The sequence below is a fragment of the Dendrobates tinctorius genome, unplaced genomic scaffold, assembly GCF_039654945.1.
Source record: "Dendrobates tinctorius isolate UK_male_01 unplaced genomic scaffold, ASM3965494v1 ptg000189l, whole genome shotgun sequence".
Taxonomy (NCBI): Eukaryota; Metazoa; Chordata; class Amphibia; order Anura; family Dendrobatidae; genus Dendrobates; species Dendrobates tinctorius.
The window spans coordinates 6662141-6806319 of NW_027361856.1; the positions used below are offsets into that span (position 1 = coordinate 6662141).

Here is a 144179-nt window from a genome sequence, read left to right on the forward strand (position 1 = left end):
CACTACGCCACCATGGACTCAGATCCTGCAGTGCCAGATGTGTCCCACTGCTTAAGCCTGTACATGTCCGGGCCCGTCTGAAGTTTGCTAGAGAGCATTTGGATGATCCAGAGGAGTTTTGGGAGAATGTCCTATGGTCTGATGAAACCAAACTGGAACTGTTTGGTAGAAACACAACTTGTCGTGTTTGGAGGAAAAAGAATACTGAGTTGCATCCATCAAACACCATACCTACTGTAAAGCATGGTGGTGGAAACATCATGCTTTGGGGCTGTTTCTCTGCAAAGGGGCCAGGACGACTGATCCGGGTACATGAAAGAATGAATGGGGCCATGTATCGTGAGATTTTGAGTGCAAACCTCCTTCCATCAGCAAGGGCATTGAAGATGAAACGTGGCTGGGTCTTTCAACATGACAATGATCCAAAGCACACCACCAGGGCAACGAAGGAGTGGCTTCGTAAGAAGCATTTCAAGGTCCTGGAGTGGCCTAGCCAGTCTCCAGATCTCAACCCTATAGAAAACCTTTGGAGGGAGTTGAAAGTCTGTGTTGCCAAGCGAAAAGCCAAAAACATCACTGCTCTAGAGGAGATCTGCATGGAGGAATGGGCCAACATACCAACAACAGTGTGTGGCAACCTAGTGAAGACTTATAGAAAACGTTTGACCTCTGTCATTGCCAACAAAGGATATATCACAAAGTATTGAGATGAAATTTTGTTTCTGACCAAATACTTATTTTCCACCATAATATGCAAATAAAATGAAAAAAAAAAACAGACAATGTGATTTTCTGGATTTTTTTTTCTCAGTTTGTCTCCCATAGTTGAGGTCTACCTATGATGTAAATTACAGACGCCTCTCATCTTTTTAAGTGGTGGAACTTGCACTATTGCTGACTGACTAAATACTTTTTTGCCCCACTGTACCTGGGGTATACTGTGGCTTAGGCCACTTTAACCCTGGGCATAGTCAGGGACGGGGTATGTTCTGGCCTGTTGCATCAGTACAAGAAGTTATGGGTTTTATGTTGCTTTTGTGGATAAGGCCTTCACATGTTCGATGGTAGTTTGGGTTTCCCAACATCCACATCAGGGCTGAAGGCTACTGATCCCTTTCGTGATGCTGTGGTCTGTCGAGACATAGCAGGTGACTGTGGAGCAACTGTGCTACTGACTGAAGATCCAGACATGGGAAGAGACCCTGAAGGCACTGGCTGAGTACTAGAAGATGATGTAGGTGGTTTGGGCAGCAGTATAGATGGGGAGGATTTATTGCTCAAATCTCTGGGTGAGTCTGATGCACGTGGAGATGCAGCACTATCTGGCTGTTGGAATACCTTGTTTGGCAGTGAGGGCTGAGAAGCTGAGAGAAGACGGACATCCTTTGACAGTCTGCCAATAGGAAGTCCTTGTATGCTCTTGTGTTTGACCAGATGCTGGGGGGAACTGACTGCTTGCTGCATGAGTAAGGAAAGATGAGAACCAGTTGCTCTGGACAGACTGTAGTGTAGAGTCCTCCCAGAAAGTGGTCCTACGATTGCATGAGAGCTTGTGGGTCCTGTCGACTGCTGTAAAACAGAAGTAGAAGCAGACGTTCCACGCGATCTGGACAATTGCACTTGTGAGGCCATCAGTGGTTTTGCAAGGACAGGAGAATCCACTCTCTGAATTTGGCACATCCGAGGAGGAGGCACTGTCACACTTTGCTTTTGGACAGCACATGGAGAAGAAGGAGATTTACCAACTGGTGTCTGTAAGTGAGAATGTGCACCAGAAGGAGAACTTACAGAAGCGGTGCGGGAGCCCCAAATATTGGGCTGGGACCTTCTTGCCTGGCGGCTTGCATATGCAGTCTCGGGCAAAGAAAGTGGTGGGAGGAAGACATGAGTCTGAAGGTTCTGTTGATGTGTCAATGCAATGGCAACATTTGTGGTAGCTGCTGCAGTTTGAAGAGGTGCATGAACCAAAGGCTCCCAGATGAGAGTCTTATTAAGGGCTGAATCCCTCATAGTCCCCAGAGACTGCAGATCCTGGATGTTATGGGCCATGTCCTGATCGTGCTTCACAATCTGCTGAATTATCTCATTATTCACCGATCCCATGCTGTTCTCCGCACGTTTACGTAGTAAAATGGAGTTCTTCTTACCTGAGGGGGAGATGGACACAAGGAAAGGAATGTGATGCTGGGGTCAGCTAGGACTGACTAGGGGAAAAACGTACCACAGACAAGGTATGGGACAAAGCTCATCAAGGACTCAAGATGGAGGCAGCTGGGGACACAAGGAACCAACAAGCGGGTAGGGGTGCTGATGTATGAAGTGGTGAGAAGAGACCTAGGCAGCATGATTCAGATCTACAGGGCTGTGTGTAGAGACGGGATGATAAAAGATTCACATGTAGATTAATAGAAGTGGTGATGTGGACTGAAGAGGAGAAAGTAACCAGATTGTGAAGGGGAAATGATAAGGACATAGTAGTGACCAAACCCTGGTGGGGAGTCAGGACTGATGAGAAGCGATGAATGTCTACGAATGCAGTTGCATGAAAATGAATTATGATGAAGTACAAGGAGTAACCAAAAACTGATGAGGGGTGACCAAGTTCTGAAGAGGGAGGATTGATGAGAAACAATGGTGAAAGAGAAGGACTATTAAATAGTGCGGATTGATGTAGAATGACCAAGGACTGATGTGGGTAATTCGAAGGGAGGTTTAATGGTGGGAGGCTACTGATGATGAGTGATCAAAGACTTGCTAGGACTGGTGAGACATGACCAAGGACTGATGAGTATGGAGGACTGACTGAGTACTTTCAGACGAGAGGAAAGATAAATAGGGACTCATTAAAAGTAATAATGAGGTGTAAATATTTCTAGCTGTTCATTGCTGGAGTGCACAGATCTTCAGATGGTAGGACCTTTCCAAATACATTTAATTTATACATTTAATTTCTGTAGAGTTGTGTACCTTACAATACAATTCTCCTACCCCCACCATATAAATGCACACACTTACTATGTGCACTCATGTCTGAAAGAGGACCCATCACCTGTAAAAATTCATGAAGTGAAATGAGACAAAAATATAAAAACATTGCAAAATATACTAAATCTAATTACAAAAATTAAAAATTATCTGTCAAAATTAGTTATAAAAGCCTTTAAAAAAGTGAGACCAACGTCTGTGCACTGTCTGACTATTGTGACAACAGTGAGAGACTTCCTGCTCCTGAACTGGGAGATGCCGGTGGCTGGAGATATGGCGTGTGCAACACAGAAACATGGATGAACTGTGCCATTATCTTACTGCTGCAGCTAGCAATGCAAGGTGAAGTCCTGTGGTTTCAGGCGGAGAAGCAGCAACATAGGTAAAACCTGTCACGGATTTTCCTCTGTAAATGTGTGTGTATGTAGTGACTCAGGTTAACCCTTTACAAGGCAGAGAGAAAAGAATTCCAGGCAGCAGGTATGTGAGAGATAAAATCCATGATTTATTAGGTACTTTAAAACAGTGGCAGTTCCTCCAGTAGCATAACTTTGAAAGCCGAAACCGCTGTAGGTCATTATGCTACTGGAGGACCTGCTACTGTTTTAAAGTACCTAATAAATCATGGATTTTATCTCACATACCTGCTGCCTTGCTGGACTTCCTCTCTCTGCTTTGCTATTCAGCAGTCCCAGGGCTGCTCTGCTTGAATCTACCAGCTGGTCTTGCTGCCACTTTCTTGTTAAGCTGACTTTCCACCTCTCCCTCCTTAATGTGAATCCTTTACAAGCAGCTTTGTCCTCTTCTATCTGGGCTTCATCATATTCAGTCACTTCTTATTACATGGTTGATAAATAACAGTATTCTGGGTAAAGTTCCGGCTCCTGGCTGGAGGTGAGAGCCATGTTTGCCGAATTTTTCCTGGTTTGCACTTCACTGGTTCAATTTTGCTAATTCATTGCCCATTTCAATGCATTAGTGAATTCATTCAACATGTTTGTGATTCTTTCTCTGAGAATATATGAGTAAAATTGCCGATTCATTTCTACCATTATTCTCTGTGGACCAGTGAGTCGACAGAATGGTGAAACTGGACAAACTACCAAATTTGAGCACAAAGCTTCACTTCGCCTTCCAGGCTCTGTGTAGAATTGTCTCCCCCTCACAGCTGGCACCTCCCGGAGAAGAGAATCTTATAATTTTATCTAGTCACTTTTTAGGTTTCTCAAGCGATATGTCCTCTTTAACTTTACAACACACCTTCTGACACGCTGGGGGCTAGAGGACACCCAGTGTGCAGCAGAACATCCAGGAAGATGTACAAGGAAGACCCTGGCAACAGCGAGAGGGGTGACCTCCCAATTATAAACTTGAGTGTGATCCCTGCACTCACTATTATCCCTAGACTGTTCCTTTCCCATCGTGTGCGATCAAGTGCCTAGACCCTCGCTGGCCCTGAACTTATCCTGTCTATTGCTTAGGCCAGCAAGATACTAGTCCCACTACTACAAAAATACAACACGAGGAGGTACGACAATCAATGGGAAAAGACACAACAAATAGCACTCCTCTACTTCACGAACAGGAAACTTCACTGCTGCACCAGGAATAATCACAGAGCTGTAGGAGAGATCAGCGCAAAAATTGTGTCTTATACGAGAGATATGACAGGCGCGGTAAAATATTGCACTCACCTTCTAGACATTCAAAAAGCATGTCAAATGGAATTTCAGCTGCAGCAGATCCACGGGTCAGCAACTAACCGTAAGACATCAAAGGATGGAAGGTAAGGTTTGTGGATGGTTTCTGCGCTTTTCAAAAGTTAATGAGACGTATATCCCAGGATATAAGATGAAATGGTGGTTTATTCTATACGCGTTTCAAAGGTCAAATGACTTCTTCATCAGGAAAGACTACAAGTATACCTGAGGTATACTTGTGGTCTTTCTTGATGAAGAAGTCATTTGTACTTTGAAACGCGTATAGAATAAACCACCATTTCGTCTTGTATCTTGGGATATACAGCTCTGGCAAAAATTAAGAGACCACCACATCAAAAGCCTGTCATGAGCAGCCCAATCTCCAGACGTGAACTCCACTGAAAACCTTTGGAATGTAATCAAGAGGATGACGGATAGTCACAAGCCACCAAAGAAAAACTTTAATTTTTGCACCAGGAGTAGTGTGAAAGACTGGTGGAAATCATGCCAAGACGCATGAAAGTTGTGATTAAAAATCATGGTTATTCCACAAAATATTGATTTCTGAACTCTTCCTGAGTTAAAACATTAGTATTGTTGCTTCTAAATGATTTTGAACTTGGTTTTTTTTGCATTATTTGAGGTCTGAAAGCACTGGTTCTGTTATTTAATTTTGACCATTTCTTAAATTTTTAGAAAAAAAATACAAAATTCATTGCTTGGAAATTCGGAGACATGTTGTCAGAAGTTTGTAGAATAAAACTTACATTTTACTCAAAAATATACCTATAAAGAGAAAAATCAGACAAACTGAACATTTTGCAGTGGTCTCTTAATTTTTGCCAGAGCTGAACGTCACATTAACTGTCAGCAAGCGCAGAAACCATCCACAAACCTTTCATTCCGTTCTTTGCTGCACCAGGAACAAACTCCACAGCTTCTCCAGAGACAGGCTCCTCCAAAGAGGTCGGTACAGATGAACTATAACGTGAAGGAATGAAGCTGGCAGTGGATTTATATAGTGGAAGGGAGTATTCATAAGGTGCTGCAGCTGAGAGCTCAAGCTCCAAGTTCACAGCCAGAAGATAAAGGGTACTTCACCCTTTCACAACCAAACAAAAGTAAATCCACTACAATTCAAGATAAATGATAAACCGATACTAAAGAGGACCTGCGATCTATTAAACCTTGTGACCTTCTGATCCCAGATCCTCCAGGAGTCGCATCAGGACATGACACACCCATGACTTCTTCAAAGCCTGTTGACTATTACTCCCTAGCACTCCATAAATGTGTAGTATCTGGCCTAACATGCACGTTTCTGTTCCCCTTTAGACTTCTGTCTCCTCTCCAGACACCTCGATAGCTCCACATGACTTCAGACTCCATATGGCCGCCTTTTCAAGACTGCTCTGTCACCTCAAAACCTCTGTATCTCCAGACTCGCCTATCCTCCTCTAACTCTCCAGACTCATCCACCTCCCAATCGGTATCTCCAGACTCGTCCGCCTCCCCCTCGATATCTCCAGACTCGTCTGTCCCCCAAATGTATCTTCAGACTCATCTGTCCCCATTATCTCCAAACTTGCCTGCTTTCCCTTGATAGCTTTAGACTCATCTGCTTCCACTCAGTGTCTTCAGACTCCCTTGCAAGGTATTTAAGACTTGTCTGGCTCCCCCATGTATCTTCAGATTAGTCTATTAGTCTGCCCCCCTTCGGTATCTCTAGACTTGCCCGCCTTCCCCTCTGTCTCCAGGCTAGTCCCCCCCCCCCCAGTATCCTGGTATCTCCAGACTTGCCAGCCTCCACCTCGGTAGCTCCAGACTCATTCGCCTCAACCTCGGTATCTCCAGACTTTTCTGTCCCTTTCCCCCACAAATCTCCATATTTCTCTGCCCCCTCTGACAGTGGCTTATTTTTCATAAGTGCAAACGATCCTGAGAAATTGGTGGCATTTTTAGGCTAAGGTGTTTAACCATCTCTATTGAATTGACTGAAGAAAATGACTAGAAAAAAACATTGGCCGTTATATGCTGCTCGTCTTCTCTCTACCCACCTATCCTGTCCAGCCGATCCATGGCCACAGTCTCAAATGCTCGACGCATCATTGGATATTCCTCCAGGACTTCATTGAAGTTGTCCACAGATAGGGAGTAGAGGCGACAGTAAGTGTCAGCGCGTACACTGGCCGTCCGGCGTCCACGTGTCAGTAGGCAGATCTCTACAAGACAGCAGCCATGTATATAACATAGGGAGATGCGTACAAATCATGTACATGTTACCAGTGATGAAGACAAGGCTCTTGTCACATTTGTATTGTTAGGTATGAGGGTTTTGGACGTCTACGTGAAGACTAACCTCCAAAGTAAGAGCCATCGGAGAGCTTGGTCTCCTTGCTGCCTCGTGTCAGTATGCTGACCACTCCATGTTGGATGAAGTACATCTTCTTCCCTACTGTACCCTCTCGAATGATGTAATCGGCGGGCTGGAAAACCTCGAAGCGAAGCTTAGTTAGCATGGCGGTCACAAAGTTTGGGTCAGCATTGGCGAAGAGAGGCATATTGGCCACGAGGTTCCGACAATTAAAGTTTACGATCTCCTTAAGTAGTAAAAAGAAATATAAGATGGCTCAGAGGAGGTTGGGGTGGGAGTGCAGAGAATGGGGTAGTAATGACCAGACTTACTTCTCGGAGCGGCTCGCTGAGTTCTCCTAGAATGTTCTCCTCATCAAACATTTTGCCCTGGTAGCGATGCTCGTAATACTCGTGAATTCTCTGTCGTGTGTCGGGCGGTAGCTTGTGGAAGGACATGTACTGCTCCACCTGCTTATACTGTAGGAAACAGAGCACAGGTATGACGCATTGGCTGACATCATACCTTTCAAACCTGTGTCACAGGTTACTGAATGTTCTCACCTTCTCCTGGTACTGACGGCGAGACGAGTCTAAAGATTGGATGAGGGCTGTGGCGTGACCAATAAACATGGCATAACACGTGGCCCCCACAATCATACTGAGCATGGTCAGCCACACATCGGTCATTCCTTCGGGGGCCTGCTGCCCGTACCCAATGCATAGCATGTGGCTCATGGCCTTGAACAGCGCGTGGGAGTATTGCTTGCCCCAAGACTCATTCTGGTGAAGAAAAGACGTGATGTAAGAGAGAGGACCAGACAATGTCAGTACAGACAGACCCAAAATCTACACCCTCTCCAGATGCATTGTGGGAGTCAGGCATGTGACCATCATATATAGCTAGGCTTCACCATACTTGTGTTACATGCTAAAGACAGGTGTGAACATACAGGCAGTGACGTAATGTGGGCTGCCAGCAACCAGGGTAAAACAATTTTGTGCTTCCTAACTAGTGGACCACTAGTGCTCCCTGAGTCTTTCCATCAGTCTGGTACTAAACCCCTTATGACCCAATCACATTGACTGTATTTTATTTTCCAGCAATGTTCTGCTTTTTCTGAAATTCAGCATAAAATTTGTTCTACGTTGATAGAACTTTCTTATATTTTAAATGTACCGTTTTATTACTCTAAACCTGTCCCTAGCCTATATCTAGTCTGAACCCTAACCTATTCCTAAAACTATCCCTGTGGGTTACACAAAGTATGTAAAAGCTTAATTTATTACATTAGTGGGTAGTTTTGAGGCGTATTTTTACAATGGACACTTTAAATTTGAGACTGTTCCCCCAACACGTCTCTGTTTATTTTCTCACAAAATTATAAGTGAGTGGAGAGGCAGGGACCGATGGGAGAGCACATTGCTGCCTTTATAATCTCCATCACTGCCTATGCAGAGTGCTGCATGCCAAGTCAAAGTTAACTTGAGTGCTACACTCTTTTTTTTTTACTCATCAAAGTCGCTGGCCAAGCACTAACTGCAGCTCCGTGACGCTCCAAGAAGGAGAAGTGGGGAAGTGATGGTCAAAATGTAGCATCCTGTACAATTTGATGCGCAAGGCAGCTGCCTTTGTGCCCATCCTCTCCACGCTATGCCACTGCCTACATGCTAATGTACCAAAACTGTCATGCTAATACCAAGACCTCACCAGCCATCAGCGTGTCTCTTGCCATACTCTACTGCCAAATTAGGAAGCCAAGAGTAATCGATGAGTGATAGAAGGGATGAGTGACAGGATAAAGGAGCAGTGAGGGATAAATGATAGGATGGATAAGTGATGGTGTACAGGAGGAGGAATGACAGGGTAATGGCTGATGGGATAGGAGGAAGGGTGGTGGACAGTAGGAGGGAAGAGTAAGAGTTGGGGTAATGACTGAGACAGAGGAATGGGTGATAGGAGGAGTGATGAGTAAGGCAGCGTAATGACTGATGGGACAGGAGGGATGGTGAACAGGAGGAGAGATGAGTAAGAGACAAGGTGCTGACTGATGGGATAGGAGGAAGGGTGGTGGACAGGAGGAATGAGTATGAGGGAGGGTAATGGCTGATGGGATAGGAGGGATGAGTTATGGGATAGGAGGCATGATGGACAGGAGGAATGAGTACGAGGGAGGGTAATGGCTGATGGGATAGGAGGGATAAGTGATGGGAGGAAGGGTGGTGGACAGTAGGAGGGATGACTAAGTCGGGGTAATGACTGATTGAGATAGAGGGATGGGTGATAGGAGGAGTGATGAATAAGAGGCAGCGTAATGACTGATGGCATAGGAGGGAAGGTGGAAAGGAGGAGGGATGAGTAAGAGGCAAGGTACTGAAGGTACTGACGGGATAGGAGGAAGGGTGATGGACAGGAGGAATGAGTACGAGGGAGGGTAATGGCTGATGGGATAGGAGGGATGAGTGATGGGAGGAAGGGTGGTGGACAGGAGGAGGGTTGAGTAGGCAGTGTAATGACTGATCGGAGGAAGGGTGGTGGACAGGAGGAGGGATGATTAAGAGACAGTTTAATGACTGATGGGATAGGAGGGATGAGTAAGGCAGCTTAATGACAGGAGGAGGGATGGGTAAGAGGCAGGGTAATGGCTGATGGGATAGAAGGAATGGGTGAAAGAAAGGATGGTGGACAAGAAGAGTAAGAGGCAGGGTAATGACTGATGGAATAGGAGGGTAATAAGAGGAAGGATGATGGACAGGAGAAGAAATGAATTTTAAGAAGGGTGGTGGATAGGAGAGATGAGTAAGAGGCAAGGTAATGACTGATGGAATAGGAGGGATGGGTGATGAGAGAAAAACGTAGTCATATTTTCTCTGGTATTGCAGTGTGGATGTGTTGGACACCATTCCCCTCCTACCTTATGCACACAGGGCTTCACTCTTCAGGGCATGCTCCTCTGTTACATAGAGGTACTAGGCATGCACTGCTGTCTGATACATGAGTATCACATGCTGCGGTTATTTGCCTCTTGCACCCTCCATCCAATGCATGCAGCCATAGCATACTCCTGCACATGATACAGCAGCTGGCGATCTCCTGGGGCATGCAGTTGGCATGCTCAGGCAAACAATTCACTTGCAGTTAGAGAAGAGATCTCCATACGTACATGACATGTAATGGGCTAAACCTCTGGGAAGCTGCAAAACGCATCCATTAATGGTCTGCAGGTAAATGGTGTGTGCAATATATGATGTAGTCTGTGTCAGGGTATGCGCTGCCTCACCACTTACTTTTTGGCAGTGATAGGGACAGTCACTCTGCTAGTTGAGGCACTCGGCCATTGCGGGGACTTCTCTTTTTCATAATGGACAAATATATTCAAACCCCTTTATATCTATTTGTATAACTCTCCTGATGAATCCCTGCTATTGGGGAGGAAACGTGTAGGGAGCAAATACCCCTTCTGACGACTGGGGGTGACACTATAGGGTTCATTTGGGGCCTGTCCTTGTAAGGGCAGTAGTAATACCTGGGCACGACAGGGAGGATCGGGAAAACTGCACACCTGTAACCCTATTAACCTCCTTTTCCACATGCTGTCTTGTGCTGCTATATGGACCCGAATACCCGGCAGGGGACCTCTGAAAAATACGCCGGGGCGTCTCTGTCCATGATTAATGGGGAGACCGAACCATTTTTTAAATGAACACTGATACGCACGAGCACTATTATGTCTGTTTATGTATTGTTTATGTGATGTCTCAGGTTTTAATGAATTATTAAAGGTTATGTTTTACTTTGAATGGGAATCCTCCAAGCTACTGACATATGCGCTGCTTCACCTCTGTCCCTACACACCAAGGTGGAAACCAGCATGGAAGCTCGGATAGAGGTACCAGGCCAGGTAATACATGGGCGGGCATCAGAAATAGCAGAATGAACATCTTGGAGTAACAGAAGTAATATGAGGAAGGGATATATACAAATCAGATGTGAGTGTTCTGCAGGGTGACATGGAAGTCGAAAGCTCATAATGTGGGTGACACTGCGCAGTGTCAGGTGGACGTGCTACCTGCCTCGGCTCAAGATCTGCTCGTCACTACTGAGCCTCAGCTGTAATGTAATAATGAGGCCGATAATTTACTCTCTGGAGAGGACACTCAGTCACTGACAATGCGGAGATCACCTCATCTGTGTCAGAAATCCTAAAATATGTTTCGGAGATTCCCATGTCTCTGAATGTGTTCGGCCATCACAATAACCTGAACTACCAGCCCCAGCAAAAATAATGTCATGCTGGAAAAATAGTGATGGATTTTTAATGCCTATCCACAAAATCTATGGATGATTGTCAACCCTGGTAATCTTCAAGCCTGTTATGATGAGTCACCGAAGGAGGAAAAAACAAAATACCAGCTAAGTCCAGAAAAACCAGAGAGGTTGGCATCTATCGGATTGCAGACCCCTGAACCTATCCACAACAACGAGCAGTAGCCGTGGGGGGTTCCTACGGTGCCCTAGACCCCTCGATCACAGCCGGAGAGCTACATAGCCTAAAGACAGAAAGGGAAAAAAACTAAACTGCCCCAGAGCAGACCCCAAAGCAATAGGCAGCCCCCAACATATAATGACGGTGAAGCAAGATGAAAACACTAACACAGATAGAAAGATAGGTTGAGCAAATGATGGGGCCCAAGCTAACTACATAGGACAGGATAGGAAAGCTGCTGTCTGCCATCCGCAGAAACCCTATCAAAATGAGCCAACCGACTGATAGGAAAAACTGGCCCTGAAGTCACTAGGCTTCAAAAGACTATATCAGCACTCAGGTATATTCTGAAGACAGAGCAAAATATCAACAGATCAGAGACAAAAATGGAGTTCAGCTCACCCCCGGCCGGGGATGGCAGAACTCCCAAAAAACAAGGCAAAACAAAAACAAAACTGAAGAGTACAAAGCAGAGCAGAAAAAACTTAGCTTTGAGACGCAGGAATCAGACTGATCTCCAAGAATCCAGCAGGAAAATCACCAGCCAGGAAGAAGGGCGTCGGCAGCCTTATATCCAGTCCTCAATTCCAGCCACCCAGTTATCATCTAGCTGCCCAGGTGTTTGGTAATCAGTCTCACTACCTTCCTTCACCAGAGGAGGGAGTTCATCAGACCTCAATGATGAAGGGAAAAATGAACTCACAACAGCACCTCCCCCTTGAGGAGGGGTCACCGAACCCTCATCCATGCCACCAGGGCGATCCGGGTGAGCCCGATGAAAGGCACGCACCAATCTTTCGGCATGAATATCAGAAGCAGAGACCCAGGAATTATCCTCCTGACCATAACCCTTCCACTTACCAAATACTGGAGTCTCCGTCTAGCCAGACGGGAATCCAGTATCTTCTCTACCTCATATTCCATGTTACCTTCAACCAATATAGGGTCAGAAGGTGCCACCACAGGAACTACTGGTTCAACAAACCTCTTCAACAAGGACTTATGAAACACATTATGAATTTTAAATGTGACAGGAAGAGCCAACCAAAAGACTGGATTAATAATCTCCAAAATCTTGTAAGGTCCAATAAATCTAGGCTTAAACTTAGGAGAAGCCACCTTCATAGCAATATTTTTTGATGACAACCAAACCATATCACCCACCTTAAACTGGGGACCAACGGTCCTACGCCGGTTGGAAAACCGCTGGGCCTTTTCCTGGGAGAGAGACAACTTATCCACTACTTGGTCCCAGATCTGGTGCATTCTCTCCACCACAGTGTCAACACCTGGGCAGGCAGAAGGCTCCACCTGCCCTGAAGAAAATCGAGGGTGAAAACCAAAGTTACAAAAAAAAGGTGACATCAAAGTGGCAGAACTAGCTCTATTATTTAAAGCAAATTCGGCCAAGGGCAAAAATGAAACCCAATCATCCTGATCGGCAGAAATAAAACATCTCAAATACGACTCCAAAGTCTGGTTTGTTCTCTCCGTCTGCCCATTGGTCTGAGGGTGAAACGCAGAGGAGAAGGACAACTGAATTCCTAGCTTGGAACAGAAAGTCCTCCAAAATCTAGACACAAACTGAACTCCTCTGTCAGATACAATGTTCTCAGGGATCCCGTGCAAGCGAACCACCTGTTGCAAAAACAAGGGCACCAACTCAGAGGAAGATGGCAACTTAGGGAGTGGTACAAGATGGACCATCTTAGAGAATCTATCACAAATCACCCAAATAACAGTCATTCTCTGAGAGACAGGCATATCAGAGATAAAATCCATTGAAATATGGGTCCATGGCCTCCTGGGCACCGGCAAAGGCATCAACAACCCACTAGAGCGAGAACAAGGTTTAGACCGGGAGCAAGGCCCACAGGACTGCACAAAATTCCTGACATCACGAGACAAGGTGGGCCACCAAAAAGACCGACTCACCAGATCTCTAGTACCAAAAATACCTGGATGACCAGCCAATGCAGAGCAATGAACTTCAGACATCACTCTCTTCCTCCACTGGTCAGGAACATACAACTTTCCACTGGGACAACGCTCAGGTTTGTCCTCCTGAAACTCTTCCAGAGCACGTCTCAAATCGGGCGAGATGGCAGAAAGAACTACCCCCTCGCCTAAGATGGTAGCAGGCTTAGTCACAACAGGAGAATCAGCAAGGAAACTCCCAGAGAGGGCGTCTGCCTTGACATTCTTAGTGCCCGGAAGAAAAGAGACCACAAAATCAAAACATGTGAAAAACAAGGCCCACCTAGCCTGTCTAGGATTCAAGCGCTTGGCCAACTCCAGGTAAATCAAATTCTTGTGGTCAGTAAGGACCACGACTTGGTGTTTGGCTCCCTCCAACCAATGTCTCCACTCCTCAAATGCCCATTTCATGGCCAACAGTTCCCGATTCCCCACATCATAGTTACGTTCGGATGGGGAGAACTTTCGGGAAAAGAAAGCACAAGGATTCATTTTAGATGTCACAGGACCTTTTTGGGACAACACCGCTCCTGCACCAATCTCAGAAGCGTCCACCTCCACCTGAAACAGGAGTGAGACATCAGATTGCCGCAAAACCGGAGCAGAAGTGAATCTTCGCTTCAGCTCCTGAAAGGAAGAGACAGCCTCCGGAGACCAATTCAGCACATCAGCACCCTTCCTAGTCAAATCCGTCAATGGCTTGGCAATACCAGAAAAATTAGCTATAAATTTCCGATAAAAATTAGCAAAACCCAAAAACTTCTGGAGGGCCTTCAAAGAAGTGGGCTGAACCCAATCATAAATGGCCTGTACCTTGGCCGGGTCCATTTCAATAGTTGACGGAGACAAAATAAATCCCAAAAATGAAACCCTCTGTACCCCAAAAAGGCATTTCGATCCCTTGACATACAGGGAATTCTCCCTCAAAATCCGGAACACAGTCCGAACATGTTCCACATGAGAGTCCCAATTCTTGGAGAAGATCAAAATATCATCCAGATAGATAATCAAAAATTTATCCACAAAGTCTCGGAATATATCGTTCATGAAGCATTGGAAGACAGAAGGGGCATTAGTGAGCCCAAAAGGCATCACCAGGTACTCAAAATGTCCCTCCGGAGTATTAAACGCCGTCTTCCATTCATCCCCATGCTTAATGCGAATAAGATTATACGCCCCCCTGAGGTCAAGCTTGGTAAACCAGCAAGCACCTTTAACTCTGGAGAATAGATCAGAAATCAGGGGTAACGGATACTGATATTTAACAGTAATTTTGTTGAGGGCACTATAGTCAATACAAGGCCTTAATGAACCATCCTTTTTAGCCACGAAAAAAAAACCAGCACCTAAGGGTGAAGAGGATGGTCTAATATGACCCTTCTCCAATGCCTCCTTAATATAGGATCGCATAGCCTCATGCTCGGGTACAGATAAATTGAAAAGCCGACCCTTGGGGAATTTACACCCCGGGTTCAGCTCAATTGCACAGTCATAACTCCTATGAGGAGGCAAAGACGCAGACTCATTCTCACTAAATACATCATAAAAGTCAGCCATATAGTCAGGAACATCATGCGACTGGGGAGAGGTGGAGAAAACAGGAGCATCACTAAGGGCACACTGACAACCCCAACTCACCACAGACAATGATTTCAATCCAGAACTGGATTATGGATTTGCAACCAGGGAAACCCCAGAACAATGGTATCATGCAAATTATGCAACACCAAAAATCTGCAATTTTTTTGATGGTCTGGGGCGACCCGCATTACCACCTGGGTCCAAAACTGAGGTTTATTCTTCGCCAAAGGAGTAGCATCAATACCCCTCAAAGGGATAGGCGTCCGCAGAGGTGTCATAGGAAATCCACAACGTTTAGCAAAATCCAAGTCCATCAGGTTCAGAGCTGCTCCTGAATCCACAAAAGCCTTGGCGGAAAATGTGGACAGGGAGCAGATCAGAGTAATTGCCAGAAGAAACTTAGGTTGAACACTATCCACAGAAAACGTGTGTACACAACGTTTCTCTCGTTTAGGGCAGACAGAAATAATATGCGAGGCATCTCTACAAAAAAAAACACAGCTTATTACGCCTTCTGAACTCCTGGCGTTGCACCCTAGACAAAACTCTATCACATTGCATAGGTTCAGACATTTGGTCAACAGGTGGCAACATCTCTCGTGTAGTTTTACGTTCACGTAAACGCCGATCCACCTGAATGGCTAATGACATAGAATCGTCAAGACCAGAGGGAACAGGATATCCCACCATAGTATCTTTTACAGTTTCTGACAAACCCTTCCGAAAGAGGGCTGCCAAGGCACCATCATTCCAGGTAGTAAGGACCGCCCACTTTCGGAATTTTTGACAGTACAACTCTGCCGAATCCCGACCCTGGCTTAATGCCAACAGGGTATTTTCAGCCCGATCAATAGCATTAGGTTCATTATACAACAACCCCAAGGCTTGAAAAAATGCGTTCACATTATTCAGAATAGGATCATCAGGTTTCAAAGAAAACACCCAATCCTGGGGATCGCCGCGCAGCAAAGAGATGACAATTTTAACCTGCTGTGCGGAGTTCCCCGACGAGTTAGGCTTCAAGGCAAAAAATAATTTACAATTATTCTTGAAATTCAAGAATTTAGACCGATCTTAGGGATCTTTGGTTCAGCAGCATGTGAATGAGTAAGATAGGCGGAAATTCCCCGCACTTCATCAGCGAGCTGCTCCACATGATCAGACAATTGCTTCATCTCCATTGAGAGAAAAATTCCCCCTACGGCCTCAGAGATATAGAGGAAAAAATATGCACACAAAAAAAAAAAAAAATTCTGACACTTTCACCTTTTTTTTTTTTTTTTTTTTTTACAATTCTCTCCTGCTATTGAGTACCCTAGGATCTGCGGTGTGGCTGGTGATTCTGTTATGATGAGTCACCGAAGGAGGAAAAAACAAAATACCAGCTAAGTCCAGAAAAACCAGAGAGGTTGGCATCTATCGGATTGCAGACCCCTGAACCTATCCACAACAACTAGCAGTAGCCGTGGGGGGTTCCTACGGTGCCCTAGACCCCTCGATCATAGCCGGAGAGCTACATAGCCTAAAGACAGAAAGGGAAAAAACTAAACTGCCCCAGAGCAGACCCCAAAGCAATAGGCAGCCCCCAACATATAATGACGGTGAAGCAAGATGAAAACACTAACACAGATAGAAAGATAGGTTGAGCAAATGATGGGGCCCAAGCTAACTACATAGGACAGGATAGGAAAGCTGCTGTCTGCCATCCGCAAAAACCCTATCAAAATGAGCCAACCGACTGATAGGAAAAACTGGCCCTGAAGTCGCTAGGCTGCAAAAGACTATATCAGCACTCAGGTATATTCTGAAGACAGAGCAAAATATCAACAGATCAGAGACAAAAATGGAGTTCAGCTCACCCCCGGCTGGGGATGGCAGAACTCCCAAAAAACAAGGCAAAACAAAAACAAAACTGAAGAGTACAAAGCAGAGCAGAAAAACTTAGCTTTGAGACGCAGGAATCAGACTGGTCTCCAAGAATCCAGCAGGAAAATCACCAGCCAGGAAGAAGGGCGTCGGCAGCCTTATATCCAGTCCTCAATTCCAGCCACCCAGTTATCATCTAGCTGCCCAGGTGTTTGGTAATCAGTCTCACTACCTTCCTTCACCAGAGGAGGGAGTTCATCAGACCTCAATGATGAAGGGAAAAATGAACTCACAACACAAGCCTCTATGAAGAACGTTCATCCAGATTTATCCACCCCTTCCCTGAAGAGTATACTAAACTGGGATTGACAACAGGCAAAAATGTCCTGGACATATCTAGATAGAGCAGATGGTCTACAGAGGGGGAGAAGGATCAGACAGGGAACAGGAGGAGGATGTCCTCAGAATTATGTAGATAGAGAAGATCAGACGGAATGGGAAATTAAGAGACTGCCACATCAAAATCTTGTCATGGGCAGCCCATTCTCCAGAAACAGTGTGGCAAGCATGCCAAGACACATGAAAGCTGTTTTTAAAAATCATGGTTATTCCACAAAATATTGATTTCAGAACTCTTCCTGAGTTAAAACATTAGTATTGTTGTTTCTAAATGATTGTGAAGTTGTTTTCTTTGCATTATTTGAGGTCTGAAAGCACTGGGTTTTTTAAAAAGTTTTGACCATTTTTCTTTGTCAGCAAAAAAAAATAAAATGTATTCCTTGGAAATTTAGAGACATGTTGTCAGAAGTTTCTAGACTAAAATAACAATTTATATTTTACTAAAAAATACACCTATAAAGAGAAAAATCAGACAAACCGAACATTTGGAAGTGCTCTCTTAATTTTGCCAGAGCTATAAATAGAGAGGATGTCCTGGGTTATATCCAGATAGAAATCATCAGACAGAACGGGAGGAGGATGTCCCGGGTTATATGTAGATGGAGGAGTTAGCACATAGAATGGGAGGAGGATGTCCCAAGTTAAAGTGGGTATGGAAAGTATTCAAACCCATTTAAAATTTTCACTCTTTGTTTCATTGCAGCCATTTGGTAAGTTAAAAAAAATCATTTTTGTTCTCATTAATGTGCACTCTGCACCCCATCTTGACTGAAAAAAACCCCCCAGAAAAGTAGAATTTTTTGCAAATTTATTAAAAAAGAAAAACTGAAATATCGCATGGTCATAAGTATTCAGACCCTTTGCTCAGACACTCATATTGAAGTCACATGCTGTCCATTTTTTTGTGATCCTCCTTGAGATGGTTCTACTCCTTCATTGGAGTCCAGCTGTGTTTAAACTGATAGGACTTGATTTGTAAAGGCACTCACTTGTCTATATAAGACCTCACAGCTCACAGTGCATGTCAGACCAAATGAGAATCATGAGGTCAAAGGAACTGGCCAAGGAGCTCAGAGACAGAATTGTGGCAAGGCTCAGATCTGGCCAAGGTTACAAAAGAATTTCTGCAGTACTCAAGGTTCCTAAGAGCAGAGTGGCCTCCATAATCCTTAAATGGAAGAAGTTTGGGACCACCAGAATACTTATGACCATGTGATATTTCAGTTTTTCTTTTTTAATACATTTGCAAAAATTTCTACATTTCTGTTTTTTTTTAGTCAAGAGTGTACATTAATGAGAAAAAAATTAACTTTTTTGTATTTACCAATAAAACGAAGAGTGAAAAATGTAAAGGGGTCTGAATGCTTTCCCTACCCACTGTATAGCTAGATAGAGATGATCAGACAGGGAATGGGAAGAGGATGTGCCAGGTTATATCTAGATAGAGAGGATCAGACAGGAAATGGGGGAAGGTGGTCCCTGGTTATATGCAGATGGGGGAGTTAGTACATAGAATGGGAGGAGGATGTCCTGGGTTATATCTAGATGGGGGTAAGTATAGGGAATGGGAGGAGGATGCCCCGGGTTATATGTAAATGGGGTTAGTACAGGGAATGGGAGGAGGATGTCCCGGGTTATATCTAGATGGTGAGTTAGTACAGGGAATGGGAGAAGGATGTCCCGAGTTATATCTAGATGGTGAGTTAGTGCAGAGGATGTCCTGGGTTATACGTAGATGTGGAAGTTAGTACAGGGAATGAGAGGAGGATATCTCAGGTTATATCCAGATATAGAGGATCAGACAGGGAAGGGGAGGAGGATGTCCCAGGTTATATCTAAATAGAAGAGATCGTACAAGGAATGGATGGAGGATCTCCCAGGACACATCTTGATGGAGGGGATTGTACAGGGAATGGGTGGAATATGGCCGGAAACATATGTACGGAGAGGGAGTCGTGCAAGGAATGGAAGGAGGATGTCCTGGGACATATCTGGGTAGAGCGGATAATACAGGGAATGATGTTCTTTCCATTTTTTATTTGGGCTTCCTAGGTTTTCGCTGCCAGCTGGAGTTAGAGCAGAGACTGTTGAGAACATTGTGTGTAGAAACAGCTCGGCACATTTTGAGCCAGGAATGGCGAGAGGTGGGCAATCACCCAAAAAAATGCTTACTACCAGTGTTTAGAAGTGAATAGTGTGAGGAGAAGAATCCAAATTGTTGTATAACACTGACTTTCTTGAGTTCTCCGTTTCTTGAGGTACAATATTAACCATTAATATGACCATGTGTGATTGGTAATTAGGATGAACAGATGGATCACTCACCACCATCTTGTTGATGCTGACCCAGCAATCTTCAGGAAATTCCTGCAGCATCGGAACCAGGAACTGTAGGCAGCCGTCCCAGTGACATAGCAGCAGCATCATCCCAATGAGATTGAAGATCCGCACCACTGCACTGGCCAGGTCATAGGTCATGTGGAAAATCTAACCAAGAATGGAAAAAGATCCATTTCAGAAGACAATGAAGACAATTAGGAACCAATCAGGTCTCTACCATCAAACAAGAATAGCTCCATAACCTGATCATATGATGAGCACAGTCCTGTACTAGCACATACTATATGTACATTGGATAATTCCTCACCTCTTCCCATTGATGGATATAACGGATAAGTCTGGAAAGTCGTAGAAGTCGTAGAAGACTCAGAATTTTGGTAAATCTAACTATCCGTAGAGCTCGGGCCGTCTTGTAAACTTCAGTGTCTACGTTTGTCTCCAGGTCCACAATAAGAAAGATGTAGTCCACAGGGATAGAAGAAATGAAGTCCACCAGAAACCAGCTCTTTAAATACTTCATTTTAATAATGTGTGGGTCCAGAATAATCTCTGTGTTGTCCTCAACCACAATCCCTGTGCGGAAATTCAGGATCAAGTCTGCCAAGAACAACGTGTCGGAGAGTACATTGAACACAATCCACGGAGGGGTATTCTGATCTTTGAAAAATGTGATTCCCACTGGGAGAATTATCAAGTTTGCAACCATAAGGAGGAGCATGATTAGATCCCAGTAAAACCTGGATGAAGGGGAGAAGGTGAAGAAAAGTGGACAACAGCAGAGGAGTCGATATATGAATCAAGAGGTCACATAGAAGGTTGGATGAGGGGGAGCACAAGAGAAAATATAGAAATGAGCCCAGACGTCACAGATGTAAAGGTTGACACAACACAACCACAAACGAATGAGCCAGAGCCAGGAATAGAAAAGACATTGTTGTGATCAGTGCAGATTTATGGCACAAGCATTGAACAGATATTGAAGACAAGGAGACGATCAGGAGACAGAGAAAGTTACACAAGACATGGGAGAGAAGAATACAAGACATGTTAGTACATAAGTTCAAGAAGCACCTAAGGCCTCATACACATTAAAGTCCATCAAACCCATCGATTTCAGCAGGACTGTCCAACTATTCAATATGTGTCTTGGCCTCTCGACAGATGATGGTGGGGTAGATAAGTGTCGGACAGTTTTAATTCAGTCACTCAGTCCCTTCTTTCTTTGTGAGATAAAAAGCTGGCAGAGACATGTGGCAGTGGCTTTTTCTCTCTCCCACATGAAAATACATGAAAGCTCAGATGAATTAAGTGTTCATGTATATGGGGAAGTCTGGAGAGAGAACAGTCAGCTCAACACCTTCACCCACTACTATTACCCACGGAGGCAGCGACTCATTTTGCCGATGTTTCACCAATGGGCTCCTGTATTGGAGCTGTATTTCGCTTTGTCGGTAGTGAAGCATTGCTGTCTCTGTTGTATTACATGCAGTAAATATCGCTTCAAAATGTCACAAATAGCCATTAATTAACACTGATAAATACAATTTACATCATAAATTAAAGTTGTCTTCAAAAAATAAACTTTCCAATACTTACTAAAGGACAATGGCACTCATCTCCTATACTGAGATATATAACCTCGGAATATCTGCACTCACTGAAAAAGTCAGATTGCACAGGGTGGAGAGGGCTCACCCAGGACACTTGTCGAGACCCTGCAGATAAGCTACTAGCTCTCATGTTTGAGCAAATTATTAATTGCAGTATTGAGACTGGGATAACAAATGGAGGCCACCCAAGATAATTATAGTTCATTTTCTGATGTCAAGAACAGTCAGTGCAGTGCTTCTGAGCGTGCAAGAATATTATAACAGAAAGAGACGCTTGTTGCCCAGAGGTGGAAGTGAAGAATAGTGAGTGCAGTGCTCCTGATTGTGCAAAAACATTATAACAGAAAGACACACTTGCTGCCCAGAGGTGGACATTAAGAATGGTGAGTGTAGTGCTCCAGTGTGTGTGAGCACATCACATCAAAGAGATGCTTGTTGCCTCTTCAGGTGGAAGTGAAGAATGCTGAGTGCAGTGCTCCTAAGTGTGCGAAGACATACAGTGGGGAAAAAAAGTATTCAGTCAGCTTCCAATTGTGCAAGTTCTCCCACATAAAAAGATGAGAGAGGTCTGTAATTGACATCATAGGTAGACCTCAACTATGAGAGTCAAAAGGAGAAAACATATCCAGAAAATCACCTTGTCTGATTTGGCAAGATTTATTTTACAAATTGCGCTGTAAAATAAGTATTTGGTCACCTAAAAACATGCAAGATTTCTGGCTCACAGATTTGTAACTTCTTCTTTAAGAGGCTCCTCTGTCCTCCACTCATTACCTGTAGTAATGGCACCTGTTTGAACTTGTTATCAGTATAAAAGACACCTGTCCACAACCTCAAACAGTCACACTTCAAACTCCACTATGGTGAAGACCAAAGAGCTGTCGAAAGACACCAGAAACAAAATTGTAGCCCTGCCGCAGGCTGGGAAGACTGAATCTGCAATAGGCAAGCAGCTTGGTGTGATGAAATCACCGGTGGGAGCAGTAGTAAGAAAATGGAAGACATGCAAGACCACTGATAATCTCCCTCAATCTGGGGCTCCACGCAAGATCTCACCTCGTGTGGTCAAAATGATTACAAGAACGGTGAGAAAAAATCCCAGAACCACACGGGGGACCTAATGAATGACCTGCATAGAGCGGGGACCACCGTAACATAGGCTACCATCAGTAACTCACTACGCCACCGGGGCTCAGATCCTGCAGTGCCAGATGTGTCCCCCTGCTTATGCCAGTACATGTCTGGGCCGTTTGAAGTTTGCTAGAGAGGATTTGCACTATCAAGAAGAGTATTGGGAAAATGTCATATGGTCTGATGATACCAAAGTAGAACTGTTTGGTAGAAACAAAACTCATCATGCTTGGAGGAGACAAAATGTTGAGTTGCATCCAAACAACAGTATATCTACTGTGAAGCATGGGGGTGGCAACATCATGCTTTTGGGCTGTTTTTCTGCAAAGGGACCAGGACGACTGATCCGTGTACATGAAAGAATGAATGGGGCTATGTATCATGAGATTTTGAATGCAAATCTCCTTCCATCAGCAAAGGCATTGAAGATGAAACGTGGATGGATCTTTCAGCATGATAATGATCCCAAGTACACCAGGGCAACGAAGGAGTGGCTTCATAAGAAGCATATGAAGGTCCTTGAGTGGCCTAGCCAGTCTCTAGATCTCCACCCCATTGAAGATCTTTGGAGGGATTTGAAAGTCCATGCTGCCCAGCGACAGGCCCAAAACATCACTGCTCTAGAGGAGATCTGCATGGAGGAATGGGCGAACATACCACCAACAGTGTGTGCCAACCTACTGAAGACTTACAGAAAACGTTTGACCTTTTTCATTGCCAACAAAGGCTATATAACAAAATATTGAGATTAACTTTTGTTAAAGACCAAACACTTATTTACAACCATAATTTGCAAAATAAATGTTGCCAAATCAGACAAGGATTTGTTTTCTCATTTTGACTCTCATAGTTGTGGTCTACCTATGATGTCGATTACAGGCCTCTCTCATCTTTTTAAGTGGGAGCACTTGCACAATTGGTGGCTGACTAAATACTTTTTTTCCCCAATGTAATAACATCAAAAGATGCTTGTTGCCCAGAGGTGGACATGAAGAATGGTGAATGCAGTGTTTGTGTGTTCAAGAACATCATAACCGAAAGAGGCGCATGTTTCCCAGAGGTGGACATAAAGAATGGTGAGTGCAGTGCTCCTGAGTGTGCGAGAACATTACATAAAAAGACACCTGTTGCCCAGAGGTGGACATGAAGAATGGTGCGTGCAGTGCTCCTGAGTGTGCGAGAATATAACAGAAAGAGACACTTGCTGCCCAGAGGTGGACGTGAAGAACAGTGAGTGCAGTGCTACTAAGTGTGCGAGAACATAATAAAAGAAAAAGACGCTTGTTGCCCAGAGGTGGACATGAAGAATGGTGAATGCAGTGCTTCTGTGTGTTCAAGAACATCATATCCGAAAGAGGCGCATGTTTGCAAGAGGTGGGCATAAAGAATGATGAGTGCAGTGCTCCTGAGTGTGCGCGAACATTACATAAAAAGACGCCTGTTGCCCAGAGATGGACATGAAGAATGGTGAGTGCGGTGCTCCTGCGTGCGTAAGAACATAACAGAAAGAGACACTTGTTGCCCAGGGGTGTACGGGAAGAATGATGAGTGTAATCCTTCCGAGTGTGCAAGAACATCATAATGGAAAGAGATTGCACAGAGGTGGACGTGAAGAATGGTAAATGCAATACTACTGAGTGTGCAAGAACATCATAACAGAAAGAGACTCTTGTTGCCCAGAGGTTAACATGAAGAATGGTGAGGGCAGTGCTGAGTGTGTGAGAACATACACATGCTTCTCACAAAATTAGTATATCATCAAAAAGTTCATTTAAGTTCTTCAGTACAAAAAGTGAAACTTATATTTTATATAGAGTCATTATAGACAGAGTGATCTATTTCACGTGTTTATTTCTGTTAATGCTGATGATTATGGCTTACAGTCAATGAAAACCCAAAAGTCATTATCTCAGGAAATTAGAATAATTAACAAAAAAAAACCTGGAAAGGCTTCCTGAGCATTTAAAAAAGGTCCCTTAGTCGGTTTTAGTAGCTCAACAATCATGGAGAAGACTGCTGACTTGACAGATGTCCAGAAGGTAGTCATTGACACACTCCACAAGGAGGGTAAGCCACAGAAGGTCATTGCTAAAGAAGCCACCTGTTCGCAGAGTGCTGTATCCAAGTTTATTAATGGAAAGTTGAGTGGAAGGAAAAAGTGTGGTAGAGAAAAGTGCAAAAGCAACCAAAATAACTGCAGCTTTGAAAGGATTGTTAAGAAAAGTCCATTCAATAATTTGGGGGAGATTCACAAGGAGTGGACTGCTGCTGGAGTCATTGCTTCAAGATATACCACACACAGACGTATCCAGGACATGGGCTACAAGTGTCACATTCCTTGTATCAAGCCACTCATGACCAATAGACAATACCAGAAGCGTCTAACCTGGGCCAAAGAGAAAAAGAACAGGACTGTTGCTCAGTGATCAAGGTGTTGTTTTCATATTAAAGTAAATTTTGCATTTCATTTGTAAATCAAGGTCCCAGAGTCTGGAGGAAGAGTGGAGAGGCACACAATCCAAGGTGCTTGAGGTTTAGAGAGAAGTTTCCAAAATCAGTGATGGGTTGGGGAGCCATGTCATCTGCTGGTGTAGGTCCACTGTGTTTTATCAAGACCAAATTCAGCACAGCCATCTACCAGGAAATTTTAGAGCACTTCATGCTTCCTTCTGTCGACAAGCTTTTTGGAGATGGAAATTTAATTCTCCAGCAGGATTTGGCACCTGTCCACACTGCCCAAAGTACCAATACCTGGTTTAAAAACAACAGTATTACTGTGCTTGATTGGCCAGCAAACTCATCTGACCATAACCCCATAGAGAATCCAACAATGCAGACGAGCTGAAGGCTGCTATCAAAGCAACCTGGGCTTCCATAACACCTCAGCAGTGCCACAGGCTGATCACCTCCATGCCACGCCGCATTCAAGCAGTGATTGATGCAAAAGGAGCCCAGATCAAGTATTGAGTGCATTTACTGAATATACATTTCAGTAGGTCAACATTTCAGATTTTAAAATCATTTTTCAAGCTGCTGTTATAAAGTATTCCAAATTACTGAGATAACGACTTTGGGGTTTTCATTGGCTGTAAGCCATAATCATCTACTGGAGTCACCCCTCCTGCGTCAAACAGCGGCCTCCAAAGACCTTGAGTTCACTTCAGGTGGAATGTAGTAAAAATGGGTTCATGGGGCGGACTCAGCGGACGGTGGACTATGGGTCCCTGAGGTGGACTCAGCGGACGGTGGACTATGGGTCTCTGAGGTGGACTCAGCAGACGGTGGAATATGGGTCTCTGAGGTGAAGTCAGCTGACCGTGGAATATGGGTCTCTGAGGTGGACTCAGCGGATGGTGGAATATGGGTCTCTGAGGTGGAGTCAGCTGACGGTGGGATATGGGTCCCTGAAGTGGACTCGGCAGACGGTGGAATACGAGTCCCTTGGGAAGAGCTCAGAGGACAGGAAAATGAGATTATTAATGGGCTCGACATATTTCTATCCAACTTGTAGGAGTAAAAGCGACAGATGTGGGGTTACGACTGATGCTATCTGCGCAAGGATGACACGCAAATTCGTGAAGCATTCCATATCACAGAAGCAGCCCCCTTTTACATCTATGACCACTAAATACTCCACAGCTGCAGGTCAACACTGTGATCGTACGAAAACCCAGGGCCTGCTGGCTATTTAACGATGGAAACTGCCGTTTCCACATGTCATGCAGATATAGACACGGTGTGCGAGGGGGACACCCAGCAGCAAGGTGTACTCATCAGGCAAACAAAGCGCCGACAAGGCATAACCCCAGGGAGCGTAACAACTTTTCTGAAATCTTGCACCAAAAAATCGAAAATGAGGTTGAACGAGGTAGAATGGCAGGCCCCTTTCAATCGTTGCCTCTCCAAAATATCAGAATCACCGCCAATAGGGATTATTCCTAAAAACTAACCAGGAAAATATCGTCTAATCCATCATCTGTGACACTCAAAAAGTGTATCGGTTAACGGCGCTATCCCCCCAGAGGAAGCTTCCGTGACATACGTGTCTTTTGACAAGGCGATAGAATTAGTCCACACAGCTGGGCCCGGCGCCCTGCTAGCTAAATCAGAGAGTCGGCATTCCACCTATTAACCGTGCACCCTGACTGCTTCCACCTATTAGATTGCAAGGTGGACCAGCACTATTATTTTGATATGTGCTTGCCAATGGGATATCCCATTTCATGTCACTATTTCCAGCTATTCAGTTCTTTCCTGCACTGGGTAGTCAGTTATGAAGCAGGCAGCAATTCTCTGACTCACTACTTTGACGATTTTTTTTTGTTCGTCGGCCCCATAAATTCTAAACTCTGCTCCTTCCTTCTCGAAAAATTTAAATTTATATCACGGCATTTCAGCATAACGCTATCATCTGAAAAAATAGTTGAACCATGTAATGTATTGCCTTTCCTTGGCATCGAAATTTCCACAGGTTTCTGTGAAGTAAAAAAAAAAATCACCCGACAACAGATGCGTCCTTGCTAGCTTGCTAGGTCTGCTGACATTCTCCAGCTGCATAATGCAGGTCGGTAGAGCCTTCTCTTGCCGTTTATCGTTAGCAACAAATCTCATTAACTCAGAATGGGTAGTTGGAAATCCGCATGCTTCGCCAGATATATAAGACCTGATTTGCTGAAGTAATACGTTTTGTCTCTTACAGGCGTCTGTAAGCCACAGTTTGGGTAATAGGACATTCATATGTCTACTGGGCCGCAAAAAGGGCCGAGCTTCGGCCTGGAGGAAAAAATCTAGGCTTCCCGAGACTAAAGGTCAACTGGAGAGGTATCAGAGGGCTCCAATGGCAACAGGTGTTCCCGGAGATAGTCAACATCTCCAGGAGGGCCAAAGGGCCGGTAAGGCCTCTTTCACACATCAGGTTTTCGCCGTCAGGCGCGATCCGGCGCTTTTGACAGAAACCGGATCTGGCGAAATGCAATGCCGGATCCGGTTTCCCCCCCATTGACTTGCATTTGCGCCGGATCGCGCCGGATGGCCATGCGTTTCATCCGGTTTTCGCCGGATCCGGCAATGTGTCGCGATCCGGCGTCTGGAAAAACGTCTACTGTAACGTTTTTTGTCTCCGGCGAAAAAGCCGGACACGCCGGATCCGGCGCGTCCGGCTTTTTCACACAATGAAAGCCTATGAGCGCCGCAATGCGCCGGATCCGGTTTTTTGGTCTGAGCATGCTCAGTAGCTCTGCCCACAGGAGATATATAAAAGCAAGACAATGGGACCCTCAGCCACACCCAACATGCCACCCAAGCCAAGAACCAGGAGCAGGAGAAGGCAGCAGACATCTGCAGCAGCAGCACCATCAGCACCACCCCAAATGGAGCAGCAAATGGAACATGCTGAGGAGGGGAGTCCAGCAGCAGATGAGAGATGGTAATTATCAAATCCCCCATTCCTCCAAACTAGGGCCATGGAATATCAAGATATTCATTGGCCCTTTGTTTCTCTTTATTCAACAGCCGCCAAAGAGATGCAGCAGCAGCAGCAGCAGCAGAAATGGCATCACTGGCAGCAGCAACAGCAGCAGCAATACCCACAGCCATGGAGTCTGGCCATCAACAGGACAGCACATCTTCTTCTGGGAGCCCTCCCTCGCATCGTCAGCGTTTGACGGTAAGTTTTTATTTCCAAAATCCATCATCTCTGTAATATATGTCTATTCATTGACTTTTATTTCAAAACAGGAATCACAAGATGAAGAGGAGCTCCCAGAAGAAGAAGGAAGGGGTGGACAGACACCTGGAGTGGGCTCACAATTGGTAAGTTTTTTGCATCAAACGCAGAAACACAACATCACACTACACACAACACATAGAAAACAATGTTCTGCAGACCACACACAGCAAACAAATGCCTACATCCAAAGACATAACATTTTTTGTTTTCTTCTCTAGTCTTCCCAATCTGGTGCTCGGCCAAGAGGTCCTCGCAGTGCCTCCCAGGGTCGTCGGCGACAGCAACGCGGCGGTCACCAGCGTGTAAGTATAAATATTTTTGCTTTTTTTTTTGCACTTTTTATTTCATTTCTTTTGTGGAGGCTAATTATGTTATTTTTGTCTTTTTCTTTAACAGCCTTCACAGCGTGCTCCCGACTCTGACGGTGAGGATGGAGGGATTGATGTGGACCGCCTCATCGATCTCGTCAGAGAAAGGGAGCCGCTCTGGAATATGGCTGACCGCCGCCACGCTGACCTGATCGTTACCTGACGACTCTGGGAGGAAATCTGTTCTCTCCTTGTGGGCCGCTGGGAGGACCTCGAAGCTCGGGCCCAGATTAAAGAGCGTAAGTATATACAGTACCGGTTGCTTGATGTAAACCAGTGTTTCCCGAACTCCAGTCCTCGTGGTCCCCACGGATCATGTGTTCAGGATTTCTATTTACTATGGAAATCCTGAAAACATGACCCCTGGGGACCATGAGGACTGGAGTTTGTGAAACACTGATGTTGTATACTAACCACTCCTTTCTCGTTTCAGGGAACAGAATTGTGAATCGGTGGCGGTCTGTGAGGGATCGTTTCAAGAAGGAGTTCAATAAAGAGATGCGGGCCCCGAGTGGATCTGGAGGACGCAGGAGCAAGTACAAGTACGCACAAGCCCTGTCGTTCCTCCGGGAAACAATGCTCACCAGAAGGTAAATATTACACACCACATGTGAAAAAAAATGTTAGATGTAACTTTTTTTTTTCAGCCAGGGCCATACCATGTCAGTATTTTAATTGTTTTTTTTTCTCTTTATTCCACAGCACGGTGAGCAGCACTCGGGAGCCTGCACGATTGGACCCTTCTGAGGCGATCCCTGAGGAGACCGGCACCGAGGGACACTTCGACCTCCCCGGTACATCTGCACCTTCCCAGCCTTCCCACACATTCGACCCATCTGTCCCATCCACCAGCACAGGAGCATCGTGGCCGCCTACATTACATGAAGCTGCTGGTGAGGAGATCGCTTTCCCTTTACCCCACCCTTCTGCCCCTGCCACCTCTAGTACACCTGCGGGTACTGGGCGGCAGCGGCAGAGGGGTCAGGAAAAGAGTTATGCGCAAGAGTTCTTGCATCTGAATGCATCTTTCCAGAACTGTCTCAAAGTCTTGTCAGAGCAAATCTCCGCAGGCTTTCAGCAGATCAACTCCAGCATTCTGGAGGTGAAGACACTTCTGCAAACCATGCATTCAGAAGCAAGATCTTCGCCAAACCACACCTTTTTCAGGTCTGTTGTGGAGCGCATGGCAACACTATCTCCTACCCAGCAGATGCATGTAATGCATTCGTGCCACGGTGCTCTACAGCAGGTTACCTCCCAACCTCCTCCACCCACCACAGTAGTTCCTCCACCTGCACCCCCTCCAGCCACTTTCCATCCTCCCCCTCCTATTACATCTGCACCCCCTCCAGCCACTTTCCATCCTCCCCCTCCTATTACATCTGCACCCCCTCCAGCCACTTTCCATCCTCCCCCTCCTATTACATACCAGCAACCTCACCAGTACCAGCAACCTCCCCAGTACCAGACATCTCCCCACTTCCAGCAACCTGCCCCATACCAAACTCCTTCCCCGTACCAAACTCCTTCCCCGTACCAAACTCCTTCCCCATACAACTTTCCATCAACATCATCTGCTCCTACAGTCCCTGCCCAACCCTCCACTCCACCGCCCACCACCTCTTCTGCCTCCCACATGTCCACCCATTCTGTAGCTTTTTCCACACCTTCACCTCTAACTGTTCCTTCCCCACCACGATCCCAGTCCTCTCTCCACACACCCAGTGTCGAAGTGTCCCGCAGCCCCTCCAGCAGTATTTCCACCCCACAGTACACAGATTTGTAATGTGTGTTTTTTGTAATAAAAATGCCCATTGGGTTTAAAACCTTTATTAAAAAAGTTTTTTGCACTTTAAAAACATTTTACAAAAAAAAAAAAAAAAATTTAAATAAAAGTTAAATTATCGTTTCACAATGGTTGTCTGTCATTTCTTTCTGCGGCGAACTATGTTTTAAAAAAAGGTTAAATACAGGGTATTTCAAAGGTAAAAAGGTATTCAAAACCAGGTATATAACTGTGGGTAAATTTTAGCTTTTTGCCACAGTTGTGTTCCTGGTTGTGTTTGAAGCAAAGTATTTCACCTAAAAAGTTGTGTTTATTGTTGGTGATTTCCTACCAATGTACACAACTTTTGTTAAAAGGTGAAATACTTTGCATAAAACACAACCAGGTACACACCTGTGGCCTAAAGGTAAAAATAGTAAGACCATGACAAGATAGCCAACTTTGGTTGGCAAAGGTATATACTGTTGGTCCAGAAGGTACACAAGTTTAGGGCACAAATCTTTCACACTCTGTCATCCCAGTGTACTCTGCCTTGAGGTGACAAAGTATAGTGGAAAATTGTCCCTGAAACCGTCACAGAACTTCTAGTGGTAATATTTCTAATGACAACATCCATCTTCGCCAGTAACTTGCTCTTCTCTCCAACCTGCACTTTCTTCTCTACAACCTGTCAAAGAAGGGCTGTAGGAACATGCTATATCTAGTTTTCCAGTAGCCAATCCCATTCGGAAGGCCACAAGGGTCAATTTTAAAAACCGGATCCGGCGTAATCCGTCGAAAAACGGATAGAAAAACGGATGAACCAGATGAGACGGATCCGGTTTTGTCTGTCAAGAACAAGACGGATCCGGCAGAAAACCGGATCCGGCACTTCAGGTTTTACAAAACATTTGCCGGATCCGGCATTCCGGCACGACGCCGGATCGCGCCTGACGCCGAAAACCTGATGTGTGAAAGTAGCCTAAGGCTAGTGTTACGCGCCAGTGGCAATGATTTGGGCAAACGCAAAATTACCAAACTCTATATAGTGATGACAACAGACATTGAACGTTTTACCTGTTTTCTTCCCGGATATGATATTGGTGTGGTCAGAGATAGTACCACGAGCCGTCTGGTGTGACGCTAGGGATGCAAAAGCCATAGAGCATTCAAGGAGGGAGATCAATGCGCAAATGGCAAAATTCGTGAGGGGAAGATGTGGGACTGTGGTTGGTCACCACCATTTGAAAGGCAATAATCCGACACTATTAAGACAGGATGGAGTTCACTTTACAGACATTGGTCTTGACATATGTTTGTCCGGCTTGCAGGCCATATTGTTGATCGGTGGGGGTCAGAGTCCTGTATAGGTCATACACATGATTCTACGTGGCGGAAGAGGTAGAGAAGGGCAAATGTTCGTAACCAGTCATTGGCCCGCTCGTTTGTCTGTCGCAGACATGGCCATCGGCGATGAGCACGTTGTGAAATGTAAGTGCCTTTCTCTGCTTATGCAATCAATAAACTGTGACCGACCTGTTTCAACTCATCTAAGCCTGTCTGTGTTTTCATTACAGGAATGGCGGGAGGGGGAAGGCATTGTTGACACATGGGTCTCCACAGTCTGGTGAGTACAGTGCTCCTGAGTATGCAAGAACATCATAATAGAAAGATTGCACAGAGGTGGACATGAAGAATGGAGAGCGCACTGCTCCTGAGTGTGGGAGAACATAATAGAAAAAGACGCCGGTTTCCCAGAGGTGTACATGTACAATGGCGTGTGCAGTGCAGTGCTTCTAAGTATACACTTAGGTAGGAAGGAAGGATCATCCCCGCCCTGCCGCAAGAAAAATTCCAAAAATTGTAGAGATTTCAATGTGGTTGACAATATTTGTGGTATGTCCTGTTGTCCTGATGAAGGGGTCACCTGAACCCTGAAACACGTAGAATAAACCACGTTGAAGCCTCTACAATTTTTGGAATTCTTCTTGCGACAGCGAGGGGATGATCCTCCCTTCCTACCTAAGTGTATACTCAGAAGCACTGCACACGCCATTGTACATGTACACCTCTGGGAAACTGGCATCTTTTTCTATTATGTTCCCCCACACTCAGGAGCAGTGCACTCTCCATTCTTCATGTCCACCTCTGTGCAATCTCTTTCTAATATGATGTTCACGCACACTCAGGAGCACTGCACTGACCATTCTTCATGTCCACCTCTGAGTAACAAGTGTATTTTTCTGTTATGTTCTCTCACACTCTGGACCACTGCAATCAGTGTATGCTTCAACCAGGTACTGCACTGACCGGTGGATCTGCAGCAGCCGCCATTAATATATGTCTTTCCTTCACTTTCACCAGGTGAGTAGTTCTCTTGGTGGGCAACTCTGTGTAACGTTTGATAAGACCCTATTTGCGCTTTTGTGTCTCCCTCTTTTCTCAGTGCTTCTGAGTGTGAGAGAACATAACAGATAGAGATGCTTGTTGCCCAGAGGTGGATGTGAAGAATGGTGAATGCAGTGCTTATGTGTGTATAAAAACATCATATTAAAAAGAACCACTTGTTGCTCAGAAATGGACATAAAGAATGATGAGAGCAGTGCTCCTGAGTGTGCGAGAACATTATAACAGAAAAAGAAGCTTGTTGCCCAGAGACGGACATGAAGATGGACATGAAGAACGGTGAGTGCAGTGCTCCTGGGTGTGCGAGAACGTAAAAGAAAGATACACCTGTTGCCCAGAGGTTGATGGGGCTTTATAAAACCTTTCCCCTTTTGTAATCTAGTTTATGGGACTGAGTGAAGAATATTGGAGATATAATTTAATGTCAATCATTTGAATCCTATTTGGCAGGGGATTCAAAACACCCTCCACATGTGGAGTTGTAACAGGACACCTAGCATAGCAGAGGATCAAGTCTCAAAAGGCTGTGAGTGACAGATCTCACAACTTGAGCCAGCTAATCTTAGAACAAAACCCTTGCTTGCAAAATAGATGCCATGTGGTCTAACTGCTTTGTTGAGTCAGCTATAATTTCAATTGAAGAATATGGACGGTATCGTACATACTGGTCACAAATTGGTAACATTTCGAGGTCTCTGGACTGGACAGAACGCCTTCTAGGGTCTCAATCTGTTCTAGCCCCACAGAGTGGAGAGATACATAGAATGGCTACTAGGATCCTTGTAGCAAAGCTGTGTTTGGTCTGAATGCGTATCAGGGACCTGGCTGGATCCGATGGTGCTAAAAACGCTTTCCTAGGACCGTCCATTAAGGAGTTATGATCCATCTTTGATTTTGTAGTTTTTAGCTGCTAGAGGCAATGGGAGGGGATTTAGGTTCAGCCCAGAGGGCAGAAGGTGACTGATGTGGGCTGTCTGTTATGCTTGCGGTTCACTTTGAAGGTGGAGAGCATGTCGATTAATGTGCTGTGAAGGACCTAGGAACCAGCTGGCAGTCCATGCCCGCTGCAGCCCAGTATACACATGGTCGAACATCAGCTTGGTAATTGACGATCCACCTGCTTATATCTTTTGTCCTACCACTGTTGTGCATCTGACCATTGTATATGTATAACCATTGTGTATATAGAGTATTGTCTAGTGTGCCCTTAAGGCGATTAAATATGTTACCTTGGGCTGCTCTTTTATCTCAATCCACAAATTCACATGTCCATTGCTTTGCTTAACCTGGTTGGCCTGGTTTCTGGATCGATAAAATCCCATTAACTGACTGGGTTTATATCTAACGAGGAACTGATGGCGGTCCTACCACGCTGGCAGAGCTCTGTTTCACTGGTACTAGTAAAAGGGACCTCTCAGGGTTGTGAGCGAGTGTGGTGCCACGTCAGTGACTGCATGGGCCACATCCTCTCAGTCCCCGAGACTCCTTGGGCCCATGTAGACAGGGGATGTTTGTGTAAAACTGTACCAAGCTGACTTACAATTCCTCAGGGGGTGCGGATGTCATGTCAGTGGAAGTGGGGAAAGTGTACCACGTGATCCCTCAGACATCATAGTGGTGTCAGGCAGAGTGGCGAGGTGCGGGAATCACAGTAGTTTGGACAGATATGACAGCAGGTATGGCTGCAGCCCTGGGCATAGATTCATTACTGGAAGGAGAATTCCAATTCCAGTAGATGTCGTAGTGATGGCAGTTTCTGCATCCTTCTATCATACAACATCTAAGTGATGACTGCGCTGTCGTTCCTGACATGTTCTGTTCCTACCGTGTATCTGCCCGCGCCTCTGGGTCAGTCCAGACAGCGGGCAGGAATGGCACAAATCTGATTGTGTTAGTGAAATGCAGATTAAGGGACAGCGTTGTGCCGGGTGTCCCAACCACTCTCTGTAATCTGCGGAAACTCTCATTATACACGGCTCATGGGATGACATGGATCAGGACACGCCAAGAAGTGGGTTGCTGCTGGTTATGATTGGCTTAGTGCAGGTCATCAGCAGGGATCATTGTCTGAGCTTTCCCTGTAGCTGTCTCCTCAGGAGCTGAGCAGATGTTCTCAGATGTTCTGCAGCAGACGAACAAATCTTCATCTGCAGCTCAGAACATCTTGAAGGAGGCGAGGAAATGGGCGTTTGTCTGGAGATGACATCTTCATAAGAGCTGTGATGTCATTGTGATGTAAGAAGCTTACCGGGTCCAGACCCTAATGAGTCTTATCCCCCAGAAACATAGAGGGCAAATGTTCTCCTCTGGGGCAGAGGGGGCATAAATCGCAGAAAACAGAAGGCACAGGGGACAGATGTCAAGGGAAAGAAGTCACAGAGGGCAGAAGTCATAGGGGGCAAAAATCACAGGGGGGCAGAAGTCACAGAAGGCAGAAGTAACGGGGCAAAAATCACGGGGCAGAAGTCAGAGTGCAGAAGTCACAGGGGGCAGAAGTCACAGAGGTCACAGGGGGCAGAGGTAACGAGGAAGAAGTCACAGAGGACAGAAGTCACAGGGGGGAGAGATTACAGGGGGCAGAAGTAATGGGGAAGAAGTCACAGAGGGCAGAAATCACAGGGGGCAGATGTCACAGAGGATAGGGGTAACAGGGCAGAAGTCACAGGGGCAGAGGTAACGGGGCAAAAACCACAGGGGGCAGATGTCACAGAGGGCAGAAGTTACGGTGCAGAAGTCACAGGAAGCAAAAGTCACAGAGGACAGAAGTTACAGGGGCAAAGGCCACAAGGGGCAGAAGTCACAAAGGACAGAACTCACAAAGGGCAGAAATCACAATGGGCAGAGGTATTGGGGCAGAAGTCACATGGGCACTGGTCACAGGGGGCTGAAATCACAGTTCGCAGAAGTCACAGGAGCACAGGTCACAAGGGGCAGAAGTCTCAGGGGGCAGAAGTCACAGAGGGCAGAAATCTCAGAGGACAGGAATTCACAGAGGGCAGAAGTCACAATAGGCGGAGGTAACAGGGCAGAAGTCACAAAGGACAGAAGTTACAGGGGGCAGAAGTGACGGGACAAAAGTAACAGGAAGCAAAAGTCACAGAAGATAGAAGTCACATGGGGCAGAAGTTACAGAGGGCAGAGGTAATGGGGGAAGAAGTCACACGTGACAAAGGTCATAGGGGCAGAAGTCACAGAGAACAGAAGTCACAAAGGGAAGAAAGGGGATAGCGGTAACGGGGCAGAAGTAACAAAGGGCAGAAGTCACAGGAGGCAAAAGTCATATGATGCAGAAATCACAGAGGGCAGAAGTCACAGGGGGCAGAGGTAACGGAAGAAGTTACAGAGAGCATAAGTCACAGGAGGGAAGAAGTCACAGATGGCAGAAGTCACAGGGGGAAGAAGTCACAGAGGGCAGAGGTAATGGTAAGGAAGTCACAAAGAACAGTAGTCACAGGGGGAAGAAGTCACAGAGGACAGAAGTTACAGGTGGCAGAGGTAACAAGAGGAAGAAGTCACAGAGGATAGAAGTCACGGGGCAGAGGTCATAAGGGCAGAAGTCACAGGGAGCAGAGGTATTGGGGCAGAAGTAACAAAGGGCAGAAGTCATATGGCGCAGAAGTCACAGAGGGCAGAAGTCACAGGGGGCAGAAATAACAAAGGGCAGAAATCACAGGGGGCAGAGGTAATGGCAGAAGTCAAAGGGTGCAGAAGTCAGAGGGCAGAAATCACAGGGGACAGAAGTCACAGGAAGCAGAAGTCACAGGGGCACAGGTCACAGGGGGCAGAAGTCACAGAGGGCAGAAGTCACGGTGCAGAAGTCACAGGAAGCAAAAGTCACAGAGGACAGAAGTTATAAAGGCACAGGCCACAAGGGCAGAAGTCACAGGGGGCAGAAGTCACAAAGGACAGAACTCACAGCGGGCAGAACTCACAACGGGCAGAGGTAACGGGGCAGAAGTCACAGGGGCATGGGTCACAGGGGTCAAAAGTCACAAGGGGCAGAAGTCACAGTGGGCAGAAGTCACAGGGGGCTGAAGTCACAGAGGCACAGGTCAAGAGGGGAAGAAGTGTCAGGGGGCAGAAGTCACACAGGGCAGAAGTCACAGGGGGCTGAAGTCACAGGGGCACAGGTCAAAAGAGGCAGAAATCACAGGGGGCAGAAGTCAGAAGAAGCAGAAGTCACATCTGGCAGAGGTAAAAGGGGCAGAAGTCACAGGAAGCAGAAATCACAGAGAGTAGAGGTAACGGGCTGATGTCACAGGGGGCAGAGGTTACAGAAGGCAGAAGTCACAGAATCGTAGAATCGTAGAGTTGGAAGGGACCTCCTGGGCCATCTGGTCCAACCCCCTGCTCAAAGCAGGATTCGCTAAATCATCCCAGACAGATGTCTGTCCAGCCTCTGTTTGAAGACTTCCATTGAAGGAGAACTCACCACTTCTCGTGGCAGCCTGTTCCACTTATTGATCACTCTAACTGTCAAAAAGTTTTTTCTAATATCTAATCTGTGTCTCCTCCCATTCAGTTTCATCCCATTGCTTCTAGTCTTTCCTTGTGCAAATGAGAATAAAGATGATCCTTCTACAATGTGACAGCCCTTGTGATATAGACAGCTATTAAGTCTCCTCTCAGTCTTTTGCAAACTAAACATTCCCAAATCCTGCAACCTTTCCTCATAAGACAGGGTTTGCAGACCGGTCACCATTCTGGTCGCTCTTTTCTGAACTTGCTCCAGTTTGTTGATGTCTTTTTTAAAATGTGGCACCCAAAACTGGACACAGTATTCCAGATGAGGCCTGACCAAAGAGGAGTAGAGGGCAATAATGACTTCACGTGATCTAGACTGTATGCTTCTGTTAATACATCCTAGAATTGCATTTGCCTTTTTTGCTGCTGCATCACACTGTTGACTCATATTCAGTCTGTGATCTATTAGTATACTCAAGTCTTTTTCACATGTGCTGTTGCTTAGCCCTATTCCTCCCATTCTATATATGCTTTTTTCATTTTTATTGCCCAGATGTAGTACTTTGCACTTTTCCCTGTTAAAAACCATTCTGTTAGTTGCTGCCCACTGCTCCAGTTTATTTGTATCTTTTTGAATCCTCTCTCTCTCTTCTCTAGTATTAGCTATCCCTCCTAGCTTTGTGTCATCAGCAAATTTAATCAGTTTACCCTCAATTCCTTCATCTAAATCGTTGATAAAGATGATGAACAAAACAGGGCCCAGGACAGAGCCCTGTGGTACCCCACTTGAGACATTCTTCCAACTGGATGTGCAGCCATTTACGACCACTCTTTGGGTCCGATCACTAAGCCAGTTATGAATCCACCTAACAGTTGCCTTGTCCATTCCATACCTAGTCATTTTTTCAATAAGGATTGTGTGAGATACTTTATCAAATGCTTTGCTGAAGTCAAGATATAGTATATCTACAGCATTTCCCTGATCCTCCCAATCAGTGATTCCGTCATAGAAGGAAATTAAGTTAGACTGACATGACTTATTAGTTACAAACCCATGCTGACTCTGTTTAATCACTTCATTCTTATCCAGGTACTGACATACATGTTGTTTAATAATTTGTTCAAAGATCTTTCCTGGTATAGAAGTCAGACTCACTGGCCTATAGTTGCCTGGGTGCACCTTCTTCCCCTTTTTGAAGATAGGAACAACATTTACTCTTCTCCAGTCTTCTGGGACTTCTCCTGTTCTCCAAGAATTTTCAAAAATTATGGAGAGGGGTTCAGAAATTTCTTCTGCTATCTCCTTCAGTACTCTGGGGTGTAATTCATCTGGACCTGGAGACTTGAATTCATTTAGGTTAGCTAAGTGTTTCCTCACTATCTTTCTGTTTATAGATATCCTGGATTCTTCTATTCCCTTAATAGGACAGTGAAGAACAGTTGATGTTACATTTCCTTTCTGAGAGAAAACAGATGCAAAATAGGAATTTAAAAGTTCGGCCTTCTCAACATCCTGGCTTACCATTTCATCATTTTCATCCTGTAAAAATCCTATAGCATCTTTGACTTTTCTTTTACTTTTGACATATCCCCAAAATCCTTTATTATTGCTTTTGACGTCTCTTGCAAGCCTCAATTCATTGTCAGCTTTAGTAATCTGATTTGTGCCCTATAGGTTCTGCAGACAGCATTATATTCTTCTTTAGATATGCCTCCCTCTTTCCATTTTATAAACATTCCTTTCTTCCTTTTTAGCATGTGCTTAAGTTCTGTGTTCATCCATCCTGGTTTCCTTAAATGCTTCCTATTCTTCCCTCTTTTCGGAATTGTTAACAATTGTGCTTTCATTTTTCAAGATTTCCCATCCTTCCTGGACATTTTTGTCTTTAAGGATATCCTGCCATTGGATCCCTCCAATTCTCTTTCTGAATCCCTTAAATTAAAATCTGCCTTTCTGAAATATAACCTTGACGTCTGAGTCTTCACATGTCTTCCTCCTCTAGTTATCCAAAGCCACAGGGGGCAGAGGTAACAGGGGGCAGAGGTCACAAGGGGCAGAAGTCACTGAGGGCAGAATTCACAGAAAGCAAACGTCACAGGTGGCAGAGGTAACAGAGGGCAGAAATCTCAAGGGGCAGAGGTAATGGGGCAGAGGTCACAGGAGGAAGAAGTCACTGGGAACAGAAGTCACAGGGGGCAGAAGTCATAGGAGGAAAAAGTCACAGGGGGCAAACGTCACAGGTGGCAGAGGTAATAGGGGCAGAAGTCACAGAGGGTAGAGGTGACGGGGCAGAAGTCACAGAGGACAGAAGTCACAGGGGGCAGAGGTAACAGGGAACAGAGTCACAGGGGGCAGAAGTCACAGAGGGTAGAGTTAACAAGGAACAGAAGTCACAGAGGAGAGAAGTCACGGGGAGCAGAGGTTACAGGGGGCAGAAGTCACAGGGGAGACATCACAAATGGCAAAGGTAATGGGGCAGAATTAACGGGACAGAAGTCACAGGGGGAAGAAGTCACAGGTGGCAGAAGTCACAGGTGGCAGAAGTAACGGGGGGGGCAGAAGTCACAGTGGACAGAAGTAACAGAGGACAGAAGTCACAGGGGACAGAGGTCACAAAGGGAAGAAGTCACAGGGATCAAAAGTCACAGAGAGGTCACGCACCATCTACAATGCACAATGACATGATGAGTCTCCTTTATCACAAATACCATGCAGATGCTATGACCAGAATGCCTTGTATGGGGCAAGAAGAAAGAGACAGCCCAACAAGAGGAGTCAGAGACCGTTATAGTGAGAGGAGACAAAGAAGACAGTCCTAGTGAAAGGAGATAGAGCAGAGACTGTCCTAGTGAGGGGATAAACCAGGGACTGTCCTACTGAGAAGAGATAAAACAGAGACAATCCTACTGAGAACAGGTAAGGCAGAGACAGTCCCAGTGAGAAGCGGTAAGGTAGAGACAGTCCCAGTGAGAAGCGGTAAGACAGGGACAGTCCCAGTGAGAAGCGGTAGGCAGAGACAGTACCAGTGGGAAGAGGTAAAGCAGAGACTGTCCTAATGAGTATTGGTAAAGCAGATAGTCCTAGTGAGAAGAGGTAAAGTAGAGACTATCCTACTGAGAAGAGGTAAAGCAGAGACAGTCCTAGTGAGAAGAGGTAAAGCAGATACTGTCCTACTGAGAAGACGTAAAGCAGAGACTGTCCTAATCAGATGAGGTAAAGCAGAGACAGTCCTAGTGAGAAGAAGTAAAGCAGAGACTGTCTGTGAAGACACCAGAGTATATCTTAATTACCCAGACGACTATGTTTTTGCAAACCAAGAAGAATTGACTTTTTATCTGTATATTGGCTTGTGGATTTAAGAGTTTATCTCTGGTGGGTCAAGAAGACAGACTTGCATACCATTTAGCATACTGTATAAGTCTGTAATAGTGAATTGTACATAGTGTGTGTGTTTATCTTTGTTTATTGTCTGCTAATAAGCTAATTGTGTATTTGTAAGACAGCACTTACTGCATGTGTTGGGGGGCACTCGCTTAGCAACGGGATGAAGGCACACGGGCACATTTTCTCCACAAAACAGTCTATTTGGGTTTATTTTACTCATAAGCCACGGTAACATATAGTACATAATACGCGACTTCCTGCAATAGACAGACACTACACCCACCAGTCCTCCTCTGACTAGTTCCTGGGGGTGTCCGTGCACCGTATCAATGTCTTTACTCGCACAGCATACACAACATTAGTTCGCAGTCTCTAATCACGCTGGACCTCACATCGTCTAGTTACCGTGGGTGACCGCACAGTTCATAGAAATTCCTTTTATCTGGAGTTACCTTACTGGAACTCCTGCTCCACACACTGATCTCCTGTCAGTCCTGGTTCCCAGGGAAGCTGCTGAACTGGGATCAACGTCCCGTAAAATGCCTTGCTCACCAGGCCAACTGACAGTTCCAGACCCTTAGCCAGACGATAGCTCCCCAACGCAGTGCTGTCATCGACTCTGCCAGTCCATGGTCTCACCCCATGCTCTTGAGGAAGTCCATCCCCTCCTGGGACCTTCCAACACATAGACCTTTCAGGACCTTAGAACACAGACCATTCAGATCCATACACACCGACCATGTGACCCAAACTATAGTCACAGTATGTAGCTGTAGCCACCCCCACACATGGGCAGTTTATGTGTGGTTAGTCACTCCCGCCCAGCTCTCCAAATAACCATGTAAGCCCCCCTAGTAAACTACACAAAACACTTGTGGAACTACAAGTCCCAGAGTAACAACATTTCGGGCTTACAGCGCAGACTTCCTCTGCAACACAAATCAGCCATTTACAGCAATGCCGGTCATCGTCTCACTATCACCCTTACGCCTCCATGCGTATCCTGAGGAGCACATACAGTGACCCCTAGCTGTAACAGGGATCTCTGCCTCACAGTATTGTATTCTATAACCAATTTGTTGACTTCAAAGGTAGATAGGGAAAGGCTGTGAGGGTGGACTGAAGGACACTGGGTAAATCTAAAAATAGATCACATGCCTCGGGTATAAAAAGACTCAAGAGATAGAGAGAGCAGATCTCATCACCCAGAGCTACCAGTCGGACATTCTGCAAAACACTCACAGATGAGAGAACTGCAGCCAATTCATCATGGCACCATCATGAGGGACACGGATCTATGATTCTATAAGAATCAATCTAGGGCTTGTCTGCTCCGGTTGGAAGGACACAAATCTGATCTAGTGACTATCTCTTAACCAGTGATATGTTTGGAGAAAGCCAGGTTTTGGGACTCGCCGGTCCCTGGTTCCATGGAGATGGTCGGATAAGCCAGGTGGTGACTCGTGTCAACTGACTTTGGACTTTGCGCGGACTCTATGGACATCTCCCTACACTTGTCAATATCTCTTCTCTTTGTGTGTATCACAGGTGGGATAGCGAGACTGGGAGCTCGGATGTAACATCTACCATTATGCCGGTGAGTCATCGGAAGGGTGAGATCCTGTAATGTGAACCATCTTGGGCGTAATTGCTGGTATTGTTCTGCTTGCTATTGGGTGTTGTGGTTCAATAAAGTATTGCCACACTGTTTTACCGTAACCCTGTGTTTTCTGTGTAGTATACTGCTCACCAGGAGATAGAGAGGGTGTTTAGTGGTATGAGCCCTGGTCCATGCAGCCTTGCTAAAGGCAGCCGGGCCAGCGGACGAGAGCACCTACTGACCACGTTTCTCAACACTATCCTAGTGAGAAGAAGTAAAGCAGAGACAGCACTACTAAGAGGTAAATTGGAGACAGTCCCACTGAGAAGAGAGAAACAGTCCTAGTGAGAAGAGGTAAAACAGAGAGAAACAGTCCTAGTGAGAAGAGGTAAAGCAGCCACTGTCCTACTCAGAAGAGTTAAAGCAGAGACTGCCCTAGTAAGAAGTGGTAAAGCAGGGGCAGTTCTACTGAGAAGAGTTAGAGCAGAGACTGTCCTACTAAGAAGAGGTAAAGCAGAGACTGTCCTAGTATGAAGAGGTAAAGCAGAGACAGTCCTACTGAGAAGTGGTAAAGCAGAGACTGTCCTACTGAGAAGAGGTAAAACAGAGACTGTCCTACTGAGAAGAGGTAAAGCAGTGACAGCCTACTGAGTAGAGGTAAAGTAGAGACTGTCCTACTGAAAAGAGGTAAAGCAGAGACCGTCCTAGTCAGATGAGTTACAACAGAGACAGTCTTAGTGAGAAGAGGTAAAGCAGAGATAGTCTTAGTGAGAAGTTGTAAAGCAGAGACTGTCAGTGCAGAGATACACAAGGTGAAGTGCATTTTGAAGAGTCAGACATTGGGAATGTTTGTACGAATGCCCATTCACCATATTCGGCCCATGTAAAGAAGCCAATGTTCGTTTGTTGGCTGATCGAATCGTATATGGTGGCAAAACAATTCTATTCTCGGCAGCACATCACCGATGTAACCAGGGGATGTGCTGCCAATAGCATGATGCTGTACGGGGGGAATGGACCACTGTGCTAGTGAGTGTCCTGTTCCCATCAGTAATTCATTGGCCGTTGTAAACTGGCCACTTATATATATAGTTGTTGTGGTCTACCTATGATGTCAATTGAAAGCCTCTCTCATCTTTTTAAGTGGAAGAACTTGCACAATTGGTGGCTGACTAAATACTTTTTTTCCCCACCGTATAATTGACTGGCCCTAGTCATAGGAGAGAGCACAGAGCCCATAGTATATGAGTCAACAGACAGTGTGTAGCAGGGACCTATTGACGTCCTCCACCAGTAAATGTCTCATAATTCAGAGCTGCAGAGACAGTGTTCTAGTAGGACGGTGTGACGGTGTTGGCCGTCACTTCTCTCTGATCGCTTCCTGCTTTTCCAAGTAAGCAATAGAGAAACAGAATGAGACTCATTCCCTTATGAAAGCCAAGTGTGAAGGAGCAAGGTGGACGCTGAAGGCGATCACGCACATCGGTCTCAGGAGGATCACAACAGATCATTTGCTGACCGATGACATGCTGCTATCATCTGCAAAGAAGTCGGACGAGTTTTAAGTGTCTGGTTAATAGAGGCTGGACTGTGAGTGATTTTCCGCTGAAGATTCTCCAAATATTCCTGCCAAGATCATTCGTCCTTGGCCCGATAACATTGAACATCTGTGACCAATATTGACTGCAATGTGTAAAACTGCATCTGTGAAATAATCATTCTATCAGTGGTTGTTCTAAACAAAGAAAAACCCTTAGAGGCAGAGCTATGATAATCGGTGACTGTTTGACTACCAGTACGTATTCAATATCCTTCCCATTGACCGCTGCTTTGACTGTGGGGACCCGTGTGTCACAAACAGTGCCTTCCCCCCTCCCACCAGTCCAGTAATGAAAACACAGACAGGCCTAGTTCTGTTGAAACAGGTCTGTCAGTTTATTAATTACATAAGCAGAGAAAGGCACTTATATTTCGTAATGGGCTCATTGCCAAGGGCCCTGTCTGTGACAGACAGGCGAGCAGACCTATGAGCGGTTACGAACCCTTGCCCTTCTCTCCATCTTCCGCCACGGTAATACCTACACAAGACTCCGACCCCCACCCATCAGCATTAGGGCCTGTTTGACTCCGACTTACAAGCCAGACAAAAATATGTTGACACCAATGTCTGTAAGGTGAACTCCTTCCGACCTTAATAGTGGCGAGTTATCGCCTTTCATCTGGTTGTGACAAACCACAATACCACATGCACCCCTCACGAATTTCGCCATATGCACATTAGTCTTTCTCCTTGAGCGCTCTATGGCTTTTGCATCCCTTGTGCCGCGCCAGACGGCTCGTGGTATTATCTCTGACCACACCATTATCATATCCGGTAAAAGACAGTTAAAACGCTCCATGTCTGTTGTCATCACTGTGTAGAGTTCGGCGATTTTGCTTTTGCCTAAACCATTGCCACCAGCGTGTAACACCAATATCACTGGCCCTTTAGCCTTCCTGGAGATGTCAACTATCTCCGGGAACACCTGTTGCCATTAGAGCCCTCTGATACCTCTCGTTGACCTCTAGTCTCAGGAAGCCTAGATTTTTTCCTCCAGGCCAGAGCTTGGCCCTTTTTGCTGCCCAGTAGACATATGAATGTCCTATTACCCAAACTGCGGGTTTACAGACACCTGTAAAAGACAAAATTTGTTACTTCAGCAAATCAGGTCCTGTATATCTGGTGAAGCATGTGGCTTTCCAACGACCCATTGTAAGGACACTGCTTGAAAATTGCCTGAAATTGATGCTTGGTAAGAGGGGACCCGTCTGTATGTGAAAGAAAAATCTGCTTACGTCTCTTATTACTGTGTAGCGTTTGACTATTTTTAGTGGGCACACTGGGCCATCTGATGAGTACACCAGGACCCACGTACCCCTACCGCTGGGATCGCACTTGCATTTTCGCACACGAATGCGCAGAGCGTCGCTGCATATGACTAAGTCCTTGTTGATTAAACCGCCTTCTGTCGCTGTTTTTGACCGTGGCAACAATTCGCTAGTGCAAAAAGCGATATCGAAGGCTGCTAATATGAGGATCGCCTTGTATTGCGATTTGCATACTGATGGGGATACTGAAATAATGTCATGCAATAATCTCAACGAAATGGGGCAATGACATTCCTGACTCGGTTGAAGACGTTTCCAACCTTTAATGTCTTGTTTAATAAAAAGAACTTTGTTACATCCACATACCCCATTAGTAGAAAAAAAAATGCTATTCCCGATAATTGACATTGTGCCGATGTACCCGACACCCCTCTTTCTTTGAGCCTGTCATGAACTGAGGGTGTTTGGTTGCCCCCAGTTGTCAGGGATTTATTATATCCCACTTTCCAGCTCCGGTTAGGAACTTGCAGCTCTCTGGTGCCCCCTTTACCCTTAGGTCAGTCAGGGAACTACACCTAGGATAATTAGTCACCAGAAAGGCTGCCTTGCCGTGTACTGGCTATTGGGCACTCTGCAGTGAGGGCGGTATGTATGTTGCCAGTCTCAGGCGGGTAATACAAATATAAAACCTCCGTTCTGTCACTAGCAGAGTCTCCCACATAACCCAGAACACTTTGCTGCTGCCACCAGCTCCTCATTCTACATTAAAATCAATATCGTGTCAGGAGCCAACCCACACGGTAGAGTAAATTTAACACAGAGGTCGTGGCAATACGTTATAGAGCAAGGAAAATAAAACTAGTAAATTTTATAGATTTACACCAGAAAATATAGGCAGTGTTTGCAAAAATATAAAAGATGTTACACATGAGAGAAGATACAGGATATACTGACACTTACAAAATAAAATGGATTAAAATATGAAACTTACATATCTCAGTCAATGGCATGCCGTGTGGAGGAGGGGGGATGGGTGCCTTCCCCAAGCACAGATTCCTAACTGGCACCCTGGGCAAATGACCCCCATTTGTCTGGACCTCTGAGCTTTATACCTTTGCCCATAACTAAGGGTCTTCCCCCTGGATGACCTCAAAGGGTGACTGGTTACACCCCTTTAGAAAGTTATTGGTCATAACTCTGGGTGGAAACCTCCCAATGAGACGACAGGGTGATCATTTTTCTTATTGCGAATTTAACTTTCTATCGACACCAAATAAACTACCTGTGGGCTAGTGGATGGTGGGAACCCTTTTCTCTATTTCAGATGGGCGCCAAAGCTTCAAAACCCACCTGTGGATAGCTCTAACCCTGCAGTTTCCAGAAATATATGTTTCCTGCTTCTATGAAAATTCTATGTTATTATATTCGATCTGAGATAATCAAAGGAACCATGTGCTTTTACACAAAGACTGAGTTAGCTGATCACAAACCACATTCCCGAGGGAGGGGCAAGAGTGGGGTAGAATTACATGCATGCAGAGAGATTGCAGCAAAGTGCCATTCCAACAGGGAGAAAGAGGGAGGAGGGAAGGAGGGGGGCTGCAGCTTCGTGAGGGGAATGAGCCTGAGGAGTTCAGTGTTAACTGCACAACCTAACGGGGGATGGGGCAGCATGTTAAACCAAGCAGATGCAGCAGAAATTTCTGGAGGTGTAATTAGAACAATATGAAATACTTCATATTTCCTGACACCTCCCCCTTTTGTACTGCTCTACAGAGGCAGGATCTGTTGATACTCCTCCATGTGCACCTTTGCAGGCTCGCCCCACTGGGACAACACATCTGCATTGCCATGCTCACAGCCCTTTTTGTGTTTAATGGTAAAGTCGTACTGTTGGAGGGCAAGGCTTCAACATAGCAACACTCCGTTAGTACCAGACACGGTGTGCAGCCAGCTCAGGGGGTTGTGGTCAGTTGCCACAGTGAAGGTTCATCTGTTCAGGTAGGGCTGCAAATGGTGGAATAGGCCATTTCCCTCGGCAGAAGCTTCCAGCTCAGGCAAAACACGGGGTGTTCTTGATTCCCCGAGTCGACCTGGCTAAGCACAGAACCGAGGCCAAACTCGCTGGTGTCGGTCTGTACTAATAACGGCTGACTGCTGTCAGCTGCCATTAGAGAGCTGCTCAGGGCTGTTTTCAAAGCCCTGAAAGCCACCTCACAATCGTCTGTCCAGTCAACTGTATGGGGTAGTGTAGTGCTGACGAAAACTATGTCAGAGAGTGGACCCTCTGGATCGCGGATCCGGAGCCCCCGGGTCGAGCACGCCAGGTGAAGACCGACCCCTATACAGGGACCGTTTGGGGCAGGACCACAGAGGACGGAGGCGCGCCAGCCGGAACCAAGAGGGACGGCTCCACGAACAAAAGGCCTGGGGAAGCAGCGGACAGATATACTAGCAGGGACAGGTGGCTCAGGGAAGGACTCAATACGGAATGGCAAGAGGAGGAATCAAGGCGAACTGGAGACAGGGGACGGCACATGGAATGGAAGAAAAGGAGAGCCTGGACAGACTGGGGAGAGCGGGGAGGACGACACAGAGGAAGGCAGGAAGGATAGGCAGAGATAGGACTAACTACAGACGAACTGTAGGGGCCAGATTGCTACACAATCATCAGGCGTCCTCCTAAAAGCGAGGACGCCTGAAATATACCAGCCCCCGGAAGTGCGTGCGCCAGGCCAGCCCCTCAGCGCCGCCCACAGCTGGAGAGAGAGGACGGGAGGGGGCGAGCGCGTGACAGGGAGCGGAAGCCAGGAGCCGCCGTGAGGGAGCGTGGACGACGGGCGCGAGGCCGGACGGGAGCGCGCAGGTAGGGAAACGCTGCGGTGCGCGCTGCTCTAGAAGGGACATCGGCGGGCATAGCCGCCGATGTCACAGTACCCCTCTCCTTACGTCCCCCCTTACTGAGATTGGCAAAAAACTTTTTCAGAATCCGGGGAGCATTGACATTCTCCCGGGGTTCCCAGGACCGTTCCTCGGGACCAAAACCCACCCAATCGATAAGAAAAAGTGTCTTACCCCGGACTCTTTTCATAGCCAGGATGTCTTTGACCTCGAAGACGTTGTCCGAGATAACAGGTGAAGGAGGGACGATGGAAACTGGTTGGAACCGATTCAGGACTACGGGTTTCAAGAGCGAGACATGGAAAGCGTTGGGAACCCGGAGCGAAGCAGGCAACCTCAGTTTGTAAGCCACTTCATTAATGCGTCCAATTACTTCAAACGGCCCAATGTACCGAGGACTCAGCTTATAAGAGGGAACTCTCAGACGGATATGTCGAGTTGAAAGCCAGACTTTGTCACCTGGATGGTACGGAGGCACGTCCTTCCGTCTTTTGTCTGCATGCTTCTTGATTCGTTTGTTGGCACCCTTGAGCGCGTCCCTGGTCTCTCTCCAAATCTGCGAGAATTCTTTAGCAAGAGAATCGGCTGCGGGTACTCCTGTAGACGTGGAGAAAGGTAACGGAATACCTGGGTTTTGACCGGTTACCACAAAAAAAGGTGACTTGGTGGTAGATTCGCTGGGATGATTGTTGTGCGAGAATTCAGCCCAAGGTAAGAGCGCGACCCAATTGTCCTGATGGGCGTTGGCGAAATGACGTAGGTAGGTGGTTAACACCTGATTAATTCGCTCCACTTGCCCGTTGGTCTGGGGATGGTATGCGGAGGAGAAGTCGAGAGATGTACCCATAAGCCCCCAGAGAGCCCTCCAGAAACGGGAGGTGAACTGGACCCCCCGATCAGACAGAATCCGCTGAGGAAGACCATGCAGCCTGAAGACCTGGTGGATGAAGATCTCGGCCAACTTCGGAGCGGATGGTAGTCCCGGTAAGGGAATGAAGTGGGCCATTTTGGAAAAACGATCTGCTACGACTAAGATGGTGGTACATCCGGCTGAGCGGGGTAAATCAGTTACAAAATCCATGGCGATCTGCTGCCAGGGGACCTCAGGAACTGGCAATGGGTGAAGAAGACCGGCGGGCAAGGTCCTAGCCACCTTGTTCTGGGCACAGATTGTGCACGAGGCAACATAGTCCATCACATCCTGGCGAAGCGTGAGCCACCAGTAATACCGAGACAGCAGTAGGAGAGTCTTTTTAGTCCCAACGTGCCCTGCAATTTTGGAGGAATGCCCCCAGCCCAACACCTCCGTACGTCTGTTTTGAGGGACGAAAGTCTTACCGGGCGGAGGAATAGCAAAATTCACAGGGGCCACGGTGATCATTTTGGTAGGCTCGATAATATGGGATGGGACTTCATCCTTCTCCGATGACTGTAATGACCTGGAAAGGGCATCGGCCTTGATGTTCCTATTACCAGGACGAAAATGAAGTTGGAAGTCAAAGCGGGAGAAGTACAGGGCCCATCTGGCCTGCCGGGCATTGAGTCTTTGGGCAGACTGCAGGTAAGCCAGGTTCTTGTGGTCAGTGAGGATGGTAAAGGGATGTACAGCCCCCTCGAGTAAATACCGCCATTCAGCCAAGGCCATCTTAATGGCCAGTAATTCTCGGTCTCCAATGGAGTAGTTGCACTCCGCAGGTGAGAAGACTTTAGAAAAGAAGCCGCAAGGAACCAACCGTCCGGATGAAGCCTGCTGGGACAGGACTGCTCCAGCTCCAGTGGAGGAGGCATCCACTTCCAGGACGAAGGGCCTGCTGGTCACAGGCCGATGCAAAATGGGTGCTGACGCAAAGGAACGTTTCAGGGCTTGGAAAGCGTTTTCAGCTTCAGGGGACCAGCTGTTGGGCTTCATTCCCTTGCGGGTCAAGGCCGTGAGGGGTTTGGTAACCGTAGAAAAATGAGGCACAAACTGACGGTAATAATTTGCGAACCCGAGAAACCGCTGGATGGCCTTAATCCCCACTGGACGGGGCCACTTGAGTACCGCACTGAGTTTTTCGGGATCCATCTTTAGGCCGGAATCGGTGACGACATATCCCAAGAAGGGCAGTGACGACTGCTCAAAAAGGCATTTCTCAATCTTGGCGTAGAGTTGGTTCTCTCGAAGGCGGTGCAAGCCCAAGCGTACGCTTTTGCGATGGGAGTACAAGTCGGGCGAGAAAACGAGAATGTCGTCAAGATAGATGACCACACAGGAATAGAGTAATCCCGGAATACCTCGTTGATAAATTCTTGAAATACAGCGGGAGCGTTGCAGAGGCCGAAGGGCATAACCAGGTATTCATAATGCCCGTCACGGGTATTGAAGGCCGTTTTCCACTCATCCCCTGCACGGATCCGGACCAAATTGTAGGCTCCCCGCAGATCCAACTTCGTGAAGATCCGGGCTCCTCTCAGACGGTCAAAGAGCTCAGGAATCAACGGAAGGGGGTAACGATTTTTAACGGTGATATTGTTTAGACCCCGGTAATCAATGCAAGGCCGCAGTGATCCGTCTTTCTTCCGGACGAAGAAGAAACCTGCGCCCGCAGGAGAGGAGGATTTCCGGACAAACCCCTTGGACAGATTTTCTTGGATATATTCCGTCATGGCAGAGGTTTCGGCAGGAGAAAGAGGGTAAGTTCTACCTCTGGGAGGAACCGCTCCAGGAATCAGGTCGATGGGGCAGTCATAGGACCGGTGCGGAGGCAGGGAATCCGCCTCCTTTTTGCAGAAAACATCAGCGTAGGCGTGGTATGGAGCAGGAAGGCCGGGGAGGTCCGTTGGCCTAAGCTGAGGATGGGAACGAACCAGGGTACGTAAACAGCTAGCATGGCAGGGGTGCCCCCAGCGTAGGATCTCTCCGGAGCGTCAGTCGATGACTGGCTCATGCCGCCTAAGCCAAGGAAGTCCTAAGAGAATGGCATGGGATAATTGAGGCAGGACATAGAAGGCAATCTTCTCAGAATGAAGTGCGCCAATTTGTAGCTTTACTTCAATGGTAACCGTGGTGATGAGCCCAGGAAGAGGTTTGCCATCGACGGAGGTGATTGCTCGAGGGTTACTTAAGACGACCACGGGAATCTGGAGTTTGTCAACCTCCTCCTGGCGGATGAAGTTGCCTGCTGCGCCCGAGTCCACATACGCCTCCACAGAGCCACGCCCCCGACCTGTAATAAGCAGAGCTGAAAGAGTAAGTGGGAGAGAGGGGATCAGATCACCTAGGGGGCCCTCTCCTACCTGGCCTAGGCGGATGCGTTTCCCGGTCTCTCAGGACAAGTGCGTACGAAGTGATTGGCCCCTCCACAATATAGACAGAGTCCCTTAGTCATCCTCTCCTTACGCCGTTGTTCGGACAGCTTGATGCGATCCACCTGCATAGGCTCGGGGACAGTGTTACTAGGAAGGGCAACGGTGCGCGGAATGGGAGCTTGGTATAACCTAAAGGACCTCCTCTCCCTGGCTGACTCTCTAGCGCGTTCCTGAAAACGCAGGTCAATACGGGTAGCCAGGGAGATGAGATCCTCCAGGGTGGTAGGGAGGTCACGCCCGGCCAACTCGTCTTTGATTTTACAAGAAAGGCCTCTCCAAAAAGCACCAACCAGGGCTTCGTTATTCCACCCCAGCTCCGAGGACAAGGTCCGGAAACGGATGGCGTATTGCCCTACAGTAAGGGACCCCTGGCAGAGGTTAAAAAGGGCCTCTGTAGAGGAAGCAAGGCGTCCGGGTTCATCAAAAACCTTACGGAATGTTTCCAAAAAACTCTGGATGTTAGTCACCACCGGGTCATCCCTCTCCCACAACGGATTCACCCAAGCCAGCGCCTCCCCCTCTAGATGGGAGATTATAAAGGCCACCTTAGCACGGTCCGTGGGGTATTGTTGGGGTAGAAGATCAAAGTGCAATCTGCACTGATTTAAAAATCCCCTACACAATTTTGGGTCCCCACAGTACCTAGGCGGCTTACCAAGACGGGGAGGAGGGAAAGAGACAGCGTCCCGGGCTTGGTTAGAAGCGGCCGCAGAGGACTGCAAAGAAAGCAGCCGATCATCCACGGACGCCATATACCCCAAAATGTGAGATTGCGCATCGCGCTGCTGTGCGAGCTCCTGCTGGAGACTGACTAAGAGAGGTGCATGCGCTGGGTCAGCGGTTTGCAAGGCGGAGAGCCGGGTGTCCATGGACTTCATGAATGACATGATACGGGTCTGATTTTCCCTTAGGAAAAGCAGTTCCTTTTGAGTGGCCGCCGCGGCACCGGCGGGGTCCATGGCCTGATGATACTGTAGTGCTGACGAAAACTATGTCAGAGAGTGGACCCTCTGGATCGCGGATCCGGAGCCCCCGGGTCGAGCACGCCAGGTGAAGACCGACCCCTATACAGGGACCGATTGGGGCAGGACCACAGAGGACGGAGGCGCGACAGCCGGAACCAAGAGGGACGGCTCCACGAACAAAAGGCCTGGGGAAGCAGCGGACAGATATACTAGCAGGGACAGGTGGCTCAGGGAAGGACTCAATACGGAATGGCAAGAGGAGGAATCAAGGCGAACTGGAGACAGGGGACGGCACATGGAATGGAAGAAAAGGAGAGCCTGGACAGACTGGGGAGAGCGGGGAGGACGACACAGAGGAAGGCAGGAAGGATAGGCAGAGATAGGACTAACTACAGACGAACTTTCGGGGCCAGATTGCTACACAATCATCAGGCGTCCTCCTAAAAGCGAGGACGCCTGAAATATACCAGCCCCCGGAAGTGCGTGCGCCAGGCCAGCCCCTCAGCGCCGCCCACAGCTGGAGAGAGAGGACGGGAGGGGGCGAGCGCGTGACAGGGAGCGGAAGCCAGGAGCCGCCGTGAGGGAGCGTGGACGACGGGCGCGAGGCCGGACGGGAGCGCGCAGGTAGGGAAACGCTGCGGTGCGCGCTGCTCTAGAAGGGACATCGGCGGGCATAGCCGCCGATGTCACAGGTAGCTTCTTCCTGGTGAGGTCCGTCAAGGGCTTTGCAAGGCTGCTATAGTTTTGTACAAAGTGCCTATAGTACCCTACAGAACCCAGGAAAGACATCACTTGCTTCTTGATCCTGTGGGTGACCAGGACACGATAGCGTCCACTGTCCCAGGCTCTGGCCTCATAGAACCCCCGCCTACCTGGCACCCCAGGTAGTGGACCTCTCTCATGCTCATCTGGCACTTTCCCGGCTTGATTGTCAGGCCTGCTTGGTGGATGTGCCCGAGCACCTCCTGGAGATGCTGAAGGTGTTCCTCCCAGGTGGAACTGAAGACGGCCATGTCATCCAGGTACAATACCGCTCACCTCTCCAGTCCCTGAAGCAGGTGGTTGACCATCCACTGGAAAGTGGCAGGGACATTTTCCATGCCGAAGGTCATGACCATGGACTTATATAGTCCAAAGGGAGTGATAATGGCAGACTTCTCATGTGCCTCGGGGCTCAGGGGAATCTGCCAATATCTCCAACTCAGATACTTCATATTTCCTGACAGAGCGGAATCAAAAATTCCGTTGCCACATCGCCTCTTGCTCGGTTGAACTTTTCGATGGGTTTACCCTGAATTAGGGAGCACCACTCATTCCACGCCTTACCACAGACCTGCCAGGTAGCCGGTGTAACCGAGGCGCGTATTAATGGCATCAGTGATTGGCCACTGTGTCCCATAGGGATGGAGGACACTGGATACCCGATGGTTGCGCATTGTGGAGAAGGTCTTTGAAAGCCTTCCAATCGGAAGCTAAGAGTGAGTTAACAAGATTATCGTCTACATCTGCCACTAATGTGGCTCGGCAACAGATGTTGTGTTTCATGCATAGCAGTGCTAGCCGGCATAAGAGAGCGAGTAAGGGCAGGGATGCAGAAGACATATGGTTTAAACTCCTTGCGGTTCTCGGATTTTTTGTTTGAAATAGAATGTTTGCGATACTTAACTGAGTATCCCATAGCTCCACTGATGATGCTATTGCGAAAATTTCTAACAGGGCTGGATCGCGCCCCCAGCCAGACGTATTCCATAGCTCTGGCCAGCTGCCTTTGCACCCAAGTTTTTTGTAGATTGCTGCAAAACCCTCTTTCTAACGTCCTCCTACCGTGATCTCTAGGTCCTTGCTTGACATCTCTTTTGCCATGATACAGGTGTGGCCATTGTAGGATTGTAGGAAAGTCTTCGAGACTAGTAAATCTGCCTTCGATGAACGAGTGATACTAATTCTATGGCCAGGCTGGGAAATGCCCTTAGTTGCTAACAATAATCGGCGAGAGAAGGCTTTGTCGACTGGCATTACTCGGCTTGAGAATGTCAGCAAACCTAGGAAGGACTGCATCTGTTGGAGGGTGACCTTTTTTGCTTTGCAGAATCCTTAAAACATCTGCAGTGTTTTCTGTACTTATCAGCTGGTTAACGAAATACCATTGAATTGGTGTCTATTTCGATGCCAAGGAAAGGCAATACATTATATGGTCCATTTTTTCGGGTGATAGCGGTACGCCAAAATGTTGTGATATAAATTTAAATTTTTCGAGAAGGAAGGAGCAGAGTTTAGAATTTTTGGGTCCAACGAACAAAAATTCGTCAAGGTAGTGAATTAGAGAATTGCTGCCTGTTTCATAACAGACTACCCAGCCCAGGAATAGCTCGAAATAGTGAGGCGAAATGGAACATCCCATAGGCAGGCACATATCTTTTTCTGTTTTGTTTTTTTGATTGAAACAGGTCGGTCACAGTTTATTAATTACATAAGCAGAGAAAGGCACTTACATTTTGTAACGGGCTCATTGCCGCGGGCCCTATCTGCGACAGACAGGCGAGCAGGCCTATGAGGGGTTACAAACCCTTGCCCTTCTCCACATTTTCTGCTGTGATTTGGAATCATTAACAAGGTTTTTAGTTTTTTTTTAATGTATAAATAGTATAGCAATTTAAACACTGTTAAATATATAAGTGAGGGAGGTTAGGACAAAAGCTTCCAGTCCAGGAGTCAGGGGAAGAAAGAGGAAGTCACTGACCTTGGGCACCTGAATTTAATCCTGGTAGGAGTGGCTGTAGGACCCTTCCCCTTTAATCCCATTGGACAGTTGGGCATCCCACTTAGTGCATCACACAATACTTGTGCATCCTGGCATCATGTGTGATAAGTGTGTAGATCACACGTTACTTTTGTGCCATGGCATCATGTGTGATAAATGTGTAGATCACACGATACTTGTGTGTCATGGCATCATGTGTGATAAATGTGTAGATCACACGATACTTGTGTGTCATGGCATCATGTGTGATAAATGTGTAGATCACACGTTACCTGTGCGTTCTGGCATCATGTGTGATAAATATGTAGATCACACGTTACTTTTGTGTCATGGCATCATGTGTGACAAATGTGTAGATCACACATTACTTGTGTGTCCTGGCATCATGTGTAGATCACACGATACTTGTGCGTTCTGCCGTCATGTGTGATAAATGTGCTGCTCACACGTTACTTTTGTGTCATGGCATCATGTGTTACAAATGTGTAGCTCACTGTCATGAATGGGTCACCGAGGAGGATGGCAGGAACAGGCTAAGCCACCAGAAAACCAGAGAGGTTGGTAACTAAGCGGATTGCAGACCCCTGATCCTATCCACACAACTAGCAGTAGCCGTGGAGCGTACCTACGATGCCCTAGATGCCTCGGCACAGCCGGAGAGCTAACTAAGCCTAAAGCAAGAAAGGTGAAATCTAAACTGCCCCGGAGCAGACCCCAAAAGAAATAGATAGCCCCCAAATATATATTGTCGATGAGACAAGATGAAACACAAACGCAGGCAGAAAAATAGACTGAGCAAATGATGGGGCCCAAACTGACTAGATAGGAAAGGAAAGAAACTGTCTGCAATCACGCAAAAAAACCTGAAAAATCCAACACGTCTGATGTACAAAAAACACTGAAGTGACACTACTTCACCCCCACTATATCAGCACTCCGGTATGAACTGGGAGCAAAGCAAAAGAGACCAATATAACAGGGGACTGAAACAGGCTGTAACATATGGAGCGGTGGTCCAGCACAGCCCCCAGAGGAGCAAGCTGAACCCACACAAAAAGCAGAGAGACAAAACCAGATCAGATGCAAAGGATTAGCAAATAACCACTTAGCTGAACAATACAGGATCAAGGCAGGAGACATCAGACCTCAGAATGCACAGGAAAGCAATCACCAGCAGGGATTGCAGGAAGTCTGCAGACTTAAATACCCCAATCAGCAACCCCAGATCTCCAATCGTCATCATCATCATCAGGTGGCAGACTTCTGTCAATCTGGCCAGCTCCACTGCCTCCAGTAACCACCGGAGGGAGCAGGGGGAGCTTCTGCTCAGAAGTCTGAGCCAGGGAATTCACAATCGCTCACATCACATGTTACTTATCCATCCTGGCATCATGTGTGATATGTGTGTAGATCACACTTTACTTGTGTGTCCTAGTATCATGTGTGATAAATATGTAGATCACACCTTGCTTGTGCGTCCTGGCATCATGTGTGATATGTGTGTAGATCACACGTTACTTGTGCATCCTGGCATCATATGTGACATATGTGTAGATCACATGATATTTGTGCCTCCTGGCATCATGTGTGATAAATGTGTAGATCACACGTTACTTGTGTATCATGGCATCATGTGTGATAAATGTGTCGATAACACAATGCTTGTGCGTCCTGGAATTATGGTGACTAGCTGAAGAGCCCGGCGCTGCCCGGGCACAGTAACTAACTGCAGTTAGCTATAACAAATTATAATGATTATATCTATATATATATATATATATATATATATATATATAAATCAAGAAAAAAGGGCAGCACTACCAAAATAATATAGTAGGTGCAAAACCTATTGAGCAGTGTCCAAATAGCCAAATTAACAAAAGGAAAAAAATAGGCAGCACTCAAATTAAATGTGAAAACAGTAGATACTTTACTGATCCTCAGGTGGCCACCTGAGGATCAGTAAAGTATCCACTGTTTTCACATTTAATTTGAGTGCTGCCTATTTTTTTCCTTTTTATATATAGAGAGAGAGAGATATAGCTGCTGAGTGCATAGCCCCGCCCACTCCGCATAGCCACATTCACTATAATATCCTACATCGTCCCGTCAGCCAGAACCACCGGACTACTACCACTAATATCCCACATCATCCCGTCAGCCAGAGCCACCGGACTACTACCCCTAATATCCCACATCATCCCATCAGCCAGAGCTACTGGACTACTACCCCTAATATCCCACATCATCCCGTCACAGCCGCCGGACTACTACCACTAATATCTCACATCATCCCGTCAGCCAGAGCCACCGGACTACTACCCCTAATATCCCACATCATCCCGTCAGCCAGAGCTACCGGACAACTACCCCTAATATCCCACATCATCCCATCAGCCAGAACCACCGGACTACTACCACTAATATCCCACATCATCCCGTCAGCCAGAGCCACCGGACTACTACCCCTAATATCCCACATCATCCCGTCAGCCAGAGCTACCGGACTACTACCCCTAATATCCCACATCATCCCGTCAGCCAGAGCCACCGGACTACTACCCCTAATATCCCACATCATCCCGTCAGCCAGAGCCACCGGACTACTACCCCTAACATCCCACATCATCCCGTCAGCCAGAGCAACTGGACTACTACCCCTAATATCACACATCATCCCGTCACAGCCGCCGGACTACTACCCCTTATATCCCACATTATCCCGTCAGCCAGAGCCACTGGACTACTACCACTAATATCCCACATCATCCCGTCAGCCAGAGCCACCGGACTACTACCCCTAATATCCCACATCATCCCGTCAGCCAGAGCCACCGGACTACCCCTAATATCCCACATCATCCCGTCAGCCAGAGCTACCGGACAACTACCCCTAATATCCCACATCATCCCGTCAGCCAGAGCTACTGGACAACTACCCCTAATATCCCACATCATCCCATCAGCCAGAGCCACCGGACTACTACCCCTAGTATCCCACATCATCCCGTCAGCCAGAGCCACTGGACTACTACCACTAATATCCCACATCATCCCGTCAGCCAGAGCCACCGGACTACTACCCCTAGTATCCCACATCATCCCGTCAGCCAGAGCCACCGGACTACTACCCCTAATATCCCACATCATCCCGTCAGCCAGAGCCACCGGACTACTACCCCTAGTATCCCACATCATCCCGTCAGCCAGAGCCACCGGACTACTACCCCTAATATCCCACATCATCCCGTCAGCCAGAGCCACCGGACTACTACCCCTAATATCCCACATCATCCCGTCAGCCAGAGCCACCGGACTACTACCCCTAATATCACACATCATCCCGTCAGAGCCAGTAAAAGTAGAATAGTGAAATTGCACAGAAACATGGTTCACTATGATCCCAGGTTTTCTACTGATCAGGCTGATAATCTCACTTATCTGCCACCATAAATATCAGTGTCATGCTTTTCACCAATGGACAGGCACAGACCTTATACATTAGTACAGTAGAGAAACCTTCACACACATTTTCATGCACCGTCAACTTGTAATTTGTCCGGCTGAGTTGCTCATGGATGTACAGCATCTGTATGCAGTATAGTATCATATTTAATGGGTTGTTATGGGAATGGCAGGCACGGTACTGCTTAACCCCTTTCTGCCATTAGACGTACTATCCCGTCCATGTGCCCTGGGACTTAATTCTCAAGGACAGAATAGTATGTCTAATGCGATCAGCCGCTGATCGCGGCCGGGTGTCAGCTGATTATCACAGCTGACACCCCGGCACAAAGTGTCAGGGGCGGTCACGGACCGCCCCGACACGTTAACCCCTTGTACACCGCGATCAAACACGATCACGGTGTACCGGGGGTTAAAGGAAAGCATTGGCAGGGAGGGGGCTCCCTCCGTGCTTCCCTGAGCCCCCCAAGGCAGCGCAATGTGCAGCGCTGCTGCGGGGTACTCCTTCCCTACAGGCACCCGGATCCAAGATGGCGACGGGGGCCTTCGGGGGCCTGCAGGAAGCTGGCTTCCTCAGTGCCTGCAAAGCGCAGGCAAGAGGAAGTCTTCAATGCCTGTGACAGATTGCTGATCTGTCACAGTGATCTGTGATGTGACAGATCAGCGATCTGTCACAGGACAGTGATGTCCCACCTGGGACTATGTAATAAAGTAAAAAAAAAAAAAAGTGTAAAAATAACTTTAAAAAAAAAATCGCTAAATAAATTATTAAAAAAATAAAAAAAATATTCCCCAATAAATTCATTTTTTTAAAAAATAAATAAATAAATGTACACATATTTGGTATCGCCACGTCCGTAGCAACCCGCCCTATAAAACTGTCCCATTAGTTAACCCCTTTAGTGAACCCCTTAAAAAATAAAAATAAAAAACGAAGCAAAAAATAATGATTTATTATCATACCGCCAAACAAAAAGTGTAATAACGCGCGATCAAAAAGACGCATATAAATATCCATGGTACCGCTGAAAACGTCATCTTGTCCCACAAAAAACGAGCCGCCACACAGCATCATCAGCGAAAAACTAAAAAAGTTATAGCTCGCAGAATAAAGCAATGCAAAAATAATTATTTTTTATCTAAAATTGTTTTCATTGCAAAAAACCGACAAAACATAAAAAAACGACCTAAATGAGGTATCGCTGTAACCGTACAGACCCAAAGAATAAAACCGCTTTATCAATTTTACCGCACGCGGAACGGTGTAAATGCACCCCCCAAAAGAAATTCATGAAACGCTGGTTTTTGTTCATTCTGCGTCCCAAAAATCAGAATAAAAAGCGATCAAAAAATGTCACGTGCCCGAAAATGGTATCAATAAAAACGTCAACTCGTCCCGCAAAGAATAAGACCTCACATGACTTGGTGGGTCAAAATACGGAAAAATTATAGCTCTCAATATGTGGTGATGCAAAAACTATTTTTACAATTAAAAGCGTCTTTTAGCGTGCGACAGCTGCCAAATATAAAAACCTGCCATAAATAGTAAATCAAACCCCCCGTTATCAGCCCCTTAGTTAGGGAAAAATAATAAAATAAAAAAATGTATTTATTTCCATTTTCCCATTAGGGTTAGGGTTAGGGTTAGGGCTAGGGCTAGGGTTAGAGTTAGGGCTAGGGTTGTGTTGGAGTTATAATTGGAGGGTTTACACTGTTTGGGCACATCAGGTGCTCTCCAAAAAAACATGGCGTCTGATCTCAATTCCAGCCAATTCTGAATTTAAAAAGTCAAATAGTGCTCCTTCCCTTCCAAGCTCTGCCATGCGCCCAAACAGTATTTTACCCCCACATATAGGGTATGAGCATACTCAGGACAAATTGCAAAACAACTTTTGGGGTCCAATGTCTCCTGTTACCCTTAGGAAAATAAAAAATTTGGGGCAAAAATATCATTTTTGTGGAAAAAAATGATTTTTTTATTTTCACGCCCAGGCGTTATAGACTTCTGTGAATCACTTGGGGGTTCAAAGTGCTCACCACACATCTAGATAAGTTCCGTGGGGGGGGGGGTCTAGTTTCCAAAATGGGGTCACTTGTGGGGAGTTTCAATAGTTTAGGTACATCAGGGGCTCTCCAAACGCACATGACACCCGCAGACCATTCCATCAAAGTCTGCATTCCAAAACATCACTACTTCCCTTCCGAGCCCCGACGTGTGCCCATACAGTAGTTTTTTCCCACAGATGGGGTGTCAGCGTACTCAGGACAAATTGGACAACAACTTTTGGGGTCCAATTTCTCCTGTTACCCTTGGGAAAATAAAAAAAATGGGGACTAAAAGATGATGTTTGTTGAAAAAAATACAATATTTTTATTTTCACGCCCGGTCGTTATAAACTTCTGTGAAGCACTGGGGGGTTCAAAGTTCTCACCACACATCTAGATAAGTTCCTTGGGGGGTCTAGTTTCCAAAATGGTGTCATTTGTGGGAGGGTTTCCACTGTTTTGGTACATCAGGGGTTTTCCAATCGCGACATGGTGTCCGATCTCAATTCCAGCCAAAAACGTCAAATGGCGCTGCTTCCCTTCCGAGCTCTGCCATGCACCCAAATAGTCATTTACACCCACATATGGGGTATCAGCGTACTCAGGACAAATTGCACAATAACTTTTAGGGTCCTGTTACCCTTGGAAAAATAAAAATTGGGGGTGAAAAGATCATTTTTGTGGAAAAAATATGACTTTTTAATTGTACCGCTGTACGTTATAAACTTCTGTGAAGCCCTTGTGAGTTCAAAGTTCTCACCACATATCTAGATAAGTTCCTTGGGGGGTCTAGTTTCCAAAATGGGGTCACTTGGGGGGGTTTCCACTGTTTAGGTACATCAGGGGCTCGCCAAACGCGACATGGCATCCAATCTGAATTCCAGCCAATTTTGCATTGTAAAAGTCAAACGGCGCTCCTTCCCTTCTGAGCTCTGCCATGCACTGAAATAGTGGTTCCCCCCACATATCAGGTATCAGCGTACTCAGGACAAATTGCACAATAACTTTTGCAGTCCAATTTCTCCTGTTACCCCTGGTAAAATAAAAAAATTGAACCTGAAGTATTTTTTTAGTGAAAAAAAGTTAAAGGTTCATTTTTTTTTAAATATTCAAAAAATTCCTGTGACGCACCTAAAGGGTTAATAAACTTCTTGAATGTGGTTTTGAGCACCTTAAGGGGTGCAGTTTTTAGAATGGTGTCACTTTTGGGTATTTTCTATCATATAGACCCCTCAAAGTGGCTTCAAATGTGATGTGGTCCTAAAAATAAAATGGTGTTGTAAAAATGAGAAATCGCTGGTCAACTTTTAACCCTTATAACTTCCTAACAAAAAAAAATTTTGGTTCCAAAATTGTGCTGATGTAAAGTAAACATGTGGGAAATGTTACTTATCAAGTTTTTTGTGTGCCGAATCTCTGTGATTTAAGGGCATAAAAATTCAAAGTTGGAAAATTGCAAAATTTTCAAAATTTTCGCCAAATTTCTGTTTTTTTCACAAATAAACGCAAGTTATTTGAATGAAATTTTACCACTATCATGAAGTACAATATGTCACGAGAAAACAATGTCAGAATCACCGGGATCCATGGAAGCGTTTCAGAGTTATTACCTCATAAAGGGACAGTGGTCAGAATTGTAAAAATTGGCCCGGTCATGAACGTGCAAACCACCCTTGGGGCTTAAGGGGTTAAGGATCGTGCCTCTGACTGTAGAGCCCCCATGGATTTGATGATAAGCCAACTCCGTGCAGTGCATCCCCCTCCCACTACTCCCCCCAGGTGATGAAATAACTAGGATGCCCCACTGACCAACGGGAAGAGAGAGGAAGGGGCATCCGGTCACACCCTCAGGGGTTAAATTCAGGTGCTGGGGTGGGGTCTCTCTCTTTCCTCTCCGCCTGATACCTAGAAGCTTTTATCCCACCCTCCCTCCCTTATAGATTAGCAGGTGTGCAGCGCGACTGTTGGTTAAAATTTATATTTAAAAAAAAAAAAAAAAGGGAATATATATATTTGGTTTGTGCAAATGTATTATTCACGTTATCTTTTTATTCTGTCACAGCGGTAGTGTAGAGGAGGGCAAGGTCCGTAACCTCTCATCAGCCGACGTGCCCAGCGGTCGCAGGTTTACAGCTTTGAGTCCGTTGCGAATTGTACTTGCCTCTCTCTGCTTATTAATAAACTGTGACCGACCTGTTCAACCCATCCATGCTTGTCGGTGTTTTGTTATTACGGGATTGGTGGGAGGCGGGAAGGCACTGCTTACGACACACAAGTCTCTGCGGTCAAGCATTACGTGTTATATGGGTATATTCAGGTGAATTGTGGGGAAAGTAGCACTTTAAAAAAACTCACAGCATCAGAGCACAGTAACACATCAATAATGCATAAAAGTGTCTGTGAAAAAATATTAAATCCACATGATATTTAATATGTGCACTTTCCTACATTCATGCGTGTCACTTAATGATACCACACAGGAGGGGGGATTCATTTCTGTCATGTACTCACTGCTCCTTTCTGGGGGACAGACGATGGCTGGAGCTTATGTTCCCAGGGATGCTAGATTTCTCCCACCATGTCAGTGTCTGCTGAGGTGTTGTCAAGCAGAAACCTTGCGCATAGCAACCAATCACATCTCAGCTACTTTTAACCAGCTCTGGTGAAATGAGAGATGCTTAAGTGATTGGTTGCAAGGAAAACTGTTGGTCAAAGCAACCAATCACAGCTGAGCTTCTTTTGAACAGCTCTGGTGAAATGAAAGATGCTTCATGATTGGTTGGTGATGCACACACACACACACACCCACACACATTGATTTTTATATATAGTGATAAATGTGTAGATCACGTTACTTGTGTGTCCTGGCATCATGTGTGATAAGTGTGTACTCACATGTTACTTGTGCATCCTGGCATCATGTGTGATAAGTGTGTACATCACATGTTACTTTTGCCTCCTGGCATCATGTGTGATACGTACGTAGATCACACGCTACTTGTGTGTCCTGGCATCATGTGTGATATGTGCGTAGGTCACACGTTACTTGTGCATCCTGGCATCATCTGTGGTAAATGTGTAGATCACATGGTACTTGTGCGTCCTGGCATCATGTGTGATAAGTGTGTAGATCAAACAAAACTTGTGCATCCTAGCATCATGTGTGATGAGTGTGTAGATCACACGTTACTTGTGTGCCCTGGCATCATGTGTTATAAGTGTGAAGATCACATGTTACTTGTGTGTCCTGGCATCATGTGTTATAAGTGTGAAGATCACATGTTACTTGTGCGTCCTGGCATCATGTGTGATACGTGCGTAGATCACATGTTACTTGTGAATCATGGCATCGTGTTATAAGTGTGTAGATCACCCGCTCATTGTGTGTCCTGGCATCACGTGTGATACGTGTGTAGATGGCACGTTGCTTGCTTGTGTGTCCTGGCATCATGTGTGGTAAATGTGTAGATCACACATTACTTATGTGGCCTGGCATCATCTATTTATATACAGTGCCTACAAGTAGTATTCAACCCCCTGCAGATTTAGCAGGTTTACACATTCGGAATTAACTTGGCATTGTGACATTTGGACTGTAGATCAGCCTGGAAGTGTGAAATGCACTGCAGCAAAAAAGAATGTTATTTCTTTTTAAATTGTGAAAAGTTTATTCAGAGGGTCATTTATTATTCAACCCCTCAAACCACCAGAATTCTGTTTGGTTCCCCTAAAGTATTAAGAAGTATTTCAGGCACAAAGAACAATGAGCTTCACATGTTTGGATTAATTATCTCTTTTTCCAGCCTTTTCTGACTATTTAAGACCCTCCCCAAACTTGTGAACAGCACTCATACATGGTCAACATGGGAAAGACAAAGGAGCATTCCAAGGCCATCAGAGACAAGATCGTGGAGGGTCACAAGGCTGGCAAGGGGTACAAAACCCTTTCCAAGGAGTTGGGCCTACTTGTCTCCACTGTTGGGAGCATCATCCGGAAGTGGAAGGCTTATGGAACTACTGTTAGCCTTCCACGGCCTGGACAGCCTTTGAAAGTTTCCTCCCGTGCCGAGTCCAGGCTTGTCCGAAGAGTCAAGGCTAACCCAAGGACAACAAGGAAGGAGCTCCGGGAAGATCTCATGGCAGTGGGCACATTGGTTTCAGTCAATACCATAAGTAACGTACTCCACCGCAATGGTCTCCGTTCCAGACGAGCCCGTAAGGTACCTTTACTTTCAAAGCGTCATGTCAAGGCTCGTCTACAGTTTGCTCATGATCACTTGGAGGACTCTGAGACAGACTGGTTCAAGGTTCTCTGGTCTGATGAGACCAAGATCGAGATCTTTGGTGCCAACCACACACATGACGTTTGGAGACTGGATGGCACTGCATACGACCCCAAGAATACCATCCCTACAGTCAAGCATGGTGGTGGCATCATGCTGTGGGGCTGTTTCTCAGCCAAGGGGCCTGGCCATCTGGTCCGCATCCATGGGAAGATGGATAGCACGGCCTACCTGGAGATTTTGGCCAAGAACCTCCGCTCCTCCATCAAGGATCTTAAGATGGGTCGTCATTTCATCTTTCAACAAGACAACGACCCAAAGCACACAGCCAAGAAAACCAAGGCCTGGTTCAAGAGGCAAAAAAGCAAGGTGTTGGAGTGGCCTAGTCAGTCTCCTGACCTTAACCCAATTGAAAACTTGTGGAAGGAGCTCAAGATTAAAGTCCACATGAGACACCCAAAGAACCTAGATAACTTGGAGAAGATCTGCATGGAGGAGTGGGCCAAGATAACTCCAGAGACCTGTGCCGGCCTGATCAGGTCTTATAAAAGACGATTATTAGCTGTAATTGCAAACAAGGGTTATTCCACAAAATATTAAACCTAGGGGTTGAATAATAATTGACCCACACTTGTATGTTTAAAATTTATTAAAATTTAACTGAGCAACATAACTTTTTGGTTTGTAAGATTTATGCATCTGTTAATAAATCCTGCTCTTGTGTGAAGTTTGAAGGCTCTAACTTATTTGCATCTTATCAAACCTGCTAAATCTGCAGGGGGTTGAATACTACTTGTAGGCACTGTAACTGCCTTGTAATGTTTTCTTTTCCTGTTCTGTCCAGATGTCACCGTATCCCAGAAGTTCACCGATCGCCATATTGGGACTCCCAAGTGATGGGTGTCTCAATATGGAAAGTGCTGCTGGTACCAACCTATTGTGCAGTACCACCAGCGGAACACCATCGCACCACACACACACACTCTATACACCGTAATCACCACACACACACAAACACTCACACACAGACACACACTCACAGTCACACTCATACACTCACACTCACATTGACACTCACACACTCACACACTCACTTTCACACTCACACACACACTCACGCAGCCTCTTGCGCAGTACCACTAGCAGAACATCGTCGCACTGCGCCTGCGTGAATTCCGCGCAGGCGCAGTGAATTATTCGGCTCAGATGTGCAACGTGTCTACAGGCAGAGGAAGCCGGTCACGTTAAAGGGGTTTTCCCACGAATGAAAGTTCATTTTAAAAATTATCTGTGTCTGACCGTGTACGGAGAATACCACATCTCCTGGGCAGGGGAGGAAGCAAAATACAATACTGACATTACAGCAGGGGATCACAGAGGATTCATTTTGTGAGGAAAAATATTTCACTGACTGTTTTTATCGTTCAATCTTTGTTTATTAAACATAACAGACCTCACAAAATGTATCCTCTGCGAACTCCTGCTGTAATGTTCTGTACACGGTCAGACACAGACAATTTTTAAAATGAACTTTCGTTCATGGGAAAAACCCTTTAAATAGAAATTCCTCCTGACATGCTGTGCACTGACTGTTTAGTGATGGGGTACACAGGTCAAACAAGGGATGACATGAGAGAAGACAGCAGATAGGGGAGTAAGAGAGCGCGCTGGGGTGAGAGAGAGCACAGGGGGAGACAGCTTAAACGAGACAGCACATGAGGGGAGAACACAGCACAGGAAGGAGAGAGACAGCAGATAAGGGGGATAGCACATGGGGTAGACAGGTCAAAGAAGAGAGCACAGACGAGAGAAGTCAGCACATGGAGAAAGAGAGAGTGGATAGGTGGGTGAGCACATGGGGGGGAGAGATTCTCAACGCTGCAAAGCCTGCCCCCATCTTGACACTACCGCCCCCCTGATGCGATAGCATTGGGCCGCCATCTAGTGTGTGATAAGTGTGTAGATCACATGTTAATTGTACATCCTGGTATCATGTGTGATAAGTGTGTAGATTATGCAAATTGTCTCTTCAGAGAGGAAGAGGACTAGAACTCTAGTGCCTCCTATTGGAAGTAGCAATCCTAAAAGTCAATGTCGACCCTTTAACGAGCCTTGTTACATGACTTAGGATAAAAGCCAAGCCAGAATCTCATTTTGCAGACACTGTGTTTCGGGGTGCTGCCCCTCGTCAGTGCAAAGTGTGAGATCTGGTTTACCTGTGAGAGAGGCGTCTGACCAATACCTAAGAAGTATCATTTCTCCTTGCGGAGAATGACATGCTAAGCATGCCGAGGTGAGGAGACTTAAAGCCGCAATGCTCCTCTGGGAAATATGCTAATTATGCAAATTGTCTCTTCAGAGAGGAAGAGGTGTTGTGAGTTCATTTTCCCCTTCACCGTTGATGTCTGATGAACTCCCTCTGCTGGTGAAGAGAGGTAGTGAAATTGATTGGGTTGAGAAGAACCTGTCATCTGAACAGGTGGAGCCTGATTGGACACCCAGAATCACTGAGTGGATATAAGGCAGCCGACGCCCTACAGGGGTGCTGGTGATCCTTTCTGCTCTGAGCTCTTGCAACCAGTTAGTCCTGTCTACTGAAAGCTAAGTCTTTGCTCTCTTATTTTTCCATGAGATTTTGTCTGTTTGCTTCGTGTTTTGTGTTCAGCCTGCCTTTGTTGGGACGGGCTGAGCTCCATTTTTGTCTCTGATCAGTTTATCTCTTTGCTCTGTTTTCAGAATATACCTGAGTGCTGATATAGTGATTTTGAAGTCTAGCGACTTCAGGGCCTTTTTCCCTATCAGACGGTTGGGACATTTTTGGTAGGGTTTTTTGCGGATTGCAGCCAGCATCTTTTCTGTCCTTTCCTATTTAGTTAGTTGGGCCCCATCGTTTGCTCAACCTGTCTTTCTGTCTGTGTTTGTGTTTTCATCTGCTTTTCACCGACAATACATGTTGGGGGCTGTCTATTGCTTTGGGGTCTGCTCTGGGGCAGTTTAGATTTCCCCTCGCTTTCTTTAGGCTTATTTAGTTCTCCGGCTGTGAACGAGGGGTCTAGGGCACCGTAGGAACCCCCCACGGCTACTGTTAGTTGTGGTGAATAGGATCAGGGGTCTGCAATCCGATAGCTACCAACCTCTCCGGTTTTCTGGACTTGAGGTTGTATTTTTGTTTTTTCCTCCTTCGGTGACTCATTCATAACAAAGAGGACTAGAACTCTAGTGCCACCTATTGGAAGTAGCAATGCTAGAAGTCAATGTCGACCCTTTAACGAGCCTTGTTACATGACTTAGGATAAAAGCCAAGCCAGAATCTCAATTTGCAGACACTGTGTTTCGGGGTACTGCCCCTCGTCAGTGCAAAGTGTGAGATCTGGTTTGGCTGTGTGAGAGGCGTCTGACTGATATCCAAGAAGTATCATTTGTCTTTGCAGAGAATGACATGCTAAGCATTTCGAGGTGAGGAGACTTAAGGCTGTGTTCACACACAGCGTTTTTTTAGCGGTTTTTACCGCAGTTTTCACTATAAAACCGCTAAAAATAAGCTGCACAGTCATTTCTATGCATTTTGCACTTTTTGTGCACATTGATGCGTTTTTTACCGCGAAAAAAACGCATCGCGGTAAAAACCGCAGCATGCACATTAATTTTGCGTTTTTTTTCCGCGGTTTAGGCTTCTCCCATGCTTTTAGAAACCGCTGCGGTAAAAAACGCATCAAAAACGCATCAAAACCGCACAAAAAACGCCGCGGAAAAATAGGTGCGGTTTCTGGGAAGGGATTCAGGTTTTTGTGCAGAAATTTTCTGCAATGTGTGCACTTAGCCTAAAGCCGCAATGCTCCTCTGGGAAATATGCTAATTATGCAAATTGTCTCTTCAGAGAGGAAGAGGACTAGAACTCTAGTGCCACCTATTGGAAGTAGCAATCCTAAAAGTCAGGGTTGATCCTTTAACGACCCTTGTTACAGGATAAAAGTCAAGCCAGAATCTCAATTTGCAGTGAAAAGTGTGAGATCTGGTTTGGCTGTGAGAGAGGCGTCTGACCAATATCCAAGAAGTATCATTTCTCCTTGCAGAGAATGACATGCTAAGCATGCAGAGGTGAGGAGACTTAAAGCCGCAATGCTCCTCTGGGAAATGACTTAGGATAAACATGCTTAGCATGTCATTCTCCGCAAGGAGAAATGATACTTCTTGGAAGTGTGTAGATCACACATTACTTGTGCGTCCTGCATCATGTGTGATAAATATGTAGATCACACGTTACTTAAGTATCCTATCATCATGTGTGATAAGTGTGTAGATTACACATTACTTGAGTGTCCTGGCATCATGTATGATAAATATGTAGATCAGACGTCACATGTGCATCCTGGCATCATGTGTGATAATTGTGTAGATCACATGTTACTTGTGTGTCCCGGCATCATGTCTGATAAATGTGTAGATCATACGATACGTGGGTGTCTTGGCATCATGTGTGATGAGTGTGTAGCTCACACATTATTTGTGTATCATGACATCATGTGTTATAAGTGTGTAGATCACACGTTACTTTTGCATCCTGGCATCATGTGTGATAAATGTGTAGATCACACGTTACTTGTGTGTCCTGGCATCATGTGTGATGAGTGAGTAGATTACACATTACTTGTGTGTCCTGGCACCATGTCTGATAAATGTGTAGATCATACAATACTTGGGTGTCTTGGCATCATGTGTGATGAGTGTGTAGCTCACACGTTACTTGTGTGTTCTGGTATCATGTGTGATAAGTGTGTAAATCACACATTAGTTGTGCGTCCTGGCATCATGTGTAATAAATGTTGTCAGGGATCCTATTTCACGATCCCACCTTCCTTTCCTGTTTTTCGCCTCCTGACGAAGAAGGGCGAAACGCGGGTTGAGTCGGCAGGCTGGGGTCCAGGTCTTCCACCACATGTAAGTCATACGTTAGGTTAGCACATGCACTTTATGTTTCATTTAATTGGTTTGCACTACATGCACTTTTTGCGCTTTTCCTATTGCTCGGAGGCTCCCGTGCACTGGCACCTTATAGTTCTCATGGGACAGTTATTGCAATAATGCTATAATTTATTTGATCAACTATTTTATATTGCTTCATTGCACTGAGGCTCCTGTGCACTATACTTTTTATGGGATAATCTGTGCATTAATTTCAATACCCTTTTGATCGGCCTCACTATGACACTGATTGGGTGTGTCTTTTTATGGGACAACCTGTATATTTGCATTTAAATTTATATGATAAATTTCATAAAGGCTGATTATTATTGATTTATTATTTTATTTATTTGTGCACAACCTATCTAATACTGCATTGTGTTTGAATTCCTCCTTCACCCTGCTTGGTTAGCGATACTTTAAAAACTTCAAAAAATATTTTGTTGTTTGTTTAAAGTTATTAATTTTGTAGAAAATACTCTGGTCCTTACTTTGCTCTTTCTTTGCACTAAGCGTTTTTTTCTGTGTTACATTGTGGTATAGAGTTATCTATAGTGGAATTTTTTCTGTGTCTCTGTTTTGGAACTTGCAGCTATCTGGCGCCCCCCTTACCCTCAGGTCAGTCAGGGAACTACACCTAGGATAAGTAGTCACCAGAAGAGCCGCCTGGTTGTGTACTGGCTAATGGCACTCTGCAGGGAGGGCGGTATGTATATTCCCAGTTCCAAGCAGGAAATACACATTTTAGAGTTTTACTCCAGAAAGATAGGCAGTGTTTACAAAAATATAAAAAGATGTTACAGATGAGACAATTACAATATATACAGGCAATTACAAAAATAACATGGATAAAAAGAAGGAACTTACATATCTCAGTCAATGGTATGTCATGTGGAGTAGGGTGAGGGGATCTTACCAGAGTGGCAGGTCAAAATGCACAGCTTGCTACAGCTGATCCCCAGGCAGAAAGACAACTTCCTAATTGGGCTTCATAGCTTTATATCCTATGTCTCATGACCTCACTGAGTGGGCGGAGCTATGACATGCACACTCCTTTTGAAAGTTATGAATTAACTTATAAGTGCCATAATTCGGGCTGCGAGGCTCACTGCGGGATAACAGAAGTATTGTAGGTTTTAGGACAACATTAGCTGTCACTTAAATCTAACCATGGCGTTGCTGTGTGGTTTGGTCGGGTCGAAATCTTTCTTGGCTCCTGCTGGTCGCTGGCGTTTCAAAACCCACCGGTGGGCAGCTCTACCGATGCACATGCCAAAAATTTAAGTTTCTCGCCTCTACGAATACTGGGCATTATGATATTCAAGCTTGCAAGGACAAAGAGATCATAGGCTTCTAGAACTGCTTCCAACCAGTTTAAGCTTGTAACTATTCTTTGTGGTGCTGGCACACTAGGGGCTCATGTTACTTAGCTGCATAGCAGGGCAGAGGGAGGGGGGGCTGCAGCTTAGTGAAGGGGAATGTCTGTGAGCTGTACCTGCCTGTCACTTCCAAACCCAGAAGATGCAGCAGAGCTCTGTATGTGTGATTGAACACTAAGACATTACGTCATATTTCCTGACACCTCACTCTTTTGGACTTTGCTACGGAGGCAGGACCTCTCGGTACTCCTCCATTTGCACCTCAGCAGGCTCGCCCTGCTGGAACAACCCATCTGCATTGCCATGCTCGTTGCCTTTTTTGTGGGTCACGGTAAACTCATACTGCTGGAGGGCCAGGCTCCAGGGTAGCAACCTTCCGTTAGTACCAGAAACGGTGTGCAGCCAGCTCAGAGGGTTGTGGTCGGTCACCACAATGAAGGTGCGTCCTTACAGATAGGGCTGCAAACATTGTTGGGCCCAAACCATGGCCAGGCACTCCTTCTCTACGGTGGAATAGGCCACTTCCCTCGGCAGAAGGTTCCAGTTCCAGTACAACACAGGGTGCTCTTGGTTGCCCGAGTCGACCTGGCTAAGCACAGCACTGAGGCCAATCTCGCTGGCGTCGGTTTGTAATAAGAATGGCTGACTGCTGTCGACTGCCTTTAGCACAGGAAAGATGCTCAGGGCTGTTTTCAAAGCCCTGAAAGCCACCTCACAGCTGTTGGTCCAGTCGACTGTTTAGGGTTGCTTCTTTCTGGTGAGGTCCGTCAAGGGCTTTGCAAGGCTGCTGTAGTTTTGTACAGGCTCTGGCCTCACAAAACCCCCCCGCCTACCCGGTGCCCCAGGTAGTGGACCTCTCTCATGCCCATCTAGCACTTTCCCGGCTTGATGGTCAAGTCTGCTTGGTGGTTGCGGTTGAGCACCTCCTGGAAACGCTGAAGGTGAGGAACTGACAACGGCAATGTCATCCAGGTATGCCACTGCGCACCTCTCCAGTCCCTGAAGCAGGTGGTTCACCATTCGCTGGAATGTGGCAGGGGCATTCTTCATGCCGAAAGGCATGACCGTGGACTCATAGTCCGAAGGGGGTGATAAAGGCAGACTTCTCCTGTGCCTCGGGCCTCAGGGGAATCGGCCAATATCCCCGACTCAAATCCATAATGGATAGATAGTGCGCGCCAGCTAACCGTTCAAGCAGCTCCTCGATGCGTGGCATTGGGTGTGCATCAGAGGCTGAGATGGCATTGAGCCCCCTATAGTTCAAACAGAACCAAGTGGTCTGATCCTTCTTTGGCACTAGGACTACAGGTGAGGCCCACACGCTCTTGGACCATTGAATCACCCCCAGCTCCAACATCTCATCGATCTCCTGGCCCATGTTGTTCTGCACCTCGTCATAGATCCAATAGGGTGTCCTCCGTAGGGATGCATGATTCCTGGTGTCCACTACGTGGACCGCTACCTCAGTCCTTATGGGTCGGTTGGTAAACACAGCCCGGAAAGTTTCCAGCGTGCTTGCAGCTGTGACCGCTGGGGTGCGGATAGATCAGCGCTTAACTCCACATCCTCTGTGGACCCACAGGCCTTGGCGTGGGCCAGCATGTCCAGGAGGGGGTCTTCCACCCCGTCCTCGGGCAGCTTACAGACTGGTAAGAAACAGGCTCCATGTTCTTGATTAGCCTTCATCATATTGACGAGGAAGGCCTTGCGCCTACCCCAAGCGTGGTCAAGAGTGACCACGTAGGTGACTGGGTTGAGCTGTTGGTGTATGATGTACGGGCCTTCCCAGGCTGCTTGAAGCTTATCCTTTGGTACGGGGACCAGCACCTACACCTTCTGACCCACCTGTTGGGTCCGATCCTGGGTGTTCTGGTTGTACCAGTGCTTCTGGGCAGCCTGAGCCTGCGCCATGTTGTCATGCACCAACTGCGTCAAGGTCTGCCTCTTGTCATGGAAGCACATGACATACTCCAAGATGGACACTTCTGAAGGGTTCGGCTTTTCTTCCCAGGATTCCTTTACCAACCCAAGGGGTCCCTGGATTTGCTTGTTGTACAGGAGCCTCGTTGAGGCCTGTGGGACCTCTCGGTTAGCGAATAGCAGGTGTGGGAGGTATTATGAGGTACCGCTCCCAGTCGCATCCCTGAGTCTCAACCAGCATTCTTAGCATCTGTTTGAGGGTACCATTGAAGCGCTCACACAAACCATTGGTTTGAGGGAGGTATGCGCTCGATACCAGACGCTTCACCTGCATTTTCTTAAGGAGAGCCTCCTTTAGGCAAGACATGAATTGAGTCCCCTGGTCGGTAAGCATCTCCCTGGGAAATTCAACCCATGAAAAGATGGCTAACAGGGCATCCACCACCTTATCCGCCCTAGTTGAGGACAGAGCCACTGCCTACGGGTATCGGGTAGCATAGTCTACCACAGTAAGGATGTACTCCTTTCCAGAGCTGCTGGGTACGGCCAGTGGTCCCACAATGTCCACAGTAATCCTCTGGAAAGGCTCCTCTATCACTGGTAAAGAGATCATGTGAGCCTTGGGAGCAGGCCCTGACTTCCCCACTCTTTGACAGGTGATACAGAAGCGGCAGTAGTTTGTTACATCTGTCCACAATTTGGGCCAATAGAAGTGTTAAGCCAGCCGGGCCTTAGTTTTGCTGATCCCCAAGTGTTCAGCGAGTGGGATCTCAAGGGGAATCCGTGACAACTCACCCCTAATTTGGTACGGGATGACCAGCTGTCTTTCCCTCAACCACTCCTTTTGGGATTTACCGAGAACTGTCTCTCGGTACAACCTCCCTCATTCCCGAAACACCCTCTCCTTATCTGTCATGGAGGTGGGCGTCTCGGTGAGGTGTCTCAAGGTCTCCAGGCTCGCATCTAAGTGTGGCGCCCCTGAGGCTCAGTCGCTACAGAGGTACTGCACCTTCTCCTAAGGTGTAGTGCCCCACCACCTAGGTAAGTTGGAGACTCCTTTCCACGCTCCAACACTCGCATCCCATACAACAGGGTAGTTCAGCACAACCACACTGAGGGCTCTCTCTCCTCCTAGACATTAGGAGTGCCTCTGGTGGTTCCCTGCTTGGAACACTGGTTGTGCTGGGAGGTGGGTGGAGTTGAGATCCATATAAAAGGTTGAGAAGGTTTAGAATTACAGGGTCAGTCTGGAGGTCAGTCTGACAGAAGGTCAGTGAGGAAGGAAGCCACTCGGGAGGAGTGGAGATCCTTGGAAGAAGGGATGGAGGAAGGAGTGCTGCAGCTGCCTCAGTGATCTGAGCCAGCTGGCACGGGAAAGGAACAGAAGAAGAAAGACGTAGAACTGCAACCTAAGCTTCCATAAGAGAGAGAAAGAACAGTGCGGAACGAAGGAGTAGGAGAACAGAGAGGAGACATGGGTTGGAAGAGGAACCCTGCCTATAGGTTCTCAGCGCAAGGCCGGGGCCCGGTCCCCGAGGTTGTATGGACACTTATGGTTCTGCATCAGACACCGGTGGAGTAGTTGGCTGTAAATGCACTACTCCCATCTAGGACTTGGGGCACAACAGCAACTGAATAGAGAGCCAGGACTCCGGAGAAGGGAGTCCCCGAGAGAGGCTACAGCTGTCTGCCATACGAGTAGAGTTTGTAGGAACATCTGACAGGAGGAACTCCAGAGTACCACGGTACTGGAGCTCTTCACACCTTAAGGCGCAATAGAGGAGTCGTTCAGGAAAGGTACATGTTGGCGGAGTGTTGGAGAGGAGAATCCTGACTTGCCCGGGAGGTTGATTGAGTCTCTGCCCCGGAGGACACGTCATGGAGGCAGGCACCAGTGTGTACCACGGACTGTGAGTAAAGCTTTGGAACTGCAAGCCCTGGTGTCTTCCATTCATTTGTGCGCTAACACCGTCAGCACCGCTACATCTGAGTACCAGCATTCCTCACACCGCCTGCGCCTATCCTCATCTATCGCAATTACACTGCCCTGGGGTTACAGCTTCACCTGTGGGGAGCTACACCATCTTTGCTGCAACACACCATCAGCCCCAGAGGATCTGTACGCAGCGTTGGCTTAACATCTTGCTTGCCAAACACCACAGGTGGCGTCACGAACTGTTCACATAAACTATATCACAAACCACCACTGATTTGGACGCCCAGGGCCACGGACCGGGTCACCGCTGCTGTGACACCTTTCCCCCTGACACCGGCCCGGTACCGAGTACCCCACAGCCCTGGGAGGGCGACCCATAAGCACAGAGCAGCCTGGAACTACTGGCTGGAGGCAGCCAGAAGTGACATCAGGGTCCCTTTCTCACGGGAATTCTCTGGGACCTGCTTGGTGTCTGTCTCTGGTTCATTCATCCCTGACTGAGGAGGGTCCAGAAAGCAGGGCATTACCTACATTCTGGGCACTCTGACTGAGGGTGACAGCAGCTATGTAGGCTGTCTCCATGGGGATTTCCACAGACCCATCAGCCGGCGCTGCTGTGGGTACTACCTCCCTATCCACCCCCATTACCTCAGAAGCAGTGCTATATATGGGGCAGTTACCTTCCTCTGTGGCACTGGTCAGTTGCACGGCATCACCTTCCTCACGGTTCCCGTGCCTCTCCCCATTTCCCTTAGCACTGTCGCTTGCTTCTGTTAGGGGTTCCTCAGCCATTTCACCCTGCAGCGTGATGTGGCTGAGTTCTCCTGCACCTGTAGATGCATCATCATTATCAGATAAATCGTTATCAGAGAAACCATTATCAGGTAAATGACTGTCTGGTAAAACATTATCAGGTAAATCACTGTCAGGTAAAGCATGCATAGTCACATCATTATCATTAGCATTACCCTCAATGTCAGATCAGGGAGGGGTGTCAGGGACATAATACTCGAACATCCTCCCCAAATCAGTCCCCATCAAAACGTCGGTGGGCAAGTTTTTGGACAACCCCACTTCCTTCGCCCCACTCCCAACACCCCAATCTATAAACACCAGGGCCATCGACAAGGGACAGCGGATCCCCCATTCCCGGTGACAGTCAGGGTTTTCCCTGGAATAATCTCTTCAGGGGCTGCCAGATTGTGTCAGATGAGGGTTCGTTCAGCCCTGGTGTCCTTGAGGCCTGTAGCGACAGGGCCCCCCACGGTGACGTGCTGCAAATTTTCACAGGTCCTCCCAACCGCCCCACGAACAAAAAGAACTGCTGCATTAGGCCCTGAGGCCTTGGCTGGGTGGGTTTTCTGCTTCTCTGGACAAGTGGCGCTGAGATGTCCAGTCCGATTTCAGGAAAAACACTTATGAAGGTCTGATGTAGGTCTGGTGTTGGCAAAGGGTACAGGGTTGAGTGTGTCTGACCCTTGTGTGCCTGTGCTTCATGCCTGAGCTGTTGTCTGTGTGTCTGGTTTTGATCTGGTTCCATCTCCGTTGTGATTCCTGCCTGCCATCTCTGTACTGTCTATTGCCCGTTCCGGTTATTTGTTCTCTTGCTACGTCCAGGGCCGGCGTTAGGGGCAGGCAGACCAGGCAGCTGCCTAGGGCCCCTGCTCCTCCAGGGGCCCCCAGCCAGCGGCACATCACACAGCCGCTATGGGGCCCCTGTGAGGCATGGGGGCCTGCCTACCCCCAGCGCCGACTCCCGCTGCCGCATTGAAGGAGGCAGTGATGGAGGAGAGAGCGTCAGCTGACGCTCCCTCTCCCATCATTCCCCGCTCTGCCTCTGACACAGCGGGGGCGCGATGACGTCAATGCGCTCTCACTGTGTGCCAGACAGAGCAGGAAGAGACAGGAGCAGCCAGCAGAGTGGGCACGAGGAGGAGATGAGGAGTGTTTTTTTTTTTTTTAAATCAGTGTGAGTGCTGGACTGTGGGGCCACTCTGGGGGGGCTATATACCACGCTCAGCTGTATTATACCATGCTGGGGGGGCTATATTCCATGCTGGGCTGTATTACACCATTCTGGGGGGGCTATATACCATGCTGGGCTGTATCATATCAAGCTGTGGGGGCTATATACCATGCTGGGCCGTATTATACTATGCTGGGCTGTATTACACCATTCTGGGGGGGCTATATACCATGCTGGGCTGTATTATACCATGCTGGGCTGTATCATACCATGATGGGGGGGCTATAAACCATGCTGGGCCATATTATACCATGCTGGGCTGTTTTACACCATTCTGGGGGGGCTATCTACCATGCTGGGCTGTATCTTACCATGCTCGGGGGGGCTATATACCATGCTGGGCTGTATTACACCATTCTGGGGGGACTATATACCATGCTCGGCTGTATCATACCATGCTGGGGGGGGGCTATATACCATGCTGGGCTGTATTACACCATTCTGGGGGGTATATACCATGCTGGGCTGTATCATATCATGCTGGGGGGCCTATATACCATGCTGGGCCGTATTATACCAAGCTGGGATGTATTACACCGTTCTGGGGCGCTATATACCATGCTGGGCTGTATTATACCATGCTGGGCTGTATTACACCATTCTGGGGGGGCTATAAACCATGCTGGGCTGTATTATACCATGCTGGGCTGTATCATACCATGCTGGGGGGGCTATATACCATGCTGGGCCGTATTATACCATGCTGGGCTGTATTACACCATTCTGGGGGGGCTATATACCATGCTGGGCTGTATTATACCATGCTGGGCAGTATTATACCATTCTGGGGGGCTATATACCATGCTGGGCTGTATTATACCATGTTGGGCTGTATTATACCATTCTGGGGGGCTATATACCATGCTGGGCTGTATTATACCGTGCTGGGCTGTGTTATACCATTCTGGGGGGGCTATATACCATGCTGGGCTGTATTATACTATTCTGGGGGCTATATACCATATTGGGCTGTATTATACCATTCTGGGGGGGCTGTATTATACCATGCTGGGCTGTATTATACCATGCTGGACTGTATTATACCATGCTGGGGGGCTATACACCATGCTGGGCTGTATTATACTACTGGGCTGTATTATTCCATTCTGGGGGGGCTATATACCATGCTGGGCTGTATTATACCATGGTGGGCTGTATACCATACTGGGCTGTATTATACCATGCTGGGCTGCATTGTACCATGCTGGGCTGTATACCACGGTGGGCTGTGCTGTATACCATGGTGGGCTGGGCTGTATACCATGTGGTGCAGGGCTATATACTATGTGGCTGTGTTATATACCATGGGTACATTTTACATTATATTCTATAGGGGGAGGCTGTGTTATATAATATGGGGGGCTAAATTATATTCTATGGGGAGGTGGGCTGTATTATATTCTATTTGGGGCTACATTATATTCTATGGGGGGCTGTATTATATTATATTCGATGGAGGCTGCATTATACTATATGAGGAGGGTTACATTGTATTCTATGGAGGGGCTACATTATACTATATAAGGGGCTGCGATATATCCTATGAGGGGGTTGCCATATATTCTGTGGAAGGGCTGTATTATACTATATGGGGGTGGGACTGCATTATATTCTATGGGGGGGTTACATTATATTCTGTGGAGTGGCTGCATTATACTCTGGGGTAGCTGCATTTTTCTCTAAGGGGTGGCTGCATTATACTATAAGAGGTGGGCTGCATTATATTCTATGGGGGTTACATTATATTTTATGGCGGGGCTGCATTATACTCTGTGGGGGTGGCTGCATTATGCTCTATGGGGTGGCTGCATTATACTATATGTGGGCTGCGTTATACTGTATTGAGGACTATGGGGAATACATTATATGAAGAACTATGGGTGACTATGGCAGTGCACTATACTATATGGAGAACTATGAGGAGTGTATTATACTATATGGAGGACTGAGCAGTGTACTTTAATATATGGAGGGCTATGAGAAGTTTATTATACTATATGGAGGACTGAGGAGTGTATTATACTATATGGAGGACTATGGGGCAGATTATATTATATGGAGGACTATGGGGTGTAAACTGTAGATGTGCTGCTGATAACATGATACTGTATGGTGATTTGTTAGGGTGTGTGCACACGTTGCAGATTAGTCTGCGGCTTTTTCTGCAGAGAATCCATATATCTTGGCCGAAACCGCATTCTTCCTGCGGATTCCTAGCATGTGTACAGTGGATTTGATGCAGGTTCTAGTGTGGTTTGGCAGTGCGGATGAGAGAGAGAGATTGATTTGTATGTCCCGGAACGTACACTGCAGCTGCGGTTCCGCAAAAAAGAAGTAACATGCTGTGGAAAATAAACCGCAGCAAATCTGTGTGGAATTTTCCGCAGCATGTGCATGGCGAATTTGGTTTTCCATAGGTTTACATGGTACTGTAAACCGCATGGAAACTGCTGCGGATCCGCAGGACCAAATCCGCTACGGATCCGCAGCAAAAACCGCAACGTGTGCACACACCCTTAGTAATCCATTAGTGATCGTTCTGTTCCCATCATTCTTTCTCAGACGGTGGAAAGAGGCCGGGAAACAAGTGTTGAATGACTTGTATTGTCGATCACACTCATTTAGCGGACTGAACTCAGCACATGTAAATACAATCGAAATGCTTTTGTGATGTGCTATATGTCAGCATTTGGGGCCCCATTTTAAACTTTGCCTAGGGCCCCACTTTGCCTAAAACCGGCCCTGGCTACGTCCTGACTACTCTCTTGATTGCCCCTGTGTACTGCACCGTATTCTCCTTGTATGAACTTGGCCTGACACTGCATACCCTTTTCACACCATCGTGTGCCCCTCCAGCTGCCGGCACGCAGCTCCCAGTGGTGCTTTGCGGTAGCTCCGCCTACCCGGCTGACGCGCGGTCACGTGCTGCAAGTCCTGTTGGCGTTCATCGCTCCCCAGCGCCTCTGATCATCACACGCTGCCTCTGCCTGGACGCTCTGCCCTTCATAGCTGCTGGTGAGTTATACCAGCACTAAGCTGCATCCCTGACACAACCTTACTGTATGGACAGTACTTGTCATAATTTGCTTAATTCAGTTTGTACAGAAAAAAGCAGCATCTCATTCATTAACTAAACTACCCAGTTTATTATTATATAGCACGATATAGGTAAATTTGTGAACAAGGGTCATGCAATATTTGAATGCAGGGGAAAAGTGGGCCCCCAAAGGCAATGTTACTGGTGGGCACTTGGTACCCCAGTCCAACACTGGGTACTGGGGTTGGAGGATGGCTTACCCCCTTTCCAGCTGACGGTGACTAGCTTCCGCACTTCCGGTTTACGGTTGGCCTCATAAGTGTCGGCGATCTACGCTGCTTTATCCGTATCTTTTGGCTCCCGGTCCATCACGAACTGTCACACCTCATCTGGGAAAAGATGTAGGAACTGGTCTTTTATCATCAGGTCCCACAGCATCTCAAAAATGTCTACTGACAGTCTTTGGATCCACTGGTCAAAGTGGGTCTGGGATCCATGCACCACATCACTGTAACTGTCGTGTGGGCCACGTTGGAGGCTCCAGAAGTTTTTACGGTAAACCTAAGGAGTTAGTTGGTACTTCTTAATCAGGGTCTGCTTGATGGCTCATAGTCTCTATCTTGGTCTGGCAGGAGAGAAGCAAATGCTTCCAGAGATTTTCCTTTGAGCCCTGAGGTTAGCTATCGGGCCCATTGGTCCACAGGCAACCGGTATTATCTGCAGGATTTCTCAAATCCTTGCAGAAAAACGTCCAAGTCCCAGTCCTTTTCCATCACAGGAAAGTGCACTTTTCGGGGTTTAAGGGATTGAGCGTTGCTGGACTCGCTGCCCCGGGTGTTGGATGGTACTGTCTCGAGTTGGGCCAGGCGCAGTTCATGGTCTCTCTGAGCTTGGGCCTCCTGCTCAGCTCTCTCCGCTTTCCGCTGGGCTTGGGCCTCCTGCTGGGCTGGGACCTCTCGCTGGTAATGCTGAATCAGCTGCAAACGTCTCTCAAAATCGTCTGCGGAGCATTGTTGTAGGGCCATTTGAAGATAGCTGTCCTCGCTACCCTGGTTGCAAGTAGGACCGGAATTCAGCGGTTGGACCTCCGCAGCAGCACCAATTGCGCTTGGGCTGGCTCCTGCGTCCCCTGGGCTCTGGGGATGGACTGATTCTGCTTCAAGTCGCACCAGTTCCGTGACCAATTGGTCTTTGGTTTTTCCCGTGGGGTTAGTCTGCTTCGATGAGGAAATGGCATTAAGAGTGTCCTTGGACTGCTGCCTATACCAGGCCTCTCCCAGAGCAACCATGGTTGCCAAATAAAAGATAGGACAGAAAAACCAAGAGAAGGGGAGGGGGTAATCGCTATATACATCATATTGTCTCAGAGCTAATAAACACTGAGGTCATTCTCCAAAACTTTTTGCGCAGGGTCCTCGCAAGAACCGTGCAAGTTTTTAATGAGAGGAATGATTGCTCAAACCAGATCACTAATGCTCTATTATCCCACCGCTTAGCCACCAATATGTCAGGGATCCTATTTCATGATCCGACCTTCAGTTCCTGTTTTGGAACTTGCAGCTCTCTGGCACCCCCTTACCCTCAGGTCAGTCAGGGAACTACACCTAGAATAAGTAGTCACCAGAAGGGCTGCCTGGTTGCGTACTGGCTATTGGCACTCTGCAGGGAGGGCGGTATGTATATTCCCAGTCCCAGGCAAGAAATACACATGTAAAACCTCCGTTCCATCCCTGCCAGAATCTACCAAGTACCCCAGAACACACTTTGCTGCCACCAGCACCTAGTTCTGATATTAAAATCAATATCGGGTCAGGAGCCAACCCACCAGTAGCGTAGTTTTAGCACGGAGGTTGTGGCAATATGTTTAGAGCAAGGAAAACAAAGCTAGTAAAGTTTTATAGTTTTACTCCAGAAAGATAGGCATAGTGTTAAAAAAAAATATAAAAAGATGTTACAAACTAGACAATTACAATATGTGCAGGCAATTATAAAAATAACATGGATTAAAAGAAGGAAGTTACACATCTCAGTCAATGGTACGCCATGCGGAGTAGAGGGAGGGGGAACTTCCCAGAATGGCAGGTCAAAATGCACAGCTTGCCACAGCTCATCCCCAGGCAGAAAGAGAACTTCCTAATTGGACTTCATAGCCTTATACCCTCTGTCCCATGACCTCACTCAGTGGGCGGAGCTATGGCATGCACTCCCCTTTTTCCCCTATGGAAAAGCTTATGAGTGCCATAACTCGGACTGCGAGGCTCACAGCAAGATGACAGGAGTAATTGTAGGTTTTAGGACACAATTAGCTTTCACTTATGTCTAAATATGGCGTGGCTGTGTGGTTCGGTCGGGTCGAAATCCGTTTCTCGGCTCCTGTTGATCGACGACGTTTCAAAACCCGCCAATGGGCAGCTCTACTGATGCAGATGACAAAAATGTAAGTTTATTGCTTCTACGAATACTGGGCATTATGATATTCAAGCTTGAAAAGAAAAAGAGAACATGTGCTTCAAAAAATGCTTCCAACCAGTTTAGGGTCCTAACTGCTCTTTGTGCTGCTGACACACTAGGGGCTCATGTTACACAGCTGTAAACAGGCCCACCATCAGGGCATTACTAACCTTACTGCTGTATGGAGCCCGGTCAGTAGCAGTACACTCTTGTGCTTCTGCTGATCGGGCCCCATCATGCACTAAAATACTGTTCCCCTTCGGTGCACACGTTGGCGCTGGGGCCCGGAGCCTTTTTGGAGCTGTCCACGGTTGTCTTACCTAGTCGGCTGCGCAGCTCCTGCTCAGCGGTAGCTAGAATTTATGGGCTCCCTGCAGGTCCTGACTGCCACCCATACATTCTAGTCGTCTTAGTAGTGAATGCGCTAGAATGTATGGGCTCCCGGCAGGCCTTGACTATAGCCCATACATTCTAGCTGCTTCACTGCTGAAAACACACTAGACGCCCCGGGAACAACTGAGTTAAGTATAAAAAACGTTTTTGTTTTTTCAAATGGGTGAGGTGGGGGGGCGGAGTGAGACTGCAGATGATGAAGTGTGTTTGAGGCGGTACTGCACATGATGAAATGATAGGGGTCTGCAAATGATGAAGTAAGGGGGGCTGCAAATGGTGAAGTGGGGGTGATGGGGACTGCAAATGATGGTGTGGGGGTGATGGGGACGGGAAATGATAATGTGGGGGTGATGGGGACTGCAAGTGATGACGTGTGGGTGATGGGGACTGCAAGTGATGACGTGTGGGTGATGGGGACTGCAAATGATGAAGTGGTGGTGATGGGGACTGCAAATGTTGATGTGGAGTGATGGGGACTGCAAATGATGATGTGGGGGTGATGGGGACTGCAAATGATGATGTCGGGGTGATGGGGACTGCAAATGATGATGTGGAGTGATGGGGACTGCAAATGATGAAGTGGGAGTGATGGGGACTGCAAATGATGATGTGAGGGTGATGGGGACTGCAGATGATGAAGTGTGTTTGAGAGGGTACTGCACATGATGAAATGATAGGGGGCTGCAAATCATGAAGTAAGGGGGACTGTAGATGTAGGGAAGGGGGATTGGGAACTGTAAATGATGAAGAAAGGTGAACTGCAAATGCAAAGGGGCATGTAACTATAGTGAATCGGGGTAAGGGTTAGAGGTACATAGTGGGCGGCATTGAGCATAAAGTGACTGGTAATGAATTGGGGGAAAGAGTACAGGTGCTAATTAATTCATAATAATAATAACAATAATCTTTATTTTTTATATAGCGCTTAAGGCTGGGTTCACACTTGCGTTTTTTTTAGCTGTTTTAGCGCAAAAAAAGCAGCGTTTTTTTCCCTATACCTTAACATGGGTGCGCATATGTGCGCATACACATGCGTTTGTACGCGTTTGTATGCGCATGCGTTTTTTTGTAGTGTGCGCTTGGGAGCACAAAATGCATCCTGTTGCATTTATTGTGCGTCCGACTTGCCCCCAAAAAACGCATGCGCACGCAATGTGTTTTTTTTACAGCAAAACGACCATTAAAGTCTATGGGTGCGCACGAATGCGCAAAAAAAGCATGCGTTTTTTTAAAAAAAAAATGCACCAAAACCCGCAAAAAAACGCACACAAACGCATGATGCGTTTTTTTCATGCTTTTGTGTGCGCAAAAAGCGCAAGTGTGAAAGTAGCCTAACATATTCCGCAGCACTTTAGGCTATGGGCCCACGTAGCGTTTTAAAACGCAAAATGAAAACCGGACTCCTTCCCAGAAATCGCGCGTTTTTTTCCGCGCGATTTCACCGCGATTCTGTTTGCGATTTTGCCGCGATTTTCTCAAGCACTTTCCAAGCGATTTGAAGCATCGCTTGGAAAGTGATTGACAGGTTGGTCACACTCATCAAACATAGTGTTTGACAAGTGTGACCAGCTTTTTACTATTGAGGCCGCCTATGCAGCATCAATAGTAAAAGATAAAATGTTAAAAATTATAAAAAAATAAAAAATCGGGGTATATTTACCTTCCGACGTCCCGCGCTGCCATCCCGGGCCTCAGCGTTCCCAGTAATGCCTTGCGAGACCTTTGATGACGTTGGTCTCGCGTTACTATAGCGATCTCGTGAGACCGCTAGAGTCACGCGAGACCACGTCATCACAGGACCTTGCCGCAAGGCATTACTGGGAACGCTTAGGCCGGGAATGCAGCGCGGGACGTCGGAAGGTAAATATACCCCGATTTTTTATTCTTTTTTTTACAGGGGTATGGTACCCAGGGCCTGGAGGACAGTCTCCTCTCCTCCACACCGTGGGTACCAACCGCACATGAGACGCTTAACTTCCTGCATGGTGGGCATAGCCACATGCGGGAAGTAAGAGATTCTCATGCATTCCTATGGGTGCGGAATCGCGGCAATTCTTTGCGATTCCGCACAAAAGAATGATCATGCTGCCATTTTTTCCGCGATGCGATTCCGCCACAGAAAAAAGTGCAGCATTAGCACAGCATGTGCGGAATGCCATAGGAATGCATGGGGGGCGTTCTGTACACGATTTTTAAACGTTTTCGCAGCGTTTTCGCGCCGAAAATCGCGATAGAAACACTTAAAAATCGCATAGTGGGCACACAGCCTTACAGTTTGTGCACATTATCATCACTATCCCCAATGGGACTCACAATCTAGATTCCCTATCAGTATGTCTTTGGAATGTGGGAGGAAACCGGAGTCCCCGAAACCCAGGACTCCAGCGCTGCAAGGCTACAGTGCTATCCACTGAGCCACCGTGCTGCCCTATTTAATATTCATATATTAAATAGGGAAAGTGGCTATGTACAGATAGTGGGGGCACAGTGGCGGATTATAATTTATATTTGGAATGGTGGGTTGCATAATAACCAATTATATATTAATGTTGGGTGAACGTCTGTATTCAGATGTGTAGTGTAGAAGAAAGGGGAAAAGTGGGGAATGTGCTCTGGAAGCAGTGTTCTAGATAACTGTGTTATTTTATGCTGTATTACCTGTACACAGTACAGATCTCCTGTGTATAATGGCACTTATGGTGATAGTATTTTTTAAAATTAATGATCAGTATTGTACTATTCTGTCACAATGTGGCGGTAATCTGTTGTCCAGCCATGGTGTGGTGGTATTTGTTCCTTGTATGTGCTATTATTCGGCCACTGTGTGGTGGTAATATGTGGTCTGGTCATGGTGTGGTGGTATTTGTTCCTTGTATGTGATTTTATTCGGTCACTGTGGTGGTAATATGTGATCTGGTCATGATGTGGTGGTATTTGTACCTTGTATGTGATATTATTCGGTCACTGTGGTGGTAGTATGTGGTCTGGTCATGGTGTGGTGGTATTTGTTCCTTGTATGTGCTATTATTCAGTCACTGAGGTGGTAATATGAGGTCTGGACATGATGTGGCGGCACTTGTTCGTTGTATGTGGTGATATTATGGTGTCTGGTCATGGTGTGGTGGTATTTGTCCCGTGTATGTGGTATTATTGGTCATTTTAAAAATTGAAAAATAAATAAATATATGCCTAAATTGTATTGCATATTTTAACAAATGTTTAATAGGTTAGAGTAGAGTAGAGCCTGGCCAAAAGTGTCTACCTTATTGTCGTGGCAGAGTAAAAAAATCTTTTGGCCAAAACAAAAACTGATGGCTATGTGTGTCATCTGGTGATGGAAACTGTTAATGTGTGATTGGAGAGAAGTGGAATTTTTCCAAGAAAGAGTGGTGAGGCTGTGTACAGTTCGAGGTGTGGAGGCGAGGCTGGAGTTGAGCCTGAGCAGAGTCTCCAGGGAGCCCCGAAAAATTATTTGCCAGTATGGGAAACCCCCCCCCCCCCCCCCGAAATGCCTAGTGGCAGTCCTGGCTGTATAGCAGGCGAGAGGGAGGGGGGGCCGCAGCTTAATGAGAGGGGGAATGTCTGTGAGCTGTGCCTGCCTGTCACTTCCAAACTCAGGAGATGCGGCAGAGCTCTGATTCTTGATTGAACACTAAGACAGTACGCCATATTTCCTGACAAATGTGTAGATCACAAGATACTTGTGTGTCCTGGCATCATGTGTGATAAATATGTAGATCACCCATTACTTGTGTGTCCAAGAATCATGTGTGATAAATGTGCAAAATCACATGTTACTTGTGCATCCTGGCATCACGTGTGATAAGTGTGTAGATCACACGTTACTTGTGCGTCCTGGCAACTCGTGTGATAAGTGTGTAGATCACATGTTACTTGTGCGTCCTGGCACCACGTATAATAAATGTGTAGATCACTCGATACTTGTGTGTCCTGGCATCACGTGTGATAAATGTGTAGATCACACGTTACGTGTGTGTCCTGGCATCATGTGTGATAAATGTGTAGATCACTCGATACTTGTGCGTCCTGGCATCACGTGTGATAAATGTGTAGATCACACGTTACGTGTGTGTCCTGGCATCATGTGTGATAAATGTGTAGATCACTCGATACTTGTGCGTCCTGGCATCACGTGTGATAAATGTGTAGATCACACGTTACGTGTGTGTCCTGGCATCATGTGTGATAAATGTGTAGATCACTCGATACTTGTGCGTCCTGGCATCACGTGTGATAAATGTGTAGATCACACGTTACGTGTGTGTCCTGGCATAATGTGTGATAAATGTGTAGATCACTCGATACTTGTGCGTCCTGGCATCACGTGTGATAAATGTGTAGATCACACGTTACGTGTGTGTCCTGGCATCATGTGTGATAAATGTGTAGATCACATGTTACTTGTGTGTCCTGGCATCATGTGTGATAAATGTGTAGATCACATATTACTTGTGCATCCTGGGATCATGTGTGATCAGTTTGTAGATTACATGATGTCGGTGTATCATGGGACCATGTGTGATAAGCATGTAGATCACGCGATACATGACCATATGAACAACAAGATGATAATATGTAAGAGAATTGCTTGTCTTCCTTACACACAAGGTGCATGTTTGGCAGCCACTAGTTACTAACCTGAAATCACTGTATGGGTGGATAATCCAGAAGCCCGCAGATTTCACCCGCTGCTGTTCGATCTCCACGGCCTTGTGACTACCAAACATGCGCAGAGAGAACTTGTTGACTGCTGGCTGTAGCAGGGCCCCAAACTGGCGCTGCATGAAGGTGCCTGGGTCCTCCATCTCAATCTGCTCTTGAGTCTCTGACTTGGGGATCGTAGAACTCACTCCGGGAGCGGAGGACTGACTTAGGCCAGAGCCTGGAGACTGGCTCTGACCAAAAGTTGGAGTCTGATTTAGTCCAGAAGATGTTTGACTCAATGCTGTCGCTGAAGGTTGGTTTGATCCAGAAGCTGGGGACTGTCCAGGAACAGAAGGCTGACCGGACATGGTAACCTGAACAGTTCCTGAGGTGCAAGACAGTTTGGGCCCTATGGCAGATGCTTGGTTTATTGTAGAGACAGAGGTTTGATTGGGCTCATGATTTTGGGTATGGACCAATGATTGATTGGATTCAATGGGGGAAGGCTGGCTCTGTGAAATTATAGTAGGTTGCTGAAGTGTGGAGGCCGGAGATGGACTACAAGCAAGGACTGTAGGCAGAGAAAATAAGGAAACTAGAGACTGACTTGAAGAAGGAACTGGAGGCTGGGTGGAAGTGGGGACCAATGGCTGGGTGGAAGTGGGGACTGAAGGCTGAGTGAAAGCAGGGACCGGAGGCTGTGTGGAAGCGGGGACTGAAGGCTGCGTGGAAGCGGGGACTGAAGGCTGCGTGGAAGCGGGGACAGGAGGCTGCGTGGAAGCGGAGACAGGAGGCTGCGTGGTAGCGGGGACAGGAGGCTGTGTGGAAGCAGGGACCAGAGGCTGCGTGGAAGGAGACTGGTAGGGCTCCGAAATAGGAGCATGACATGTACCTGTGTGAAGCAGCTGGTTGGAGCCTGGTAATAAAGGCAGAGTGGGTGCAGGTTTGGGAGGCTGGACTAACCGTGAGGTGACTGGCTGATTGGATTTTAACGCAGGTGTTTGGTTGATTCCTACAGATGGGTTGTTGGGACTTGAAATATAACTGGACCTCGAGGTTCCAGTTTGTCTAGTTACCTGCAGAGAGGGCACCCCAGCCATTTGCACTGGTCCTGTGACTGGAGGCTGTGGGCAGGGTCCAGGGCATGAAGGTGGAGTGGTTTCTTGTGCAAGAGATTCTGTGGGTCTTAAGGCTGAAAGCTGCTCGGATCCATGGAGATCAGAACTGGATAACACTATAGGATCGGAAGCAGGACTATGAACAAGTTCTGGAAAAGATTGCACTGCTTTGGGGGTAAATGGCAGGGTAGGCCCTCTAACAATAGATGGCAGAGGAGCAGCTATCACAGGTCCTGAGGCAAGGGAGGGCACAGCACGAGGGGCACAAAAGGGAACAGGGTTAGAGGAAGGACCAGGACCAGGGGTGGGAGAGGGTGCAGAGCCAGGGGAGAAGCCTGTGCCTGGGGCACGAGAAGTACCTGGGGTAAAGGAGGGGACAAAACCAGAGTCAGATGAGGTCACAGAGGATATTTGTGGAGTTTCTGACGTTGGTTTGCTGGAAGCAGGGACACTCGGAGTAACACACTTGGTAGAACCCCTGGATTGCTCATTAGATCTTGGATTTGGAGTTGAGTTAGGTCCAGAAGCAGAACTTTGTACGTGTCCATGTGGAAGGATGACGCTGGTAGCTGGAGCACTCTGACACTGCCTTTTAATGGTATATGACAGTGATGATCCAGAAGCAGGTGGTGTGGGGCTTACTCCAGCAGTAGGGCTGTGGTGGCTGGCACCAGGCATGTGGACCTTCTGGCTGACTCCAGTAGGGTGCTGTTCTGTTCCAGATGCAGGAGGATATGTAGAGGGTCCTGAGCTCTGCACACCTGTCAGAATGGCCGCCTCTTTTCTCGCCATGCTCGCCTCTCCATCCACTATCGTACAGCTGGCTGGTGAGTATTGCCCATTATGAGGCTCCATGCTGCTCAGTAAAACATTCCTTGCCAGGTCCCCATATTCCGATCACTGGAACAGCTCAGGCCTGTCTTCTCGCACAGCCTGGCTCTACCTTCCACGATGAAGAGCATCAAATAAGCTCATTATCTCCTTGACATCCTGCACAGGAGCCCAGGGAAGCGAGCACACACCCAGGTGAGGACACAGGAGGGAGCAGGAGATGGATACAAGGTAAGTAACAGAATAAGGTCTCATGGAAGAAAGGAGGGAGGGAGGCAATGATGACAGGGAGGAAGGGAGGAGAGAGGGATAACGGAGGCAGTGATGCTACGAGTCAGAAGGATGCTGCGGCTCCAAGGATGGCGAGCAGGAACACAATGCTCACAAGGATTAAGATGAAGGAAAGCAAATCATAAGGAAAAGTCCCAGTGGACAACGTGAGGAAAGTGACCGCTGAGGGAGGGTCATGGATCCAAGCTACAGAGGACACGCCTGACACATAGCCCCAATCCTACTCATCTCCTGCTGTACCGAGGTGGAGGTGTGCGAAGGGAAGAGGACACTGCACCACTGCGCCATCCGGTGTCCAATACCAGGAACAACAGGAGCATGGCCTCAAGAATGAAAACCTCCTATCCTGAGATATCGGATATAATGATAAATCCCCTGTGTCCTGAGATATCGGGATATAATGATAAATCCTCCATGTCATATCGGATATAATGATAAATCCATTGTGTCCTGAGATATCGGATATAATGATAAATCCCCCGTGTCCAGAGATATCGGGATATAACGATAAAGCCCCCGTGTCCTGAGATATTGGGATATAATGATAAATCCCCCGTATCCTGAGATATTGGGATACCTGAGATATCGGGATATAACGATAAAGACCCCGCGTCCTAAGATATTGGGATATAATGATAAATCCGCCATGTCCTGAGATATCGGCATATAATGATAAAGCCCCCGTGTCCTGAGATATCGGATATAATGATAAATCCTCCAGGGCAGCACGGTGGCTCAGTGGTTAGAATTGCAGCGCTGGAGTCCTGGGTTCGAATCCCACCAAGGACAACATCTGCGACTGCAAGGAGTTTGCATGTTCTCCCCGTGTTTTCGTGGGTTTCCTCCTACATTCCAAAGACATGCGGATAGGGAATTTAGATTGTGAGCCTCATCATGGACAGTGATGATAATGTGTGTAAACTGTAAAGCGCTGCGGAATATGTTAGCGCTATATAAAGATTATTATTATGTCCTGAGATATCGGGATATAATGATAAATCCTCTGTGTCCTGAGATATTTGGATATAATAATAGATCCCCCATGTCCTGAAATATCGGATATAATGATAAAATCCCTCGTTCCTGAGATATCGGATATAATGAAAAATCCCCCGTGTTCTGAGATATTGCGATATTATGATAAACCCCCGTGTCCTGAAATATTGGCTATAATGATAAATCCCCCGTATCCTGAGAAATGGGGTGTGAGGCAGTGACCCTTGTTACAGCTAGGGGGCGCTGTATGTGCTTCTTAGGATACGCATGGAGGCGTAATGGTGATAGTGAGACAGTGACTGGCACAATGTGAATGGCTGGTATGTGTCGCAGAGGAGATCCTCTGCGCTGTAAGCCAGTAATGTTGCTCTGGGAACTGTAGTCCTGCGAGCTTTGTTTTTGTTTGTTTACTTATAAGGGAGGCTTACAGGGTTAGTTGGAGAGTTGGGCGGGACTGACTAACCACACATACACCGCCCACCTATGGGGGTGGATACAGCTACATAATGTGACCAGGGTTTGGGTCACATGTTGTGAGTGTATGGACCTGAATGGTCAGTGTGTAAGGTCCTGGATGGCCTACGTTGGAAGATCCTGGGAGTAGGATCGGATCCCTGAAATCACATGGTGAGGCCATGGACCTGAAGTTCTGTGTGTTGGAAGGCCCAAGTAGTGGACTTCCTGAATAGCACATGGAGAGGCCATATGTGCAGGGGTTATAGGCAGACAAGTATCTTCCAGTGGAACAAACTGTTAGTGCCCATGATGTTCCATGGATGTTTATGAACTGTGCAGTCACCCATGGTAACTGGACGGAGTAAGGTCCAGCATGTTTAGAGACTGCAACTTAATGTCGCTTGTTGGTGCCTGTTGTGTTCCGTGGACATTAATGAACTGTTCGGTATGCGGTCGCCCACGGTAACTGGGCAAAGAAGTCCAGCGTGTTTAGAGACTGCGAGTTAAAGCCGTATGTTATGAAGTACTATGCACTATGTGTGTGTTGTATAAACAGTGGTTTATGAGTGAATAATAAACCGCATGGATTGTTTACTGGAGAAAATCATTCCTGTGTGACTGAATCCCGGTGTCAAGCGAATGTCCCCCAACACATGCAGTAAGCGCTGTCTTACATGGGATATAGTGTTAAATCCCCCGTGTCCTGAGATATTGGGATGCAATGATAAATCCCTTGTGTCCTGAAATATCGGGATATAATGATAACTCCCCGTGTCCTGAGATATCGAATATAATGATAACTCCTCCATGTCCTGAGATATCGGATATAATGATGAATCCCCCCGTGTCCTGAGATATTGCGATATAATGATAATCCCCCGTGTCCTGAGATATTGGGGATATAATGATAATCCCCCGTGTCCTGAGATATTGGGATATAATGATAAGTCCTCAGTGACCTGAGATATTGGGATATAACGATAAATCACCGTGTCCTGAGATATCGGATATAATGATGAATCCCCCGTGTCCTGAGATATCGGATATAAATGATAAATCCCCCGTGTCCTGAGATATCGGATATAATGATAAGTCCCCGTGTCCTGAGATATCGGATATAATGATAAGTCCTCAGTGACCTGAGATATCAGATATAATGATGAATCCCCGTGTCCTGAGATATCGGATATAAATGATAAATCCCCCGTGTCCTGAGATATCGGATATAATGATGAATCCCCCGTGTCCAGAGATATCGGATATAATGATAAGTCCTCAGTGACCTGAGATATCAGATATAATGATGAATCCCCGTGTCCTGAGATATCGGATATAAATGATAAATCCCCCGTGTCCTGAGATATCGGATATAATGATGAATCCCCCGTGTCCAGAGATATCGGATATAATGATAAGTCCTCAGTGACCTGAGATATCAGATATAATGATGAATCCCCGTGTCCTGAGATATCGGATATAAATGATAAATCCCCCGTGTCCTGAGATATCGGATATAATGATAAGTCCCCGTGTCCAGAGATATCGGATATAATGATAAATCCCCCGTGTCCTGAGATATTGGGATATAATAATGAATCCCCCGTGTCCTGAGATATCGGATATAATGATGAATCCCCCGTGTCCTGAGATATTGCGATATAATGATAATCCCCCGTGTCCTGAGATATTGCGATATAATGATAATCCCCCGTGTCCTGAGATATTGGGGATATAATGATAATCCCTCGTGTCCTGAGATATTGGGATATAATGATAAGTCCTCAGTGACCTGAGATATTGGGATATAACGATAAATCACCGTGTCCTGAGATATCGGATATAATGATGAATCCCCCGTGTCCTGAGATATTGGGATATAATGATAAGTCCTCAGTGACCTGAGATATCAGATATAATGATGAATCCCCGTGTCCTGAGATATCGGATATAAATGATAAATCCCCCGTGTCCTGAGATATCGGATATAATGATAAGTCCCCGTGTCCTGAGATATCGGATATAATGATAAATCCCCCGTGTCCTGAGATATTGGGATATAATAATGAATCCCCCGTGTCCTGAGATATCGGATATAATGATGAATCCCCCGTGGCCTGAGATATCGGATATAATGATAAATCCCCGTGTCCTGAGATATTGGAATATAATGATGAATCCCCCGTGTCTTGAGATATTGGGATGCAATGATAAATCCCTTGTGTCCTGAAATATCGGGATATAATGATAACTCCCCGTGTCCTGAGATATCGAATATAATGATAACTCCCCGTGTCCTGAGATATCGGATATAATAATAAAGCCCCCGTGTCCTGAGATATCGGGATATAATGATGAATCCCCCATGTCCTGCGATATCGGGATATAATAATGAATCCCCCGTGTCCTGAGATATTGGGATATAATGATAATCCCCCGTGTCCTGAGATATCGGAAATAATGATGAATCCCCCGTGTCCTGAGATATTGGGATATAATGATAAATCCCCCGTGTCCTGAGATATCGGGATATAATGATGAATCCCCCGTGTCCTGAGATATTGGGATATAATGATAATCCCTCGTGTCCTGAGATATCGGGATATAATGATGAATCCCCCGTGTCCTGAGATATCGGATATAATGATAAACCCCCCGTGTCCTGAGATATCGGATATAATGATAAGTCCCCGTGTCCTGAGATATCGGATATAATGATAAATCCCCCGTGTCCTGAGATATTGGGATATAATAATGAATCCCCCGTGTCCTGAGATATCGGATATAATGATGAATCCCCCGTGTCCTGAGATATCGGATATAATGATAAATCCCCGTGTCCTGAGATATTGGAATATAATGATGAATCCCCCGTGTCTTGAGATATTGGGATGCAATGATAAATCCCTTGTGTCCTGAAATATCGGGATATAATGATAACTCCCCGTGTCCTGAGATATCGAATATAATGATAACTCCCCGTGTCCTGAGATATCGGATATAATGATGAATCCCCCGTGTCCTGAGATATTGGGATATAATGATAAGTCCTCAGTGACCTGAGATATCAGATATAATGATGAATCCCCGTGTCCTGAGATATCGGATATAAATGATAAATCCCCCGTGTCCTGAGATATCGGATATAATGATAAGTCCCCGTGTCCTGAGATATCGGATATAATGATAAATCCCCCGTGTCCTGAGATATTGGGATATAATAATGAATCCCCTGTGTCCTGAGATATCGGATATAATGATGAATCCCCCGTGTCCTGAGATATCGGATATAATGATAAATCCCCGTGTCCTGAGATATTGGAATATAATGATGAATCCCCCGTGTCTTGAGATATTGGGATGCAATGATAAATCCCTTGTGTCCTGAAATATCGGGATATAATGATAACTCCCCGTGTCCTGAGATATCGAATATAATGATAACTCCCCGTGTCCTGAGATATCGGATATAATAATAAAGCCCCCGTGTCCTGAGATATCGGGATATAATGATGAATCCCCCATGTCCTGAGATATCGGGATATAATAATGAATCCCCCGTGTCCTGAGATATTGGGATATAATGATAATCCCCCGTGTCCTGAGATATCGGATATAATGATGAATCCCCCGTGTCCTGAGATATTGGGATATAATGATAAATCCCCCGTGTCCTGAGATATCGGGATATAATGATGAATCCCCCGTGTCCTGAGATATTGGGATATAATGATAGTCCCTCGTGTCCTGAGATATCGGGATATAATGATGAATCCCCCGTGTCCTGAGATATCGGATATAATGATAAATACCCCGTGTCCTGAGATATCGGATATAATGATGAATCCCCTGTGTCCTGAGATATCGGATATAATGATAAATCCCTGTGTCCTGAGATATCGGATATAATGATAAATCCCCGTGTCCTGAGATATTGGGATATAATGATAATCCCCCGTGTCCTGAGATATTGGGATATAATGATAATCCCCCGTGTCCTGAGATATTGGGATATAATGATGAATCCCCCGTGTCTTGAGATATTGGGATGCAATGATAAATCCCTTGTGTCCTGAAATATCGGGATATAATGATAACTCCCCGTGTCCTGAGATATCGAATATAATGATAACTCCCCGTGTCCTGAGATATCGGATATAATAATAAAGCCCCCGTGTCCTGAGATATCGGGATATAATGATGAATCCCCCATGTCCTGAGATATCGGGATATAATGATGAATCCCCCGTGTCCTGAGATATCGGGATATAATGATGAATCCCCCATGTCCTGAGATATTGGGATATAATGATAAATCCCCCGTGTCCTGAGATATCGGATATAATGATGAATCCCCCGTGTCCTGAGATATTGGGATATAATGATAAATCCCCCGTGTCCTGAGATATTGGGATATAATGATGAATCCCCCGTGTCCTGAGATATTGGGATATAATGATAATCCCTCGTGTCCTGAGATATCTGATATAATGATGAATCCCCCGTGTCCTGAGATATCGGATATAATGATAAATCCTCCATGTCCTGAGATATCGGATATAATGATAAATCCCCGTGTCCTGAGATATCGGATATAATGATGAATCCCCCGTGTCCTGAGATATCGGATATAATGATAAATCCTCCATGTCCTGAGATATCAGATATAATGATGAATCCCCCGTGTCCTGAGATATCGGATATAATGATAAATCCTCCATGTCCTGAGATATCAGATATAATGATAAATCCTCCATGTCCTGAGATATCAGATATAATGATAAATCCCCCGTGTCCTGAGATATCGGATATAATGATAAATCCTCCATGTCCTGCAATATCGGATATAATGATAAATCCCCGTTCCTGAGATATTGGGATATAATGATAAATCCTCCATGTCCTGAGATATCAGATATAATGAAACAGTGAATCCTCAGTGGCCTGAGATATCGGATATAGTGATAAATCCCCCGTGTCCTGCAATATCGGATATAATGATAAACCCTCCGTGTCCTGAGATATTGGGATATAATGATAAATCCCCAGTGTCCTGAGATATCGGATATAATGATGAATCCCCCGTGTCCTGCAATATCGGATATAATGATAAACCCTCCGTGTCCTGAGATATTGGGATATAATGATAAATCCCCTGTGTCCTGAGATATCGGATATAATGATAAATACCTCGTGTCCTTACCAGGGTAAGAGTCCTGAGGACTGAATTTGCATATTCCCAGTGCCTTCTGGGATAAGTGAAGAGTCTCCGCGAGCTCAACGATCACTGGATTTTGTCCGTTGCAGCTGAAAAGAGGAAATCGAATTTTGGCTAATTTTTCATCGCTTTGGCTAGCTTCACACTAGCGTTTTGGGCCGCAACGCACGGCCGCCATTAAGCCCCGCCCCCTGCACGCCCCCTCCGGTCATCTCCGCCTAGTATCGCACACGGCTGCATGCGATCTGCACACCCTATCTTTAGCATAGGGTGCACAGACCATGCACTAGTAGAATTTTGCGTGTTCTGCACCCTTTTGACGGTGTGCCGGTGTGCGCCGAACGCACCATGTTGCATTTTGGTGCGCTTGGAGCACCGTCAAAAGGGAGCAGCACACGCAAAATTCTACTAGCGCACGGTCAGCGCACGGTCTGTACACCCTATGCTAAAGATAGGGTGTGCAGATCGCATGCAGCCGTTTGCGTTTTTTGCTACTTGTTCACAGACTTACCAGTGGAAAAGCCAAACTTCACATGCCACAAATGCAAGCTTGTGTCCCCATTGGAGGGAAAGTTACAAAATCTAGAAGAGAGGTTAGCCACATTGAAGATCATTAAGGAAGGTGAAGAGTTCTTGGACAGAGCAGAATTATCTCTTCATGTTACAGAAAGAGAAGAAATTCGAAGTGCACCTGAAGAAACAGAGGAATGGAGACATGTGACCCAGAGAAGCAGGAGGATCAGGAAGCAGTCAGCACCCATACTGCTCAGGAACCAGTACCAGGCTCTCACGCAGGAAAACGATGAAGAAATACATCAGGATAAGACTTTGCCCACAAACAGCAACCTTGTACGCCTTCAGAGTCCTCCTGGATGGAGAAAGAAAAATGTTGTGAAGAAGAAATGGAGAGTGGTGGTCATGGGGATTCCCTGTTGAGAGGAACAGAGGCCACTATCTGCAGACCGGATATAACTTCAAGAGAAATGTGCTGTCTTCCAGGTGCAAAAATTAAAGATGTGTCTGACAGGATATCAGGACTCTTCAGACCTACAAATGACTACCCATTCCTGCTACTACATGTGGGGACAAATGACACCGCAAGAAGCGACCTGGAAACCATCTACAGAGACTTTGAAGACTTAGGCAAGAAAGTGAAAGAACTGGGAGCTCAGGTGGTCTTCTTTTCCATCCTCCCAGTGGATGGCCATGGAACAAGGAGGTGGAATAAGATTCTGCAGGTGAACAACTCGCTACGTCGATGGTGCCCTGTTTATAGTCATTGTCCTAAAACGTTTTAATTATTGCTTGTATGATGAATGCTTTATTGTATTTTTGAACTTACCATTGTATATTTTGTTCCAGGTTCAATTTTATCATGGCTATAAAGAGTTAACATCATTAACCTTCTAAGCCCAAGGGAAGGGCCATCCTTCAGCCATGGTTCCCTAGAGGTTTCCTCCACAGGGGGTTTTTCCTCTCCTGAGTGCTGTAGGATGACTCTTTGTGAGTCGGAGGTTTGCCAAGTTAGTCCCCTTAATGCTTTTGCAGGGACTTCTAGTTTATAAGTTTACTAAAGTGATTTATTAAAAAAAAAAAAAAAAAAAAAAAGGTGTCAAATGTGAATTTATAACCCGTCACAGCTTTGCGGTTTAGGAGTCAGGTGGAAGTTGCAGACAAGTTAAGGTGGACTCATTTTAACTAATAGAGGATGTAAAACCTCATAATGGTGAACAGGCTCGGCTTTGGTGGCCAGCCTCAAGGACGTTGTAATGGTAACGTCAGTCAGGGGCGGGCACAGTGGTTAAGCACAGGAGTGAGGATAATAGGGTCATTGGTGCCCTGAAAGTTTACTGGCTCTGCTTGAATGGCAAGCCAGTGCGTGCCGCCCCTTTATGGCTGTCTGTCCTGGTTCTGTATGTCAGACAGCTGGGGATATCACAGTACTTGTGAATCCCAATGTACTAGCATTTCATCTGACTCCTACTGTGATTCTTTTAATCCTGTGATTTAAATAAAGCTGTGGCTATTTTGACAACCAAAATAATGTGTTGTGTATTTATTCTAGTGCCTAGGTTTACTGTAGTTATGGTGGTTTTAAGATGGAGTTGGGGTCCGTCCCATATCCATAAGTCATGTAGGAAGGGAAGCAAAAGGCCAGAAAAAGCCATACACCTGACAAATGCTATTGAGAACTCTGCTATTAGAAGTGGAAAGGAAGAACAAAGACAAAAGAATATAAATAATAAAAAATATTGGAGAAAGAGAAACCAATCACAAACTAAAATGTTTCTATACTAATGCACAAAGCATGGACAACAAACAAGGAGAATTGGAACTACTAACGCAGGAAAAGAAATATGATGTCATTGGAATCACAGAAACTTGGTGAGACAACCACATGATTGGAATACAAGGCTCAAAGGATACAACTTATTTGCAAGAAACAGACTTGATAAACGAGGAGAAGGTGACGCATTGTATTTTCGAAACGCATATGTGGCGCCCCTGAGGCTCAGTCGCCACAGAGGTACTGCACCTTCTCCTAAGGTGTAGTGCCTCACCGCCTAGGTAAGTTGGGAACTCCTTTCCACACTCCAACACCTGCATCCCACACACAGGATAGTTCAGTAGGTCCGTCTAGCAGCTTCAGGCTGGGGGTAGCAGAGCACCCTTCGTGGAATCCTGCTTCGTAACATGAGATGTGCTGGGAGGTGGGTGGAGTTAGTATAAAAGAGGGGGAAAGTGAAGAAGTGTAGGTCAGTCTGACAGAAGGTCAGTCTGGGGTGAGTCCCAGAGAAGTTCAGTTCTGAAGTTAGTTTGAGTTCAGTTTGAGTTTAGTTTAGAAAGAGTGCTGCAGCTGCCTCAGTGATCTGAGCCAGCTGGCAAGGGAAAGAGAAGAGAAGGAGAAAGACGTAGACCTGCAACCTAAGCTTCCTTAAGAGAGAGAAGGAACAGCATGGAACGAAGGAGTAGGAGAACAGAGAGGAGTTGTGGGTTGGAAGAGGAACCCTGCCTATAGGTTCTCAGCGCAAGGCCGGGGCCCGGTCCCAGAGGTTGTATGGACATTTATGGTTCTGCAGCAGACACCGGTGGAGTAGTTGGCTGTAAATGCACTACTCCCATCAAAGACTTGGGACACAACAGCAACTGGATAGAGATCCAGGACTTCTGAGAAGGAAGTCCCCGATAGAGGCTACAGCTGTCTGTCATACAAGTAAGGTTCTAGGAACATCTGACAGGAGGAATTCCAGAGAACTACGGTACTGGAGTTCTTCACACTAAAAGGCGCAATAGAGGAGTCGTTCAGGAAAGGCACATGTTGGCGGAGTGTTGGAGAGGAGAACCCTGACTTGCCCGGGAGGTTGATTGAGTCTCTACCCCGGAGGACACGGCACGGAGGCAGGCACCAATGGGTACCGCAAACTGTGAGTAAAGCTTTGAAGCTGCAAGCCCTGGTGTCCTCCATTCATTCGCCGTTAACACCTTCAGCACCGCTACATCTGGGTACCAGCATCTATACCATTCTACGCCTCTACTCATCCATTGCACCTACACTGCCCTGGGACTACAGCTCCACCTGTGGGGAGCTATAGCATCTTTGCTGCACCACACCATCAGTCCCAGCGGATCTGCATGCAGCATTGGCTTACCAGCTCCCTTGCCAAACACCACGAGTGGCGTCACGAACTATTCAAATAAACTTTAACACCATTAACATCACCGCCATTGATATTGGGTACCCAGGGCCACGGACCGCGTCACTGCTGCTGTGACACCTTCCCTCTGACACCGGCCCGGTACCGAGTATCCCGCTGCCCTGGGTGTGAGGGTGACCCAATTTTGGCTTCAAGAACAGGATGACGAGACCCGATACCATCGGGTTCTGTGCGCCTGAAATTTGTGAGACTTTGTGCTTTTGAGAATGTGCAGAAGACCTGATTTAATAGACTGTAAAATGGACATTAGAAATGGCCGCTGGCGCGGAGAATAAGCGTGAAGAGATGGGAGGTCCTAGGAAAAGACCGCAAAGAGTATTGGGCCTTCCCTGCCTGAATTACTATGTGACAGATACATGGCCCACCCCCCGAGGGGTTCGTATACTGGCTTGGTATGGAGGTGCTGGAAGAAGACGCCGCCCCCGGAAGGAGGGGCAGAAGAAGCCAGTGGCGGGAAAGGGGCCGAGGCAGGAAGAAGAACGCCATTTTGGAGAGTGAGGGAAGGAGGCCTGCAGAGTGCAGGGAAACGGATCCCCCTGGTGCCATGGCTGACGGCTCCAACCCGAACTCCGGAATGAACCGCCAGCAACTAGAAGCTGAAATAGCTGAATTGACAGCCAGTCTGCACCTGAGGAAGGATGTCCTAGAGAATCTGAGATGGCAGCGCGCCCCGGCGGGGCCTACACCAGCGGTACCCTCTCCATCGGTACCTCCCGCTACCACACTGGATTGTCCCCGGGCAGCGTTGATCTACACGTCTACCCTGACTGTGCAGCTAGGTGCCGCCTGCCCGAAGGAGTTACCGGAGGACCCGGGAGTGGAAGCGGAGCTCCCGTCCGGACCTGACGCGGTTGCGCAGGTCCCCGCAGAGACCCCTGCGGAGCCGGAGCCACCATCCGTTCCATCACCACCTGCACCGGAGCAGAGGCCGCACCGCCAGGAGGCCCCAGGTATGTCGGATGTCCCTCCGCCTGGGATGGCCTTGGGGTGTACCGCAGTTGCAGCGGCTGGCCAGGTCATCCTGGATCTGGTCTGGGACGGGGATGCTGGTGTCGTAGGTGAGAGCAGGTCCCGGGAAGAGCGGGAGAAAGAAGAGAGTTGGGCAGGATGCCGGGACACCATTCGACAGCTGGCAGCGGAATATCGGGAGAGGGAGCAGAGAAAGAAGGCTGTGCTGGGCCCGGATCGGGCCCGGAAGGAGAGGGCCTGTGCTGGGTATCATGGTCCCCGGGATGCAGCTGGATGGGGGCAGGTGCTGAATGTAAACCGAGAGAAGGGGTTCGGATTTATTGCGGACCCCAAAAGAATCAGTGACCTGTTCTTTAACCGGCGGGATGTGGAGCCCCATCTGAGGAGGGGGCATCCTGACAGAGACCTGCAGCCTGGGGAGTATGTGACCTTCACCCGGCATGAGGGACTCCGGGGGTGGTACGCCCTGAATATCCGCCGTATTCCGGAGGAGTTTATCAAAAGGTACAAGCCAAAGAGACCTGTTGCTGCCCCTCCATCCACCGGTACCACTCAGCCTGCTCAGGTACCTGCTTCCAAGAACCAGGCTGCTCTTGCATCACCTCCAGTTCGGCAGCCCAGACCAAAGATCCCTGGCTTGACACCGTGGGAAGAGGAGTACTTTCGGATTGCCAATGACTACTTTGAATCTGGTAGCCATTAAGAAATAATTTTCAAAATTTCTCGTTACCCAGGAGGGTTTTGTTTGCACCAGTTGTGCCTTGTTTTGCTATCATGTTTTTCCGGTACCACTTTTGTTGCCCTGCTTTTGATTGGCAGCGTTTTTCTACATTTGGAACTGAGGAGATCATGAACGCTGTAGGGTCCAAAACTTTTATTGTAAATAGTTTGCACCTCTTTAGGTGCCCTTTCTTGGTTTTACATATAGAGACACTTTACGAAGGTAATGTTTCTGCATGGACACTTTTCGAAGATGATGTCTACCTCAAAGGACACAGCAAGAGATCCCGTCTGGGAGCGGTGTCCAGCACCTTACAAGAATAATTGTTGAATATTTTACTTTGAAGTATTTGATAATGTGTTTTATAAGAGTATTACTAACTGAGAAATGGCTTTTATAGAAGAATTAGGAATGTCTGATCTAGAGATGAGTGATGTGAATAAAGAATTGAAAGTAGACAGGTGACGGACCAGGTACTTGCGGTCAGCGTCTTGCGTCTAGAAGAGACAGTGAAAGTAGAAAAATAAATGTGTACTAGAGAAGAAAATGAGAGAAAATGTGTTACAGAGAATAGCACTTTGAATTGAGAATTGCACTTAGAATTAAAAATTTTAGATAGGATTTAAGATAGAATTGTTTGTAACGTTCAAGATGAGTACCTCCTATACTAGGAAGAGTAGTATAAGAAAAGTTATTATGCATTACAAAATTTTTATATGTTTCTTTGCTGTCTACTTTGTTATCTTGCAGCCCGCGGACGTGCTGTGTTTAACGGGGGGGATGTGGAGCCCCTGAGGTACTGCACCTTCTCCTAAGGTGTAGTGCCCCACCGCCTAGGAAAGTTGGGAACTCCTTTCCACACTCCAACACCTGCATCCCACACACAAGATAGATCAGTAGGTCCGCCTAGCAGCTTCAGGCTGAGGGTAGCAGAGCACCCTTTGTGGAACCCTGCTTTGTAACATGAGATGTGCTGGGAGGTGGGTGGAGTTAGTATAAAAGAGGGGGAAAGTGAAGAAGTGTAGGTCAGTCTGACAGAAGGTCAGTCTGGGGTGAGTCCCAGAGAAGTTCAGTTCTGAAGTTAGTTTGAGTTCAGTTTGAGTTTAGTTTAGAAAGAGTGCTGCAGCTGCCTCAGTGATCTGAGCCAGCTGGCACGGGAAAGAGAAGAGAAGGAGAAAGACGTAGACCTGCAACCTAAGCTTCCATAAGAGAGAGAAGGAACAGCGCAGAACGAAGGAGTAGGAGAACAGAGAGGAGTTGTGGGTTGGAAGAGGAACCCTGCCTATAGGTTCTCAGCGCAAGGCCAGGGCCCGGTCCCCGAGGTTGTATGGACATTTATGGTTCTGCAGCAGACACTGGTGGAGTAGTTGGCTGTAAATGCACTACTCCCATCAAAGACTTGGGACACAACAGCAACTGGATAGAGAGCCAGGACTTCTGAGAAGGAAGTCCCCGATAGAGGCTACAGCTGTCTGTCATACAAGTAAGGTTCTAGGAACATCTGACAGGAGGAATTCCAGAGAACTATGGTACTGGAGTTCTTCACACTAAAAGGCGCAGTAGAGGAGTCGTTCAGGAAAGGCACATGTTGGCGGAGTGTTGGAGAGGAGAACCCTGACTTGCCCAGGAGGTTGATTGAGTCTCTACCCCAGAGGACAGGGCATGGAGGCAGGCACCAGTGGGTACCATGAACTGTGAGTAAAGCTTTGAAACTGCAAGCCCAGGTGTCTTCCATTCATTCGCTGTTAACACCTTCAGCACCGCTACATCTGGGTACCAGCATCTATATCATTCTGCGCCTCTACTCATCCATTGCACCTACACTGCCCTGGGACTACAGCTCCACCTGTGGGGAGCTATAGCATCTTTGCTGCACCACACCATCAGTCCCAGCGGATCTGCATGCAGCGTTAGCTTACCATCTCCCTTGCCAAACACCACGGGTGGCATCACGAACTATTCAAATAAACTTTAACACCATTAACATCACCGCCATTGATATTGGGCTCCCAGGGCCACGGACCGGGACAATGCTACTGTGACACCTTCCCCTGACACTGGCCCGGTACCGAGTATCCCGCTGCCCTGGGTGTGAGGGCGACCCACATATATCTGCACAGAGATCCAAGCTTCAGAGACTGGGAGTTCTGTGGAAACTGTTTGTTTGGGTAAGAATACAAGGACAGAACAATGGAAAGGACACCATTGTAGGCATTTATCACAGGCCGCCTGTGCAAGCTGAAGATATGGATGAACTCTTTATGCAACAAATGGCCAAGTTCTCCAAAAAATATGACATAGTTGTCATGGGAGATTTCAGCTATCCAGACATTTGTTGGGAATCTCTCTCAGGCAAAACTAACAGGTCAAGGAAATTCTTATCCTCTCTTGCTGGCAACTTTATCTTACAAAAGGAAGGGGAGAAAACAAGGGGAACTGCTACCTTGGACCTAATCCTTATAAACAGGGAGGAAATGGTTGAGGAGGTAAAAGTGGTTGGGACCCTAGGAGATAGCGACCATGCTATTTTAGAATTTTGGATAACTAGAGGAGGAAGACTTGTGAAGACTCAAACGTCAAGGTTAGATTTCAGAAAGGCAGATTTTAAGGGATTCAGAAAGAGAATTGGAGGGATCCAATGGCTGGATATCCTTAAGCAAAAAAATTGCCAGGAAGGATGGGAAATCTTGAAAAATAAAATTCTCAAAGCACAATTGTTAACAATTCCAAAAAGAGGGAAGAATAGGAAGCATTTAAGGAAACCAAGATGGATGAACACAGAACTTAAGCACATGCTGAAAAGGAAGAAGGAAATGTTTATAAAATGGAAAGAGGGAGGCATATCTAAAGAAGAATATAATGCTGTCTGCAGAACTTGCAGGGCACAAATCAGATTACTAAAGCTGACAATGAATTGAGGCTTGCAAGAGACGTCAAAAGCAATAATAAAGGATTTTGGGGATATGTCAAAAGCAAAAGAAAAGTCAAAGATGCTATAGGATTTTTACAAGATGAAAATTATAAAATGGTAAGACAGGATGTTGAGAAGGCCGAACTTTTAAATTCCTATTTTGCATCTGTTTTCTCTCAGAAAGGAAATGTAACATCAACTGTTCTTCACTGTTCTATTAAGGGAATAGAAGAATCCAGGATATCTATACACAGAAAGATAGTGAAGAAACACTTAGCTAACCTAAATTAATTCAAGTCTCCAGGTCCAGGTGAATTACACCCCAGAGTACTGAAGGAGATAGCAGAAGAAATTTTTTGAACCCCTCTCCATAATCTTTGAAAATTCTTGGAGAACAGGAGAAGTCCCAGAAGACTGGAGAAGAGCAAATGTTGTTCCTATCTTCAAAAAGGAGAAGAAGGTGGACCCAGGCAACTATAGGCCAGTGAGTCTGACTTCTATACCAGGAAAGATCTTTGAACAAATTATTAAACAACATATATGTAAGTACCTGAATAAGAATGAAGCGATTAAACAGTCAGCATGGGTTTGTAACTAATAAGTCATGTCAGACTAACTTAATTTCCTTCTATGACGGAATCACTGATTGGATGGATCAGGGAAATGCTGTAGATATAGTATATCTTGACTTCAACAAAGCATTTGACAAAGTGTGTCACACAATCCTTATTGAAAAAATGGCTAAATATGGAATGGACAAGGCAACTGTTAGGTGGATTCATAACTGGCTTAGTGATCGGACCCAAAGAGTGGTCGTAAATGGCTGCACATCCAGTTGGAAGAATGTCTCAAGTGGGGTACCACAGGGCTCTGTCCTGGGCCCTGCATTGTTCAACATCTTTATCAATGATTTAGATGAAGAAATTGAGAGTAAACTGATTAAATTTGCTGATGACACAAAGCTAGGAGGGATAGCTAATACTAGAGAAGAGAGAGGAATCAAAAAATATAAATAAACTGGAGCAGTGGGCAGCAACTAACAGAATGGTTTTTAACAGGGAAAAATGCAAAGTACTTCATCTGGGCAATAAAAATGAAAAAGCATATACAGAATGGGAGGAATAGGGCTAAGCAACAGTACATGTGAAAAAGTTGGGTATACTAATAGATCACAGACTGAATATGAGTCAACAGTGTGATGCAGCAGCAAAAAAAGCAAATGCAATTCTATGATGTATTAACAGAAGCATATAGTTTAGATCACGTGAAGTCATTATTTCCCTCTACTACTCTTTGGTCAGACCTAATCTGGAATACTGTGTCCAGTTTTGGGCGCCACATTTTAAAAAAGACATCAACAAACTGGAGCAAGTTCAGAAAAGAGCGTCCAGAATGGTGACCAGTCTGCAAACCCTGTCTTATGAGGAAAGGTTGCAGGATTTGGGAATGTTTAGCTTGCAGAAGAGAAGACTGAGAGGAGACTTAATAGCTGTCTACAAATATCTCAAGGGCTGTCACTGTCATGATCCATTTTCGGATCTGTGGCAGAGTCTGGACTCTCTTATATGAACCTTTTTCCTTTCTGGCCTCGGGGGTTAATATGGAGTTTTGCCCCCGGTGGCCACTGGTGTTACTACAACTGTAGTTGGTCGGCTGCTTGGTTTTTGCCCCGGAGGCCGCTGGTGTTACTACATGTTTAATTAGTCAGCAGGTGGTGACCTCCCCCTCCTTCCTATAAAAGGTCATCAGCTGCTCCCTGCTGGTAATACTGGTCATTTGCTAACCAACCTTGGTGAAGACTGGACCTACCTGGTGGAGAGGGGGCTCAGCTTAGCTGGAGCAGTGGAGTTGCTGCTGGATGTTGATTGGGTGCCTTTCTCTGCTGCTTGGAGCGGTGGCAGCAGATAAAGCTAAGTTTGGGTTTTCAATTGCTTTAACCCTGAGGTGTTAGTTTTATTTCCCTTGTGTGTTATTTGGTGCAGTTCACTTTATTCCCTGTCTCACCTCCTGAGGAGGGGGTTGTGGGTTTAGCTCAGGGCTAATCAGGGACAGGTCGGGGACTTGGGCCTCACTAGCTTCAAGTGTACCCCCAAGTTAAGGAAAGTCAGGGCACCTCCTTAGCCTGAGGGGCAGTTCAGGGGCCCAGGTTCCACATCTCCTGTTTCTTCCTTACTGCCCCGTGACAGTCACATTGTAGAAGGATCATCTTTATTCTCATTTGCACAAGGAAAGACTAGAAGCAATGGGATGAAACTGAATGGGAGGAGACACAGATTAGATATTAGAAAAAACTTTTTGACAGTTAGAGTGATCAATGAGTGGAACAAGCTGCCACGAGAAGTGGTGAGTTCTCCTTCAATGGAAGTCTTCAAACAGAGGCTGGACAGACATCTGTCTGGGATGATTTAGCGAATCCTGCTTTGAGCAGGGGGTTGGACCAGATGGCCCAGGAGGTCCCTTCCAACTCTACGATTCTATCTGATATAATGATAAATCTCCCATGTGCTGAGATATCAGATTTAATGATAAATCCCCCTTGTCCTGAGATATCGGGCATAATGATGAATCCTTCGTGTCCTGAGATATTGGGATATAATGATAATTCCAGTCATGGTCTGTATGTGAATTCTGGTTTATTGCTGCAGGGGTTAATGCTTTTGGCCTCTCTCTGGTTCTGGGAGGGCTTTAAATAGTCTCACTTGGGCTCTGTCCATTGTCAGTGATACTTTTGACCTTGGCTTAGTTCCTGACCCCTGTGTATCTGTGGATTCTGCCTGCCAGTGTATTCTTGCTCGTGTATGACCTGGTCCATTCCTGTTTCTGATATTGCTGCCCCAATCTGTACTGTTTTGCCTTTCTGTTATGACCTTTGCCTGTCCCTGACCTTCCGTTCCATTGCTCCTGCCTGTACTGCGCTGCTATCTCAGGTTTCCAGACTCTGCTTTGTGACTGACCACGTCCCTGTCTTGTGTTAAATATTAATAATTCGTTAAATATTTCTTATTACACCCAGTTCTGTAGATTGCTTTAGCTTATATGACATAGGCTATTTTTAAGCTTGGCTCATGGTAGAAATGTCAGCTCACTACATATTTAAGTTTAGCCTTGAGGTAAATGTCAAACTCCATATATACCGAGATCACGTGCTTCAAGAGACGTATATAATTCATGGCTAACTGTAGAGGTCGCTGTCTTCTTCCCTCACCATCATGAGAGACAGACACGAAGATGTCGCCTGTGTTGGGCCATGACATGACATAACAGCTGGTATATTACTTGAAGGCTATGTGAGAAGCCGAACTGAGACACAGCAGCTATTTGCTATTCAGGATCTCGGAGAGAAGAAGAATACATGCTGCTTTGCTATGAACAATGGACAATCTCTCTTTCACTTATTTTTATTCACCTGTTTTTCTGTAATAACCTTTCTTTGATGGAAGAATCCAAATAAACCACTATATTTTTATCTGGTAACTAGTCCTGAGTATTTTACAGGATAAGCATTATTTTACATTGGCGAGCCAGCCAGATCTGAATTTTTGTACTTTTTTGTGGATTTCCCTCCACTTGCCCACAAGGGGGATTGGACTTTGCTAACGTCAAATCATATGTGCAAGTTGTCAGGAACTCCACTATTCACAAGAATCAGACGGAACCTAGACGTTTTGGACTAAGAAGTGCCAGATAGATTGAGAAGTACTACAAGGGCCAAAAGTACCAGACTTAAGCCAGACGTGTGAAGACAGGAGCCCAGCGTTGTCCATCAAAGGAACAAGCTGAGACATTTCAAGGTAAGATAAAATGGATGTCATTAATTGTCTTGCTAAGCAGAGTAAATTGAAATTTAAGTCTGTAGACAATTCTAATTCAGAAGTTTTATGGTTAAGTTTATATGCCGAGTGTGAACTCGAGAATCAAAGGTTAGATTCTAAGTTTTTCAATAGAGAAAGAGAGAGATTAAAAAATATTCTACAGATGGTAGATATATTTCATAGATCTGTATCAGAGAAATCTAAAAATGATTGTGTAGAGGATAGTGATATTCCCGAGATTCACTGTAATGTGGAGAAACAGTTACAAGTAGCAGAAGCCATTGAAGGTGACCTTGCAGACGTGGAACAAGATGGAGACGTAGGAGGAGACTTCAGAACTGACGTAGAGGACGTACAAGGGAAAGACGTACCACTAAAAATAGACGACTCACAGGCCCAAATCCGAAGGAAAGTAAGGAAAAGTTTGCTAACGATATGCAAAATCATTCCTGCATATGACAACAAAATGCATGTTTGTAGAAACTCTGAGGTTTTTGAAAGTTGTGTTGACAAATTTGATTTATCTAACGAGGAGAAGAATCAGTTGTTCAAAATGTGGATCCCTGTAACCTTTTCCAGGAGGTTATCTTTAAAGTTATCTGGTGAAACACATGAGAATTTAACTGATAAAGACAGATTAAAAATTCTCATTTTTTGTTCATCAAATGAAAATCATCCAGATATTGATATTCTTCAAAAATTAAGGATTGGTCGGAAGGAATGTATTTTTACGTTCATGTCCATATATGAACGTTTGTATAGAATACTGAGTGAGAATGTCAAAACTCCGTCCCTCATAAGGAGTTTTGTAAGCAAATTTTGGTTTCTAAATCCTGCATCTCGTGTTATTGCGTCACAAAAAGATTCTTTGTTTGAATGTGCGCAATCCCTTGATTTTGCCAGAAAACACGAGAATCGTGAAAGGAAAGTAAATTGTGCTAATTTTGTGAAGACAGGCAGAGTAAAATCTTATCAGAAGCCTGTATTAGCAAAACCTTCTAAAATGAGTTTTCCCCAAAATCAAATATATGAAGAACAAAGGAGATCACATGTTTGTTATAAGCCATATGGAATGATGCAAAGGAACACCGAAAAGACACAAATTGAATTAAGAAAAATGATGAGTTTTGATCTTCTTTCTGTAACCAAGATGGCCGAATTTGACAGACAGAAACAGGTGGTGAGTGACATCATGGCCTGTAAACTGAATACTCTGCTCCAAGAATCTATCAGCTTTAAAATGGCAAGAACCTTTCAGGATATTTTTTGCAGAGAAATAAGTATGGGTTTAGGAATTGGCTAGAAAAAGTAATTATATATATATATTTTGTATAACAGTGTTATACAATTAGTGAGTTATATGTAATTATTTTATAGAGTATAATCCTGTAGTTTTATGGTTTGTGGATATATACATATTCATACAGTATATATAGAGTGTTTGTAGAAGTAGAAATAGTAGAACTGTATTTTTTAATGAAAATTAAAATCTACATCAGTAATAATATTTAGAATTCTGAATATGATATTAACCTTATCTTTTATGTTTCCTTAGAATTTTCATTTCAAAGCAGGACTTAATCAGGAAAAATTCTCTTCCAAGGATTTATGCCTTTATTTACACAGGAAGTTGCAATAATTGCATGATTTCATATATTTAACACTTAAAAGAAAATAACTAACTGCATTTTAAAATATGTTCTGTGTTTGTGCCTTCACTGCATGGCTCGAATGACAACCACAGCATGTGGAATTTGTACCTTGTTCTAATAATAAGTATACCAGACCAGTATACTATGTCCCTGTTCCTTAGGGAAAGAATTTTTAAAGGGGTCTCAGCTTTTGCAAAGCAATGGAATTTTTTTTTCCAGGCCTAAATGTCAAGTATAGCTATACATATATTTATGTCATGTGTATTTGGGGAATATTCAAAGAAATATTAAGAGACTAAATTGAAATAGTTTACAATGCATTGATGATTAGGATAATTTGGGTTAAAACACGTGTATTCATCACACCTTCATATGTGAGGTATTTGGTTTAAACTTAAATATGTGACACAGTCTGAGTGACAGTGACTGAGTGTATGAGCAGCTGCTGAGCGAGTGATGTGATACGTTTGTATGAGGCCTCAGGATTCTGAATGGAAAAAAAAAAAAAACCCCAAAGCTTTTATCTTTAGGAGAAATATGCAGATCAGATAAATTATTAGAATATTAAGATACATAATGAAATATTATCTACACAACATATATTTCTATAGTTCTTTAGTAATTATTTCTTGATTTAGTTAATTGTGGATAAGTACAAAGTGCAATCGCACATCAAAATGGTTTATGAAGAAAGTCTACATTTAAATTAATTTTTCCAAAGGATAATTTTATGATATTCAAATTAATTTTAATGGTTACACATCTTCAGACAAATAATGGTATAAGCAAGTATAATATTTACACAATTTATAAATTAATTATTTTTAATTTTGGTTTTGATAAATGAATTATTTCATGAAACAATATTTTTTTGGTATTAAGGGGGAAAATATGTTTTTTATCCTGACTACATCATCACATTTGATTAATACCTCTTCTTCACACATTTTAATAGGAAAAAATATTAATAAGGTACAATGGTATAAGTATTGGGTATAATAACAAGTATTATAAAGAGTCATTTCTTTACACTAAGAGGAATTACATGCAAAGTTGCATGATTTGAATATTTTGATAACACAAGTTTATGACAATTATGAAATAATCCAGATCATGGAAATATTAAGGGTATAAGTTACTGAAGACATAACTACTCTGCATCAACATAAAGGCCTTATTCTTATTTTTATTTTTATTCTTATTTTTCATTATTTTTAATTCTTTCACCAATATTTAGTAAAGTAATATCTACTGAGAATATTGCTTCATTAAATATAGCAATCATATGGTTCTATTACTAAGGAAATGTTTCACTTCTGAGTTATATGCAACAATTCTTTTATTCATTCATTCGCTCACTCATATATTCTTATTTTGGTTCATGGCTTTACATTCCTACATATTATTAGTATAATAAATATATTCCTTATTAATAAAGATGAAAACACTGGTTACATAAAACACAGTGACACCTATGGGTTGAAAAAGGTAATTACACCTAAGACATAAAAATGTTCTATCACATGAAGAATATGGATAATAATGTATTATCACTTATTATTGGTTTATTATTTCAAATATTGAAATCCATATATGGTACAAATTCTGATAATAATTATATGGATATTACTGATTGCTATGGTACGCTGTGATATTATAGGATAGGAAAATTACCAGATTTGGTATAGACTAGGGAATGAAGACTTCAAGCAAGATACTGAAATTATGTTAATAAAGACTTTTCACATTTCTAAACTTCATTGATTCTTATCAGTTGCAAGAAGAAGAATGCTGCGATCCAGAAGTCCCAGAAGGTAACAAAGCTATGATTACTGAGTAATAGACTGTGTTAATTACAAATGCAGTATCCACCACTGACAGTCACAAGTGCAGTATTCACCACTGACAGTCACAAGTGCAGTATCCACCACCGACAGTCACAATTAAAGTGTCTAACCTGACAACCAGAGGACGATGATCCTATGATGCTGAGATGAACTGTGTTATCACGTTCTTATCAAGTTCCAGAGGTTTTCAATCACCTGTAAAGCTTCAATGTAAAGCTGGTGAACAATGAAGGTAATTAACCCTGACATATGTCCTGTGCATTAGGACAAGGACTGGTTATGGTGCTATGTTTAGCAAGGAAGAGTCATTTTAACCCTTGCTTTGCTGACCAAAGACGTCACACCTGTTCAAAGACCAGTGCCGATGGAGGATTCCAGAATATCCAAGGCGAGCCAATGTAAGCCCAGGTTTTTAAAGATGACACTGCACAGATATTAAAGCTGCATTTCATCTATAGACTTTGTTTCTTATCAATATTTGAATTTATGAACTTTGATTTGATACACAACACAATTTCTACAACATCTATATGCTAGAGAAAAACTGTGGTTTTAAAAGAACCAAGAAGAAGACAGAAGACATCAAAATGAAGACCAGATGACATCAGATGATGATGACTGGACCTGAGATGCTTCAATTTAGACTTAGGGAAGTATAATTATACATATTTTATATGAATATTGTTCACGGCTTACCATAACATGAATTCACATCAATTATGTCATTGAGTACTTATAACGGTAATCTGATATTATTATTGTTATTGATATTAAATTATTTTGTCAAAGAAGAAGAAAAGAAGAAAAAGATCTTGTTATATTTGAGGGTTCCAATTAATGTCTGTCTCCCTCAAAAGGGGGAATTGTTAAATATTAATAATTCGTTAAATATTTCTTATTACACCCAGTTCTGTAGATTGCTTTAGCTTATATGACATAGGCTATTTTTAAGCTTGGCTCATGGTAGAAATGTCAGCTCACTACATATTTAAGTTTAGCCTTGAGGTAAATGTCAAACTCCATATATACCGAGATCACGTGCTTCAAGAGACGTATATAATTCATGGCTAACTGTAGAGGTCTGTTAGCGTGGGTGGTCAGGAGCGGGAGCTCCGAGAGTGGACCCTCTGGACCGTGGCACCGAGGGACCCCGGGCGAGCTGCCAGGTGGAACCGACCCCTATACAGGGACCGTTAGGAGCAGGCCCAGGGGTTCGAGTACCACGGTAGCCGGTACCGAGAGGGGCGGCTCAGGATGGACCGGAGTAAGACTGAGACTGGAGTAGGACGGCAGGAGCAATGAAGGCAGGACTGGAGTAGGACGGCAGGAACACAAGGCAGGACTGGAGTAGGACGGCAGGAACAGTGAAGGCAGGACTGGAGTAGGACGGCAGGAACACAAGGCAGGACTGGAGTAGGACGACAGGAACACAAGGCAGGACTGGAGTAGGACGGCAGGAACACAAGGCAGGACTGGAGTAGGACGACAGGAACACGGGTAGCAGGACTGAGAAGCTGCTGTGAGGAGCAGCCGAGACAGGAACTGCAGGAGCAGAGTGTGCACGATGGAGCGAGGCCAGAGTGTCAGGAAACACAACGATCAGGCGCCTCCCTCAGGGGGAAGCGGCCTGATATGGCCCCGTCTGGTCAGCCATTGGTCCAAATGTGCTTCCGGGTCAGGGCACAGCCGGAGCATAAGAAGCAGGAAGGAGGCGCGGCCGCGGCCTATGGTGCATGCGCATAGCATGCAGGGAAGGCATCGGTCGCGGGTCTGTCTCAGGTGACCGCCGCGGCCGTCGGGTGGAGAGAGGCTGCGGCGTGGGAGCGGAGGGCGACTGCGGCGTGGGAGCGGAGGCCGGGTGAGTATGGCGGAGCGGTGTAACAGTACCCCCTCCCCTAAGCCGCCCCCCCGGAGATTAACAAGAAACCTCTTGAGGATACGGGGAGCATTAATATTCTCCCGAGGCTCCCAGGATCTCTCCTCAGGACCAAAGCCCTTCCAATCAACGAGAAAGAAAGTCCTACCTCTAACCCTTTTCACAGCGAGGATGTCCTGCACTTCAAAAATGTTGTCGGCACCCACCGGCTGAGGACCAAGATCAAGCGAGGAATGGAAACGATTCAGCACCACAGGCTTCAGGAGAGAGACGTGAAAGGTGTTCGGGATCCGGAGCGAAGCAGGCAACCTCAATTTGTAGGCAACTTCGTTAATACGTCCCAGAATTTCAAACGGACCGATGTAGCGTGGACCCAACTTGTAGGAGGGCAGTTTTAGTCGGACGAATTTGGAGGAGAGCCAGACCTTGTCGCCAACACGATACGGAGGAGAATCCAACCTCTTTTTGTCTGCATAGTTCTTCATCTGATCAGCGGATCTCTTGAGTGATGTGTTGGTCTCAGCCCAAATCTTAGAAAATTCCGAGGACAAGGCATTGGCCGCGGGTACCTCAGAGGCAGGGGTTATCGGAAGAGGGACACCAGGATGTCTGCCAAAAACAATGAAAAACGGAGACTTGGCCGAAGACTCACCAGCATGGTTGTTATAAGCGAACTCTGCCCAGGGGAGTAAGCTGACCCAATCGTTCTGGTGGGCGTTAGAGAAGTGGCGTAAGTATCCCGTAAGCGTCTGGTTGGTACGCTCTACTTGTCCGTTGGACTGTGGATGGTAGGCCGAGGAGAAGTCGAGGGAAACGTTCATAAGCTTACAAAGCGAACGCCAGAACTTGGAGGTAAACTGAACCCCTCGGTCAGACACAATGCGTCGAGGTAGTCCATGAAGCCTGAAGACTTGATGAATGAAGATCTCGGCCAGCTCCGGCGCTGAGGGAAGACCGGGCAGAGGGATGAAGTGAGCCATCTTGGAAAAACGATCCACCACCACCAGAATGACTGAGCAGCCCGCAGAGCAGGGTAGGTCGGTGATGAAATCCATGGCGATGTTCTCCCAAGGAACCGTAGGGACAGGCAACGGAAGCAACAAGCCAGACGGAGATCTCCGTGGTACCTTGTTCTTTGCACAGGATGGACAAGAAGCCACAAAATCGAGTACATCTTGGCGAAGTGAGGGCCACCAGTAGTGACGTTTGATAAGATCAAGGGTCTTCTTAGTTCCGGCATGGCCGGCCAGTTTGGAGGAGTGCCCCCATAGAAGAACCTTTTGCTTGAGATTCTCTGGCACAAGCGTCTTGCCAGGCGGAGGAGTAAGCCAGTTCACTGGAGCCACGGTGATGATCCTAGTGGGATCAATGATATGTGACGGTTCCTCCGTGGATTCGTGTGGTTGGAAGACCCTGGACAGGGCGTCGGCTTTGGAATTCTTGCTGCCGGGACGGAATCGGAGCTCGAAATCAAATCGGGCAAAAAATAAAGACCATCTGGCCTGGCGAGGGTTTAGTCTCTGGGCAGACTGGAGATAGGCCAGATTCTTGTGGTCCGAGAAGATGACAAAAGGATGGACAGCTCCTTCCAGGAGGTGGCGCCATTCCTCCAAGGCCAACTTGATGGCCAAAAGTTCCCGGTCACCGATCGAGTAGTTACACTCGGATGGAGAAAAGGCCTTCGAGAAGAAGCCACAAGGGTGCAGGCGACCGGAGGCGGTTCTCTGGGACAGCACCGCCCCGGCACCAGTCGAGGAAGCGTCCACCTCGAGTACAAAAGGTCGATCGCTCTCAGGGCGATGCAGGACCGGAGCCGTGGAGAAAGCCCGTTTTAGGGACAGAAAGGCCTCCTCTGCCTCAGGAGACCAATCCTTGGAAGTAGACCCTTTACGGGTGAGCACAGAAATGGGTCTTGTGATCGCGGAGAAGTGGGAGACAAATTGCCGGTAATAGTTGGCGAACCCGAGGAATCGTTGTATCGCCTTTAATCCGACGGGGCGAGGCCATTTGAGGATGGCAGACAACTTCTCGGGATCCATCCTTAGACCAGCGTCGGAGATAATGTATCCCAGAAATGGCAGAGAGGTCTGTTCGAAGAGACATTTCTCGATCTTTGCATACAGACGGTTCTCCCGAAGACGCTGAAGCACCAGGCGGACACTCTTTCTGTGGGACGAGAGGTCCGGCGAGAAGACGAGGATGTCGTCTAAGTACACGACCACACAGGAGTACAAGAGATCCCGGAAGATCTCGTTGACGAACTCTTGAAAGACTGCAGGAGCATTGCAAAGACCGAAGGGCATGACCAGGTACTCGTAATGGCCATCTCGAGTGTTGAAAGCGGTCTTCCACTCGTCACCTGCACGGATACGGACCAGATTGTAGGCTCCTCTGAGGTCCAGCTTGGTAAAGACCCGAGCCCCTCTGAGACGGTCAAACAGTTCCGGAATGAGTGGAAGAGGGTACCTGTTCTTGATGGTAATCTCATTCAAGCCCCTATAGTCAATGCATGGCCGTAGAGTCCCGTCCTTCTTTTTGACGAAGAAGAACCCGGCTCCCGCAGGCGAAGAGGATTTCCGTATAAAGCCTTTGGCGAGGTTCTCTTGGACGTACTCGGACATGGCGGTGGTCTCCACGGGAGACAGAGGGTAGATTCTGCCCCTTGGGGGGTTGAACCAGAAACAAGTTCAATTGGGCAGTCAAACGGCCGGTGTGGAGGGAGGACCTCTGCTTCCTTCTTATCAAAAACATCGGCGTAGGAGCTGTAAGCTGGAGGAAGACCCGGGAGGTCTGGAGGTGACCGTGGAGCGGCCGCCAGGCGGACAGGAGTCAGACAGCGAGCTTGGCACGGGTGCCCCCAGCGGAGTATCTCCCCAGAAGACCAGTCGAGAACAGGCTGATGAGTCCTTAACCATGGAAGACCGAGTAGAATGGCGTGAGAGAGCTTAGGTAAAACGTAAAAGGCTATCTTCTCTCGATGTAAGGCTCCGATTTGCAATTCCACCTCTTCAGTGACCAAGGTGACGGTCACCTGTAGCGGTTTGCCATCCACGGTGGCAATCTGAATTGGGTTAGATAGAGTGACTACAGGAATTTGGTATTTGTCTACCTCTTCCGGCCGAATGAAGTTACCCGCTGAGCCCGAATCCACGTAGGCCACCTCGGAACCACGCCTCCCTCCTGAAACCAAAAGCACAGAAATCGTAAGGGGTTGAGAGGAATCATCATCATCACCTAGGAAGGCCTCTCTTACCTGACCTAGGTGGAGTCGTTTCCCTGTCTCTTAGGACAGGTGCGGATATAGTGTGACGAATGACCGCAATAGAGGCACAGACCTTGTGCCGTCTCTCTCTCTGACGTAACTCGGCCAACCTGAGATGATCTATCTGCATGGGCTCACCCGAAGAGAGGGAAGAAGATCCGACTGAACGTGAGCTGGCCGACTGAGCGAAAGGAGGAACTGACCTGGAGGAGCGCCTGTCTCTCACTGACTCCCGAGCGCGCTCCAGGAAGCGCAGGTCAATGCGGGTAGCCAGCGAGATAAGGTCCTCTAAGGTGGACGGGGTATCTCGACCAGCGAGTTCATCCTTTATTTTACTAGAAAGACCGCGCCAGAATGCCCCCACCAAAGCTGCGTTATTCCAGCCGAGCTCAGAGGAAATAGTGCGAAAGCGAATAGCGTACTGTCCGACCGTGAGAGAGCCCTGGTGTAAGTTAAAGAGTGACTCAGTGAGAGAGGCTAACCGGCCCGGCTCATCGAAAACCTTACGAAACGTATCCAGGAAAACCGGGAGACTCGAAACGACCGGGTCGTCACGTTCCCAGAGCGGGTTTACCCAAGAAAGGGCCTCTCCCTCCAGATGGGACATGATGAAGGCCACTTTGGCCCGGTCCGAGGGATATTGCTGCGGCAGCCATTCAAAGTGGAGACTACACTGATTTAAGAACCCCCTACAGAGCTTGGGATCCCCGGTGAAACGAGGCGGCTTGGCGAGGCGGGGCGTCGGATGAGCAGCAGACGCAGGGGGAGGAGTCGGCACTGCAGCGGCAGCCTGGAGGGCCGACAAGCGACTATCAAAGGAGGCCATGTAGGACAAAATGTGGGTTTGAGTATCTTGCTGCTGGCCCAGCTCCTGTTGGAGACTGGCCAGCTGAGTGGCATTTCCAGGATCGGCCACCTGTAAGGCCGACAAACGGGTGTCCATCGACTTCATGATTGACATAATGCGCCCCTGATTCTCCCGTAGGAATAGCAACTCTTTCTGGGTAGCAGCCGTAGTACCGGCGGAGTCCATGGCCTGATCGTACTGTTAGCGTGGGTGGTCAGGAGCGGGAGCTCCGAGAGTGGACCCTCTGGACCGTGGCACCGAGGGACCCCGGGCGAGCTGCCAGGTGGAACCGACCCCTATACAGGGACCGTTAGGAGCAGGCCCAGGGGTTCGAGTACCACGGTAGCCGGTACCGAGAGGGGCGGCTCAGGATGGACCGGAGTAAGACTGAGACTGGAGTAGGACGGCAGGAGCAATGAAGGCAGGACTGGAGTAGGACGGCAGGAACACAAGGCAGGACTGGAGTAGGACGGCAGGAACAGTGAAGGCAGGACTGGAGTAGGACGGCAGGAACACAAGGCAGGACTGGAGTAGGACGACAGGAACACAAGGCAGGACTGGAGTAGGACGGCAGGAACACAAGGCAGGACTGGAGTAGGACGACAGGAACACGGGTAGCAGGACTGAGAAGCTGCTGTGAGGAGCAGCCGAGACAGGAACTGCAGGAGCAGAGTGTGCACGATGGAGCGAGGCCAGAGTGTCAGGAAACACAACGATCAGGCGCCTCCCTCAGGGGGAAGCGGCCTGATATGGCCCCGTCTGGTCAGCCATTGGTCCAAATGTGCTTCCGGGTCAGGGCACAGCCGGAGCATAAGAAGCAGGAAGGAGGCGCGGCCGCGGCCTATGGCGCATGCGCATAGCATGCAGGGAAGGCATCGGTCGCGGGTCTGTCTCAGGTGACCGCCGCGGCCGTCGGGTGGAGAGAGGCTGCGGCGTGGGAGCGGAGGGCGACTGCGGCGTGGGAGCGGAGGCCGGGTGAGTATGGCGGAGCGGTGTAACAAGGTCGCTGTCTTCTTCCCTCACCATCATGAGAGACAGACACGAAGATGTCGCCTGTGTTGGGCCATGACATGACATAACAGCTGGTATATTACTTGAAGGCTATGTGAGAAGCCGAACTGAGACACAGCAGCTATTTGCTATTCAGGATCTCGGAGAGAAGAAGAATACATGCTGCTTTGCTATGAACAATGGACAATCTCTCTTTCACTTATTTTTATTCACCTGTTTTTCTGTAATAACCTTTCTTTGATGGAAGAATCCAAATAAACCACTATATTTTTATCTGGTAACTAGTCCTGAGTATTTTACAGGATAAGCATTATTTTACACTTGCCTCTCCTGTACCGTGCCATCTCCTGGCTTAGACCTGCATGCGCCATAGGCCGCGGCCGTGCCTCCCTTCTGCTTCTTGTGCTCCGGCTATGCCCTGACCCGGAAGCACCCCATGATCAATGGCAGACAAGACAGGGGCATATCAGGCCTCTTACCCTGAGGGAGGCGCCTGGTCGTTGTGTTTCCTAGCACACTGGGCCTTGCTTCTTCGTGTGCTCTCTGCAGTCTCACAGTCCCGTTCGTGTGTGCTCCCTGCAGCAGCCTCGCAGTCCTGCTATCCGTGTCCCCTGCTGTACTCCGTCCCACTCCAGTCCTGCCTCCGATGCTCCTGTTCCATCCGGCTCCTGTCCCGTCCTACTCCAGTCCTGCCTCCGGTGTTCCTGCCTCCGGTGTTCCTGTTCCATCCTGCTCCAGTCCTTCTGTCCTACTCCAGTCCTGCCTCCGGTATTCCTGTTCCATCCTGCTCCAGTCCTTCCGTCCTACTCCAATCCTGTCTCCTGTGTTTCTGCTCCAGCTGTTGTGAACTCATTTTCTGGTCTGCCTCTGGTTTCTGGTGAGGGAGCTGGTTGTGCTGACTGAGGAGTTGTGAGTTCTCTTTCCGGGCTCCCTCTGGTTGTCGCAGGAAGTAGTGAAGCTAATCTAATTAACAGAGACCTGCCACCCGATAATGAGCAAGAGGAGTGGACATCTGGAGTCTCAGACTGGATTTAGGACAGCCGACTCCTTATTCCCATGCTGGTGATTTTATTTCCTGTTTCCTGATGTCTTAGGGTGTGTGCACACTCTGCGGATTCTGCTGCGGCTCCACAGCGGATTTGGCCGCTGCAGCTCCGCAGCAGTTTTTGCTGCGGTGCACAGTACCATTTTTCCCTATGGGAATAAAAAACTGCTGTGCAGATGGTGCGGATTTTGCCACATGGTTTTCCTGCGGTTTTGAAACCGCAGAAAGAATTGACATGTCCGCTGCGGTTTGCCATCTCCTCCATTGTGGAGATGAAAAACCGCATGGCAGAACCGCAGGCCAATCCGCAGGTAAAACCGCAGGTCTTTTGACCTGCGGATTTTACAAAATCCGTGCAGCCAAATCCGCACCCCAATCCGCAGCATGTGCACGTACCCTAAGTTTCCAGCTCAGTTCCTGCCTTCTCAAGCTAAGTCGTCTTTGCTAATGTTCACATTTGATTTGATTTGGTCTATTCAGTTTTTTGTGTGGTCAGCCAGCCCCGGCTGGGGCTGTGCTGAATTTCCACTCTTATGTCACTGTATGTGCCAGTTTGCTTTTTGTCCCTTATTAGATTGGCCTCTTTTTGCTCTGTTCTCAGAATATGCCAGAGTGCTGATATAGTGGGAGAAGTCTAGTGACTTCAGGGTATTTTTTGCTTTCAGAAGTGTTGGACATTTTTGCAGGGTTTTTTGGCGTGATTGCAGACAGTATCTTTCCTTTCCTGTCCTTTCTAGCTAGTGTGGGCCCCATCGTTTGCTCAGCCTATTTTCCTACCTGTGTTCGTGTTTTCATCTTGTCTCACCGTCAGTACATGTGTGGGGGCTGTCTATTCCTTTGGGGTCTGCTCTGGGGCAGTTTTAGATTTCTTGCTTTAGGCTTATTTAGTCCTCCGGCTATGAGGAGGCGTCTAGAATCATCGTAGGTACACTCCACAGTTGCTGTTAGTTGTGTGGTTAGGATCAGGGGTCTGCAATCCACATAGTACCAACCTCTCTGGTTTTCTGTGACTTGGCTTGGTCTTGTTTTCCTCCTCGGTGACCCATTCATAACATCCAGCCATCCCTCCACGTTTCAGTCTACAGTCTTACTCCACTCCTGTCTCCTGTGTTCCAGCTCTGTCCTGTCATCTACACTTCAGTCCCACACTCCTACTCCAGTTCTTCCTGAGCCGTCCCTCTCGGTACCGGCTACCGTGGTACTCGAACCCCCGGGCCTGCTCCTAACGGTCCCTGTATAGGGGTCGGTTCCACCTGGCAGCTCGCCCAGGGCCCCTCGGTGCCATGGCCCAGAGGGTCCACTCCTGGAGATTCCGGCTCCAGACCAGCCAAGCTAACAGTACGATCAGGCCATGGACTCCGCCGGTACTACTGATGCTACCCAGAAAGTTACTTTTCCTGCGGGAGAATCAGGGATGCATTATGTCTGTCATGAAGTCTATGGACACCCGTTTGTCGGCCCTGCCGGTGGCCGATTCTGGAACTGCCAATCTACTGGCCAGTCTTCAATAGGAGCTGGTCCAGCAACAAGATACTCAAGCCCATATTTTGTCTTACATGGCCTCCTTTGATAGCCGCTTGTCGGTCCTCCAGTCTGCCGCCGCAACTCCGACTCCTCCCTCCACTCCTACAGCTCTCCCGACGCCCCGCGTCGCCAAACCGCCTCGCTTCACTGGGGAGCCCAAGCTCTGCAGGGGGTTCTTAAATCAGTGTAGTCTCCACTTTGAATGTTTGCCGCAGCAATATCTCTCTGACCGGGCCAAAGTAGCCTTTATTATGTCCCAGCTAGAGGGAGAGGCCCTGTCCTGGTTGAATCCTCTCTGGGAATGTGACGATCTCGTTGTCTCAAGTCTTCCGGTTTTCTTGGATACTTTTCACAGGGTCTTCGATGAGCCGGGTCGGTTAGCCGCTCTCACTGAGTCACTCTTTAACTTACATCAGGGTTCTCTCATGGTCGGACAGTATGCTATCCGCTTTCGCACTCCTCCGAGCTTGGCTGGAATAACACGGCTTTGGTAGGGGCATTCTGGAGCGGTCTTTCAGGCAGAATAAAAGATGAACTCGCAGGTCGAGATACCCCAACCACCTTAGAGGACCTTATCTTGCTGGCTACCCACATTGACCTACGCTTCCAGGAGCGCGCTCAGGAGTCAGCGAGAGACAGGAGGTCCACCAGGCCAGCTCCCTTTCTCACCCGTTCTGCTAGTCCTCGTTCGGCCAGGTCCCCTTCTTCCTCCTCGGTCGAGTCCATGCAGATAGACCGCCTCAAGTTGGCCGAGTTGCGTCAGCAAGAGAGGCGGGCACAAGGTCTGTGCCTTTATTGCGGAGGTTCATCACACTATATCCGCACCTGTCCTAAGAGACAGGGAAACTCCTCTGCCTAGATCAGGTAAGAGAGGCCTCCCTAGGTGATGATGATCCCTCTCAACCTCTTACTATTTCTGTTCTTTTGCTTTCAGGGGAGAGACGTGTGTTATGAATGAGTCACCAGAGGAGGAGAAAACAAAAATACATGCTAAGTCCAGAAAACCAGCGAGGTTGGTAGCTATCGGATTGCAGACCCCTGATCCTATACACCACAACTAACAGTAGCCGTGGGGGGTTCCTACGGTGCCCTAGACCCCTCGTCACAGCCGGAGAACTACATAAGCCTAAAGAAGGAAAGGGGAAATCTAAACTGCCCCAGAGCAGACCCCAAAGCAATAGACCGCCCCCAACATGTATTGTCGGTGAAAAACAGATGAAAACACAAACACAGACAGAAAGACAGGCTGAGCAAACGATGGGGCCCAACTAACTAGATAGGACAGGACAGAAAAGATGCTGGCTGCAATCCGCAAAAAACCCTACCAAAAATGTCCCAACCGTCTGATACGGAAAAAGGCCCTGAAGTCGCTAGACTTCAAAATCACTATATCAGCACTCAGGTATATTCTGAAAACAGAGTAAAGAGATCAACTGATCAGAGACAAAAATGGAATTCAGCCAGTCCCAACCAGGGCTGGCTGAATACAAACACTAAGGAAACCAGACAAAATCTCATGGAATAATAGCAGGGCAAAAAACTTAGCTTTTAGTGGACAGGAACTAAACTGGATGCAAGAGCTCAGAGCAGAAAGGATCACCAGCAGCCCTACAGGGCGTCGGCTGCCTTATATCCACTCAGAAGTTCCAGATGTCCAATCACACTCCGCCTGTTCAGATGACAGGTTCTTCCCATCCCAATCAATTTCACTACCTCTCTTCACCAGCAGAGGGAGTTCATCAGACATCAAAGGTGAAGGGGAGAATGAACTCACAACAGACGTGGGTCCGAGGTGGCCTACGTGGATTCGGGCTCGGCAGGTAACTTCATTCGGCCTGAAGAGGTGGACAACTACCAAATTCCCTTGGTTGCTCTATCTAACCCTCTCCAGATTGCCGCGGTGGATGGCAAACCGCTACAGGTGACCGTCACCTTGGTCACTGAAGAAGTGGAGTTGCAAGTCGGTGCCTTACATCGAGAGAAGATAGCCTTTTACGTTTTGTCTAAGCTCTCCCACGCCATTCTCCTCGGTCTCCCATGGTTAAGGACTTATCAGTCTGTTCTCGACTGGTCTTCTGGGGAGATACTCCGCTGGGGGCACCCATGCCAAGCTCGCTGTCTGACTCCTGTCCGCCTGGTGGCCGCTCCTCAGCCACCCCCAGACCTTCCGGGTCTCCCTCCAGCCTACAGTTCCTACGCTGATGTCTTTGATAAGAAGGAAGCGGAGGTCCTTCCTCCACACCGGCCTTTTGACTGCCCAATTGAACTTGTTCCCAGTTCAACCCCCCAAGGGGCAGAATCTACCCCCTGTCTCCCACTGAGACCACAGCCATGTCCGAATACGTCCGGGGAACCTCGCCAAAGGCTTTATACGGAAATCCTCTTCGTCCGCGGTAGCCGGGTTTTTCTTCGTCAAAAAGGACAGAACTCTACGGCCGTGCACTGACTATAGGGGCTTGAATGAGATTACCATCAAGAACAGGTACCCTCTTCCACTCATTCCGGAGTTGTTTGAGGGGCCCGGGTCTTCTCCAAGCTGGACCTCACAGGAGCCTATAATCTGGTCCGTATCCGCGCTGGAGACGAGTGGAAGACGGCTTTCAACACTCGAGACGGCCTACCTGGTTCCTGGTCATGCCCTTTGGTCTCTGCAATGCTCCTGCGGTGTTTCAAGAGTTCGTCAACGAGATCTTCCAGGACCTCTTGTACTCCTGTGTGGTCGTGTACTTGGACGACATCCTCGTCTTCTCGCCGGATCTCTCATCCCATAGAAAGAGTGTCCGCTTGGTGTTACAATGTCTTCGGGAGAACCGCCTGTATGCGAAGATAGAGAAATGTCTCTTCGAACAGACCTCTCTGCCGTTTCTGGGATACATTATCTCCGACGCTGGACTGAGGATGGACCCCGAAAAGTTGTCTGCCATTCTCAAATGGCCTCGCCCCGTCGGAGTAAGGGCGATACAACGATTTCTCGGATTCGCCAATTATTAGCGGCAATTCATCTCTCACTTTTCCGCAATCACAAGACCTATTTCTGCTCTCACCCGTAAAGGGACTATTCCCAAAGATTGGCCTCCAGAGGCTGAAGAGGCCTTTCTGACCCTAAAACGGGCTTTCTCCACGGCTCCGGTCGAGCATCGCCCGGAGAGCAACAGACCTTTTGTACTCGAGGTGGATGCTTCCTCGACCGGTGCCGGGGCAGTATTGTCCCAGAGATCCGCCTCCGATCGTCTGCACCCTTGTGGCTTCTTCTCGAAGGTCTTTTTTCCATCCGAGTGTAACTACTCGATCAGCGACCAGGAGCTTCTGGCCATCAAGTTGGTCTTGGAGGAGTGGTGTCACCTCCTGGTGGGAGCTGTCCATCCCTTTGTCATCTTCTCGGATCACAAGAATCTGGCCTATCTCCAATCTGCCCAGAGACTCAACCCTCGTCAGGCCAGATGGTCCTTATTTTTCGCCTGATTTGACTTCGAGCTCCGTTCAACTCCAGTCCTGCCTCCGGTGTTCCTGTTCCATCCTGCTCCAGTCCTTCCGTCCTACTCCAGTCCTGCCTCCGGTGTTCCTGTTCCATCCTGCTCCAGTCCTTCCGTCCTACTCCAGTCCTGCCTCCGGTGTTCCTGTTTCATCCTGCTCCAGTCCTTCCGTCCTACTCCAGTCCTGCCTCCTGTGTTCCTGTTCCATCCTGCTCCAGTCCTTCCGTCCTTCTCCAGTCCTGCCTCCGGTGTTCCTGTTCCATCCTGCTCCAGTCCTTCCGTCCTACTCCAGTCCTGTCTCCGGTGTTCCTGCTCCAGCCATCCCTCCACGTTCCAGTCTACAGTCTTTTTTTTTTTAATTAGTTTATTAAACCATAAGCAGTTATACAATACACACATTTAGTATATGATGTTAAGCTTGATACAAAATATACATATGCTCAAATAACATGAAAATGTGAAACATAATGTGTGCATCAATTGTACATAAATAAAGCAAAACATAATACCAATTGAATCACAATAGCATTGTTTTATTATGCCAATAATTAAATCTGCCTAGCTTCTAAACCATACCTACGTCTTCAAAAACATAAACTATTCCGCAGCCTACTTCCACATAATGAACAGCATGGACATGGGCATGGGCAGCACGGTGGCTCAGTGGTTAGCGCTGCAGCCTTGCAGCGCTGGGGTCCTGGGTTCGAATCCCACCAAGGACAACATCTGCAAGGAGTTTGTATGTTCTCCCCGTGTTTGCGTGGGTTTCCTCCGGTTTCCTCCCATACTCCAAAGACATACTGATAGGGAATTTAGATTGTGAGCACCATCGGGGACAGTGATGATAATGTGTGCAAACTGTAAAGCGCTGCGGAATATGTTAGCGCTATATAAAAATAAAGATTATTATAATGAACTGTTTACTGTGCGACATCTCTGCTCTGCAAAGTGAGGTGAGAGGAGTTCCACCTCTCCCAAATCTTTCCGAATTTACCCGGGCACCCTCTATTTTGATACAGTGTACGTTCATATGGGATAATTGAATTTCCCAAAGTGATCCAGGACCCAAGAGAAGGAGGTGAATTCCCCATCCACCGTAATGCTAGTACCTTTCGTGCCATAAACAGTGTCTCTCGTAGAAAAATCCCAACATAATGACCCCATGCCTCCTCATCCCACACTCCAAATAGACAGATCATGCGTTCAGCATGAAACTCAGGCGCACAGCCGGGGTCCGGGTATAACTGACACTGGGTCAGGTTTATTAAAGGTGAAAGCAATGCATAAATAAAAAAAACATAAAACAAATCCTTGCCTGTCCGGCACTAACTAAACAAGGTACAACCTAACTACCAACTGGCGGGCTTCTCCTGTCCAGCCAAACCACAGTTGCAGTGGGCACTGCTTTCATTCACGAGTGTCTCTCACACAGACAGGCTCTCTGTGTCCCCAGGCTGAGACACTCACACAACCACCGGGCATCCTTTTATATCCGCCTCCCATTATTCATTAGTCACCAGGTGAGATACTGACCAGACTAGGCCACATAGGAAAGGTATCTGGGTGAGATATACCTGCCCTCATCCACTATTCCCACATGATTCTCACAGAGCCCATATATACTGCACAAGGGCCCAAATACTGTCCAGGAGCCCATATATACTGCACAGGGGCCCAAATAGTGTCCTGGAGCTCACATATACTGCAAAGGGGCCCACGTACTGTCCTGGAGCTCACATATACTGCACAGGGGCCCAAATACTGTCAAGGAGCCCATATATACTGCACAGGGGCCCAAATACTGTCCTGGAGCTCACATATACTGCACAGGGGCCCAAATACTGTCCAGGAGCCCATATATACTGCACAGGGGCCCAAATACTGTCCTGGAGCTTACATATACTGCACAAGGGTCCAAATACTGTCCAGGAGCCCATAAATACTGCACAAGGGCCCCAATACTGTCCATGAACTCATATATACTGCACAGGGGCCCAAATACTGTCCAGGAGCCCATGTATACTGCACAGGGGCCCAAATAGTGTCCTGGAGCTCACATATACTGCACAGGGGCCCAAATACTGTCCTGGAGCCCATATATATTACACAAGGGCCCCAATACTGTCCTGGAGCTCACATATACTGCACAGGGGCCCAAATACTGTAGCTGATTGATTGTCAATATATGTCACAGACATTTAGCAAGGCAGAATAAATCATTGGTGGCTCAGTGGTGTGTGTGTATATATATATATATATATACTGTATATACACACACACACACCTGCAGTGCATGCAGGGCCCCCTCCACAGTGCGTGCAGCCGAGCCCCCCTCCCTAAGGTGCAAAGTGCAGCCAGAGCCATTGTAAATGTAAAGTGCCAGCAGACGCTGTATATCGCACACAGGACACTGTATATCACACATAGGACGCTGTATATCACACACAGGACGCTGTATATTGCACACAGGACGCTGTATATCGCACACAGGACGCTGTATATCGCACACAGGACGCTGTATATCGCACACAGGACGCTGTATATCACACACAGGATGCTGTATATCACACACAGGACACTATATCGCACACAGGACGCTGTGTATATCGCACACAGGACGCCGTATATAGCACACAGGACGCTGTATATCGCACACAGGACACTGTATATCACACACAGGACACTATATCGCACACAGGACGCTGTATATCGCACACACGATGCGGTATATCACACACAGGATACTGTATATCACACACAGGATGCTGTATATCGCACACAGGATGCTGTATATCACACACAGGACGCTGTATATCGCACACAGGACGCTGTATATCACACACAGGACACTGTATATCGCACACAGGACGCTGTGTATATCGCACACAGGACGCCGTATATAGCACACAGGACGCTGTATATCGTACACAGGACACTGTAGATCACACACAGGACGCTGTATATCGCACACAGGATGCTGTATATCGCACACAGGACAATATATATCGCACACAGGACGCTGTGTATATAGCACACAGAATGCTGTATATCGCACACAGGACGCTGTATATCGCACACAGAACACTGTATATCACACACAGGATGCTGTATATCGCACACAGGACGCTGTATATCGCACACAGGACGCTGTATATCGCACACAGGACACTATATCACACACAGGACTCTGTATATCGCACACAGGACGCTGTATATCGTACACAGGACGATGTATATCGCACACAGGACGCTGTATATCACACACAGGACGCTGTATATCGCACACAGGATGCTGTATATCACACATAGGACGCTGTATATTGCACACAGGATGCTGTGTATATCGCACACAGGACGCCGTATATCGCACACAGGACGCTGTATATCGCACACAGGACGCTGTATATCGCACACAGGACGCTGTATATCGCACACAGGATGCTGTATATCGCACATAGTACGCTGTATATCGCACACAGGACGCTGTGCATATCGCACACAGGACGCTGTATATCGCACACAGGATGCTGTGTATATCGCACACAGGATGCTGTATATCGCACACAGGATGCTGTGTATATCGCACACAGGACACTGTATATAGCACACAGGACGCTGTATATCACACACAGGACGCTGTATATCACACAGGACGCTGTATATCGCACACAGGATGCTGTATATCGAACACAGGACGCTGTATATCACACACAGGATGCTGTATATCACACACAGGATGCTGTATATCATACACAGGATGCTGTATATCACACACAGGACGCTGTATATCACACACAGGATGCTGTATATCGCACACAGGATGCTGCATATCACACACAGGATGCAGTATATTGCACACAGGACGCTGTGTATCACACACAGGAAGCTGTATATCGCACACAGGACACTGTGTATATAGCACACAGGATGCTGTATATCACACACAGGATGCTGTATATCGCACACAGGACGCTGTATATCGCACACAGGACGCTGTATATCGCACAGAGGACGCTGTATATCGCACAGGACGCTGTATATCGCACACAGGACGCTGTATATCGCACACAGGATGCTGTATATCACACATATGACGCTGTATATTGCACACAGGATGCTGTGTATATCACACACAGGACGCCGTATATAGCACACAGGACGCTGTATATCGCACACAGGACGCTGTATATCGCACACAGGACGCTGTATATCGCACACAGGACGCTGTATATCGCACACAGGATGCTGTATATCGCACATAGGACGCTGTATAGCGCACACAGGACGCTGTGCATATCGCACACAGGACGCTGTATATCGCACACAGGATGCTGTGTATATCGCACACAGGATGCTGTATATCGCACACAGGATGCTGTGTATATCGCACACAGGACACTGTATATAGCACACAGGACGCTGTATATCACACACAGGAGTCTGTATATCGCACACAGGACGCTGTATATCGAACACAGGACGCTGTATATCGAACACAGGACGCTGTATATCACACACAGGATGCTGTATATCACACACAGGATGCTGTATATCGTACACAGGATGCTGTATATCACACACAGGACGCTGTATATCACATAGGATGCTGTATATCGCACACAGGACGCTGTATATCACACACAGGACGCTGCATATCACACACAGGATGCAGTATATTGCACACAGGACGCTGTGTATCGCACACAGGAAACTGTATATCGCACACAGGACACTGTGTATATAGCACACAGGATGCTGTATATCACACACAGGATGCGGTATATCGCACACAGGACGCTGTATATCGCACACAGGACTCTATATCGCACAGAGGACGCTGTATATCGCACAGGACGCTGTATATCGCACACAGGACGCTGTATATCGCACACTGGATGCTGTATATCGCACACAGGACGCTGTGTATATAACACACAGGATGCTGTATATCGCGCACAGGACGCTGTATATCGCACACAGGATGCTGTATATTGCACACAGGACGCTGTATATCACACACAGGACGCTGTATATCGCACACAGGACGCTGCATATCACACACAGGATGCAGTATATTGCACACAGGACGCTGTGTATCGCACACAGGAAGCTGTATATCGCACACAGGACACTGTGTATATAGCACACAGGATGCTGTATATCACACACAGGATGCTGTATATCACACAGGATGCTGTATATCGCACACAGGACTCTGTATATCGCACAGAGGACGCTGTATATCGCACAGGACGCTGTATATCGCACACAGGACGCTGTATATCGCACACAGGATGCTGTATATCGCACACAGGACCCTGTGTATATAGCACACAGGATGCTGTATATCGCGCACAGGACGCTGTATATCGCACACAGGACGCTGTATATCGCACACAGGATGCTGTATATCGCACACAGGACGCTGTGTATATAGCACACAGGATGCTGTATATCGCGCACAGGACGCTGTATATCGCACACAGGATGCTGTATATCGCACACAGGACGCTGTATATCACACACAGGACGCTGTATATCGCACACAGGACGCTGTGTATATAGCACACAGGATGCTGTATATCGCACACAGGACGCTGTATATCGCACACAGGACTCTGTATATCGCACACAGGACGCTGTATATCGCACACAGGACGATGTATATCACACACAGGACGCTGTATATCGCACACAGGATGCGGTATATCGCACACAGGACGTTGTATATCGCACAAAGCACAGCGAGGGGACACATTTAACAAAAAAAATCAACCCCCAGCCGGGCTCACCGAGTCACCGTCTTGTGTGTGTCCCTGTCCCTGAGTGAGAGAGGCTCATGATGAATGTTTTCTGCTTCCTGCTTCCTGCAATGCAAGCAGGCTTGGCATTCTTATGCAAATCCAGCCAGAGACTTCAGCCAACTGCTGACCAGGAAACAAGGAAAGGAGAGCTTCAAGGGGCCCAACCAGGGGGGTATACAGCGGCCGTCGGCCGTCGCTTACATTTAATTAAAGGAGATAGTACTGTGTCAGCACAGCTGCCAAACCGCAGCGGCCGTCGCGGGCCCCCTCACCCAGGGCCCCCACACCTCTCCGGGCCCCATAGCAGCTGCGTGGTCTGCTACTATTGACTGTACGCCCCTGAGCTGTATCGAGTATAGGGTAAAAATTGGTATCTCCGATTCACCGTATATATAGAAGGCGTAAACCACACACGCTCACTCACTATGGATGATACCGTAATACAAAATTTTGAACAAAGGTACTGTATCAGCACATACCAGTCTAGGAGTAATTGTAAATTTCCGTCTATACTTCCGGAGTAAGACACAGACACTCACAGGCTCAGTATGTACTACACCAGAATTTAACAAGTAGAAAAAGGGAAAGGTAGTCGAAGCGTACAACAGTATACAGTGTTGTGGTACTTTTAAACCTTCGTATATATTTCAGTCTCAGTAAGGCTACTTTCAGACTTCAGTTTTTAAGCATCAGGCGCGATGCGGCGAAAAATGTAAAAGCCGGATCCGGCGACGGTTGCCACTGGATCCGGCTTTTCCCCCATAGACTAGCATTATCGCCTCATTGCGCTTGATGGCCATGCGGCGTGTCCGCAGCCCGCCGGATTTAGAAATCTGAAAGTAGCCTAAGCCAGTCCAGACTCTCCGCTACTGGAAACTACATGGATACAAGTACAGACAGAAAGTCGAGTGTTAGCAGAAATTTGGGAATTACTCATCATGGGAAAACCTCCCGGTAGATGTTGCAGAGGCGATGCAGACCCTCAATTACTGTGTCTGTGGAGACAGTGAAAACGGTTCTTTGTGAAGAAAGGATTGCTTTATCGCAGTAGCGTGGATCACATCACCGTTACTCGTCTCCATCAAATTGTGGGAGAGATGTAGACATGGTCCTCACTGCCTATCATGATGTGTCTGGTCATTTTGGAGTGCAAAAGACAGAAGCCACATAGGCTTCTGTGACTATTACAACTGTGAAAGGTGATCATAAAGCACCACTGCATCCGCTTGTAAGTTGACGTCCATTACAAATGGTAGCCATTGATCATCTGAAGGTAGAGACCAGCAGGACAGGGCATAGCTACATCTTAACCATCATTGATCAATACACCAAATTTCTAGTGGCCGTCCCTGTGAAGGATTTAACTGCCCAGACTATACAGTGGTGGAGCAGAATATTGCAACTTGCAAGTGCTGTGGCCATGACCAAGCGGGGGGGCATACTCTTAGTCGACAGTACTGGCACAGGGCCCCTCATAGTACGCTGGTATGTCTGACGGAGAGTGGGCCCCCCCCACCATCAGAGACACTGTATTGTACTATGAGGGGCCCTGTGCCAGTGCCGTCAGCCATCTGTGGGCCCATCCACCTGTTCAGAGCAACGGCACTTGCCCGGGTGCTCCAGGTGTTGACCCCAGCCATTGGGTGGGGGGGGCAGCCCACTTAGGGAGGTTTAAAAAATGGCATATGTTGATGTGTTGGCTGGACTTTCAGCTGCTGCAAAGGGCGGAATTGGGCAAGTCCGAGGAAGAGAAGGACAAAAGCAAGGCAGTTTTCTGGCAACCTATGTGTCATCAGGGGAAGGTGGGACAAAATTCTTTGAAACCCATGCATGGTTCATTTTACTGAAGGTTAGATCATCGACATTTTGGGTAGACAGACGGGTCCTTTTTTCTGTCAGGATTGATCCAGCAGCACTGAAGACTCTTTCAGATAACACACTAGCAGCAGGGCAAGCGAGCTCCTGTAAGGCATATTGTGCCAATTCAGGCCAGGCATCCAGTTTAGTGGCCCAATAGTCAAAGGGGAATGAACTGTGAGGGAGAACATCGATATGGTAGGAGAAGTAGTTTGTAACCATAGTTGACAACTGCTGTCTTTTGTCACTTTTATTCGATGCAGTATTAGCAGTCGAGTGAGCGGTACTTGAGAAGTCATTCCACAACATGGTCATTAAACCCCTGTCTCCAACGCCACTTCGGCTGTGTGCACCATGAACACCTCTTCCATTGTGCCCACTACGGCTCGTGGGAGAACCAGCACCGCTGCTGTGTGCTGGGAAAGCCTCAAACAAACGGTTTACCAGAGTTGCTTGTTTGTTAACCAATACTATCTCTAGGTTCTCCTGTGGCATGATGTTGTGTAATTTGCCTTTGTAGCATGGATCGAGGATGCTGGCCAGCCAGTAGTCGTCATCCCTCATCATTTTGGCTATGCGGGGGTCCCTTTTTAGGATCCGCAAGGCATAATCGCACATGTGGGCCAATGTTCCAGGTGTCAATGATGCACTGCCAGTGGTGGGTGGAGGAGCACTTTCTGGCAAATCCACATCCCTACTGTCCGCACAAACACTGTACCTGACCTTGGAACGCCAACATTTTCTCTTGCCCCCTGAGAAGCATCCTCCTGCCCAAAATAATCATCCCCTCATCCTCCTCCTCTTCCTCTTCTTCCGCCACCTCGTCCAGGACAGTTCCCTGACCAGACAATGGCTGACTGTCATCAAGGCTTCCCTCCTCCTCCTCCTCCGTTGCAGATGCCTGATGCTTAATGTGCGTCTTTGCATGATCAGATGCATAAGTGGGATGCTCATGCTTATGATGGCGTCGTCTGCGCTAATCAGCCGTGTGCATTCATTAAAACACTGAAGGACTTTACAGAGGTCTTTCAGCTTTGACCACTGCACACCCGACAATTCCATGTCTTCCCTCTGCCTGCCTGCCCGTGTATCCTCCCACAAATGCATCACAGCCTGCCTCTGTTCGCACAGCCTCTCAACCATTGGAGTTCCACCTTGTAGCAACGTCTATGATTAGGCGGTGCTTGGGGAGGTGGAGCAATCGCTGCAACTTCTGCATACGAGTGGAGTGGACGTTTGAGCGACGGATGTGCGAGCACAGTCTTCGCACCTTATGGAGCAGGGATGTTAACTCCGGATAATTATTAAGGAAGCACTGCACCACCAGGTTCAAAGTGTGAGCGGCGCATGGTATGTGTGTGAGTTTTGCACGGGCTATGGCTGCCACAAAATTACGGCTGTTATCACTGACTACCTTGCCTGCCTCAAGATGTAAACTGCCCAGCCATGACTCAGTTTGTCGCTGCAAGTAGTCGGCCAGTACCTCCGTGGTGTATCTGTTGTCGCCCAAAGACATCATCTTTAAGACAGCCTGCTGACGCTTACCACTAGCTGTTCAATTGTGGGACACCTCGTGTGCAACACTGCCAGCTGCGGATGGAGTGCTCGTGCGACTGCGCTCTGTGGACAAGCTTTTGCTGATAGAGGAGGAGGAGGATCGAAAGCCTACAGCCAGCTGTTTTCTATACCGTGGGCTAGGCAGCACTGCTCCACCGCCGCTGTCCCCAGTGGAGTCTGCATCCACCACATTAACCCAGTGCACAGTGATGGACACGTAATGGCCCTGGCCATGCCTACTGGTCCATGCATCTGTTGTGAGGTGCACCTTTCCACTCACTGACTGTTTTAGTGCATGGACAATGCAGTCTTTCACATGCCAATGGAGGGCAGGGATGGCTTTTCAAGAAAAGAAGTGCCGACTGGGTAGGTCATAGCATGAGACAGCGTAGGCCTTGAGGTCACGGAAAGCTTCGCTTTCAATCAAACGGTAGGGCATCATCTTTAATGAGATTAGTTTGGCAATGTAGACGTTCAAACAAAGTGTACGCAGATGAGAGGATGAGTACTTACTTGTCCTACTCAGAATGTCTGGTAGGGTGAGCTGGACTGGAGAGCTGCATATGGGGGAAGTAGCGGTGGACCGGACGGAGTGAGAGGGGGTTGGTGATGGTATTGGTGGTGATGGCCTAGATTCAGTGTTGTGTTGCAAAACCATTGTGATTCCCTGAGTGCTTTGGCCTTGCAACGACATCTCCACATTTAGTGCTGGTGGTATGCTTAACGGTGGCGGTGGCATTACAGTGGGGGAAGCGATGGAGCGTTGCTGGCTACCTTCAGTTGGAGCAGGTGCACATGTGCTACCTGAGGTTTTGTAGTCCGTCCACGCTTGCAAGTGCATGTTGATTAAATGTCTAAGCATGCAACTGGTATTCAAATTTCTGAGTTGTTTACCTCGGCTAAAGGTCCTTCCGCACTTCTTACAGGTAACTTTTGCCTCATCAGTAGGATTTTGGACAAAGAAGTGCCACACTGCACTCTTCCTACTATGGTATACATTTTCTGGCCTTGCACGCTGTGCTAAGTTGACCGTCTGGCCAAGCTGTCCTGCAACTCTTTTAGTTTTTGTTCCACGTTTTTGGACAGCTACGGGCCTGGCAGATAACTGCTGCTGCGATGTCAATGCCTGCTGCGGATCCTTCTCCTTATCTGAACTATTGCCAGCGCCACCCTCCACCCCAATGGATGCCAATCCGGGTCCAGAACTGGGACATCCATCACCTCCTCTTCAAAGTCATCTGCACCTTCCTCTTTACCTTCCTCTGTGTCACCGTGTAAGGTGGTATAGTATGCAGGAAGGGGCACCTGAGTTTCATCAGGGTCAGATCCTGGCTCAATAGACTGCGAGGGCAATGTAGTGCTCTGGGTCGATGTACCAGCAGAATCATCTAGCAGTGGCTGTGCATTAGTGCACTCCATGTCAGATTCATCTTCGACTGGGGAATTCTGGATTTGACTGGATAACCCAGGCATGGTATGTGAAAAGAGCTCCATAGAGTAATCTGAAGTATGGGCTGCCGCATCCTTAACTTTTGGTGGGGTGAAGGACACAAGGAAAGGTGTTTTTCCTGACCAGAACCCTGCACTGACGACTCCGTGCTTGCAGGTTTCGAACGTTCAGAAGAGGAGGCAATAGAGCTGGTCGCTGTTTCGGCAATATACGCCGAAACCTGCTCCTTATGCTCCGGCTTTAAAAGCGGTTTTCCTACTCCAAGAAAAGGCAACCTTACAGGCCTTCTTGGGCCAGAAGATGACGCAGGCTCAACATCTCCTGCCTTAGCTACTATTGTGCTTTTGCCAGAACCAGCCGATGCACCACCACCATCAGTACCAGCTGTGCCCCCCTGCCCACGTCCGCGGCCTCTTCCACCATACTTCCTCATGTTTGGGAAAATGTACCAAAAATACCAGCAGAGAGATGGTACTGTATGAGGAGCGTCCAGCTGTGTAAGGTGTATTAAAAAAATTAAATCTACGTATATATTTTGTTAGTCACAGATGCTCTCACAGTATGTATTGGACCGTAATCCAACAAGCAGATATACGGAACTGTATCAGAAGTGTACAGCTGTATAGGTTTTTTGTGTAACGAACAATCTCCGTATATGTATTTACGGAGTGTCACACACACACTCTGACTCTGTATAGATGTGACTGTAATGCGAACGGCAGATATACAATACTGTTTGAGAATCGGACAGCTCTATATTGTGTGTGTATGGAAAATTGTCAATCTCCGTCTATTTGTATAGGGACTGACACACGCTGTCTCTGTCTAGTTTTGCCCGTAACCAAACAGCAGATATAAGAAACTGTTTGAAAAGCGGACAGCACTCTAAGGTGTAGGTCTGGAAAACTGGAAAAACTCCTCAGCTTTTTTTTCCAGAGTCACACACAGATAGCTTCTATTTGTCCGTGATACAAGGCGGTACACGGTAGTGTGTGAGGAGCGTACACCGCTATACGGTGTCTGTATGGAAAATTGTCAATCTCCGTCTATTTGTATAGGGACTGACACACGCTGTCTCTGTCTAGTTTTGACCGAAATCAAACAGCTGATATACGAAACTGTTAGAAAAGCAGACAGCACTCTAAGGTGCAGGTCTGGAAAACCGGAAAAACTCCTCGGCTTTTTTTCCAGAGTCACACGCAGATAGCTTCTATTTGTCCGTGATACAAGGCAGTACACGGTAGTGTGTGAGGAGCGTACACCGCTATACGGTGTCTGTATGGAAAATTGTCAATCTCCGTCTATTTGTATAGGGACTGACACACGCTGTCTCTGTCTTGTTTTGACCGTCATCATACAGCAGATATACAAAACTGTTTGAAAAGCGGACAGCACTCTAAGGTGTAGGTCTGGAAAAACGGAAAAACTCCTCGGCTTTTATATCTAGAGTCACACACAGATAGCTTCTATTTGTCCATGATACCAGCCGGTACACGGTAGTGTGTGAGGAGCGTACACAGACATACGGTCTGTGAAAAAATGAACGCTCAGTAACTCACCAGGAAATAATAATAAAAGTTGGAGTGCTTTGAAAAAAGCAGTTTGAACAGCAGTGTGCACACATCAATGTAGCTAGCAGGTAGCCTTAAAAGGCAGCCTAATCACCACCAGCGCTGCTGCACACAACAAAATTCCTCCCCTTTCACTGCACACTAACTGTACTGTGAAAAGCGCTCTCAGCAGAAGCAGTTTTTTTTCTCCTTCCCTGCCTAACGCTCTCCCTGTCCAGAATCAGCAGCAGCACCTCTCCCTATTCTAAGATCGGCAGAAGTAAGATGGCGGTCGGTGGTCACAGCCTTTTATACCCACTGTGATGCCACACAAAGCCAGCCAATCACTTCAATGCCCTTCTCTAAGATGGTGGTGGCCGCTGCACATGTCATCGCATTGCCCACAGTGTGCGTCCTCCATCACTGGCTGAGAAAAGGCGCTGGAAGCATTATTTGAAACACAACTTTGGCGCTCTGATCGGCGACCTCATGGCCGACCTCATCCTATGGTGGGGTTTTGATCGACGAAACCCGAATTTAGCTAAAGTCGGCTATTTTTGAATTTGACCGACCCGTTTCGCTCAACTCTACATATCCCATATAAACAGCTGTATATGATATTCCCTGAGCTTTATAGGTGACGAATGAACATAAAATATGTGTAGATAAGAGCGGAATTAACACATATCCCATATAAACAGGAGTATATTATATTCCCAGTGCTTTATAGTAGGGGAATGAACATGAAATATATGTAGATTACAGGGGAGTGAACACATATCCAATATATACAGCTGTATATTATATTCCCTGAGCTTTATAGGTGGGGAATGAACATGAAATATGTGTAGATAACAGAGGAATGAACCCATAGCCCATATAAACAGGTGTATATTATATTCCCTGATCTTTATAGGTGGGGAATGATCTTGAAATATATGTAGATAATAGAAGAATGAACACATATCCCATATAAACAGGTGTATATTATATTCCCTGAGCTTTATAGATGAGGAATGAACATAAAATATATGTAGATAACAGAGGAATGAACACATATCCCATATAAACAGGTGTATATTATATTCCCTGAGCTTTATAGATGAGGAATGAACATAAAATATATGTAGATAACAGAGGAATGAACACATATCCCATATAAACAGGTGTATATTATATTCCCTGAGCTTTATAGATGAGGAATGAACATAAAATATATGTAGATAACAGAGGAATGAACACATATCCCATATAAACAGGTGTATATTATATTCCCTGAGCTTTATAGGTGGGGAATGAGCATGAAATATATGTAGATAAAAGATGAATTAGCAAATATCCCATATAAACAGGTGTATATTATATTCCCTGTGATTTATAGGTGGGGAATGAACATGAAATACATATAGATTGTGTTGACGCACTGCTGGTTTCACAGGGTGTTTTGCCTAAGGGGTGCTGCCGGACAGACAGAGGATGCAGACCAGCAGTAAGGTCGAGTAGACGCCGCAACGTGAAGTGTGAGGGGAACCGAGGCCTTGCTGGCAGCGCGGTGTCAGGAGAAACGATTGAGGCAGAGCCAGCAAGTAATCGGGGGGACGGAAGCCGATCGAGGCTGCAGTACAGAGAGGGAGAAAACAGGATGCTGTCAGAGCCGAGACAGGGGGTGAAACGCCAGATGGGAGCATGGGATCCGGAGGACAAGACGCGAGCATAGTCAGAGGTGAGCCAGGGGTTAGAAGCCAAATGGGAGCGTAAAACTGGAGGAAAAGGCTGGAGCGTAGTCAGGGGCTAGCCGAGGGGTCAGGAAACCAGAGAGGACTGAATGATACCAAAACAGAAGATGGAAGCACAAGTCAGGGAATAAACAGGGTCATACACAGTAAGGATCACACATACCGAGGAACAACGATTATAGCAGAGTAACTGGGGTCTTTTGCTCTAGCCGAGAGAACGGAAGTATCCCCGACACCGAACCGAGGAAGTACCGTCACTAAATAGCCGCCACTGAACAAGAGAGAGGCAAATTAAATTAACTCTGACCTGACGAGGACAGAAAAGGAACAACCCCGTCCTGAATCATGACATAGATTATATGAGATATGTGTTCATTCCTTTATTATCTACATATATTTCATGTTTATTCCCCACCTATAAAGCACAGGGAATAAAATATGCACCTGTTTATACGGGATATGTGTTCATTCCTCTATTATCTCCACATATTTCATGTTCATTCCCCACCTATAAAGCTCAGGGAATATAATATACACCTATTTATATGGGATATGTGTTCATTCTCCAATTATCTACATATATTTCATGTTCATTCCCCACCTATAAAGCTCAGGGAATATATTATGCACCTGTTTATATGGGATATTTGTTCATTCCTCTATTATCTACATTAATTTCTTGTTCATTCCCCACCTAAAAAGCTCAGGGAATATAACATACAACCGTATATATGGAAAATGTGTTCATTCCGCTATTATCTACATATATTTCATGTTCATACCCCACCTATAAAGCTCAGGGAATATAATATAATCCTGTTTATATGGGACATATTCCTCTATTATCTACACATATTTTATGTTCATTCCCCTCCTATAAAGCACAGGGAATATAATATACATCTGTTTATATGGGATATGTGTTCATTCTCCTATTATCTACATATATTTCATCTTCATTCCCCACCTACAAAGCTCAGGGAGTATAATATACACCTGTTTATATGAGATATGTGCTCATTCCCCTATTATCTACATATATTTCATGCTCATTCCTCACCTATAAAGCTCAGGGAATATAATATACAGCTGTTTATATGGGATGTGTGCTTATTCCCCTATTATCTACATATACAGTCATATGTAAAAGTTTGGGCACCCCTATTAATGTTAACCTTTTTTCTTTATAACAATTTTGGTTTTTGCAACAGGTATTTCAGTTTCATATATCTAATAACTGATGGACTCAGTTATATTTCTGGATTCAAATGAGGTTTATTGTACTAACAGAAAATGTGCAATCTGCATTTAAACAAAATTTCACCGGTGCAAAAGTATGGGCACCCTTATCATTTTCTTGATTTGAACACTCCTAACTACTTTTTACTGACTTCCTGAAGCACTAAATTGGTTTTGTAACCTCATTGAGCTTTGATCTTCATAGCCAGGTGTATCAAATCATGAGAAAATGTATTTAAAGTGGCCACTTGCAAGTAGTTCTCCTATTTGATTCTCCTATGAAGAGTGGCATCATGGGCTCCTCAAAACAACTCTCAAATGATCTGAAAACAAAGATTATTCAACATAGCTTTTCAGGGGAAGGATACAAAAAGTTGTCTGAGAGATCTAACCTGTCAGTTTCCACTGTGAGGAACATAGTAAGGAAATGGAAGAACACAGGTACAGTTCTTGTTAAGCCCAGAAGTGGCAGGCCAAGAAAAATATCAGAAAGGCAGAGAAGAAGAATGGTGAGAACAGTCAAGGACAATCCACAGACCACCTCCAAAGACCTGCAGCATCATCTTGCTGCAGATGGTGTCACTGTGCATCGGTCAACAATACAGCGCACTTTGCACAAGGAGAAGCTGTATGGGAGAGTGATGCGAAAGAAGCCGTTTCTGCAAGCACGCCACAAACAGAGTCGCCTGAGGTATGCAAAAGCACATTTGGACAAGCCAGTTACATTTTGGAAGAAGGTCCTGTGGACTGATGAAACAAAGATTGAGTTGTTTGGTCATACAAAAAGGCGTTATGCATGCGCTGTATTGTTGACCGATGCACAGTGACACCATCTGCAGCAAGATGATGCTGCAGGTCTTTGGAGGTGGTCTGTGGATTGTCCTTGACTGTTCTCACCATTCTTCTTCTCTGCCTTTCTGATATTTTTCTTGGCCTGCCACTTCTGGGCTTAACAAGAACTGTACCTGTGTTCTTCCATTTCCTTACTATGTTCCTCACAGTGGAAACTGACAGGTTAAATCTCTGAGACAACTTTTTGTATCCTTCCCCTGAAAAGCTATGTTGAATAATCTTTGTTTTCAGATCATTTAAGAGTTGTTTTGAGGAGCCCATGATGCCACTCTTCATAGGAGAATCAAATAGGAGAACTACTTGCAAGTGGCCACTTTAAATACCTTTTCTCATGATTTGATACACCTGGCTATGAAGTTCAAAGCTCAATGAGGTTACAAAACCAATTTAGTGCTTCAGGAAGTCAGTAAAAAGTAGTTAGGAGTGTTCAAATCAAGAAAATGATAAGGGTGCCCATACTTTTGCACCGGTCAAATTTTGTTTAAATGCAGATTGCACATTTTCTGTTAGTACAATAAACCTCATTTGAATCCAGAAATATAACTGAGTCCATCAGTTATTAGATATATGAAACTGAAATAGCTGTTGCAAAAACCAAAATTGTTATAAGGAAAAAAGGTTAACATTAATAGGGGTGCCCAAACTTTTACATATGACTGTATTTCATGTTCATTCCCCACCTATAAAGCTCAGGGAATATAATATAATCCTGTTTATATGGGACATATTCCTCTATTATCTACACATATTTTATGTTCATTCCCCTCCTATAAAGCACAGGGAATATAATATATATCTGTTTATATGGGATATGTGTTCATTCTCCTATTATCTACATATATTTCATGTTCATTCCCCACCTATAAAGCTCAGGGAATATAATATACACCTGTTTATATGGGATATGTGTTCATTCCTCTATTATCTACATATATTTCATGTTCATTCCCCACCTATAAAGCTCAAGGAATATAATATACAGCTATTTATATGGGATATGTGCTAATTCCTCTACTATCTACACATATTTCATCTTCATTCCCCACCTATAAAGCTCAGGGAATATAATATCCAGTTGTATATATGGGATATGTGTTCATTCCCCTTTTATCTACACATATTTTATCTTCATTCCCCACCTATAAAGCTCAGGGAATATAATTTACAGCTGTATATATGGGATATGTGTTCATTCCCCTTTTATCTACACATATTTCATGTTCATTTCCCACCTATAAAGCTCAGGGAATATAATATACACCTGTTTATATGGGATATGTCTTCATTCCTCTATTATCTACACATATTTCATGTTCATTCACCACCTATAAACCACAGGGAATATAATATACAGCTGTTTATATGGGATATGTGTTCATTCCTCTATTATCTACAATTATTTCATGTTCATTCTGCACCTATAAAGCTCAGGGAATATAATATACACCTGTTTATATGGGATATTTGTTCATTCCCCTATTATCTACACATATTTCATGTTCATTCCCCACCTATAAAGCTCAGGGAATATAATATACACCTGTTTATATGAGATATATGCTCATTCCACTATTATCTACATATATTACATGTTTATTCCTCACCTATAAAGCTCAGGGAATAAAATATACACCTGTTTATATGGGATATGTGTTCATTCCCCTATTATCTACACATATTTCATGTTCATTCCCCACCTATAAAGCACACGGAATATAATATACACCTGTTTATATGGGATATGTGTTCATTTCTCTATTATCTACATGTATTTCATCTTCATTCCCCACCTATAAAGCTCAGGGAATATAATATACACCTTTTTATATGGGATATGTGTTCATTCCCCTATTATCTACATATATTTCATGTTTTTTCCCCACCTAAAATGCTCAGGGAACATAATATACACCTGTGTATATGGGATATGTGCTAGTAGAGGAATTATCTACACATATTTCATGTTCATTCCCCACCTATAAAGCACAGGGAATGTAATATACACCTGTTTATATGAGATATGTGTTCATTCCTCTATTATCCACATATATTTCATGTTCATTCCTCACCTATAAAGCTCAGAGAAGATAATATACAGATGTTAATATGGGATATTTGTTCATTCCCCTATTATCTACATATATTTCATGTTCATTCCCCACTTATAAAGCACACGGAATATAATATACACCTGTTTATATGGGATATGTGTTCATTCCTCTATTATCTACACATATTTCATGTTCATGCCCCATCTATAAAGCTCAGGGAATATAATACACACCTGTTTATATGGGATATGTGTTCATTCTCCTATTATCTACACATATTTCATGTTCATTCCCCACCTAAAAAGCTCAGGGAACATAATATACACCTGTTTATATGGGATATGTGTTAGTAGAGGAATTATCTACACATATTTCATCTTCATTCCCCACCTATAATGCTCAGGGAATAAAATATAAAGCTGTTTATATGGGATATGTGTTCATTCCTCTATTATCTACCCATATTTCATGTTCATTGCCCACCTATAAAGCTCAGGGAATATAATATACACCTGTTTATATGGGATATGTGTTCATTCCTCTTTTATATACACATATTTCATGTTCTTTACCCACCTATAAAGCTCAGGGAATATAATATACACCTATTTATATGGGATATGTGTTCATTCTCCTATTATCTACTGTGGTGTAATGACCACTGTGTCCACTAACGGGAGCTGTGTGGATGTCCCAAGAGAACGGATGAGTGGCAGGATCCTGAAGGATAGTTATGTATCTCAAAGTGGGTGGCTTTGAGATGGAGACTTGTGTATGTGTGATCAGCAATATCATTGCTGAGGTTTTGTCTCTAAGTGTAAGGGAGAAGTCTTCAGGTAACTAGAGAGATGGGCGGGTTCTGGTCACCTACAAACCCACCCAGGGGTGTGTCTGAAAACGCCTATAGTAAAAGGCTTTGTGAGTATGTGAAGGACCTGTCATGAGGTCATAGCCATGTGA

The 144179-nt window shown here is 46.5% G+C and overlaps 1 protein-coding gene across 1 annotated transcript; it reads right to left on the bottom strand.

Moving 5' to 3' along the window:
* Positions 1-1009: 1009 nt before the first annotated feature.
* Positions 1010-90046, bottom strand: HCN3 (hyperpolarization activated cyclic nucleotide gated potassium channel 3). Its single transcript, XM_073552334.1, has 8 exons — positions 87545-90046; positions 19995-20424; positions 19673-19834; positions 7602-7820; positions 7371-7517; positions 7045-7285; positions 6743-6907; positions 1010-2147 (listed from the first exon to the last, which is right to left on the bottom strand). Exons 1-8 carry the CDS (start codon positions 89521-89523, stop codon positions 1051-1053), a joined length of 4440 nt encoding a protein of 1479 aa, XP_073408435.1. The 5' UTR covers positions 89524-90046; the 3' UTR covers positions 1010-1050.
* Between the last annotated feature and the right edge of the window lie 54133 nt (positions 90047-144179).

Bases quoted from the DNA above. Each gene is read 5' to 3' on its own strand.
- HCN3 (XM_073552334.1), bottom strand. From the start codon at position 89,523: ATGGAGCCTCATAATGGGCAATACTCACCAGCCAGCTGTACGATAGTG. The intron at 7,821-19,672 runs GTGAGTGATCCA...TTTCTTCACCAG, and splicing joins TCAGCATCAACAAGATGGTG to AATGAGTCTTGGGGCAAGCA. The intron at 6,908-7,044 runs GTTAGTCTTCAC...GCTGTCTTGTAG, and splicing joins CGATGGCTCTTACTTTGGAG to AGATCTGCCTACTGACACGT.